The sequence below is a fragment of the Mercenaria mercenaria genome, chromosome 7 (assembly GCF_021730395.1).
Source record: "Mercenaria mercenaria strain notata chromosome 7, MADL_Memer_1, whole genome shotgun sequence".
NCBI classification, from domain to species: Eukaryota; Metazoa; Mollusca; class Bivalvia; order Venerida; family Veneridae; genus Mercenaria; species Mercenaria mercenaria.
In genome coordinates this window covers 9,548,922-9,693,100 of record NC_069367.1, presented here as the reverse complement: position 1 = coordinate 9,693,100, position 144,179 = coordinate 9,548,922, and the positions used below count along the sequence as shown (strand labels likewise).

Sequence of the window (144,179 nt, the reverse complement as noted above, 5' to 3'; positions counted from 1 at the left end):
GAAATATATCCAAAGATCACTATTAAACGCGACTGCTGATAAGCCTTATTTGAAAAATTAATATCATGTACTTCCATCGATAATCGTACATTTCCGAAAATAAGCAAGGAGTGTTAGGGACATTGATCATGTTTCAATAAATCAATATGTATTGTATTTAGCCTAGGTTTATTCAATGCCAATTATTTATTTACGGTGATATTATACAGGTTTAAAAGCTAAAGAAGATATTTAACAGAAGTTATCTGAGCGTACAATCACATATATATTTGTACATTTTATTAATTCAATGTCAAAGCATATTTACATTATGTTTATATTTTTACCATAATACGTTTTCATTACATGTTCGGCTTGCTGTAAAAACGACGTTGAATTTTGGTATTTTGGTGTAAAATAACTAAATATTGATATTTCCTCAAAACACGTAATCTTCTAACTCCTTAAACGTAAAAAATGGAAACAAACATTGAGGAAATAAAACTTATTAAAACCCCAGAAACACGTTTGAAAAGGCATTCATTCTAAAGGCACGAGATGGATCGGTCCAGGATTTATCTAAGAATACATTATCTACTCGCCCTTGGGAGGGAAACGGCTCGTCATAGACGTTCTATGATAGAAACGATGACCACGGGCCAGATGAAGTGCTTACAAATCATAGCTAAACAGATCGTAGATGGACAAATACCTATTTTTGATAGGGACTCCAATTACTTCCGTCGTTATCAACGTTTAATCAAAACATTGAAGAGCAGATTTGTGTCAGTTGCTCGCAAGAAACGTTTACAATTAAGGAGACATACCGTCGTTCCGAGACTTTGCGACTACACCACCTCCGTCACGCTATGCTAAACGAAATAAGATCTTCGGAGGACTAATGTCGAAACGCTTAATGAGTCACCAAAAGTAGATCAGCCCATCCCTAATACGAGAACAATAGAGGATGGGTTAGTCATTTAAGACATGCTCGTACATGAACCAGGGAGCAAGCGAATGAGTCATCGTTACGTCATCACCCACGCCAATTCTCAACCAATCAGTGGGAAGGAACCACGCCCACGATATATTTCGACCAATGGAAACATAACACTCATTTTCATATTATCTCAGGACGGTATTAAAAATCTCACTTCAGTTTAATTCTTCCCAGGAGATACACGTCGCCAAAATATTACGAAAATATAAATATTAGCTATGATTTTCTAAACACTCCATCTGGTCCGTGGTCATCGTTTCTATCATAGAACGTGTATGACGAGCCGTTTCCCTCCCAAGGGCGAGTAGATAATGTATTCTTAGATAAATCCTGGACCGATCCATCTCGTGTCTTTTGAATGAATGCCTTTTCAAAAGTGTTTCTGGGGTTTTAGTAAGTTTTATTTCCTCAATGTTTGTTTCCATTTTTTATGTTTTATTTACTGAAAAGGTTTATTACAGAATAAGTTTGCTCCGGTAGTGGAGCCGAATCCGAAGGAAGGTTTATCTCTATTTTTAATCCCTCTAAATCCGAATGAAGGAGTGTCGGAAGTGAATGCTCCAAATCCGTGGGAGTTGGGTTGAGGTTTTTCTATTCCCATCATTTTTAAGTACTTGCAGTTGGGAGACCATTTGTAATGCTCTGCGGTAGCATTATCATATCGCTCCCACTGATTCACTTTAACGCGACATCGAAAGCAAATAACGGTATCTCCCTCTTTGGTATAGTAAAATCCGGCTCTGGCTAATTGGTATTTATCTGGTAACATTCGTTTAGGATATGTCTCGAAAGTTTTAAGTCTATTGTCATAAAAGTCCATTCCCGTGGGTACAGAGCAAACGTAATCGGTACCCACTATGGCTTCTAAATGCGAACTGTGTGACGTCATATTAGATTAATCTGTCTGAGAATACGACGCTTTGCTGGTTTATCTCCAAAGTTTTTAAAACTAGTAAGGGATTGGTCCTGACTCTTTCTTATATAGGAGTGACATGAATCATGGGAAGGTGACGTCATGGGTTTTTCCGATTGACTCACCTAGTCTCTATTGTTTTGGAATGTTGGGTGCGGCCATGACGTCATGGAAATTACTTACTCTCTTTTGTTATTTGGAATGTTGGGCGCGGCTCCCCATTGTTCTAGGGCATTGTCCTTTCCGCCATATTGTTGCGCGATTATGACGTCATGGGTTTTCCCCCGTAACGTGATAACCTCGCCTCAGAGGCTCCTATTGTTCGTGCGCAGTCATCCTATTGTTCCTGCGCAGTCATAGGATACCCTCCCCATTGTTCGTGCGCGGTCATTGATGACGTCATGGGGTCACGTGATAGCCTCGTAGCCTCGCACCATCGCAGGCAGGCTGCCCAACGCCTCGTACTATACTACTATCAACAGAAATATCCTAATTTGTTTCAAAATTAGACTTATACTATTGACTCAAATGGAAAACAAGGGAGGTAATGTTTCAAGTTGGAGTGGTAAGTGAAATGTTTTAATAGTATATCATGATTCAGAGAAAAAAAAACACTTTTGATTTGACCACAAAATTAATACCTGAAGTCGTTTAAAACATACAAAAATATTTTATGTGTCAAAAAAGCTGATATTTCCGATTATTGGACTAAACTGCAATGTGGATATGGTGGCCATTTTCTGGACGAAAAGTCGTTCACAGATATCTATTTATGCATAACAAATGGGTACAAATGTTCTATTATATTAACATGTACACTTGTTTTCGAAAGTTTTTGGAGTAGAACATGTCCTCTAAACAAAACAAAAACACTCTATTTTCTTTTACTACATCATGGATATGATTTTTCATTGGAATATAAGACTTTAAAATCAGACATGTTAGAAAATGTCAATAAAAAAAGTCGTTGAGTAAGTGGATTTATATGAAATAAAGAACAACCGGATTTATAGGTTCATAGCGTATGTTTGCTAGTAACCACCCGGTGTAAATTTTATGATAGTCGTTTGAGAAAGCAGAGTTCAGTTTACGAAAGATAGGCTAAGGTAAGTTTTATCTTCAGGTTTAGGAGTGAGTGAGTTGGGTTTTACGGCGAATCGACACAAAATGGTCAGGTATAGGAGTATACCATCAAAACACAGAAATATTTGATAAACAAACAACATCTTTACCAATATTTCACCTGACCATTACATGTTTTGCCATACTGTCCCGTTCGACAGATACTTAAAATATTCTGAAAAAGTTGTCCCCCTCTGAAATGAATGTCATTTGTAAAGAAATATAAATACAATTGCTGAATATTGCGTTCCACCTAGTTATGTGAAATTTCAACGTTGTACATCAGAAAGAACATATGTAACAGTTCTTTGAAAATGGTGAGTTTTAAAAGGCGTTTAACTGTCCGGAAGTGTGTCCTTTTTCGGAATTCAATGTTTATATCAATATACTGACACTTGTTTCCTAGAGGAGTATACATGTTTAACATGCTGTTCAATTTTCATCTGAAACAAGTCTTTCTTTCTATGATTTGGTGTTGTTTGTTTTTTTACTCAAAACGTAAGGCTAAGCGTTAAGTTTGCAAGACATATAATAATACAAGATAAGTTTTTAGTGACCTGTCTTACCGTCTATACACTTAAGGGTATCATAGTCCATCCACATTTGTTACATTAGATCAATACTGTTATTACTACTAGGAAAAATAGTAGCTTATAGCTAAATGAATAGTTTTTGATTTTAGACATAAATGTAAGACCGAGATGAATTTTATTGTTGTTGGTAATAAAACAAAGAAATGTAACATCGCCTTCGATCTCGGCAATAATATAATCTCATGCGAGGTTTAGCCATAAAACGTAACAAACAGACATAAATTTAATTTTCATTCTAACACGATCTGCAGCAAATGCTATATAAATATATAGCGAAATCGCCTATACATGAATCTACGATAAAATATGGTTGGCTGTTACATTTCACCCGCTATGATTGTGGCATAAGAGATTCTACTTCAGTTCCATTACATACAAATTATTTCAGGGCCAAACGGTTGAAAACAGCATTTCAAAAACATAAATATGATAAAAAGTCATACTGACTTATGTATAGGACCGTAAAACACGTTTCGATCTCTACGAGCGAATTCAATTAGCTTAATTAAGATTCAGCGGTGACGTCATAAATGTATGACATAAAGTATGACGTCATAATGATGCGACGTCATATAAAGTTAAGCTCGTAACTTGTAACACAGGATCAACTCGCCTAATTTGATGATTCTCTTCATAATTAGTGTGTGAGCTGATTAGATTACTAAATTATAAATACTTCTCAAAATTCTGATAAAAAAGAAACAAATATCTATACGTTCCATTGGCTATGCAACTCTTTATAACCATAGGGGGTAAATTATAACAGCATATGACCCGAATGACGTATTACGCTGAAAATGTAGTACTGTAAAATGCGAATTATTTGCGTTGTTAGAATCGAAATAATAAATATGATCCAATAATTTTATCAATTAATAAAACATGGGCAGTCGTTTGGATGCGAATGATTAAATCACTCGTGCTACGCACTCGTGATTTAATTATTACGCATCCAAACTCCTGCCCATATTTTATTAACTGATAAAATATAGGAACAGATTTATTATTTCTTAATTCAATGTTTAAACCGTAATCCCTACATTGTTCGAAATCTATGTAAATTAGGTATTCTTAACATATATTACTCTTTTATCATGTCAAATTTTTTTTTTGTCCATTTTATTGGAATTTCTGTGGAGACAAAACACTAAAATGATACAAAATCGGACATTGACTTTGATTTATAAAAACTAGGTCAGATTATAGAAACCTTTCAAATAAATATTCAGCTCAGTCTCTGAAAGCCATGTGTCATAGGACAAGTTCTGTGAATGTTTTAAAAATAATTAAAAACAATCTCCAACTTATCTTCAGGCCATTGTAAATATTAATGATATACCTAATTATTCAGATAAACACTGCAGATGTGAATCAAGTTTTGACGTTCTTACATGGTATCTACTCCATTCCATTGATGCCAAGGCCTGGAATGATTCACATGTATTGCATGTTGCTTGTTTTTGTTTTGTGTTGTTTTTGTTTTTTTTGTTTTTTCAGTTCAATATTTTGCTTATGCATATTTCTATATTTTTGAAACCATGTTTTACAGTGATTTGTTCTATTAATACTCAAGCTAGGCGTTAATTACTTTTGCAATATTTAATTCCTTGCTTTTTTGCTTAAACTGTATGTTTGCGCTTAATTATCTGGGCTTTAAAGCAGATTTTTTTTCTAAATGTATCTTAAAAAGTTATCAGATTTTGGTTAAGATTAGCACGAAACCTCAACAGTTTTTACCTTGTATGATCTGATGCTCTGCAACTGCATTATGTTTAGTGTATAAAACATTTATATTGTTATAATACGATTGTTGTATGTTGATATTTACTGCGTCTGACACTAGCTACTCCTATCGAATGTTGAAATGATAATTACCGACTACAAATAATTACAAAATTATAATGGTAATGTAGCTGTATAAATGGGAATCAAGAGCTTCCGGGACGACACACCCACTGACGTATACACGTACATAACTCAAGGCATTTACATTTCAACAGAGAAAGAAGTTCGTCAGTATGGAACTGTTTGTACACTGTAAGATTTTTTATTATAGTAAATCCTCCGGGACACTTGAAATTCGCCTCTCATCAACTTTGAAATTTCTTCAGTTAATACTTTACAATGAAAAAAAGAAATGCTTAGGTGTGATAAAAATTAAAGGTTCCCTTCATAAGAGCCCACATTAATGTGAAAATCTGACTAGATAAAGGCATAATTGAAAGAAATATTAGTCTCTGTTAATTTTCAAAGGTGTCAATTTTGGTCTTGAACAGTTTAACCAAGGACAATAAGTATGATTTCAGCAAAATTCTTGAATGGAATTCCTTTTACAGACAAACACTACAAAACTTGTATTGAGAATATTTACGGATACGCAGAGGCTGCAAATCAAAATATGCTAGATTATGACCTATACGGAGTCTGTACAATTACTTTCTCCTTAAAATGTCCTTTAGTTTCAATCAATATATATTTCATGTTACAGTCTACTTTTCCGTCTCATATCAGTGGTACGGGTGTAATTACTGTAAACGATTTTAGCCATAGGCAAAAGCAAAGACATAAGGTAGCAGGGTACACTTCGAATTTTGGCCCCCGTCAAAATTTGTACTAATTAGAATATGGTGATTTAAATTTTGGATGACTGTAAATTACAGTGAGAAGTAATGATTGTTAATTCTTTAGAAAATTTAAATAGCCGATACATGTAAAATTCTGAATTCAGTTGTAAAACTAACAGCTGCTAGCTTTGTATGGATTAATGTGTCATTTCCGGTGAGGGAAAATCAAAACATTGAAGAGTTTCATGCTTATTGATTGACACTCAGGTATATTTTTGCAGTTTTGTGAAACAACGAGCTGGATGGGCCCCCATTCCATTCATATCCTGTAGTTCAGTAGGGCCTATTGAATTGATAAATGCAAAAGAATTGGACTTAATTCTTGCAGCGTGATCGTGGCAGGCTGTCTGAAAAGTGCTAATTATGTGATTTTGGCGTGTTATTTTCAATGGGTGGGGTACAACATTTGTTTTGATAAGTTTCTTTATTCTTGTATGGGAGTACTGATTTTGTCATTGATTGAAAGCACAAAACATTATAAAAATGGCCACCCTGCTCCAGCTCTTTAGGGAAGTGCAATATTACGACTCGCTACATGTAACCATGTCCGTGCCCAAAATGTTCGAACCGAAGTGTACCTTGCTACCTAACGCATGAACTGACAGATGTAACACTATAGTCACAGCCTTAAACTACATTTTTTTAAATATAGGTCATAAATACTTTTTGCTCCATGTCCTACAAATGTTTTGTTTAGATACATATCTTGTACCTCAGCCTTGTTTCAGTAAGTTATATTACTTATGTATCTTTCTCTTGTTTATGTTGTCTGTTCCTGCATTATTCATATCACTCTGCTAAAATTAACGTGAGATTCCACAGTACACCAATGATAATAAGCGTTGACATCAGTAACATTACCGGAATGTTAAAAGTAAAATGGTCCCTCGTCATGAAAAATACAAAATCTACAAATTTAAAGCTGCTTTTCATACCAAAGGGTAAAACATTTTCTACCGTTGAACAGAATATTATATGAGATGCATATGTGACGTTGAACATTTATTTTGTTGAAATTCATGTGAGAATGTTGATTTGGTTTTTCGTTTCAAAAGATTTTCTAAAACTTTAGATATTTTGATACTAAAAGACAAAAGTTTGAATGTTTTTATTTCTCCATTTTAACGATATATATCTACACCCATCCATCCTAATTTTACAAAACAACAGCATTTTTGCAAGGATGCCACTTAAGAAAATAGTAAGTTAAATATTAAATGGTAAATAACACTGCCCGAGGTATTTCCTTGCAGCACTTAATGTAAATTGTCTAAGTAAAATTTTTATATTACCGTTTTAAGGGGATTTAAAAAAAAAACAATTCAACTGCACTGTAAAACCCGAACGGAAAATAATTTTTGAAACGATAACTGAATAGCTTTGATATTCTGAATCACTTGACTAATTCCGGCTAAGATGAAAATTGTTACAAACGAAAGGTAAAACGATACAGTACCTACTATTTACCGTGTTTGCGTTACAACTAAGTTCAAAGTGAATTCTAACTGACCTCAAAGAATGAAACTTAGCCAAAGTATACGATATAATTCCTTATGTACAGCTCAAAATGATTTATTAGTTCTGATAAAATACCAAATTGCTAAATGCTACCGGGAATGCTGCTGACATCAACAATGATTATGATTGGTGGACTTTGGATACTCACGTTACCCTTGGCAGAGAAATATGAACAACGCAGGAACAGACGAACTATACAGGAGAAATCTGAATATTGAAACAAACCAGTTAACTGGAAAGCAGATTAAAAGAGTGCTGAAGCGTGTTTGGCCAGAGTTGAGATTTATTTCTAGGGCAGGATTATCGGATCTAGTTTGTTCAAACAATTTGAGCGTTAATGATGCACTGTGCAAATTTGTCACATTAGAAAAAAACCCTAAAAAGTGTCGAAGAACAAAATGACTTAGAGTGTAGTTTGATTGAGAATTTTGAATACTCTGAAGAACATGACTTATCAGTAGTTCATAAGGCAGCAATAATGCTTAGAAACAGGCTATTGAAAGCAACTGTTGGTCTAGAAAACGAGTACTTCTCGTCATCAGAAATAAACATTAAATCGCAAAAAAACTTCCTTGACCACCACCTTATGTTATTTGTTAAATGGTTGTCAGGTGGTACAGATGAAACTAACATTGAAAAAAAAAGTATTGTCTATATGTTCAGACATCACATATCTAGTAAAACCAGTGACAACCCCTAAAAATTTGAGACTGTCAGTTTACTTGCACCATTGTTATGGTAGTTAAAAGCTGATTGAGGATCTCCATACACATGGGTACACATTGTCTTACTCTGAGGTTAGGCATTTCTTTACGTCTGCGGATTTACACATGACATCCGTGCAGAATCAGACACCATCAGGTATAATTCATAATAATACTATTACAATTTTTTCTTTCCATGCATAGATTTCAATGTATGTTTACCAAATTTAAAAAAAAATATTCTACTGTCTTGAACTTGGACTAGCACCATTTTGCACCATATATGTACCTATTAAGATATTTGTATGGCAAATGACACTTGATATATAATATATACATAAGCACGTATAACAAATATGTAAAAGCTGATCATACCGGGAATACTGCTTTTGTGAGGGGTAAATAAGAATAAATTTATATAAAATCCTAATAACTGTCCAATGAAATTAAGCATATCGGATATTGATGAAATATTTTATAACATATTAAAGGTGGACTTGTTCCTTCTGAACTGGTGTATCTGAAAATAAACTTGACTGGTGGTGATCTTATAATAGCCGCAGCAGACAACTGGGACCATAATGAGAACACACTCAGTGGCAAAAGATCCACCCATGCTATGACAAGCATCTTGATGCAGACTACAAGATCTGAACAAGATTTGTCTGTCAGAATCCCTGGGGTACCAGAGAGATCTATTGACGTCCCATCTCTTCCAGGTAAATAAGGATCATAATATTATATCACATGTGGTTATTGCATTAAACACTTTTATATGTGCAAAAGTGTTACATAATATTAGATATATTGTCTATTATCAAAACCATGTATGTATTTAAATGTGCATGAGTGGTCTGAGATTTGTGCCAAAGTTCTATTCCTATTATAATTATTAAATCTATATTTATAGTCCTTTCCATTGGTCTAGATGTAGTCACATGATCAATGATAAAAAGACGTATTGACTCGAAGGCGGAGCCAAAAAACACATTGACCGCCAGCTGTGACGTGATCACGGTTTGACGTCAACACAAAGGGACGTTGTACACAATTTACCACGAAAAATGACCAAACGCTGCAGATATTTGTATTTAATGTTTATACTTATGAGTAGGCCGGATTTAATAATAAAACAATTGTTGCCTTTTAGGTTCGGTCAATATGTGGATTTATCGACCTCACTAAAGGCAATAATTGTATAATATCTGTAACCTTCCGTGATGATAAGTATAAGTGACCTGAAAGGGGTAACTATTAGCATTCGTAAAAATCAAATGCAACAGGTTTTAAAAAATAACGTTTTCCTCTTGTTAATGCAGAGATAAGTACAATTACTTGATATAAATGTACTTTGTTTTGTTTGTTATGCATGCATTTTGCATTTAGTCATTTAATTAAACAGTCTATTATTTATCAGAAGTGTCTTTACCAATGAAGCTCTATCTGGCATCTTCCCGACATGGATTATGGCAAGCACATCAGTACACTAAAGCAAAGCTGTTGCCCTTCTTGTTCTCTTCCAACAGAACAGTTTATTCACGATTCATGCCATACATGATCTTGCAAAATTACAGGCTTCCGGCTGAGTTAGTAGAAAAGTTCGGAGAAGGCAAGTTTGTTGCTAAACTTACAAATGGTTGTTTTAATTCTGTGTGGTTTGACTACATACTAGAAGTGACAGAAAACAAGGCATTGAAGTCCTCGGGCGGCATCATAGGTATTACCAATATGATAGTGCACTCACTCGCTGGTTTCTCGCTAGACCAATAACTGCAATGTATGCCATGGCTTATTCATCAAGTAAATCGCCCAGTTCAAACAGACACCACACCGACACACCTTTCCACAAACAATTTTACAATACAGCTGTGGAAAAAATGTCGAGTCTATTTGAAAGTGGCACTTTCATTGATCTATTTTCCCTGTCATTCCCTCCATCTAGGCTTGTTAACATTGCAAGTGGAGTTGAGATGTCACCTGACGTTGAGGCTAGCTTATTAGATTGTCATAAAACAGGCAAACAGTCACTCAACAAATTTGTGTGCGATAGACTTGTAGTAGAAGATGGTAAATCTCCCGCAAAAAAAGTTCTTTGACCCTTTGCCTAAATTTAAAGTCATCACACTTGGGACAACAGAGTCCAAAGGCCAATCAAAGTCGGGCACAGGTCCTATTGATGGTGAAGAGATGTATCTAAGACTTCTTGCAATAAATTCATTTAAGACAGTACCATTAGACAGAGTTCTATCATTTGAGAACGCACCTGTACACTTGAGTTTGTTTACAGATGATGGTTCTCTTATGTCTACAAAGAAGTCTGATTTCCTTGAGAAACTTGAAAGTTTCACTTGTCCAGAAGATTATGCACTGAATGCTTCTAGTGTAATTGATTGCTTCATTTTTGATGCTATGGCTGTTGTTCAGATGCTCCAACCTCAGTCTGGAATCAAGACAACATACCAGATGATGGCTTAATCATTTTGGCTATATATTCTTTCACATAGACAGGGAGCTTCACAGGTACATGTGGTTTTTGACAGGTATATTTTGGGGAGCCTGAAGACCCAAGCACATCAAAATCGTGGTGAAAACGTATCCGATTCAGGACCTATTGCAATTCAACCTAATATGATGATTGCTGATTGGAAGAGAGTGGTGTCCAGTACAAAAAGTAAATGTGAGTTGACAAGGCTGTATACTAGACAAGATGATGAGAACAACGTTGTCTATGTAGCTGGAGGATTAAGGGATAAAGCTATAAAGGTCACATCTGCATCGGTCGAATATGTTAAGGCATTAGAATCGGATCATGAAGAAGCGGACAGTAGAATTATTCTACATGTTGCACATGCTGCTTCACTTGGTACAGAGCAATGTGTTGTCTTCAGTCCTGACACTGATGTATTTGTACTTCTTATACACTACTTCTCTCAGCTGAAATTAAAACCAATCTATTTCAAAACAGGTAGAAAAGTATACACAGAGACCTTACAAGATACATTCCTGTACATACAGTCGCCAGCTCACTGACTCCACAGCAGTTACTTATTATGTTGTCTGTGTATTGCATAACAGGCTGTGACACCTGTTCTTCATTCCATGGTATAGGAAAGAAAAAGGCTTTTCAAGTCATGTGCAAAGCGGCTGATGATCTTGGAGACCTTGCAGAACTTGGTACACAGCCAATCATGTCCCCTAAGGCCAAAGAGTCTGCCATTAAGTTTGTTGGCCTTCTGTATGGACATAGTCACAATGTTTCACTCAACGCTCTTCGGACTTCACATGTTCTTGGCAAGAAACGAGTCAGACTGCCTCCGACAAATGACAGTTTTGTTCTTCATTTACTGCGCTGCATGTATCAGTTGTTTATATGGAGGTCATCACTGAATGCCAAAATTTCTCCACTTGATCCGCTTTGGTGATTCCAAGGACTCAGAAACAGGTTTGTACATTCCACATTTTATGTCACAAGCTGTAGTCCCACAAGAACTTCTGAGTGACCTGATTTGTATTTGTTCTGATCTATGTACGGATGAATGTGTTTGCTCGAGCAATGAATTGCCATGTACTCAAGCTTGTAGCTGCAAAGGAAATCTTCATGGACGCATCTTTGAAAACTTACTAACCATGTTAGCAAATGTGGAGACATATTCTTAACTCGAAGATGAAAGTCTCATGTAAAATGTCAGACTCCTTTAGTCACTTTCATTTGAAACAGTGTTATCAAATGTGAATTATATATTACGCATACAATTAGTCAGAAGAGAAAATTTACCTATGACCTTTTGACCTTCACCTTTGTTTAAATAGCATGTACCTACTTATACTCTAAACTGTTTCCATAACACTAGTATGTATATCAAGGTTAATCTTAGTATATGGATATTATCTTATTTGTAAAATGCGACGATACATGTTGATGTCTCAAAATAGCGGACTAAATTGTCACCATCATTTACTTATTAAATTATTTAGTTGTACATGTATTACAGCATTTACTATCTCTATTTCATGTATTTTAGACATAAATTGTATTAAATGGCTATTTTGAACAATACAAATAATTTTAGTATAAGAAAAATCAGTAATATGAATAAGAATTATAATTTGTTTGGGCAAAATAGTATTTTTCACAATATTTGGTCTTTGATAAGCAATTTTTTGACATCTGACCTTGAATTTGACCTTGACCTTGTATTTAAATAACTCAAAAATATTTATGTATAGAGATTTTTGAGTATTTTATATTTGTTAGAATTAAAAATGTGTAATAAAATAAATATTAAATAAATTTCAGTTGCAATTTTAATTTTGGCGGCCATCTTGGCGGCCATCTTGGATTTCTCGAATTGCCACGATTTATGCCAATTTATGCCAGTGGTTTCATAAACTGTAAAAGTTAACAAACATTTTGGTATATAACATTGCTTGTTGCAATAAGTGTCCCGGTCCATCATTTTCCAGACTATGATTGTCACCCTACCAGTATGGAACCATAGCTCGTAAACAAGAATTGAATTAAGAGTTATTAAACGGAATCATTATGTCTTGAAAACTCCTACGTGAGATATAAGGTGTATACATGTATGTCATTCATTGAAAAAAATGTTAAGAATTCCAGTTTTAAAACATGGAATAAGAATGGAGTATGTCCAATCTACAGTATCGAGTGGTATCTTCAAATGGATTTTGTTTTCTTTTTTGGAATTGTTTGGAGTAAACAAGATCTTAACCTTGTTAAACAGAATTATCGTATCTTGAAGCATTCCTAAGATATAAATATAAAAATCCGAAAAGAAAAACATTAAAGAACGACACTGAGTACAAAAGGTAAGTCATTGTATTCAACGTTACTAACTTAAAGTATCTTGTTGAATCTTCTATTGAAATGCATTGTATCTTTTCTTGGAATTGTATGATGTCACGTCTGTCAATCAAAGTGTTATACATTGCTGTAAATTTCTTTCACACAGTAAAGCTAGCAAAATTTATCTTCTTCCGCTTGTATGACACGGACACTTGCAATTTCCACTTGTTTACATTATATTTCAAATTGGATCAAAACGTTGGGACGTACGCAAATTTTACGTGCTCCGTATACAAAGGTCATAATATCTAGTATTGATTGATTGCGAATATTTTCGTTTCTTTCTTTTCGTTTTACAAATGTCAGTTCTCTAGTATAGAGTCCATAAAATTATACTACATTTTAGACTGTTACAATGTGCATGCCTATTGTTCAAACAAACAGCTTCGTTATAAATACCGTTCCAAATAAGCAAATTACCAGTGGATTATGATCATTTAAATAAAAAAAGACAAAGTATGAAAAGGGGGATAACCTATAGTTATATTAATCAGTATTCCGATCTTCATTTAAATACTCCAATACTATTCAAGTTACATTACGGACAAAGAGACCGAATTGCACAAGACAATATGGAAGTCTAGCTAAAGCTATTACATCAGAGGTTTGTAGTTTTCAGCCTTACATGCGAATTGACCAGTTGTTGATATCTTAAAATAAAGCGAAGGTCATATCTTCCTTCAGAACGATATTTAATGCGGATTTCTTTCTTTGGTGCTGTGAGGTGGACATATTTACAACGTCTAACAAACATTCAGCTGACCCGACGTAATAAGTGTCCTGATGTTGGTCAGACACGAAACTGTGAATGTCGGCTGTTAGATCTACGTATAAATGTCAAAATAACAGAGCTCTACTGCGACTATTACATCTGCTTATAAATGTCAAAATAATGCATATTTCCCCAAAGAATACTGAAAAAATGCAATCTGTTGACAGATAGTTCCGTTATGCAGAATAGGTAGGAGAAAAGGTTGTGTAGAAGACACTGTGCATTTTGGACTTCTGCTTTTCCACTAGCTGAGCAAATATGATAATATTCTGAAACATTTGCCTATATTTTCGCAGCCTAAGCTTTCACTATTAACTTTGTGTGGATACAAGGTCTGGTAAGTAGTAGATATTGTTTATCGATTTTAAGAAAACACATACATTCTATATAGTACAATCTATGCATTTATGTTACTTCTGCTGTATGTAATGAATACAGCAAAATATATTATGTCTTTAGGTCAAACTTTAAGTAAAAGTCAAACTCTTTTGTATGTGTTTTGCACTGATTTATTTCTTATTTTATTTCTAAAGTAGTTTGCAAGTTACTAGTAGCACATTGTATTCAGAATTATGGATTTTACTCTCTGATTTGTTGCAAGAATTTGGAATTAGGTAGCAAAGCAATTTGGTATTTTATCAGACCTAATAAATCATTTTGAGCTGTAAATAAGGTATTATATCGTATACTTTGGCTAAATTTCCGAGGCCCCGGGTTCTAGTCCCGGTCTGGCAGCACATTTTCCTCATCCTGTCTCATCAGCGTGTGGCATTGACGGCATGACACTGGTTAGACTCCGACCTCTGTAATTGCTTGATTAATTAAGTACCCGCTGAAATTCGAGGACGAATTTCAAAATGGTAGGGAAATATGTCACGGAATAGAACTTGAATACTGAAACGGGGAGAAAATGTGTAGGCGGTCGGGCAGCTCACTCCATAGATTATCGGAACGGTATTCCGAGACCCCGGGTTTAAGGCTCGGTCTGGCTTCACATATCTCTCATTCTGTGACAGAATGAATGAGTGTATATCCACCTTATCCACTACCACCACCCCTAATGTGCCGATAGATAGGATTTGGAATGAATTTGCATAATTGTTATGCTCCGTATTTTCATTTATTCCGTAATGATAGGGGACGATTACGGGATATTGCCAATCATAACTGACTAACTGACAAAACTCAAGATAACTAGTTAACGTAAGTGAATATGTGGATGGCAGTAGTATATATATATATAATATCTTTTATTTCCTCCAGTTCTGAAGAGCGTAACATATATACATTGTAAATGTCAAACAAAAGCAACAAAATTCTGAAAAGCATAATATATAATACATCGTGAATGTAAAACAAAAGTACAATATATGCATGTACCTCGAGATCTGCCCATATATAAAAGCACATTGTAGACACTGTTATACATGTTAATTTAAGTCATTTTTACATTAGAAGTTCAAGTTCAGATATAACAATGACTAATTATCTAAGCATCAAATGCACCTGGACTTAACTCGAAATCGAAAACATAAATCCAAGGTATTGAGCTTACGAAAACGACAATACCAATTAATAACCTAATCTCAGTCTAAGTGCGAGACACAGACAGATTATTAAGGTTTCATTATTATACGTATTTTGGCATTCTATATACGAGAGTATTGAATACATAATCAATTATATGCATAAATGCGTTCAGTGCACTATCAACAACCTACTGTACTACAATATCAAACAGGTTACATATTGTCAAGAAAATGTCTAAGTGAATGCATGTGTAACTACAAAAACAAAAACGAAAACAGCCAGACTAATGTTGGCTTGACTAGACGAAAACCCTTATTGCGGTACTTAGACAACAGGTTTTATGAGATGATTCATGTGTTCTCAGAAAAACATTTTATAACAACACAAAGTCTACAATACAAAATATAAATATTTATAAACAAAAACGTCAGAAAATATCAGTCATTAACTGAAACTAAACAGTCATTCAATACGCTAGTGTAAATTGCAACATATACGCCGCAACAGTTTGGCAATGTTATAATGTTTCAAGCAGTATCCGTTCGTTTCTGCAGCCATTATTATGAAGTACCAACATAGCTCCTTTGGAGACAAGGAAAGTATTTGTATCAACTCCATAATACCACGCTCTTTTATCATAGCGTCCCATAACTGAAGCTGAATTAAGTAATTCTCCGTACAAAAGCAAATCAGGTGCATAGTTATGTCGTCTGTCAAATATCTACATTTGTCACATCTCTGATTGAAACTCATAGATATAGCTTGAGCAATACAGTTCATTATAAATGTGCACATTGACAGAAACTTTGGATTTACTTTGGTAATTGACCACAGTACGCATGGGCGTTCAACAGTTATTATATCGCGCAAATTAGGTCTGGTCTCGTGAATTCGAATCACACGCTGAGCAGTCTCTGTATGCATTACCGCCTTTTTCAAAATAGATTTCCAGAAATATTTCGGCGGAAAATGAGCGGACAAAATAAATTCTATTAAGAAAGCTTCCAATTCGTATTTTTGAAATAGTCTATATATATCTGGCAAGAAACCATAACTTTGCTTGTCATAATTTAAAAATCGTGTCAGCCTATGTAAGAAAGTCTGCTTAGCTAAATATGTAGCAGGAAGACGACATAGCTGCCCAAAGAACAAGAGCTTTTTATAATCAATAATTGTCTCCATGGAATTCAGACACATGGCACTTAAGCAAAAGTCTGTATTAGTATTTGCCCTAAAGCGTTGCATGACTTTTACACAAAATCTGTGGGCTCTCTCCAAGGCTAAGATATCCTGCTCTGAGTATACACTCCAAAGTTCACAGCCGTACAAAGCTTTCGGTAATACGACTGAATTATAAATAGTTCTCAAAGTGACAGGATTCAGTGACAATATGTTTATCCTTGTATTACAAATACTTAAAAATGTTCCTCGAAGTTTGACACATGCTTCCCGCATTGGTTTATTTGTTGACATGAATTTAATACATATATGGCCGAGATGTGTATAGTCATCAGCTTCTTTTATCTGTTCGTCCCCCATTTTAAATGTTCGGTTTGACTTTGAGCTTTCATTTTCATTAAAGATAACAACAGCACATTTATTAGCGTTATAACGGAATCGCCAACGCTTTGAGTAGTTATTACATATATCTAACATTTTGTCCATTCCGTATTTAGAAAACGATGCCAAAACCATATCGTCAGCCACTGTCGGGCAGCAAACATCCATATTATATAGACATAGGCCGTATCCACTATTTTCTAATTCCACTATGAGGCCGTTTCTCCTTGACGCGTGCCTTGCAGGACTGGGAAGTCGTCTGATTGTAGTCCTTGGTATTTCACGCAACTTGTAACGTTCGCGTACAGTTGTTTAAATGCAATTAATGTCGTGGCATCAATTTTCGCATTAGTCATTTTATAAAATAAACCAGCGTGCCAGATATTATCAAATGCTTGTTTGCCATCCAGAAAACACACGTAAAGGTAAGAAGAGTTTTCTCTTGAAAAATAAACACTTTCGCGCAAGACAAATGACGTCATAATGCATCCTAGCTTTTCTTGAAACCCACCTTGTTGTATGCTTAAGGTGTTGATCAACCTGGCCTTACACCGCGATAAAAGTATCATTTCAAACACCTTGAGTACAAAAGACGATAATGTTACAGCTCGATAATTGTTTGGATCATCTTTCCTCTTTTTACCTCCTTTATGTAAAGTAATAATAATTCATCTTTTTAATTTATCTGGAATGTAACCCTGACGTAACATATATGTGAAAATGTTGGCTAATATACCGGAGACTACATCTTTGGCATGAATCAAATATTCATAAGTTATATTGTCTTCTCCACTGGCTTTTCCTGTCGGTAATGTTTTAATAACGTCGCTTACAACTTCCGGTAGGACCTTAACATGACGGTCAATGGTAAGGTTACTGAATGTCTCATTTACTGTTCTCGTTACAGTTTGTTTCCAGTTCTCATCGAAGGATTCTGACTCTGACGGAGAATATAAAGACCGAAAATAACCCCACCCCCATTCAATAGCCAATTGTTTACGATCTCTAACTATATCGTCTTTAAACCTGATACCTGAGCTCATCTTAGACTGTGTACTTCTTTTTCTTGATTTAATTATTTTCCAAAACCTAGCAGAATCCACTTCTGCAGTCATATCAACCTCTTGGTCCTGCAAAATCAAATAATTGTACGCACAAGTTCTATGCATTCGCCTAAAGACACGCTTTGCATTTTTATAGTTCATATAGCTAGTGTTCGATTCATCACGTGGTCTCCTCACGCGGCACCATGTACTGCGTAATTTAATCATCTTTGTATGATAATTTGAGAGTTCATCTGACCAGAATGGCTTTAGGTATTGGTTAAATCGTTTACTTGGAATAGTATCTTTTGCACTGTTCAACAATGTTTCAGTGAAGTAAGAGATTGCTTCATCAATTCCATTTTTATCTAAACATCGCCATTCAATACCTGTAAACTGATTATCGCATAATAACGTTGAACGATACTGCTCAAACTCATCATTAGTTGCCTTTTTCCAGTTTACACCGTAACTAATACTAGTATTTTCATTGTAAATTATAGGCCCTATGTATAACTGAAAAGATAAAATGACAGGTCTGTGCCTGGAGACATTTAAACAATGGTCATCTACAATCTCACAAGATAGAACCAAGTCCAACATTTCTACAGGTATACATATAAGGTCTATCAATGTACTATAACAATTATCATATGACACATATGAATATGTAGCACAATTACATGTAGGAAGTGTATTTACAGCTTTTAAATTACAATCTGATAAAAAAAATTTACAAAATACGTATCACGTAGACTTAAACCATAGGTTTCACATTTCCAGTTAAAATCGCCAATAAATACAGTCACACCACAGGCTGAGTACACATAATATAGATCGTATAGCTTGCTGATATAGTTTACAAATAAAGCAGTGGGATGATTTGTACATGGAAAATACACTTGAAAAATAAATATGTACTGATTTGGTGCAATTTGAAGCTACACGATCATCGTCAATGTCTAACGGAAGTACACAACTGTCGTATTTTTTATGCCATATTATGGCAACACCACCTTTTCCCAGTTTTCTTTTACTATAAATGTGCAAGTCTGAATCACAGACTGCATGAAAGTTGTTATCACTTATAATACTCTCAAGAAAATGCAAGTTGTGTGGAAATAACCAATGTTCAGATAGACCACATATATCTATATTTCTTTTTTTCAAGATATGTTCTAGATATGAGCCACTAGACATCAATCCTGTCACAGTCCAGGTCATTATATTTAAATCCATCATGAAAAAAGGGCAAATTAAACTTAATCTGAAAACTGCGGTTACGCAGATAAACAGTATTAGTCAACTTGTTCAATAAGACTATTGAAAGGATTATAACTGTAAAATGCATACGGTTCCCTTTAAAAACGCCTGTCATTGTTGTCGTATTGACCTGTATTTATTGATCGTTGACGTTTCTCACCATGTACTTGATGTTGTGATCTCCAGCGCGCATCACGTGACATCCACGGTACACATTTCACATGACCAGGCCAGAGCCCATCCTTAAAAACGAGGTCAGCATTCTCGTCTGCTGCTACATTCAGACGGACGAGAACTTTATTCGGGGAGTTACGTAGAGGAAACTTCCTTATCGTGAATACCTTAGGTCCCCTTCCAGGTCTAGTATCACGAAAATTAAACCCTCCTTTCGAAATAAACATGCTTAATCTATCAATATCAAGCGTATTTTTTTTAAATCCAAGAACACAAAAATGTTTCGTATGTCTCTGTTTCGGGACTTGAAAGAATTCATTATCACCTGAACTCTTACTATTTCTTAAGGTTATATGCACCGAAATTGGTCGGTGTGACCTCTCACTATTTCTGCTTGTAAGATGCACTGAAATTGGTTCCTGTGAATCTATCACCGCCACTGCAGGAGTTACATTCTTATTTGCCTGATTATTCAAATTACCGCATATTATCGGGCTTGAAATGCCTTCCTCATTCGGATGAAAATTATCATGTACCGTTCCACAAGTTCCAACCTGAACTGCGCTGGCAATTTCGGTAGTATTATACATATCACTCTGATTGTTATTCTGTGGTATTGAAAGATTCTTAGATGAAACAAAATAAATAACTTCCGAAATATTTGTATACATCAAGTTATTTGAGTCAACAGGTGGGATTTGAGAGTTACCGAATGAGTCGTACGGTTCATCGACTACTGATTCTGCATTTTGCACATTTTGTACAGTTACGTGCTCATTATGTATCTCACTTTGAGCATTTTGCATGTCACCGTATTCGCTCAACAATTCACCGTCAACGTTTTGAATATCATAATTCCTATCTTGAGTCGTCGCCTCATGTGATGCAAGAATAACTGTAACTAGATTGTTCGAATCTATAAATGTTTCGAGGCTAGATACGCGATTATCAATGGCTTGGATATGTTTTTGTACTTGGCTTCCACATTCTTTCATATATACATCAGCGTTCAGCATACACTTGTGGATATTTTGATCACACTCAAGTATGTCCACTTTAATACTACCGAGGACAGACTTAACATAATTCATTTGTTCAGTCCTCAAATTATCGCTTGCGTGAAGAGACTGTTTAAGCAGTAAACATCCTGTCTGTAATGAAGAAACGGTGTCCTTTAGAACTGCTAGTTCACCGGCACAGTGGCAAGTCCCGGGTCCGGATATTCGATCAGATGGAACTTGTCTATCTAACCCAACACTTGGTACTACTACGGACGGCCTGTGATTTTTGGAAGTGCTTATCATTTCTCATAGTATTCCCTCACATTGACCTTCTGCAACAGCGATGATGTTATATATGTCAGCAGCTAACTTAACAATAACAGGGTCCCCTTTTCGAGTAAACACCTTTCGTTTCAGTTCTACTTGTAAATCATATGAGAAATTGTCGTTTTCTTGCTTAATCATCTCGAAATACTGGGCACGAACACGTTCTATGTCAGGCTCACTCGAAGCGTAAGTCCGTATGAGCCTCTGAACAAACATTTCTTTTGGATAATCCCGGTACAACTGAATAAGTTGATTGTATTCTATTAAGTCATTGTTACATATATGGTCACTATTGTCGTTTGGCTGCTGAGACAAATCTACAACCATATTGTCAGACGGAACTACCTCTGTTTGGACAGCTTGTTGGGAATAACAGTTAGTATTTACTGGGACTTTTACATCAGTATTCTCATCCAAAGATACAGGTTCTAGCTCACCTATTCTTTCTTCACAAGGTGAAACGTCCATTTTTATTCTCAAAGTTAATATCCACAATAAAACACAATAGACCTTCGGCTATGTGTCTTGAGCGAAAATCACTTACGCCTGATTGAAAATCCTTTGTTTTCCACAAAACTACTTTTTACGGTTTTATCCTTTGTCTTTACTCTATCGTTTTACAAGAATGGTGTACAGCATCTGTTTCTCTAAAACTCCATATAAATTTTAACAATTAGATCCGAAGTTTTAACACAGAAAGCTATAAAATTACAGAGCTCAAAAAATCGTGACCTATTCGATCACACGATCACACTTTCCAAAGTTGTCATTTGCCAGATAATAACTGAATGATATTTTTACGAAAAATTTCGACATATGTAAGTGTATATGTGGTTGGCAGAAAAATGCCACTATAAAAATCATTGTTGTTTCGTGTTCCTGATAATAGTACTTGTAGTAGTGCAAATGGTAGGCAATATAATGCCTCCTTAAGGAGGTAACAGGTCTACGCCTGTAAACAAAGGTTCTTATATATCAAAATGTTCGTAAAGAACTGTAGATTATAGATGCAGCTGCATACCGATATTCAAGATGGCGTCCAAGATGGCCACCAAAATAGATAGGTTTACATTTATTTACTTTTCCGTGTAAAATAATAGCATATATTGTTATTAAGCTGATACTGAATAGATAGTAAGATATAAATTAGATAAATGCAGTAATATAGAGAAAATAAACAAACAATACTGTGAAAATTAACAGACAATACTTAATTAAGTAAACTCAGGTCAAAAACAGAGAGAAATAGTACATTTCATAAGGGTTTCCAAACGGTTTTGCTCTGTATCTAATCAATATTGCACAAATAGATTAACTACAGGTGGTCCCTTAAAATAATAATTCTTTAATATTTTTGATTTATGGTACACAACATACAATTACTTTCCCAGCTTTTTATTTATCCGTGTATTGGAATACTTATTTCCCTTGTTACAAATTTTGCCACGAAAAAAATCTGAGAAAGAAAACAACTATTAAGTATTACGCGCATAAATAATTTCTTGTAAGGACAATCGTCTTTTAAGACGTACTGTGCGTAGATTTTGAACTGAATTAAAGAGCCATACCTTGTTCATACAAAAATGGTGGAGAAGACCACCGTTTCAGACAACTTAAGGTATGGCATCCTTCCTACGAAGTACAAATTTTTTATTATTATTATTATACCACATTTATATAGCACTCTTTTCGTGCACATGTACACGTTCAAAAGTGCTTTACAGAATAAATTGCAAAAATATAAACAAATACGCATACAAAAAATAATGCATTCCACATTAACAAAAATCATGAATGTAAAACGTATAGATTAAACAAGATAAACATACATAATATTTTAAAGTATTTAAGTGGCCCTAAGCTAAAATACTGTACGCTGTTTTATAAAGAAGAAAAAAAAGCATCAATGTATCGCAGCTGAATAAATGCAAGTCATATATAACTCATATAACTCTAGAAACTAGTACATTTATACAGAAACAGTGTTGTCAAAAATTTCAAACAGTCTAGGAGGGCTTGATTCCATTTTTATGTATTTGTCAATGAGTAGTTCCATAGCCTAGGATTTATAGTAGCTTTTCATGATCACTTTTTTCTTTGGAACTGAAAACCCAAAGTGCCTAAAATGTCTAAAGATACGTCTAAGGATAATTTACACAATATCAGAATCGCTCGGGTAATTGCTCAAAATATAAGTCTCACAGCTTCACATGTATCTCTCAGATATCAGGACAAACTTGTTGAGGACATTAACTGGGATTGCTTTTACTTCTACTTTAAGCTGATCTTCTCTGTTTGTCCTAAGAAATCTCTGGTTGAAACATAAATGCTTTGTTCTTTGGAACAGTTGTGTTCATGGATAGTCTTGCAGGTAATTATCAACTGTCTCAGGTACATCTGCAGTATGCAATAATACATTTACATGTGAAGACATTCTTTGAAAATGCATGACAAGCCGGAGTACTTTTCTCATCTATTTTCTGCAGCAGTTGTCAATACCTTTTGTATACAGCAATTGAAACTTCATCCGCATGCCATTTTTTCATCTACCAAAAGTAGGAAAGATGAGCCATGCCATTGATTTAGCTCTTCAGTTGATTGTTAACTGTCTACAGATGTTGCCATATTCATATTTTATTAGTATTTGCGGAATTATTTATTTTCTATTAAGGTGAAGAAGAAAATAATATTAGTAGGAATTTGATTCACAGTTTCAGCTTTAAAAGTTAATGAAAAGAAATTTGATTAGAGCTTGACGGAATAAGTCAGCGAGTACTTTTTTAGTTCAGGTAAATTATATTTTAGCTTTCGTTAATTTTATTTGAGACTGACTGTATAAAGGAATTTTTTATTCTTTGATAAAGGGTACTTAAATATGCTTAAGATCAAAGATTTCTATGGACGTCACATATGGTGTTACGCCAACGTCTGGTAATAACCGTTTTTTATTCTAATTTTCATACCCGCCTTCAGTCTTTGTAGCCTAGTGGTAGAGCATCCGCTTTGAGTGCGGGAGGTCGTGCGTTCGATCCCCGGCCGCGTCATACCAAAGACGTAAAAATGGTACTAGTAGCTTCCTCGCTTGGCGCTCAGCATTAAGAGGATAGTGCTAGGACTGGTCAGCCCGGTGCCAGTACGATGTGACTGGATGGGGTATCATGCCACGTGTCTACGGCGTGATATTCCAGTGAGGCAGCACTATAAAGTTGGGCATTGTGCTCACTGCTACAAGTAGACACCGTCGTTTTGTAGAGGTCCGGGGCTCGAATCCCGGTCCAGGAACTGGAAATTTTTTAGATGCTCTTGAGTGTCTCCCACCTGACTAAGGGGCTTGTACTGGTTTTTCCCAGGAAAGACGGCTTCTCATGTATCGGTGCTATACACCGGATACGTTAAAGAACCAGACTGTCTATTCGCAAAGAGCTAGGCTAAGTTAGCCGGGCAGGCCTGTATCTCTCTCTGTTCTCTCTGTCTGTTCTGGTGGCTTTATCTCACTCTGTCCCTCTGGTCAGATCGCTCTGTGTCTGTACTAGTAGAGGATGAATTTCGCGCCCTGCGTGGCTGCGTTTGCTATATGTAAAGTGCCTTTGAACGTGTTTATCATGAAAAGGGCGCTATATAAATCTAGTATAATAATAATAGAATAATAATTCCTCACACGTGTGAAGAATTCGAGCGAATATAGCACAAAGATCGTACGAATTTGTCACAAATTGCGAATTGTACGTGTGTTATACTTACGCCTCTACTCTCTCTTTCCCCCCCCCCCCCCCCCCCCCACCCCCTCCGCAACCCCAGTAAAACAACAATGAAACTTTCACCTGTTTACAGTTTTAAAGGTACGTATGGGTCAGTGTATATAGCAAGTATATTGGTTTGTCTAAATAGATATGATAAGTATGTCGAATAAAAATTTACAACAAAAAAAATCCCGTAAAAATACCATTTTTATAAATTTGCATAGGACTATGTACGGTCGTATAACTAGTACATAACGTATGTTATATCATCATCAGGTGTGGTTTTCAGGCCAAATCGATTAGAAAATGTTTTATGTTGATATTTTTTCTCTTGTGTGTAATAAACTACAACCGTTTACATGCACGTTTGATGTTCATCTGTGGAAAGAAATCCCTTCAGATTCATTTGTATTAAAGTCTTAATGTATAAATGTCTTTAAAGTGGATGAAGATAATTTAAATAACGTTCCTATTTAAGCACTGAATTTGTTTTTCTCAATCGTTTGAATGATTGACAGTGTAAACATAATTTGTACTTTGTCTTCCTATAAAGTAAACATGCCAATTTAACATGGTACAGCTGATAACCTGCCGTCTTAGTTTTTGAAGGACCAGCGTTATCACAAGGCAACTTGTGCAGCAATATTAAGCCTACCACTCATTAGATAAAACAAAAGCCTTCTTATCTTTTCATGGACGGCTTCCTGTTTTATAAACCGGACAGGGTTACTTCACGCAATTTATTATTCGGACAGGTATACTCGAAGCAGTTTGTTATTTCATAAACTCGGGCAAGTATGCTTCACGTACTAAATTGTCATAAAAATCGGTTTGCTTCTTCGCCCAGTTTATTTTTTATAATTTGAACGGATTTACTTCACGCAGTTTATTATTACAACTCGGATGGGTTTACTTCACGTAGTTTATTATTTACAACTTGAGCGCGTTTACTTTGCGCAGTTTACTGTTTACAACTCGGGTGGGATGAATACTTCACGTAATTCATTGTTTACCCACTGAGCGGGTTTACCTCACGTAATGTATTGTTAACAGTTGTTAACAGTTCGGATGGCTCTACTTCAAGCAGTTTATTGTTAACAACTTGAGAGCGTTTACTTTACGCAGTTTCTTGTTTACAACCTGAACGGGTTTACTTCATGCAGTGTATTGTTAACAACGCGGGAGCAATTACTCCAAGCAGTTTATAGTTTACCCCCTGAGCGGGTATACTTCACACGGTTTATTGTTAACAACTTGAGAGCGTTTACTTAACACATTTTACTGTTTATAATTCGGTATGGTTTACTTCACGCAGTTTCAGTTTATTGTTTATCCCCTGAGCGGGTTTACTTCACGCAGTTTATTGTTTAAAACCTAAACGAGTTTACTTCACGCAGTGTATTGTTTACAACTCGTGCGGGTTTTTTTCATGCAGTTTATCGTTAACAACCTAAACTGGTTTACCACACGCAGTGTATTGTTTACAACTCGGACGAGTTTACTTCACGCAATGTATTGTTAACAACGCGGGCGGGTTTACTTCGCGCAGTTTATTGTTTACAACTGGTGAGAGTTTTATTCACGCTTTTTTTTGTTTACAACATGAGCAGATTTACTTCAAGCAGTGTATAGTTCACAACTCGGGCGGATTTTCTTTACGTAGTTTTTTGTTTACAACTCGAGATGGTTTACTTCAAGCAGTTTATAGTTTACCCATGAGCGGGTTTACTTCACGCATATTATTGTTATGACTTGAGCGCGTTTACTTCACGCAGTTTACTATTTAGAACTCCGTATATGGTTTACTTCCCGCAGTTTATTGTTTATCCCCTGGGCGGGTTTACTTCACGCAGTTTATTGTTTACAACCTGAACGGGTTTACTTCATGCAGTATATTGTTTACAACTCGGGCGGGTTTACTTCACGTAATTTATTGATTAAAACTCGGGCGGGTTTTCTTCACGCAGTACATTGTTTACAACTGGAGCGGGTTTTTTCACGGAGTTTACAACATGAGCAGGTAACTTCACGCAGTGTATAGTTCACAACTAGGGTGGATTTTCTTCACGTAGAGTATTGTATACAAAATTCAGGTCTGTTACTGAATTCCATATGTAATACGAAGGTAATATGTGGGAGGTTGTAAGCCGGATGAGGTGTATGATCCCGATGACGATTTGACAGACGACTAAGAGTTAAGAGTCATTTGCCTTTTGCCTGTTAAGAAACTGTCGGCCTGTTAATTGTGAAGAACAAGAGTCAGTGCTGGGTCTTACTCCCATATTACTGGGTATGTTAACTGACCAACATTACATAATTAAATGACATGGTCCTGAAAAACTACGCTAACGTCAATGAGTGAAAACAAAACAACTGTAACACTTCTCAAAATAGAATTAAACCCATGCACTCCTATATTTCCTTAATACATAAACGTCATACGTAACTTTTAATGCAAAACGACGCCACTAGCTAGCTAGCTTTTTGATTCGACAATAACGTTTTTTTTTTTTTTTTTTTTTTTTTGGTTTTTTCTGTCGTTTTTGTTTTTTTTTATTTTCTCTTTTCAATATTTTGACGCTATGGCATATAATAACTGTGACGTGCAAACAGTGGACTGTTGCATTAAAACACACGATTTTCTTCATTAAATTATACAACTTCAATTAAACGATCATTCGATTGAGCATTGTATTCCGTTTCTCTTAAAATTATAGACTGCAATATTATCTGAAACACAGCACACTGGCTTAAGTTGTTTGCAGTTTTTAGCTCAAAGTGCTCAAGGTGAGCTGTTTGATCAGTCTGTGTCCGGCGTCCGTCTTCGGTCTACGCGCGTCGTTGACAATTTGTACTCTAGGGGTCACAATTTTGGCCAAATCTAAATGAAACTAGATCAGCACGTCATTCTCAACTAAACCTTGATCGAGTTCATTACTTGGTCATCTGGGGTAGAAAAAAAACTAGGTCACTAGGTCATTTGACTGCAAATTGAGCATTGTATTCCGTTTCTCTTAAAATTATAGACTGCAATATTATCTGAAACACAGCACACTGGCTTAAGTTGTTTGCAGTTTTTAGCTCAAAGTGCTCAAGGTGAGCTGTTTGATCAGTCTGTGTCCGGCGTCCGTCTTCGGTCTACGCGCGTCGTTGACAATTTGTACTCTAGGGGTCACAATTTTGGCCAAATCTAAATGAAACTAGATCAGCACGTCATTCTCAACTAAACCTTGATCGAGTTCATTACTTGGTCATCTGGGGTAGAAAAAAAACTAGGTCACTAGGTCATTTGACTGCAAAACATTGTTAATACTCTAGAGGCCACATTTTCTATTCCATCTTCATAAAACAGAACATTTGTCTCTATGAAATCAAGGCAAGTTTTGAAACTAAATTACCCGATGTCTTAAACTAGGTCATTAGGTCAAATCACAGAAAAACCTTATTAACACTCTGAAAACTACATTTTCTACTTGATTATCAAAAATCTCTGTCAGAATGTTTGTCTCTGTCAAATGTTAGGTTAAAAACTAAGTCATTAGGTCAAATCATAAAACACTGTTAAAACTCTGTAGGCAACATTTTTTGACTTGATCTTCATAAAACTTTGTCAGAATGTTAGTCTCTATAAATTCTAGGTTAAATTAAAATCTAGTTTATCTGAGGTAAAAAGCTAGGCCACTAGATCAAATCATAGAAAAACCTTATCAACCCTGTAGAGGCCACATTTTTAATTTGATCTTTATAAAACATTGTCAGAATGTTTGTCTTATTGAAATATATATCAAGTTCAAAACTGGGTTACCGGAGATCTTAACGTAGGACACTAGGTTAGATTATAAAAAAATATTGTTCACACTCTGTAGGCAACATGTTTGACTTGATCTTCGTATAACTTTGTCAGAATGTTAGTCTATATAAATTCTAGGTAAAATTAAAAACTAGGTTACCTGAATTAAAAAACTAGGCCACTAGATCAAATCATAGAAAAACCCTATCAACCCTCTAGAGGCCACATTTTCAATTTGATCTTTATAAAACATTGTCAGAATGTTTGTCTTATTGAAATATATATCAAGTTCAAAACTGGGTTACCGGAGATCTTTGCCTGATCATAGAAAAACATTGTTAACACTCTAGAGGCCATATTTTTTATTTGATCTTTATAAAACTTTGTCAGAATGATGTCTCCATTTTCGAAACTGAATTATCTAGGAAAGAAATGTGTCACTAGGTCAAATTATAGAAAGATGTTGTTAATACTCTACAAACCACATTTTCTACCTGATCTTCGTGAGACTTGGTCGGAATGTTTGTCTGTTTAAAATCTAGGATAAATTAGTAACTGGGTCACTTGGGGGGAACTAGGTCATTAGGTCAAGTCATAGAAAAATTTTGTTACCACTAAAGAGGCCACTTTTACAACTTGATCATTGTTCTTCCAACGTTGGTGGGCTTGTGGTTTGTTTCAACTCCAAATAAATATCCTGCGTGGATTCGGCCGGTAAACCAATCATGTACCTTATATCAGAGTCTATAAATATGAGTGACTTTTCGAATAGTGTTGTAATCTCAAGATCATGCACCCAATTTGTAGACAATTATACTATGTTATTCTACCATGTCCGTCACTCAAGAACTGTACCAACATCAATTCCAGTAAAAATAACTACCAAGAAACATAAACTTTGCATTTTGCTTCTATGTGGGGACAATTCATTAAACCCCGGCCCTGTAAGATACCCATGCGGACACTGCAACAGGGCAGTTGCAAAAAACCACCGTGGCATATACGTATATATATTGATGTTACCTGTGGTGGCATATGAAATGTGCAAACCTGACCCAAGCTGACTATGATTATCTAAGAGCAAATGACCAACCATGGATATGTAATGGGTGCAGCAACTTCCATTTCTCAGACTCTTTATTTCGAACTAGATGAAGAAGGTCATGAGCCAGATATTTTAGACTATAGTTGCAATAGTGATGAACAAACAAGATCTCCTTTTGATGAATTGCGTGAACTTAATGTAAACAGCTTGCGTTACAAATTCTCAGAAATTTGTGAAATCTTGTCTGATAAAGTAGTGGACATGTTATCTTTTTCAGAGACTAAATTAGATGCATCTTTCTTGGACAGTTTGTTTGTTGCTCCTGGGTACAAGCTTGAGCGCAGAGACAGGAACTCTCACGGAGGTGGTATTGCATGTTTCATAAGGTCTGACATCCCTGCTAGAAGAAGGAAGTATTTGAAAGCAGAAGATCTTGAAAGTATGACTTTTGAGGTTATATTTAATAATAAATGTAAATGGGCAATATCGTGTTTCTACAGACCCCCAAGCATGAATCTTGGGCTATTTTCAGAAATTTTTGTAAGCTTAGCTTCGACGTGTTTCACAAAATTTGAAAACTGTATGTTCCTAGGAGATATGAATTATGACTTACTCAGTGGAGCTAAAGAGAGACCACTTTTAGATATTATTGACCTGCTTGACTTTGAAAAATTGATTAGAAATTCTACATGTTTCATGAAAAATATGCAACCATCACCTGTGGATATGACATTAACAAATAAAAAACATTTATGCATGAAAAGCCTAAATTTCTCAACTGGTGTTAGTGACTGTCATAATTCTATTAGTATTGTTATAACAATAAAGTGCCCAAATCTGAAAAGCCCATTTTTAATTATCATGCAAACCTTGAAAGACCATGCTTGGATACAGAGGTATTATATTTTCTGGTCCTTTGGGATTATGAGTGCATTCATTTTTACTGCAACAGAATCCCACATAAGCCGTTGCTAGGGGGCGTCGATGCACATTTCATTTCCTCTCATGACTAAATCAAACCGATCCTGCTATTAAGTTGCTTTATTGCGCTATGTGCTTCCAAGGAATCTTTCACAGATTATATTTTTTTAAGCGCCGTTTAAAGTACTCAATTTTGTTTTCTGTGATTTTAAGTCGCACTGACACAATTGACGACTTTTCCCCTTTCCATGGTGCAGAAGACCCAAGATGCCGCTTGAAGCCATTATTTAAAGCACAAGTGCGCACCGAGATAAAACCATTGACCTTCCACAAAACAGTTGGTTAGCTTCCCCACCTGAAAGAATTCTACACCCTAAGCGAATTGTCGAACTAACAGCGATGATGGACAAGTGATTCGAAGTCACCATAGCAACTTGGCCACGAATGCCTATAGAATATATAAGTCCGCATAAGCATGTGCCAGGAACGTTACCTGTCATGAAAAGACCCGATCAAACCGAATCTGCCAATATTTTACTTGTTGAGTTCTATGCTTCCAAAGGATCTTATAGATTTTATTGTTCTCACAACAGCAGACTTTAAGGTGTGGCGGCCATAGAGTCTCTCTGTATCTGGACTCGGTGTTGTTACCGAAACCTCTGTGTACCATGTGCACCATCGTATGAATACATCTGCCGGTGTCTCTAAATTATATTCTGGTACATGTATTTATAATATGTGTAAATGTTGAGTTCTGTTCAACCCGGGGCTAGAGGGCGTGAACAGTAGAGACTCAGCCAAACCGAGCCTGCAACATTTTCGTTTATGTCGTGTTGGATGTCCTGTGGTTTTCCACTTTTTCAATTTCTTACGTCCTCTCGATATTTTTTTATGTCTGGGATTTACAAACGAGCGAATTTCATTATAAGGCAGGAGAATCATGATAAAACCACAATAACTTAATTTTTTTATGTCAGATATAGGAAACAAATCTAAATTAAGTTGGATATTTGAACATATATCAGTGAAAATTCAATATCTACACCCCTGTATCGTTATAAATTATATTTGCTCGTTGACTGATGATGAAAACAAAACATTCATCTTTATCTGCGACTTTTTAATATGGGTAGATGTCCTAAAATGAACAAAGTGTTATCTTTGCACTACATGTATTTGATTTTGTTGAAATTTTTGTATGTTCTTATCAAGATATTTGTCTAAATGTCTGAGAAATTTCATAAATTTATTGTAGTATTTTGAGAGATATTGCTAATACTATGAAGGGGCGTTAGAAGTCGCAATAAGTGTATTTTCTGGCTCGAGTCCATTTAGCCGGTGCTACAGTGTGTTGCACATTTCATTACCTCATACTTAAACAGACTCCGCCAAACCAAGTCCGCTGTTATTTTGTGTGGTTGCGTTCTATATGCTTCCAAAGGACTTTATTATTGATCTTATCTACATGTCGTTAAAATATACATTTAACGTTACAGGCGCATTTTGCTATGGGTATAGGATGGGAACCACTGATACTGCTGTGAAAAGTCTCATAGTCGGGGACAAGTACGCATCTAATCTAAAGAAATTGGAAGTTAGCAGGCCGAAATATTCTGCTGCATGTTAAATTATGTTGACTTTCGACTTACTTCCTGGAAAATGGCTGTCCCTGTTTTTTATTCCTGAGTTGGTCATCTAGTAGCAAATACTCTCATAAAATAAACTAGCGTGCCCGCCAATATGGTTTACCAACGATGAGGATAATCCTCTTCAAACACAAACACACAATCTCTCATAATAAATGGACCATACTTTTCGCCTTATGAAACTGCATCAACTTTAAATGTCAGTAAACAGGTGTTCCTATGAAAAGAGATAACATTAAGCCTAGGTATCTTCAATTACCCGGTTCAAATATATTTTTGGCTGAGTGCTCACTGACAATAAGATATGTAAGGCGTCTTGTGCAAATGCTTTCCATATCTCATGTGCACATAATACTTTCTCCTGTGCACGACAAACTATTGATTGAACTGTTTTTGCTTTTTATCTTCAATGTTTGACGACTATCCTCAAACTGCGAGATTTCATACTTATTTCTTCAAAATTTCTTTTTACATTTCTCTTTATTGCAGATGTAAATGTCAGTAGAGAACGTAATGACATTTTACAAGGCCAGTGGCAAAACGGATTCAAATAATCATAAACCACTGATAATGTGCTTATTTTTGTCAATTCGGATTTGAATCAGTTTTACTAATGGAATGTAATATGATTTTATGGACTTGATGATACAGTCAAATGCTAGTAAACTGGCATTCGAAATCTTCACGGTTGTGAAGGTGTAGTAGAACAAAAAAAGGAAAATGATATGCAGCATTATATGCTATGACCAAGTAAACAGAGGAGGCAAAATTTGCGCCACCTTCCATGGTCCCAAGGTTTTGATTCAGTGCATTGTAAGCATGCTAAAAGTCCTTGTATCCATGTCATACCAGTTGCATCATATAAATTTTGCAAGCCTAACTGCGAGTGTAAAGAAATTCACAGCAATGAATAATAAAATTTCTGACAGACTCCGAACCCAAGAACAGATACAAAACATTTCAACACTGATATTCAACACGATGCACAGTGATGTTGGATACAATTAACATTTATTCAATGACATTTTAATTCTTAAATATTTTAGCTTTTAATTTCTATAGTTGATTCCAAGGTATGCTTCAAAATACGATTACTAGTATTCTGTTTAAATAATGTTCAGGGTTTTAGAAGCAACCCGTCTACAATATTTTTCCGTTACGGCTTCTCTTTTTTGTGAGCATTCTTTGCGATGCATGGCTCTGTGGCTGTGTTTGGGGTGCTCTGTGCTTCCTAGAAATCTACCCTTACCTTTTATCTTGTTTACTTTATAACATTCCAAAACATAAACAAAACGAAGAACATATACAATACATTTCCAGTCGGAATATCAACTCGATACTCTATGTTGTCGGACATACTTCATTTTTGTTCCATGTTTTACAAATGCAATTCTGAAATATGTTTTCGACAATTGACTATACATCATGTATCCCAGGACAAGATAATGCCGTTTAATAATCCTTTATCCAGTTCTTGTTTACGAGCTATGGTTCTTCCATATCTTTCTCCAGTATATTTTGTCTGTTCCTGCGTTGTTCATATTTCTCTGCCAAGGGTAACGCGAGTATCAACAGTCCACCAACCATAATCATTGTTGATATCAGCAGCATTCCCGGAGAGTACGATTCAAAGTGGTCCCTCATCATACCTGTTATATAAAATGTAACAACAAATGAGACATTAATTTTTTAAGCCGGACTGTTGTATACAGCTATCAACTATAAAATAAAACAATAAAAATAAGTTATGTAAACTTTCAAATAAAGGATTTAAAAGGTGTTCATTCTTTTAAGGATGCCACCTTTTAAATTACTTCGTCATATGCACGATGATACAGTAAATTTCTCTCTTTCTTCTCACACTGGTGACCTTTCTGTGCAGCAGGTTGTAAGCTTAAACTAAGCTAGTGAATGGAAACGTGTCAGGTTGACACCATCTTCAATAGTTAGCAAATTGTGAAAGACTTCGACAATAACAAGGGCTCATAATAAACATATAAATGAGCTTAGGAAAATGACTATATAGCATTATAACAGGATCTCAGCTTTACGTATCAAATTTGAATGATCAAGATGACATAACATGTAGAACAGGGAAGGGTAATGTTTTACCTATAACAGGCTGCAAACCCGCAGATGTGGCTGTCTGTGCAAGACCCATAATACCAAGCGCACTACGCAAATTTTCGAGACCTATAAAGTCGACCAGAATCACCGGGTACAGACTGGAGTATACACGGCCAAATATTCCATAAATCACACTGTATACCACAAATACAGTATACGTTTTGAACAGTGGAGTAAAACAAGTTGCAAATCCCATCGTCACAATTGCAAATGATAGGATTTTGTGCCTTCGTATGTACTGTTTGTCTGCAAATACACCCCAGAAAATCGCTGCACACATATCAGTGACACTTACAATAGTTATAAGAAGTCCACACTTTTTGGAAGAGATTCCTAAGTCTTTGGCATACGCTGGTAGATAAAGCCCAATAGATGAAACCATTATGATGAAACAGCCACAGGGAATAAAGAATAGAAACGGAATCCTTCTCATTGGCCCACAGTCAATAACAGAGCCAAATTTGAAAAAGACACTTTTAAAACATGCACATGTTTGTTTGTTTTCAGAATGTTGTTCGTCATTTTCTTGCGTTTTTGAACTCAGATCTAACATAGAAGAAAAAGAAAGTTCTGTGCTTGCGTACCTCCCAATACTAGATTTGTTCAGAGCTGAAACTGCACTACCCATTGTATGTGCAAGACTTGTTTTATTGAGCTCGGATATTGTACGTTTCCTCGGGTTCCGAGCTGCAGTGGTACGTAACGAGACAGGAGAAAACTTTGCGTCAATTAAAGGTGAAGTAGTTCCTTTGATATTGTGTTCATTTTGCAGTTCTAGGTGACCACCGTTTCTCGTTTCACTTGCTGTACGAACTTTGTTTATTTTGTCTGTGTGTCTTTTACTTTTTAGTGATCCATTTGTTTTCTGTTCATCGATATCACAAAAGTTTTTGTCATCATTTTGCGTTTCATCCGTATTAGGATCCTTATCTTTTGTATAAAATGTTGTTGGTCGCATCAACAGCCCTGAGACGGTCATATGTAACATAACACCGCCTAGCAGCAAGACAGTACCAGAAAATGCATATTCATCGATCCAATGAGGAATAAGAACCGAGAAAATGAGAGAACCAACACTAGCACCTGTGGCAGAAATGCAGTTGGCGAGGCTTCGGTACTTTTCAAAATATTGACTTATGAGTGCCATTGTTGGTGCAGTAATCATTCCATGAGCTATACCTGAAAGAAAAGCTTTGAAATATCATCACTTGTTAGATAATGATAATTGATTGTAATCCAGTTTGTGTAGTTAAATTACCCAGTGTGTTTGTTTAAAGGAATCAGCTAGTGAATGTTTTTTTTTTCTAAAGAGGAGCCTGCAAAAATTAAAAACACGATCGGTCTCCAGTTCTTCTAAAGGCTGAACTACATATTTACTTCTAGTATATATAAGAATATACAAAAATGTACAAATCCCTGTTCCAAAATTCTCTCTGACCTGTGGAAGCTACATGCTATAAGCATGGATGAAAATTATCATTGGTACCAATATTGACAGCCAGTTGTTATTTCTGCTTTTGGAGCCAGTGATGACAACCGCCATTGGTTCTTAATAACAACGCAGATATTTTAAACATATATGCTACAGATATTTTCTAATTTCGTGAATGCAAAAAGAAAACAAAAAACAAAAAAAAAAAAAACAAACAAACAAGGACAAAAGTCCATCACATTCATAGAAAGCAGCTACTAATACAAAAGAAATAATAGTAGTTTATATTTTGTGAAGGTCAGTGTTAAGGAAGATGTATGCTGCAGTAGTAAAACACCCGCACCTGAGGTTGTCGGCATAATTTTAACCGATGCTGGTAACCATACTTACCACTTGTCCATCAATGGCATAAATTGTTACCAAGAGTTACCAGTGATGAAAATACAGATGCAATGTGGCAAAAGTGAGTGAGTGAACTATTTATTTTACTCAGAAATGTCTAAAACTGAAGTGCTTTGTAAACAAAGTTTACAAAGAGCTTACCATTCACACAACCAAGAAGCAGGATCAGTATTTCTACAGTTGGTGCGAATGCGGACAGAATATGTGCTGTGGACATGATCAGACCGCCTAAAACAATGAACTGTCTACTGCTGAAATGTCGTAAGCCAACTGTTGTGACAATTAATGCTGGAAGAAATAATAAAAGATATTAAGTCAATGAGCATAAGCTCTTGCTATATAAAACACTTCAGTAAACAGTGATAGAAGATACTTAGCAGGTTTAGTATAAGATTTGGTTAGTAGATAGTAATTAAGCACCTCCAATTTCAATCATGAGTTGATAAAAACATGTTGTATTCCGGTAACTCATTGGGATGCTCTTCAGTCGGAACACCATTTATGTAGAGGCAGTACCTAAAACTTTGAATTATGCGAAACAATTGAAAAAAACTAATGTTGAATGTTATTGCGGGAAGAACTTATCTGACTGTGAAATAGTTGTCAAATACATGCATTTTGTATGAAATCACAATTATTTTATGTCTAATAAAATAAATTCAGATCCATTATTTAAGCAGAAATTTAGAAATAACGTTATATGTAACATACCACACTTCATGTGTAAAAACAAAACATATTTTCAATATTTAACCTGCAAATTGACATTTAATTGAAATGACTTATCAGCAAGTTTTAACCGTGCAGTTAGTTCATTGTTCATTTTAATTTGTGTCATACAGATGCATGGATAAATACTAGATAGGAGTATTATTTGCGTCACTAATATGCCTTAATCATTATGTAATGTGGAAACTCCACAGGTCGCCTAACAAAACAATGATGAAAAACATTTTATTGACCCTGTCCATGGACTGTAGTGGAAATGTTTGCTACAGTTCACGCCCTCTGGCCCAAAGTTTAGCAGAACTCAATATTTGAACATGTTCAAATGTACCAAAATGCAGTTTACAGACATCATCAGTGTATGTAGACAGGCCATTTTTGGTATATCTTTTATACAGACAGTCAATACGGGCTAAATATTCATGCGACTGTCGGTATCTAGGGTATACAGACATACCACTCTGGGCATCCTGCGTATACAGACTGGCCGTTTTTGCTATACATACAGACATCTAGGGAAAACCAGGGTATACATACAGATAACAATAGGAAGCCTGGATATAGATACAGATAACATGGACATCCTAGTTATACAGGAAAATTATATTGGGCATACATAAATGTACATTCCACTATGGGTATTTATGGGTTTTACAACCATTCACTCTACGTGATGGCGCATACAGAAAGGCCACCCTGGCTATACATACAGGTCACTATGGGTGCATTGTATCATGGATGTATATAAAGGCCTATCTGGGTATCCTGTGCATACAGGCAGGTCATATTGGCTACCCATGTATACATACTGGCAAATATTGGTATACTGAATATACAGACAGGCAAATTTGGGTATTCTGGACATACAAAGGGGCCAACCGAGTTTCCTTGATTTAAAGGACAGATTACTCTGAATAGCCTGGGTATACAGGCTTGCCATCCTTGCTATACATTTGTATATATAGGCTACTAAGGGTATCTTCGATTTACATACGCACCATTATGGGTATCGTGGGTATATAGACATGCCATCATGGCTGTACATTCAGGTCACTTTGGATGACATTTGGTTTACAGACAGGTTACCTATGTATCAGGGCCGCCGCCGGCTTCCAAAAAGAGGTCCGGCTACGAGACACCGAAAGCAGTGGAGGGGGAAAGCACGAGGGCGGAGGGGATCTACCCCTCTCTTAAGGAGGTTTTTGGGTCTCCTAAAAATTTTTAGCTGTACGTCAGAGAGAGAGCACACGTCAGGTCGACAGCGAGTGTCAACTCGCCGGCAAAAGCTGAACAAGTTTCAGCTCGCCGGCGGGGATTGAAAATACGTGTCAGCTTGCTAGTGGAAACAAAACACAGTCATACATGTCACTTCGCTGGCAGACACAGAACACACGTCAACTCGACCACCCTTTCAAAACGAGTGTCAGCTCGCCGACAGGAATAGAACACACGTTAGCACTGTGAAGCTGAAGTTTACTTGCTGAGAACACATGTATACAGAATTCAGGAACACTGGTTAGTGTTAACTGCCCGTCGTAACATAGAAAATAGCGCGAAACCCCAAAACAAAAATAAACAAAGAACAATAAAAATGTTCTTTTTATATTACATGGAATATTTAAGTGTATAGTAGAGCCTTTACGTGCATTTGTATTGACTTCCTTACCTACATAACCTCTCTGCAAAGGCTGGTGTTTCTATCCAGCAAAGTTACTAAATAAATCAACAGCCTCGGACGTAACAGTACCCGAGGTATAGAGCCAGGCCACTCTGTGTAGCCATGATATACAATCATGCCATCGTGGCCATATATCCTGGCCATTATGGATATCTATCCCGGGTTTACATATAAGACTTTCTGAGTCAAAAACCTAGGTATACAGGCAGACCATCGTTGCTATACACTAGGCCAGTATATACGTTGAGTATGCTTGGTATATAGACAGGTTACCAGAGTGTATCCTAGGTAGGCCACCTTGAGTATCCGGTCACCCTGACTATTTACTTAATGTCACCACTATGACACGGGTATGACACGTTGCCTGCGGCACAAAATGCGCCCCGCTGAAATGAAGGCATCGGGCTTCTGACGGCGCAGGCATTGAGCAGGATGTTTAAAAATATTACACTCACGGTTAGTAATTTTGTTTTTGGTTTTTTTTTTTACAGTAAAAACTTTTGAGAAAACGGAAAAACTTTTGAGAAATCGGGAAATGCAGCGGAATGTAGTTGTGTCTTTCCGACACATCTATGCCCAGATTGTGAAGAAATATGATATATTGTTATTTTGCGCGTGTTTTTGATTGGGCAGAGTGGCAAGAAAATTACAGAAGAAGTGAATATTTCGAGTCATTTTATCTCCCGCTAAAAAGAATGATCTATTTCTGTCTTGTATTATATAAAGACATGATATCTTATCGATTGAGATATAATACATGTCCAGGAAAAGGTATTCCCTCGTTCTGCCAACCTTTTAGTTAAGTGCCGCGGGCATCTCGGTGGTGCCACAGGCATCGCGAGGGGCGCAGTAATCTTGAATACATTTGTAGTCAGTCGTACGTGTAATTTCGACTAACTAACATGTGTGTAAGTACAAAATTATCACTTACAATGTACCGTAGGCAACGTTTCATACCAGTGTATTAATATCCTGGGAATAAATACATGCCACCGGTAAACCCTAGGTATAAAGGCAGGTATCCTGGGTATACTGCCAGGTCGTATTGGCTATAACTACAGGCCACTACTGGATCCTGGGTACCGCTATCCGTAAACTTGCTATACATAGAGACCACTCAGGGTATACTAGAAATAAATTAAGGTCATCCTGGATATATATACAGAAAACTATAGGTATCCTAGGAGTACAAACATGCCACTCGTGGTATCCATTGTAGACATACAGGCTATCAAGGGCCTATATGTATGGCAATACGGATATCCCTAGTATACAGAAAGGCACCCAATGTATCATAGATATACAGGTCAATCTGGGTATCATGGATATAGATACAGGTCAGGTAAGCTATACATACAGATACACTAGTGACCATGGCATACAAAGAGGGTGCCTAAGTATAGATGCAGGCCATTTTGGGTATCAGGTTATACAGACTGACCACATGTGTATCCCGTGTATACAGACAAGTCATCCTAGCTGTAAATAAATGCCAGTTAGGACATATACTGATAACGCTTCACAACTTTGCATTGATCTAAGTTTGCATGTATACAAAGGATACCACGGGTGGCATGTATGACTGTATTCCTTTAATACTAAATGTGTTTTAAATGCATATTTGATATATTTGTAATGTTTCAAATGTAATTCTGCTTATTTTTGTCCATTTATAAACACTAATAATGAAGTTTTGATCTTTGTATTATTTGAAAATGTCTTATTTAACGAATTATCGGCTCAAGTTTTCATGAATATTCATAAGTTTGTAAATGAGAAAATTTTATTATGTTTTTTGTAAATAAATGAACAAAACCCTGGTTTCATTTTGATACCATTGTTGTTATTCTACACTGATAAATGACAAAGATACAAGTGACACATATCAAAATATGCATCAAATGACCTTTCACCTCGTTTAGTTCATTATAAGGGGCTTCTAAAGGGCGACTACCGGCCAGACCTTTATTGTGACACCTAGTAGATAACTATGGGTGGACAATGTGTTCAAAGTTGCCTAATATTTCTGATTACTGTGAATAACCTGTTCTGATACTCAAACTGAAGATTTAAATGACAATCTGTTTGCTGGCAGCCACCTTTATTGTACAATGTCCTCAATAAAAACATCTTTGGAATTGACAGGTCAAGTTAGTGTGTCGGATCATATTTCACATAAAGGTACAAGAGTGTTTATCAGGCTCAAAGAATTATTCTCGTGTTTTTTAAATAGAAGTCTGCTTGCAAATGGGGCCGACTTATCATATCCTTGAAGGTGCTTTTTAGCTCGACTATACTATTAAAGTATGGAGAGCTGTTTTACTAGACCTGGTGTCGGCGTCCTATCGCGTCGGCATCTTGGTTAAAGTTGCAATGCACTTTCCCTATCTCTTGATCAATTTGTTTTAAGCTTAAAATAATTACCCCTCATCACTACCCACATCATATGGCTATGTTTTAGCTCGACTATACAAAGTGTATTGAGAGTTATCATACTTACCCCGGCGTCGGCGTTTTTCCCCACCTTGGTTAAAGTTTCTTTACACTTTCACTTTTTTCTCCTTATCTCTGTAATTACTTGATGGATTGCTTTAAACTTAGAACAGGTATTTTTCATCATCACCCACATCATATGGCTCCAAGGACACAACTCTCGCACCCAATATTTCATGAATTGTCATCCCCTTTTTACTTAGAATTTCAGGTTAAAGGTTTAATACATTTCACTCTTTCTCAGTTTTTCCTGAATGGATTTGATTCAAACTGAAAGTAGTTATTCCACATCATCTCCCTCATCATATGACACTATAGGCCCATAACTCTGTTACCAATATTTAATGAATTATCGCCCTTTTTACTTAGAATTTTAGGTTAAAGTTTTGATGCACGTTCACATATCAGTATTACTAAATTGGTTTGATTCAAACTTAAAAAAGTTGTTCAACATCATCACACACATCTTATGACAAAAGGGCCATAACTCTTGCACTAATATTTCATGAATTATCCCCCTTTTACTTAGAATTTCAGGTAGAAATTTGATACACTTTCACTCTATTTCAGTTATTACTAAATGGATTTGATTCAAACTTAAAATAGTTGTTCCAGCCACATCATATGACAAAGGGGCATAATTCTGGTTCCATTTTTATTCATGAATTATGCCCCTATTACCTAGATTTTAAGGTTAATTTTGGTGAATTTTCACTATATCTTAATTACGAAATGCATTTGATCTAAACTTGAAGTAGTTGTTCCACATCATCGCCCACATTATAGGACACATGATGCATAACTCTTGCACCAATGTTTTATGAATTATGTCCTCTTTATGCTTAAAGTTATACTTATATAATGTTTTGATACACTTCATCTTTACTTCTCTTATTACTTAATATTTTTGACACAGACTCAAGCTATTGTGCAATATCTTTATCCACCATTGGAGTCATTAACTACTCCAGTGACAGCTCCAGTTTCCTCAGATGTGTCCAGTTTCCCTATCCAGCATAGAAATAGTCGAGTGCATTGTCTCCTGTGACAGCACTTGTTAGTGAATAGTCTTAATCTGGAACTGGGTGTTTCCAAATCAGTGTAGGTACACATATTGCGGATACCAAAGACAGATACGTTAAAGTCATTATATATAGAATTCATACAATAAGGTTGAATTTGTGTTCGTGTGTGAGTTTAGTATTTTGACATATTTCAAAGCTACATAGTTTCATCTATTTATAGACTGGTTTGTTCGTACCCACAGCGCGTGCATGAATCTCGAAAATACCAGACGTAAACTGATTTCCGGAGTAAATCTATTCTGCCATGTTATAAATATATCTGAATTGCCCCGACCCATCAGTACTCTTAGTGCTTTGATCTTGATATATAAATTTTGAAGGAATGGTTTGTGTCCAACTTTATGTTATATATATATGCTGTAGTCTAGTCTTTATCTTTCTCATCTTGTGTATTTAAAACGCCTGACATTGCTTCAACAATGTTAGTATACTATGACATTGAATTGATAAAATACAAAAGCATGTGGTGCAATTATATATGCTTATAGCTCTTTTAAACCAGTATTATATCAGTGTTTTAAACAAAAATCTCGTTGTGCCACTAATTAAACATGATATTGATTCTATTGAATTCATGTCTCCAGCACTCCTCGCTTAAACACGGAAGATATATAACGATCAAAACTTCAAATTATCAATTTTTCAAATAAGGTTCGTTTAATTACTAGTGATTTGTTCGAAAATAGACAGCTGTGAACTGTGAATTGTTACTACAAAGGTCAAATTCAATAAATATTTGTACGGGCTGCTTCCGATATTTTGGAAAATAAAAGAATCCGACTTCTTTTGATGTTTTAAATGACTACTTTTGATTTAAACAGAATACATTAGAAAAATTGAATTTATAACTGTATTAATTGCACATATAGTGAAATTGATAAGGCAGACGAAAAATGTTTCATGTACTTTGAAAAAAAAAGTACATGAAACATTTTTTCAGAAATGGGTGCTTCAAGTTCAGATTCAAATAGTTCTGGTCAAGTAGTTCAGGGTCAAATAGTTCTGGTTCAAGTAGTTCAGGGTCAAAGAGTTCAGGTTCAAGTAGTTCAGGGTCAAAGAGTTCAGGTTCAAGTAGTTCAGGGTCAAAGAGTTCAGGTTCAAGTAGTTCAGGGTCAAAGAGTTCAGGTTCAAGTAGTGCAGGGTCAAAGAGTTCAGGTTCAAGTAGTGCAGGGTCAAAGAGTTCAGGTTCAAGTAGTGCAGGGTCAAAGAGTTCAGGTTCAAGTAGTGCAGGGTCAAAGAGTTCAGGTTCAAGTAGTTCAGGGTCAAAGAGTTCAGGTTCAAGTAGTGCAGGGTCAAAGAGTTCAGGTTCAAGTAGTTCAGGGTCAAAGAGTTCAGGTTCAAGTAGTTCAGGGTCAAAGAGTTCAGGTTCAAGTAGTGCAGGGTCAAAGAGTTCAGGTTCAAGTAGTGCAGGGTCAAAGAGTTCAGGTTCAAGTAGTGCAGGGTCAAAGAGTTCAGGTTCAAGTAGTGCAGGGTCAAAGAGTTCAGGTTCAAGTAGTGCAGGGTCAAAGAGTTCAGGTTCAAGTAGTGCAGGGTCAAAGAGTTCAGGTTCAAGTAGTTCAGGGTCAAAGAGTTCAGGTTCAAGTAGTTCAGGGTCAAAGAGTTCAGGTTCAGATTCAAGTTCTGGTAAATCTGGTAGCAGTGGTACTAAAAATGGAGAAGCGTGGACCTATAAGATATATTTCGACACTGAGGCAGACGAAGACTCGGGAGCATATTACGATATTGAGGAATCTGAACTGATTAACAAACTAAAGAATCTTGTAGATAGACGGGAACAAATAACTAACGTCCTTATGTACAAGCAAAAGCTGTCATCGTGGCAAGTTACGCAATTTCTGCTCTGTCATCTATTTATAGTGTTTCAAATGTAAAACTGGTGGTGGTCTATTGAAAAGAATTCTGAAGGAATTACTTTACAAAGAAGCAAAAGTCTAGAAGCTGTTAGGGATAAGTACAGACGAAAGGAAAGGAACGCCATTAAGCTTATGGCAGAGAATAAAGGTAAAAAGTGTATGTTTGATTTGATATACTGGCTTTACGAAGAAAATGAACTGAAGAAAAAGTACAATTGGCTCATCAGCAATTGCAAACATTTTGCCAAGGCCGTTTATGATCATGTGACTTTGAAAGACTGTATGGACTAGTCAGCTTGGTAACAAGTTTGTCAAAAAGTGATGAGAGTTTGAAAACAGTGAACTTTAAATCTTGGTGTTTGTTTGATAGCATCCATTATTTACTTATGAGAATAACCATCAGTGTAATTTTACTTAAGTTGCATGTTTTAAATGTAGCTACGCTCATAAGCCTTTCGATCCTGCACTAAGTAGAGAAAACCCATTAATATGAATACGTTGAAGGTCATTGAAGGTTTTGTCGAATAGAAATCTGGATATTGAACAGTGACTTTCTCATCTCCTCTTCTCAGACACAGACAACTCGAAAGGTGACGGTTGCAGTCAGACACGTGTTTATCGCTGTAGTTTAAGAGGAGTTTATAAGTGTCTTTTGGGCATAGAATAACATATAAGTTATATCAGTAAACGTTCGTGTACAGTATTGAAAGTAGCGCTTTTCTGACATGTCATTGTGCATACCATCTATTGTGATTCTAATAAAACGGACATTTGGACTATGTATAGATCACAGTGAGTAAAAGCAAAAGTCCAAAAATGCATAGTGTCTTGTACAGAAACTATTCTCCTACCTATTCTGCATACCAGAACCATCTGTTCATAGATTACATTTTTCAATACTCTTTGGGGAAATAGGACTCTGTTGTTTTGACATTTATTCGTAGAGCTAAAGGTCGACATTGCAGTTTCGTGTCTAACCGACATCAGGACACTAATTCCGTTGGGTTCAGCTGAATGTTTGTCAGTCATGGTATATATGTCCACCTCACAGCATCAAAGCACAAAATCAGCGTTGCATATCGTTCTGAAGGAAGATATGGCCTTCGTTTTATTTTAAGATAACAACCGAGGAAAATCCGCAAGTAAGGCTGAAAGCTACCAACTGCTGATTTAATAGCTTTGGCAAGACTTCCAAATTGTTTTGTGCAATCCGTTCTCTTCTTCATATTTAACCCCTTAACATGTTCCTCGTCCGTAATGTAATTTGAATGGTATTGAAGATATTGAAATGAAAGTTGAAATATTGACAAATATAACTAAAGGTTATCCCCCTTTTCGTATACTGTCTTTGTGATTCAGATAATCATAAGCCACTGGTAATTTGCTACTGTGTTACTTCGAATTTGGAACGGTATTTTACGAAGCTGTTTGTTTGAACAACGGGAATGCGCTTTGTAAATATGTATTATGATTTTATGGACTCTATTCTAGAGAACTGACATTTTTGAAACGAAAAGAAAGAAAAGAAAATGATTCGAAGTCAAGCGGTACTAGATATTATGACCTTTGTATACGGAACACGTAAAATTTGCGTACCTTCATCGTCCCAAGGTTTTGATCCAATTTCAGATATATTGTAAACATGTGGAAATTGCTAATATCCAGTGGAAGAAGATAAATTTTACTAGCTTTACTGTGCGAAGGGAATTTACAGCAATGTATAACCCATTGATTGACAGACATGACATCATGCAATTCCAAGGAAAGATAAAGTTCAACAGAAGATTCAACAAGTTACTAAGTAACGTTAAAACAATGACTTTTACCTTTTGTACTCGGTGTCATTCTTAAATGTTTTCTTTCCGGTTTTTTATATTTATATCTTAGGAATGATAATTATGTTTAACAAAGTTCAGATCTTGTTCGCCCCATAACAATCCAAAAAGAAAACAAAATCTATTTGAAGATACCATTCGATACTGTAGGTTGGACATACTCCATTCTTATTCCATGTTTTAAAATGGGAATTCTTAACATTTTTTCAATGAATGACATACATGTATACACCTTATATCTCACGTAGGAGTTTTCAAAACACAATGACTCCGTTTAATAGTTCTTTGTTCAATTCTAGTATAAGAGCTATGGTTCCATATCTTTCTCCTGTATATTTTGTCTGTTCCTGCGTTGTTCATATTTTTCTGCAAAGGGTAACGTGAGTATCCACAGTCCACCAATCATAATCATTGTTGATATCAGCAGCATTCCAGGTGAATACGATTCAAAGTGGTCCCTCATCACACCTGTGCAACATATGCAGGATAAATTATTTTAGTCGGTTCGGTTTGTTCTATTCAATATTAAAAGGAAGAAAAAATACAGAATAAGTTTTGTAAAATTTTAAATAAAGGTTTAAAAAGATATTCATTTTCTTAAATTTTCCCTTGGTAGTCCTTGTGTATCGTGCAGATCGAACAATACTATCGTAATTAATTGGAAATATTAATACAAACGGGCCGACAACTAAAATAGTCCAACAGTCATATACAAGCATTAAAAGAAAAATAGTATAGTGAACATCTTAGTTTTCTGACTCTAGTGATATTTCCATGCGATAGTTTGAAAACTTAAACTAAGCTAGTGAATGGAAACGTGTTAAGTTGAAATTCTGGTCAATTCTAAAGCTTTCAACCATAACAAATAGCTCATCATTAACGTATCTGTAAGCTTAGGTACAATAGTAATGTAACATTATAACAGTATTTCAACTTTACGTATCAAACTCGAATGACCAAGCTTAAGTTGATAGCCTATCACATGTAGAACAGAGAAGAGTAATGTCGTACCTATGACAGGCTGCAAACCCGCTGATGTGGCTGTCTGTGCAAGACCGAAAATACCAAGTGCACTTCGCAAATTTTCGAGACCTATAAAGTCGACCAGAATTACTGGGTACAGACTGAAGTATACACGACCAAATATTCCATAAATCACACTGTATACCACACATGCAGTATACGTTTTGAACAGTGGAGTAAAACAAGTTGCAAATCCCATCGTCACAACTGCAAAGGATAGGATTTTGTGCCTTCGTATGTACTGTTTGTCTGCAAATACACCCCAGAAAATTGCCGCACACATATCAGTGACACTTATTATGGTTATTAGAAGTCCACACTTTTTGGAAGATATCCCTAAGTCTTTGGCATACGCTGGTAGATAAAGCCCAATAGCTGACACCATTATGATAAAACATCCACAGGGAATAAAGAATAGAAACGGAATCCTTTTCATTGGCCCACAGTCAATAACTGAGCCAAATTTGGAACAGACTCTTTTAAAACATGCACATGTCTGTTTGTTTTCGGAATGTTTTTCTTTATGTTCTTGTTGTGTCTTTGAACTCAGATCTAACATAGAAGAAAAGGAAAGTTCTGTGCTTGCGTACCTTCCAATACTAGATTTGTTCAGAGCTGAAACTGCACTACCCATTGTATGTGCAAGACTCGTTTTACTGAGTTCGGATATTGTACGTTTCCTCCGGTTCCGGGCTGCAGCGATACGTAACGAAACAGGAGAATACTTGGCGTCAATTAAAGGTGAACTTGCTCCTTTGATGTTGTGTCCATTTTGCAGCTCTAAATGACTACCGTTTCTTGTTTCACTTTTAAGAACTTTGCTTAATTTGTCTGCGTGTTTTGTATATTTTAGAGCTCCATTCGTTTTCTGTTCGTCGATTTCACAAATAATTTTGTTATCGTTTTGCGCTTCATCCGTATCACGTTCTTTGTCAGTGTTAGTAGTATCTTTAGTGTAAAAGGTTGTTGGACGCATCAGCAAACCGGAGATGGTCATCTGTAACATCACACCGCCTAGCAGCAAGACAGTACCAGAAAATGCATACACATCAATCCAATGAGGAATAAGAACCGAGAAAATAAGAGAACCAACACTAGCACCTGTGGTAGCAATGCAGTTGGCGAGGCTTCGGTACTTTTCAAAATACTGGCTAATGAGTGTCATTGTTGGTGCAGTTATCATTCCATGTGCTATACCTGAAACAAAACCGTTTATCATCATTTGTAATGTAATTATATAAAATTCGAACTACTCATTTGGCGAATAATTCTTTTAAAAGAGTAGCCTGTACAAATTAAAAACATGATTGGTCTCTAGCTGTTTTAAATACAAAAATGTACATACATATTTCTAGTATATATAATAAGCTGCAAGTCCATTTCCAGAAACTCTCTGTCGAGTGAAAGCCATTCTGCGTTTAAACACTGGCACGGACGAAATTTTTCTATTGTTACCGATATGGGTTGATAGTGGTTCGTTCTGCTTTTGGTATGTATTGGTGACATCCGTAATACCCACGCAGATATTTTGTGCACGTATACTACAGATATTACGACTTTTTACATGCAAAATAAAGTCGATTGAAGACAAAAGTCCAAGTCAAACAGCACAGCACCTTATACAAATATGTCGAAGTAATTTAAATTTACGGAAGTCATTTTTAATGAATATATGACGCATTGGTAGATTAATAGAATACCCTCACCAGATGTTGACGCTGGTAACCATTGTTCCCTTTAATACGCCAATGACATAGAATTTTGGCACAACTTACCAATGTCGAAGCACCCAATGCGGCAAAAGCGAATTAATTGTTTATTTTACTCAGAAATATCTTAAACAAAAATTAGCTTACCACTTACACAGCCAAGAAGAAGGATCAGTATTTCTACTGTTGGTGCGAATGCGGACAGAATATACGCTGCGGATATGATCAGGCCTCCTAATACAATGAACTGTCTACTGCTAAAATATCGTAAGCCAACTGTTGTGACAATTAATGCTGAAAGAAAATTAATGAATAAAATATATTTTAGCAGGCAAATGAGTATTAGTTCGAATAATTCATAATTACATTTGTGAACAGTGACAGGAGATATATCAAAAGTATGGTAGGTCCTGCGAACGTTAGAAACGGCGACTAGAATGCAGGTGCTAAACAGCAGGTAGTAATTGAGCATCGACAATTTTATTTATGAGTTAATAAAAAAATCGTTGTACTTCCGGAATTTAATTGGAATTATGTTCTTCGGTGAGATTTCTTACATAAATATTAGGAATGATCAGGTTTTTCTATTTTAATCGGGATGATTGTATCTTATTTGGAGAGCGAAAGTAAAATTACAATTATTTTCAATGCTTATCATGCTGGACACAATTGATATTGCCTTTGCGACTATTGTAGATCATGATCAGCCTGCACCGTTCGCCATTCAGTCAGTATCGTTTTGGTAAGGATCCCTTTTAACAGTTTATGGTATTGCCCAAATCGAAAGATGGGTAAGTTCATTTTAGAAATTTAGCAGGGTATGGATTAAGCGCACCTACCTATATATGCTGTCGTGTAAAAAGAAACAGAGATGTTTGTAACATTTTTATTGATTATATCATAATTTCTCTTACCAGTAAAACTGTATGTGCCATTTAAACAACTAGCAATCAAAGACGTCATGGACGAACTTGAGCCATATTTAGCCTGGATTTCTATGAATAACACACCGAATGCTTTGTAACTTCCGATAGACAGAAGACAATTGCACCAAGAAGCTGGAAAATATCATTTAATAATTGCAACAGTACCTGTACTATGTAGCTAGCATGGTCTTCGTAAAATGGGAAGAACGGTTATATGCAACTAATTTGTATATAAGTGCTGTTAAGCATCCCCGCAATCATGCCAACCTATATTTTTATGCCCCCAAAGGGAGGCATATCAGTTTTCAACTGTCCGTCCGTTCGTTCGTTCGTCACAACGTTAACTTTTTGCATGAAGGCACTTTACTCGCGAACCACTGTACCCAGGACCTTCAAACTTCACATGCTGATAGAACTTATTAACTATACCACCCTACTGACATTGGGGTCACCAGGTCAAAGGTCAAGGTCACAGGGGCCAACGTTAACCTTTTGCTTGAAGGCCTTTTACTTGTGAACCACTGCATCCAGGACCGTCAAACTTCACGTGCTGATAGTACTTATTGAGTACAACATCCCTACTGAAATTGGGGTCACCAGGTCAAAGGTCAAGGTCACAGGGGCCAACGTTAACTTTTTGCATGAAGGCACTTTACTCGCGAATCACTGCACCCAGGACCTTCAAACTTCACATGTTGATAGTACTTATTGAGTACACCACCCCTACTGATTTTGGAGTTACAAGGTCAAAGGTCAAGGTCTCAAGGACCAACGTTAACTTTTTGCATGAAGGCACTTTACTCGCGAACCACTTCACCCAGGACATTCAAACTTCACGTGCTGATAGTATTTATTGAGTACACCACCCCTACTGATTTTGGAGTTACCAGGTCAAAGGTCAAGGTCTCAGGGGCCAACGTTAACTTTTTGCATGAAGGCACTTTACATGCGAACCACTTCACCCAGGACCTTCAAACTTCATATGCTGATAGTATTTATTGAGTACACCACCCCTACTGACTTTGGGGTCACCAGGTCAAAGGTCAAGGTGCTGCGGGGGGCATTTGTCACCATTAGTGACAGCTCTTGTTTTCTGATGAAAAAATGATTCTAGAATTTATTATCATGTTGGATGATATATGATATATATATATACTATTTCCATTGTAATTAGAAGATTATTTTAGCTACATTGTACATACTAAGAAGAAAGCCATATATATATACACCATAAAATTTATAATTTCTCGAATGTTAGAAGGTGCAGCTTACCAAAAAGTATAACCCATGCCCAACCTCTGTCCACGGGAAGCCCGTTTTGTTTTGGAGATTCTTCTTTAGTTTCTTTCTCCACATCTATCTGCTTATCAGCCGCTTTATCCTTGCTATGATTCTCATATGGTTCTTTATTTTCACTGTTGAGGTGTAATGTCCTTCCGTTATTCATTTTGTGTAAATATATTTGATTTCGTTTAATTATTTTGATTCTTTGTTTCACTTTTATATATAATATGATTGTAATTTATTCTTTTCTGTCGAAGTTAAATTGCAAAAATGCAAATTTTAGTTTTAAAGCAAAAATCATTAAATATCTTAAAAGCATAAAAATTTTAATGCACAAATGCTTTTAATCACCTGTCCTTCAACATACACATATCTTCATCACTTGGCCTGCTTACATCGTGACCGCTCCGTATCAGATCGTTGGTGAATGTAGTTCACTATGTATACCGTGATTCAATATACAATGTTTAATTCGACATATACATTTATATTTATATAAACCTTAATTGAGAAACAATTACTGGTCATTTTTTAACTCTGAACAAACTAAAAAAGTTCACAACTGATTTTAATTAAAAACCTTAAAGCTTTGAATATTTTCGATCATTCGTTTTATCCACTGTGATAAAGAGCCATCGTAACATAAAACTGACAGCGGCAAACATGACGTACTAGCCGAAAATCGGAGGAACTGTATTGTGTGAAGTGCGAATGGGTATCGATTTTGACCATTTGCGATCATTAGCACGCAAATATAGTATGAGCACTTGTTAACTGCTTCCGATTGGTAGAGAAATTAATGATTTCCAGGATTGCACACATATAGATGCATAACTTCGAGTCTTTACATTTTTAGCACTTTCATATTTACATGGATTACACTTTTGAGAACACTTCGGGACACTTGGAAAACAAGAACAAAAGTCAAGCAGGTAAAGCCAAACTCAAAAAGTGCAGCCGCCAATACAGAACTCCACATAGAAACATGGGAATGTGTAGCCGCCCATACAGCACTCCACATGGAAACATGGGAACGTGCAACTGTGTACACGCACACAGTGACTGAGCACATGTACACAGTACATGTACTACAAACGAACGCAGTAATAAAAACAAGCAGACACAAAGCATACGTTAAATTCACCTCTTAAAATTTTCGACATATCTTAAGTTAATATTTTAAACAGGAAAAGGTAATGCTCAGGTAAAATAAATGGAATGTGCTTCTTTTTATTGGAACATCAGGTACTGTGAAATTTGATTAGGTAAAGGCACTATTTAACCCTTAGCCTGCTAAATTTCTAAAATGGACTGGACCATCATTCAATTTGGGTAATACCATTTATTATTTGAAGGGGTGTTCACTGAAAATTTACTGACTGAATAGCGAACAGTGCAGACCATGATCAGCCTGCACGGATTTGCAGGCTGATCTGCAGGCTGATCTTGGTCTGCACAGGTCGCAAAGGCAGAATCACTTGCCCCCAGCAGGCTTAAGGTTAAAGAATTGTAAACCCCTGTTTACTTCCTAATTAAGATGTTAATTCTGATTCGAAACAATATAAGAAATGGCACACATTATGATTTTAGCAAAACTTTATGAGTGGAATTCTTTTTACAGACAAACGCTTGCGGACTTGTATTGGAAATATGTACGGATTTACAATGTGTTAATAAAAGGGAAAAAAGAAACGAAACTGCAAATATAGATATGGCAGATAATTATTATGACATACGGAGCCAGTAAAATGTATTTACCTTCGAACATGTTCAAAGGTCATTTAGTTTTTATCAAAATACATAACATGTAATAGTCCACTTTTCCGTCTCATATCAGAGACATGGGTATAATTACTGAGACAGATTTAACAAGAAATTGAAAGCAACGATTAAGATACAACTCAAGTACTGACAGATGAAACGCTGTACTCGAAGACTCAATGTTTGAGCGACCTGTGAGGTTTCCACTTTTCTCTATTTTAAATGTTGTCGGATATAACTGAACTTTACTCCATCATCCATGTCCTATTTTTGTTTTAATAGTTCACATTATACAATGTTTAAATGCACGAAAATTCCGTGATAATGTTTCTGGTTTACAAGCTATGGTATTTCTATATCTTTCTTTGGTTGTCTGTTCCTGCGTTGTTCATATCTCTCTGCAAAGGGTAACGTGAGAATCCACAGTCCACCAATAATAATAAGTGTTGACATCAGTAACATTCCCGGAATGTAGGAATCAAAATGGTCCCTCATCACACCTGTAAAATACAAGGTATCAAGAATACAAAAGATATATATTTTAGTTTTCTTCATTTGAGCAGAGTTTTATATGAAATGCCTATGTGTATGTGACAATAATAATGTTGAAATTAATGAACACCAGTGATTTGATTTTAGCAGCAACTTAACGACGAAACTAAAGAAGAAGTTTTGCTGAATTTCATCTAGACGGTTTATTCTATTTTTTACAAGTTCATCTGCTTGAAGAATTTCCTTCCAACGGCGAGTAGTGAAAGCTTGATGGAAGTATGAAAAATGAAAACTATCATTAAATGTTTAAAGCTTGTTTAAAAACTATTCAACACCGCACCAGAAGCTTGGAAAGGACATATACTTTCAAAAGATAACTGAACAACTTTGTAATTCAGAATTATTCAGCTTCGAGCATCAAATTTGAAAGATTCAAGCAACGATGAAATTTGGTATAAACAACAAGTGTAACGATACAGTACCTACAATGGGCTGTAAAACCGCAGAAGTTCCTGTTTGTGCAAGGCCTAAAATGCCAATAGCACTACGCAAATATTCCAGTCCTAAAAAGTCGACCAGAATCACTGGGTATAGACTGAAATACACACGGCCAAATATTCCATAAATGACACTGTAGACCACAAACACTGTATATGTTTCGAACAATGGAGTAAAACATGTAACAAATCCCACTGTCACAACTGCAAATGATAGGATTTTGTGCCTTCGTACATATTGTTTGTCTGCAAATACACCCCAGAAAATTGCCGCACACATATCAGTGACACTTATAATGGTTATAAGAAGGCCACATTTTTTGGAAGATATCCCTAAGTCTTTGGCATATGCAGGTAGATACAACGCAATGGATGAAACCATTATAATAAAACAACCACAAGGAATGAAAAACAGAAATGGAATCCTTTTCATTGGCCCACAGTCAATAATAGAGCCAAATTTTGAGCAGCCTCTTTTAAAACATGCACATGTTTGTTTGTTTTCAGAACGTTTTTCTTCATGTTTTTGTTGTGTCTTTGAACTCAGATCTAACATAGACGAAAATGAAAGTTCTGTGCTTGCATACCGCCCAATACTAGTCTTATTCAGAGCTGATATTGCACTACCCATTGTAAGTGCAAGGCCCGTACTACTGAGCTCTGAGATTGTACGTTTCCTCCGGTTCCAAGCTGCAGCGATATGCAAAGAGGGTGTAGAATGTTTGACATCGATTAGCGGAGATGTTGCTCCTGTGGCAATGTGCCCATTCTGTAGCTCCAAATGACTGCTATTTTTCGTTTCACTAGCTGTGCGAACTTTGTTTAACTTGTCTATGCTTTTTGTATATTTCAGAGACCCATTTGTTTTCTGTTCATAGATTTCACAAAGCGTTTTCTCTTTCTCTGCAGTGTTCATCTCATCCGCGTTAGTAGTATCTTTAGTATAAAATGTTGTTGGGCGCATCAGCAAGCCAGAGACGGTCATCTGTAACATCAGCCCGCCTAGCAGTAACACAGTACCAGAAAACGCATACACATCGATCCAATGAGGAATAAGAACCGAGAAAATAAGAGAGCCCATGCTAGCACCCGTGGCAGCAATGCAGTTGGCAAGACTTCGGTACTTTTCGAAATATTGACTTATGAGTGCCATTGTTGGTGCATTAATCATGCCATGAGCTATTCCTGAAAAGGGTTTTAGATTATAAGCATATTGAACAAAACGAACAGATTAAAAACAAAGGAAAAGCCACTAAGTTTTTCCTTGTTCAAAACGTTCAGTCATAAATAGATAAAGATATATATTACAGAGAAAGACTATGCATTTGAACTGAACACAATTTAACCTAATTAACATTATGAAGCTATCGGAAAACCCTAGTGAAATTTATCATGTATATTATTTAAAGTACGCGCTTCAAATGTTTTCGAATAAATAGGCACGATTTACGTATTACAGGTTCATTTAATAGACAATATTGAAATATATATTAATTTCGTGATAGCTACAACGCTTGTTCCTGTAAAAAAGTATGCTCATTCAAAACTTTACTCTATCCATTTACAGCTATAAGTACAACAAAAGTTAAAAATTGAGATACCAAAAGGTTAGTAATGTTCAGAAATGTCTTTAACCAAAGTGCCTAATGAGCAAAGTTCCTAAGAGCTTACCACTAACACAGCCAAGAAGAAGGATCAGTATTTCTACATTTGGTGCGAATGCGGACAAAATATATGCAGCGGACATTATCAGTCCGCCTAACACAATGAACTGTCTATTGCTATAATATCGTAAGCCAACTGTGGTGACAATCAATGCTGAAAAGATAATAAAGAAAACATATCATTTCCACCTTTAGTGATTTTGTATTAAGTTCGTTCTATGTCGTTACATGTTTTCTTCTTCTTTTCACAGAAAGTATTTGATATATTGAATTTTTACAGCATCGATGATCTGTTGTTGAAACTCTGGCCCCTTGCCAATTTTCAAAAAAAAAACTTATTAGAGAGGTCGAAGCTCAAAATTATAGGCAAGATTCTCTATTGGTTGCGAACCTGGTGCATTTTTACTTGGAAAAAAATATGTGAATATTTTCAATCTATCAATTCACGGACCTGACAAGTGAAATATCTCATCAAATCTTAGATCCAAAAATACATCAGAAGTAACCATTGCGAACCTATTCAAAACTTTTGTAGACTATGATAGGAATGTCTTCCTCTGGATATTTTTTAAACACAGTGTGTAAACAAAAGACGAATCTATTTGCAGCAATATTTTAACATAATATACCACTTACCGGTGACACTGTAAGTGCCGTTCAAACAACTAGCAATCAAAGATGTTATGGATGAGCTTGATTCATACTTGGCCTGGATTTCTATAAACAACACACCGAATGCTCTGTAGCTTCCGACCGATATAAGACAATTGCACCAAGAACCTGGAAAAATGATACCATTATTTAACATCCCTCAAGCCACATAGCACCGGCTAGAGCGTAATTCTATAAAAGTAAAAAGGGTTAATGCATCCTATTATCCTAAAAGGCCAGAAAATAACAACACTTAGTCCAAGTACGGGGAAACACACTTGTGGAAAAAAACTTATCTAAATGGAAACAAAAGTTCTTGTCACAAATGATTATTATAGTTGCTTATTAATTTGACCGAGGAGTTTATTGACTGTATACCAACTATTTCTTTGCCTTTGAAGTACAAAAGTCTCGTGAAGTTGACTGTGGTTCATCGTTAATACATACGGGCTGCTGACAAGATTTTACACAAATCAAGCTGATTTTGCATTACACTGTATTTTAATGAACTTGTTAACGGATATGCTACTTTCAATGTATTGAATAAGACAATCACTACATGAATATTGTGTTTCTAACTGAGATTTTGATTTCAGTTTTTCTCTATCATTTGCTTTGGTAGATTTTCAAAGAAGTGGCATGTCAATTAATATATATATTCAAGATTATCAACCAAACGCTGTGTGTAATTCTTTAATCTTAGTTCTATTTCAGGTAACCGCAATTATGTGTTAAAGACTTTTTGACTGATGTAAGTGGAAACCTTTGACAATACTTTGCACATTTTTGACTGAATCAAATCTAAGAAAAAATCTACAATCGATTAACATTAATAGGATACCATTATTCAAAACTTAAGATATTAATGTTAAATTATCTCGCTTTTCTCATGTCTAATAACTACTGAATTACAGAAGATAAATTGAAAATATCTAATGATGTAGTTTGATCATTATGAAGTTAAGATTATCAAAATACGATATAAAGCATTTGATTTCTCGACCGAAACAAAATGTATCTTACCTAAAAGTATAAGCCATGCCCAGCCTCTGTCCACGGGAAGTCCGTGCTGTTTTGGAGGCTTTTCTTTAGTTTCTTCCTCCAAATCTATTTGCTTGTCAATAGCTTCATCTCTATGCTGCTTCTCAAATGATTTCTCATGTTCTCCTTTGGGATGCATAGTGCTTCCTTTAGTCATTTTGTATTAATTAACTTCGTTTTATTTCACAACATACTTTTCTTCTTTTTATCTTTTTATCTTTTATTGCAGGCTGATTTCTGCTTGTAAAGAATAAGTAGATTTCAGTTGATAACATTTAACTGTGCAAAATATACACGATATCGTATAAGTACAAAAAAATGTATAGTTGTTTAATCTAATCATCACACCATACACAAATACAATCAAGACTTGGCCTGAAACAAGGTCGAGTATAAGACTGTGACCGCTACGTGATGGTGACTGTTGTTCACTTTGTATATCATGATTCACTGTATATAATGTTTCATACTTACATAATTGAACTTTGATTATTTAAGACATTATTTGTACAACCTATATTTTTCTAAAGATGTTCTCAGTTGGAAAAAAAAAATTTAAAAGATCGTTTGGAAGCATAGAAAACAATCAATCAGCAACATAATATGAGCCGTGCCATGGGAAAACCAACATAGTGGGTTTGCGACTAGCATGGATCCAGACCAGCCTGCGCATCCGCGCAGTCTGGTCAGGATCCATGCTGTTCGCTAACAGTTTCTCCAGTTCCAATAGGCTTTAAAAGCGAACAGCATGGAGCCTGACCAGACTGCGCGGATGCGCAGGCTGGTCTGGATCCATGCTGGTCGCAAAGCCACTATGTTGGTTTTCTCATAGCGCGGCTCAATTATGACTCTGTTAATGAGAGGTAATGAAATATGCATTAAACCTCTAGAAAGACTTTCGCTCCGGGTGAATTCTCGAGGTCATGTGCGAAACACTAAGATGTCACCAAATTCTCCATACTAATTGTTGTAGTTGTTGTTGTTGCTGTTATCTAAGTCAATATTGACAAATTGCAGTGACAATTAATAGTGTATTTGACACAATATTTAATGATAAATTTCATTTTAATGTAATATAACGATGATAACAATAGGAAGTAAATTAACAGAGCCGTGACTGTTACAATAAGATAACCCTCACGTTAAGATTTAGCAGCCAAGCCAAAGAAATATTTGGTATTTCGTTATTTCCTGTTATTTCGGAATTCTTCTGGAACCTTATTAAATGTAGCATGGTTCCCGAGGTAATAGTGTTGCATTTAAGGGGCAGGACCGTTATAATTGGAGAACGTATAAATCACTTACGAAGAAAACATAATCAAACGAAAATTCCTTATTGACGTTACGGGTCCACTTCATTTAACCTTTACCCTGCAAAATTTCTAAAATGGACTGGTCCATCATTCACACCACTTATTATTCAATGGGGTGTTCACTGAAAACTAACTGACAGAATAGCGAACAGTGCAGACCAAGACCAGCCTGCACGGCTGTGCAGGCTGGTCTTGGTCTGCACTGGTCGCAAAGGCAGAATCATTTGCCGCCAGCAGTCTAAAGGTTAAAAGGCATCCCTGAATAGCAAACAAATATATTTCATTCTTCCAAAAACTTTCTTTTTTTTCAAATCAGCCTCTCAAGAGCAATGACCTCGACGTTAGTTCATTGTACATTGTTACAATCTTAAAGCCACATTGAAGAAACCAAACAAGGACAATAAAACAACAGGGAACGTCACTTTTCAATCACTTGTTGATGTTAAAAATAGACTAATATCTCAGGAAAACACATTAAACCTTGGATGTTGTCGAATGATGTAACTTTTTTTTTTTTGCTATAACATCACGCGAGCGAGTATTTACATTCAAGAACTTTAAAAGCGCTTCATCCACATATATGACAATTATTTTGTTCTTTTAACTTGTATTGAAATATTTCGATATTCAACAATTATCATGTATTTAAGAAATAATTTATAGCAAAAGAGTGTTTTAACACTATTTATGCACGATGGGCGGTTATACGTCGAGAGTAAGAATTGCACGAGGGTGCAGCCCGAGTGAAATTATTTGTACGACGTATTACCTCCCCAATGTATAAATAGTGTTAAAAACACTCTTTTTCTATAAATTATTTCGATTCTAATATGTCATTAATCTAAAACAGTAGATAAAATATAGAAGCGCTCTTTCTTGGCCGCAACAAAAACTTTGACGTCACCGTACGTTAATGTGACACTTGAAGCGTGATCGTTATCACATGTGCACGCGTAGATTCTGCTGTAATTCGCGTCATACAATATTCCCAGTGCGCATTTACAAAAAAAAAAAAGAATTAAAAGTTCCATAAGGGTTTAATTTTATGTTAAAACAGATAAAGCAGTTATTTAAACTGATACACGGTTAGATAGTCACTAAAAACCGACAACTGGTCAACTGTTTTATCTAATAACGGTGTAACGACTTAAACGGGCATTCGATATTCTTTTCCGACGACGACAACCGAATCTCTATTATCCGAATGAGACTAATCCGACTATGAACTTTATGAGCGGTAGTTACGCTTAGTTTAATTAATATAGAAAAATATAATATCTTAGTAACCTTATTTATCATGCATATTTCATAACAGAATACACTACGAAAATCATTTTAGATCAAATAATGAGGCGTTTTTAAAGTCTATGAGTTTATATGAATCATTTAATTTGACAACAACCACTTAACTCATTTTTTTTCTTATCAAGTAGTTCAATTATGTACATGGGGTTTTTGTCCGAGATTTTGAATAGTAATGCTATTTACACAGTTAAGGTTGAATTCAGGAAAATTTAAGTGTTTGCTACACTCTTCGCCCACCTTCTAGTCCTCTGATTTATGTAAATAGCCGCATGGAGAACTGTTCTATTGGATTTGCGAATAATTATCTCTAGCGTTTCGTTTCAGATCTTTAAATCAGCACTTATATTAAAAAGTTTACGTATACCTGGTTGCAAATTTTGTTAAATTGGCGCTACATTTGTCTCACATTTGTCGTCATTTATACCACTGAAATGCTTATGAGCCAAGTTTAAAACTGACAAAGCCTTGATAGTGTATATGACAGTCGCCGTCAAAAAGCAACTACATTTGAGCATTTTGAATCTACTACTTGTGTCTCAAAAACTGAAAAACTGAAACAAATCGCAAAGTCAAGGCACTGGGCCTGATATGACTTGTACTTAAATTTCAAAACCGGTACATTTGCTCAAAATCACGGACAAACAAGTCAAGTCTGTCTCTTTGTCCAGCTATGCTGAAATGCTCTAACGAACAGAAAACACCTTGTGATGCCAAACATAGAAATAGACCCAAAAGGTGCTCAGGAATTACTCCAAAATATCTGAGTGGATAAAGCCGCTGGCAAAGATAAGATAAAGCCTATCTTCTTAAAGCAGTTCTGTTTCCTCTTCATATTTAATATAAATAGCCTCCAACACTCGGTCACGTCCCAGGTGCGTCTATTTGCAGATTTGCAGATGACACGTCCATATATACCTTACTGTAACTTCCCATTCACACTGCACATGGTCACAAAATGATCTCATCAAGTCAGAAAAATAGCAAAAGGTGTGAGACATGGAACTTAATCAAAGTAAATGCTAGGTCCTTCGCATCATCCGTGATAGGAAGCCCATCGACTTCCCATTCAAACTTCATGCACAAGCATTAACCCAGTTAAAGATGCAAACTACCTTGGTGTCGACACCAGTCATGACCTTAGATGGAATTATATCAAGGAATACCACAAATGCAAACAAAACATTAGATTTCTTCAAACGCAGCATCAAAACATCGCATGAAAATGTCAAGTAACTGTCTAGCAAAACATTATTCAGACCTCAACTAGGATATGTCTCATCTATATATGTCACCATACACACATACAAGTTCATATACAGAAACTGGAAATGATCCGGCAACGTACAATCAGATGGGTCCAAAATAGCTAATCCCATTACACTGGCATACCATTGAGTATAGACGTTTAGATTACAAACTTGTCATGTTCTACACTATTCTAGCATAAAATTGCTGTTCTTTTCACTTTTCGGGGGTGTTTTAACAGGATAGAAAACGTGTGTTAACAGAGAGATTCTCGCGCTCGCGTGCTGTCATAACACCTTTTTATATATGCGCTTTCCGCGGCAAAGCGTAAACGTCATTCAGCCCCAAAACGGATAATTCAAAACGAAATGACGTCAACGTAAAAAACAACTCAGACATTCGCGCGCATTTCGTGGAAAATTAATGACGTTGAGAGACATTCTAGCATAAAACTGCTGTTTTTGTCACTTTTCGGGGGTGTTTTAACAGGACAGACATATCGGGTACCAACCAATCCCTCGGGATTCTGCAGATGTTTCTGCAGGTGCACCTAAATATTTTGTTGCCTGTTGTGCTGACTATACCTATGTGTTTGTTCCAAGATGAATCTTTACAATTGTCCATCCAAATCTTTATTCTAAAGTTATATATGTATGATTTCTGGAATATATAAAATTTGATACTTACCGGTCCCACGTACAGTTCTTCACAGTTTTTCTAAAGTGTCCACTCTGACATTGACCAAAGAACTTTAAAAAAAATATTTTATACTTCTTTGCATTGACAAAGTTCCGAATCTGATTTATCTCTGAAAGGTTGAGGCAAAGAAGTATGATATAGCTCTTTGGTTGAGGCAATGTGTTCCTAAGCTTAGCAGCACATTGTGGAAAAAGTTTGTACAAAATATTGTTGTCTTTGCTCTGTGGCACTTCTGCAGTTGTACACATTAAAATTTAGGCAGTGTAACTAAAAATACAAATTTCATGTAGGAACTAGGATATATATGTCAATGCGTTAACTGCATCAGAGTACATAGACTGAAAAAGATATTAAAATATCATTTTCTGAAAAAGAGTTATTTGAGCTAAAAAAAAAATGATCCCGGGTAAAATATTTGGAAAAAAATGGAGACAACTCCGCTAAGACTTTAAAACGGTAGGCTTAGGTGGCTATTGACCTAGAACCTCATGCAAACTATGCACTTTTTACTTCTAGGCAGGGGAAAAGCATGCATAATTGCCACATGGATTATCAATCTGAATAGAAAATTATGTAAAGATCAAATCAGTTAATGCCCTGGGGAAAGTGTGACATTTTCTGTGGTGAAATATGTCAGCAAACAGACGATTTTATTTTAAAGTCAAAACCCACAGAATTTCACAGGGTGAAATATGTTGAAAAGGCTGCTGCTGGAAAGAGAACAATCTCTACAACCCATATATAAGCGTCAAAGTATGGGAAAAATATCTAGAAATATATGAAAATCAAAGAAATCAATTTCAGGACTGTTCGATGCATGACTGTGTGCATAGCATTAAACATAGATAGGTTACTTTTCCTTTGCACTGACATAACATGGACAAAATTAGGATTAGCAAACGGTGATCACTCAACAATTTCACTCTATAAACAGATTGTTTACCCCTTGTGTAAAGAAGGCTTAGGGTAAGTCTCTATAACATTATATTAGCGCGTGTCCTATGACGACAGCGTCCGCCTATCTTTTTCGCTAATGTATTAACCTACCTCTAAATATTTTCATGCGGAGGTAATCGGCATTTTTCATAGATATGCAGCTGTAACGAAGGGCGCCAAGCCCACTTAAAACTAGCCGTTTTTGCTACAAAATGAACATTGATGCACGCTTTAACATTGATTTATATCATTTTCATTGTATTAGAAGTTGAAAACATCACATATACCGAGAGTCAGTTGCCAAGATAAGCTGGAAAGGCTACGTTTTCAGGTCCGTTCTTGTTTGGTTTTTATGGTGGGTGGGGTGATATATATATTTGAAAAGATCGGATCCGAGATCCCAACACCACGTATTAAAACAGAATGATCATGTCATTGTCCCCCTACATGGAATGAAATTGAATATATGCACCAGGTCCTCGATCACCACAGCTAATGGTGTCTGCTAGAAGTCACGGGTTTGGCTCATGCCTAGGTCCAGGCCCTACCCTATAGGAAGTGGCTATTCTGACGGTCCCGTAGGAATAACCTCGTAGGCTATTCTTAAGGCTCTCCCGTAAGAATAGTGAAAAGTCCACAGGTGTCTATTCCTATGGCTGCCCCGTACGATTACTGAAAAGCCAGCAGGTGGTTATTCCTACGGCAGTTTTGTGTTTTTCGTATTAAAATATCTTTTTAAAATGAATAACTGTTTTAAGTGACATTCAATTTTAATCTACATCTACATGATACTTCCAACAATCATTAACGATTATGACTGGAAGGCGCTTGTCTGGGCAGTGTTAAAAATGAGAAAACTCATTAGGTGCAAAGAATAAAAATTACTACAGGTGCTAAGTTAAAAAACATAGTGAAGGAAGTTACTGCAGATGTACAGTGGCCAGCCGCTCAGCAAATATGTTGAGGCTGGGGCTGGACTGTACATATTGGGGAAGGCCATTCCATAGTCTGATTGTACGGGGGAAGAAGGAATTCATGTGGTATTGAGTACGGGACTGTGGAATTAGGTAGTTCAGGTTTCTGGTCGGAGTAAGATGGTTATGGTCGACGCATACATGATTTGTTCGGATTTTGTAAAAATAGATGAGAGAAGATTGTATGCGCCGTTGTTCTAAAGTTTGCCAGTTTAGGGTGTTTATCATCTGGGTTACACTGCTTGTATAGTTATAGTCGTTAAAGATAAACCGTGCAGCTGATCTTTGCACTTTTTCGACTTTGTATGAGAGGGACTTTTGCCAGGGGTGCCAGATGGATGAGCAATACTCGAGTTGTGGACGGACATAGGTGTTATAGGCTTTCTCTTTGACCTTTTTGTTTGTTGTCTGAACATTTCTTTTGATGAATTTAAGAGAGTTGTTTGCTTTAGAGGAAATAGTATTAATATGTTCAGACCAGTTTAAGTCTTTAGTTAGTGTAACACCTAAGTATTTAGCGGTATCGGTAGATTTCAGTTCCTTGTCATGCAGGGTGTAAGGAAACATGACAGGGTTTCGTTTGCGAGTAATTCTCAGCACCTCACACTTGTCTGGATTGAATTCCATTGACCAGTCCTGTTCCCACTTTTCAAGGGCGTACAAATCTGTATGATTTAGATGGGATCTGAACATATTAAATAAAATAACGGCATAGTGATGTTCATAACTTTTTAGAAAAACAGTGTAAGTTAAGCGTTCATAATTAATCCATCTTATTTCGAAATAATAATTAAAAACAATAAATTGCTTGTTTTAATACCTCTCCATTGATCAAAAAATATTGATATAATTTGTGTTTTAAGAAAGTTAAGGGCATTACAAAAACACCACTGTTTACTAAAAACATGTACGTTAAATAGTCATACATGTCAAGTTCCCAGGACAATTTTCCAGGAGATACCAGTTGAAAATCCAGGAGTTTTATCGACCGGCATTTTTTAGGAAATTTTAGGTCGAATATAAAACTGTAAAACAGATTAGATCTAAACCATATCCTTTCTGACTTGATTAATTGATTTGGGCAATGGTTTCTGGGGTTGTAATTTGCATTTTATCCTTATCATGCTGGACACTATTAATTCTGCCTTTGCGACCAGTGCAGATCATGATCAGCCTGCACATACCTGAAGTCTGATCATGATCTGTACTGTATGCCATTCAGTCAGTGATCACCTCTTTTAACAGTTAATGGTACTGTCCAAATTGAAAGATGGGCAAGTTCATTATAGAAATTTAGCAGGGTAAGGGTTAAAACATTTTTTTCAAAAAAGTATTGATTTAAATTATTCAATTATTATCTTTTAATAAGCAGAGGAATTGATGAAATTTACTAGCACATCTCTTTCAATTTCATGAAGTACAGTATCAAGTGAATAATCTGCAGGTCTTTTTGACATTCCTAGAATTTTAGCCCATGAGCAGTAGCTTAAATAAATTGGAAATGAATCTATTTCACCATTTTGACTTTATATAGTATTAGAAAATTAGTGTTAGTGTTTTTTACTCAATAAAAATACAAAATCATAGCTGTTAAAAAATGTTTTAACCTATTTCAAGTTGTTGACACTTCTGCCATCAGTGGTAATGATTGCCATCACTCCAATTTATCTAGTATTCTACTCAATTTCAAATGTATCCCTAAATATCTTTTCCCATCTAAATCATACATATCATTATGTAAACTCGCCAATTAACACAATCTAAAAATAGCCCATACATACACCTGTTTACTGATGTCATCAGAGCGTGACCTTGTTAAACTTTTATGGATAGAGTGATAAATTATGTCAGCCACAGTGTGTAATTAGTGATTTAATTTGATGCTTGGAATTTTGGATTTAAACTTGAGCCACTGGAATGTAAAAACTGTCTGGCTAAGGCTGGCATCTGTCCAAAATTACACTAAAGGTATGTTTATTATGGAAAAATGATTTTCCGGGAGATATTTAAGTTTTCCGTACGTCCGGGAAATTGGGTCTGAATCCGGGAAACTCCTGGACTATCCGGGAAACTTGACATGTATGAATAGTTTCTGCCCATCCGATCAGTGGAATAGCCTACGGGACCGTAACAATAGCCTCCGAGGCTATTCATACGGGACCGTAAGAAAGTGTTGGCGACAGCTAAAAAATATCCAGAGCCATCCCTGAACACAACATTCTCACTTATGAAGTATGCAGGACGTTTCCACACATTGCGGACAAATCTTCCATCCTGTACACTTGAAAAACAGTTGAAAGTTTGTCCAGAGAACAGGGTTCGACACTAACGGTGTCCCGGGGGCCCGAGGATCCCAAATTTTGAGGAGGAACACCAACTTCTAAAAGCTGGGATTCCGGCTGGATACCTATTTTTTGTCAATGATATCCAAAAAGTAAAAGATAAATACCTGTTAGAAAAATATTTTAACCCTTTCCCACATCGATACGTTTATCACCGTATCTATCGATTACCAAACAGAAACGTATTGACCCGTGTCTATAGGTTACCCGATAGAAACGTATAATACCGATTAACAGTCATTTGAACAGAATCGTTTTATCCCGTGTCTCATAATCAATCGTTTTATTTTCTTTCTTTTTCTAAAGAAACAAATTCCGGATGTTTACTAACTCAAAATATGGGATTTCGTCATCATTATTTATGTACAAGATCATGTGGTTACTATTTAAATATATTGAGTACTTTGCAAAGAAAGACACCGGGGTTTTTTCCTACATGTGCACGACGCTACGTCATGGAAAATTACTGAGAAAACTGCTTGCAACTGGTCGGTTCGCGGGACTTTCCTCGTTCTAAAAATAATAACCATTTAACATCCTAAGTATTTTTTAAATGTGTTAGGTCATGAAGGTCACGCGTGATAGATGCAGATTTCCCCTGAACAACAATTTGTGTTTACGATGGCTTGGAATTTATGGCCTTACATAACGGGAAGTGTTAATCAAAACAGAAGGACCGCGGCTTCCAAATATTTTATGACACCCCAAGAGTTAATTGCAGCGGAAGTCACCCGTGATGTACCTACGTTTGATCATCAAAATATTACATAATATTATCTAAAAATATTTTAAATTTTAGCACTGTAGTCGGTTACGAGTCTTGATCTCAGCGATCTTTTTGCACTTTCAGAAATTTTACGATCCGTTATTTTTGTAGTGTAGTGTTATTCAGTTTGATGGTTGTTTTTTTTTTAAATAAATACTAACCGATTCCGGTTCTGAAGATAAGTCTATTAACTATAAATCAAGCTTTCAAACATCAAAATGAAATTGTATATGAATTTCAATGTGAAAGTAATCCAAAACAGAATTTTATGCCTAGAAATATAATTCCCTTACTTTAACACTTTATATCTTCAAACCTCAAAGAGAAACTACAATAAATTTTGTATCATCGGAAATATAAATGCCAGGTAATATTAAGATTTTATATTTTAAAATATATGAAGAGAAGTCAAGAATTTCAAGAATTTTTTTTTTGATATTATAATTTTTAGTGGTTGTCACAATAGACTTGACAATGATTATATCTATAAGATACAAGTGTCTCCAAAGTCGAGACCTTGTCTTGACATTGGCAAACATGTAAATTGATATCAGTTTGGGTACATTCTTCTGTAGTAGTTAAGGTGTCAGCCACTCAATACAGAGGTTGCAGGTTCGAATCCCACTGGGGTACGAACGTAACTTCTCATAAGACACCTCTTGTGATTGTTTTAGCTCATCTGATTTTTTGGGAAAAAAATGATGAGTTATTGTCATCACTTGAGCGGTTGTCGGCGTCGGCGTTGCCTGGTTAAGTTTTATGTTTAGGTCAGCTTTTCTCCTAAACTATCAAAGCTATTGCTTTGAAACTTGGAATACTTGTTCACCATCATAAGCTGACCCTGTATAGCAAGAAACATAACTCCATTTTGCTTTTTGCAAGATTTATGGCCCCTTTTGTACTTAGAAAATATCAGATTTCTTGGTTAAGTTTTATGTTTAGGTCAACTTTTCTCCTAAACTATCAAAGCTATTGCTTTGAAACTTGGAATACTTGTTCACCATCATAAGCAGACCCTGTACATCAAGAAACATAACTCCATCTTGCTTTTTGCAAGATTTATGGCCCCTTTTGGACTTAGAAAATCAGTTTTCTTGGTTAAGTTTTATGTTTAGGTCAGCTTTTATCCTAAACTATCAAAGCTATTGCTTTAAAACTTGCAATACTTGTTCACCATCATTAGTTGACCCTGTAGAGTAAGAAACATAACTCCATCCTGCTTTTTGCAAGATTTATGGCCCCTTTTGGACTTAGAAAATATCAGATTTCTTGGTTAAGTTTTATGTTTAGGTCAACTTTTTCTCTTAAACTATCAAAGCTATTGCTTTGAAACTTGCAACACTTGTTCACCATCATAAGCTGACCCTGTACAGCAAGCAACATAACTCCATCCTGCTTTTTGCAATAATTATTGCCCCTTTTGAATCATTTTCTTGGTTGAGTATTATGTTTAAGTCAATATTTCTCATAAACTATCAAAGCTATTGCTTTAAAACTTGTAACAGTTTTTCACCATCGTAAGTGGACACTGTACATCAAGAAACATAACTCTATCCTGCTTTTTGCAATAATGATGGCCCTTTTTGGACTTAGAAAATCATGGGTAGGACAATATTTCTATTACACAAAAAAAAATCAGATGAGTGTCAGCACATGAAAGGCTGTGCTCTTGTTATATATCATATTATGAGGGATCCCAAAGCCTGAGGAGGATCCCCAGATTTAAAAAGTAGAGATTCCTTTGGGAACCTTGTTCAGATAAGTTAGTGTCTAACCCTGGAGAAGATGCATTAAATGCACATCAGCTGTCTTCAAAGCGCATTTCATGCATGTCCAAATATGAGTACATAAGACTAGATAAATTAACAAAACACCTTGAAGTTGTTTTATTTATTTTTTCTGTGGACAAGTAGATTTAGTCTTTGGAGAAGTAGATTTTTCAGCACAACCTGTACGTGGACAAGTGGAAAAATTTAGAACTTCCACACCCCTGCAACTTGGTAACATGTAAGGCTGCAGACCACTGAAATAACATATGATGGATTAACTGATAATTACTAGAGTCGAACTTAGTTCCACACAGAAGTGCAGTATTGACGATTCTCAGTTTTCTCCCCTTTAAAATACTCTCTAATTTCCTCGATGTCAACTAAATATGCCTTTCTTTCCCAAATCTGAAAGGATATTTTTTGGGTACATTTTACTTGATTAAATTGCATACCATTTAGTTCAATGCTAAACGAAGGATGTGTCAAAGGTGTTTCTATTTTTGGCATATGGCATATCACAATTTAAAGACTTTATTAGCATCATATTCAGTCTTTAAGGTATTGAAACAACATCGCAAAGAGTGTGATATTGCTAAGACCCATACTGGATTTTCATATAAACCAGGGCTCCAGATAAGATGTGTATTAGCGTAAATTACGCTTTGAAATAATGCGTATACGCATGTGCAATCATTTTTAAGGGTATAAAAACGTATAAGAATTACAAAAACTCCTGCAATGACTTTTTACTAGCGTATTTAAACAAAATCTGAATCATCTAAAAGCTTTACGTAACAAAGCACGGTCAGCATTAATTCTCCCGCACAGAACATACACATGCATTGAATGGTACTTTATAAGTTAAACTATATTATATACCCAATGCATTTGTAAATCAAATAGTTGGGAAACAATATTGATGGTACGGTAGTGTATTTTAAAGCAGTGTCGATTTAAAATATCAACCTCTGGTGTGGTGTAAACAACAAAACGTCTCTTTCTAAGATTGTAAAAGTGAACAAACACTCTATGCATCTTTAGACCAACAAGAACAATCATTGAAACATAATTATTTAAAGCTAAATTGAGTACCAGTATTCTGTTGGATTCATTAGCGGTGTTTTAAGCCAAATTATAAATTAATAAATATTATATGTTATAAAACCGTTTTCTTTTTTTTTTCACATTTACAAATTTTCAGGAGAAAAATCAGTACTCCAAGTAAATTTCAGATTTTACTATTTTACTCATTCATAAAAATTATGATGAGTTAATACTCATCGGCCAAAAAAAGTTATCTGGAGCCCTGTAAACTAATATTTATTGATTAACCTTTACCCTGCTGAATTTCTACAATGAATCGGTCCATCATTCAATTTTGGCAACACTATTTATTATTGGAAGGGGTGTTCACTGAAAATTTACAGACAGAATAGAAAACAGTGCAGACCATAATCAGCCTGCACTGGTCGCTGATCTTGGTCTGCACTGGTCGCTGATCTTGGTCTGCACTGGTCGCAAAGGCAGAATCACTTGCCGCAAGCAGGCTTAAGGTTCATTACCAAACAAGTGGAATCCATAGAAAACTACATGTATAACTTAACGAATTGCTTAATTATTATTACCTTAATGCTGTGTTTCTTACTTTTCATATTATGTTTATATTATTGTAATTCAATAAATCACAAATAAGTTGCTAAGCAAAATAACTGTAAAGGCACACCCTTACAGGGGGTTGTTAACTTGTTAGAGGAAGGCATGATACAGATTTTCAGTCGGTACTTGCAGATTAAAGAAGCAGGAAAAACGTGAAGAAAATCTGCGTATTAATGTGGCTTCTTTCCTGCCATGTTTCTCCTTCGGAACTGTCTGCATCAACATGCCATAAATCAGTGAGTCTAGGCAGTTCCTACAAATATCAAAACATCCAAGATGCCAAACTTAAATGTAGTTATCAGGTTTTTAATTGGTGTACAAATAGAATACATTTAGATGTATATAGTCATCCCTTACAGAATTTTAAAATTAAAATTTTGATGCAATTTCACTTTATCTCGATTACTTGATGGATTTGCTTCAGACTTTAGATACTCCTCATCACCAGTATCATATGACACAAGGGCTGTAACTGTTGTACAAATATTCTTCATTCAGAGATATAAATTAGCAGGGGCCCAGTAGCCCATGGCCCTAAATATTTGGAGAAAATGCCCATATACCTAATGTTAAACATCTGTTTTTGACAGTCTGGGCCCCTAAATAAAAATAGCAATAGTTTATATCCCTGTTCATTTGATTCAACAGTGCATACTTTTATTTTGGTGTAAATGAGAACTGAAACCAAACTTTTTAGTCCAGTTTGCCACCATGTAACCTGTACTGTGTTGGTGCATTGTAAAACCAAAATCAACTTTCGAAAATTACTTTGATACACTTATACTCTATCATTGTAATTACTAAATGAATTTGATAACCACTAGTCCACTGCTCCCCTTAAGGGTTCTAGTGGATAAGATGTTGGCCGCTCAATCCAGGGGTCGTAGGTTTGAGCCCCACTAGGGTCACAACCATGACCTCATATGACACCAGTACTGGTTTTTCCTGGAAGCGGACTCAAGAGTGGTTCCAATAAGCTTCAAGCTTTCATCATGAGCTGAAACAAATTAGTATTTATAAACAAACTCTGGTACCAATATTTCATTAATATGCCTCCTTTATACTTAGAATTATTTCTCCTACCACACAGTGGTGTGGGTGACATATTGATTTACTCCTGTCTGTGTGTGTGTCTGTCACAAACCTTGTCCGCACTCTGAGTCGAACCTTTCTGATGCGATCTTCACTAAACTTGAATAAAATGTGTTTGACCATAAGACCTCGGCCAAGTTCGATAACTAGCCAAATCTGCCTAGGCATTTTGAATTATGGCCCTTGAATTACTGATTGAATCCGGTCGTCTAGGCCATGATTGGATCCACTCGTCTAGCCCATCCAGAGAAACAAGGGAGACATGCGCTTTTTTCAAAAGCATCTTATATCTCCCACCACACAGTGGTATGGGAGACATATTGATTTATTCCAGTCTGTGTGTGTCTGTCACAAAACTTGTCTTCACTCTAAGTCGAACATTTCTCAGCCGATCTTCACTTAACTTGAAAAAAATGTGTTTGACCATAAGACCTCGGCCAAGTTCGATAACTAGCCAAATCCGCCTAGGCACTTTTGAATTATGGCCCTTGAATTACTGATTGGATCCAGTCGTCTAGGCCATGATTGGATCCACTCGTCTAGCCCATCCAGAGAAACAAGGCAGCTGTGGGAGACATGCGCTTTTCTCAAAAGCATCTCTAGTTTCAGTTTGATTTTTTTGTTTGTTAATTTTTTTGTTAATAGTTGTTCCACAACATCATCCACATCATATGACTCAAGGTGCATTATTCTGGCAGAAATAACCCTTTACCCTAGTGTTTCCTGCAGACTCTTAAAGGGGCATGGTGCTTCCCTTGAAAAGGGGCACTTTTAATGCGCGGTTTGGCATTGAAAGGGCATTCGTCCAAGAACGCTTGTCGGCATCATTTTACATACTATTTTCTCATTGAATTTGAGAATCTTTCATATCTCAGATATGGGATAGATATTTTGTAGTATTCTTTATAATGCCTACCGTGGCATGTTGTGAAAGTGCTTTCCTTTCTTTTGTTTAAAGATGACACTGATGATTCATTCTTTCAAACATTTTTATTCTGTTACCCTCATGAAGTGTTAGCTTGCATTTTCAGAGACAGATTTCAGGTGATAATTAATAAGCAACAAGTTTTATTGAACAACTATCGGTGCGCAACTTTATTTTGTCAATCATATCATTTCACCACTGATTTACGTTAAGAGAATAGGCAGTTCGTCAAATCTACATGTAATCAATGACTTTGTACCTATATTGCTGATTAAACCCATTGTTCTTCCTTGCCAGTAAGATTTAGAGGACAGGTCGAGTCGGAAAGTTATATTTTGCTAGTGTTTTGGGCATGCGAAAACGAAAGTTGAATGCGACGTAAAAAGTATATGCTGTGAAATTTGCTAGATTAGATCGTCTGCCACTATTTTTATCACTCCCCCGTTGCTCGGCTGTTTTTGCGATACATACAGTGACTGACTATGAATCTGTTTTTTTTTCCGTCTAATCACACATTATTCAGTAATATAAACATAAATGTGCTTACCAATGGTTCATTGCGAGTAATAACTCAAAATTTCGGCTTGCTTGACGCATGCGGCTGTGCACTTACATCTTAAATTTCGGCCTTATAAAATCATATTGACAAATTATTTACAAAAACAAAACTAGAGCCTTGCATTTTTAGTTTATTCATTTAAATCTCGATCAGTTTTTATAACTTAATCGCTAAGTTATGGGTTATTTTCATACCGATGTACGTTTTCAAATTTTTAAGATGGCGACGACTTCTGCATCGGCGCGTCATGAATGTGCTTCGTAATATTACAAATCAAGGCATCGGTCGATTTTAATGAAACTGGTATCATTCTAAAGCTTAAACGTTTATCTTATTATTTTTATAAATGATATACGTAAAGGAATAAAATAAATCTTGTAGATAAAATCGATATAAAATATTTTGAGTCTGGTCAATTTTCATGGGTTGGTCGGCGATCGGCAAACCTTCAATATTTTATTTTTAAAGGCCTAATTAGCGCATCGAAAATGTGCGATAATCAATCTACATTTTAAATGATTACAACCTTTAAAAATAATTATCGTTTAAACCGTTTCAATCATATCTTCCCTAAAATGGCTACATGTTGCTTCACCGTCGACGTGCTAAAAACAAACAAATTTTCATCTACTGTTCCCATTTAAACTATCATAAAACAGTAATTGATTGCATAATCCTGTCAGTTCTTAATCAGGTTCATTCACGGTTGATGCTCCCACGTGTCGACCTGTTGATCACAGCCGCTAATTGACAGTACAATACACGGAACATGGCCCGCGGACATTGGCTTTCCAGACTGGTTTTGAAAGGGCACTTGTCAAGATAAATATACAAGCTTCATAGAATAAAAGGGCACGTGGCGCAAACGGGCGGTTTAAAGGGCAGCTTGGCGGCACTTCAAACGGGGCATGGCGCTGCGCCATGTTAAAAAGGCCTGCAGGAAACACTATACCCTTACCATGCTGGACACGATTGATTCTGCCATTGCGACCAGTGTAGATCATGATCAGCCTGCACATCCGTGCAGTCTGATTATGATCTGCACTGTTCTCCATTCATTCAGTATCTTTTTGGTAAGCACCCCTTTTAGCAGTTAATGGTATTGTCCAGATTGAAAGATGGACAAGTTCATTATAGAAATTTAGCAGGGTAAGGGTTAAATTATGCCCATTTTATTCATAGAAATTCTGGTTAATGTTTTGATGCACTTTCACGCTACCTCTGTTATTTAATGGATGACTCTGACAAACTTAAACTGTTGTCTCACATCATCATCCACATTGGGGGATGATAGCTCTAGTTTCCGCAGAGATCAAACAATTGACAAATATTTGTGAAAACAGTAAGTTACAGTTACTGGAATAGGATTTAACAAGGCATTGATATATATGTTATGCTCATATAAACCAAAAAGATTGCAGCTACATTATAATAATAAACAAAAGGCATTATGAGCTTTTGAAAATCATGTGTTTTGCGTTTTTTTATGTCAAAGATTAAGGTCACATTATGGCTTTAGAAGACTGAAAAAGTAGATAGAGGTCTTCAGTAGTGGTATAATATGTTTCACAGACTGTTAACATCTTGTTTATTTTTTAGATGAAAGTATGTGACTGATAGAAGATCTCATACAGCTGTAGGATGGCACTGAAACCTGTTTTAAAGTTAAAGGTAGATGAGCTGTTTCTGCGATGGATCAGCGAGTCCGATACACAGACCATGCTGAGAGAAAACCTGCGGCAGTTACTGCATGGCGAACCTTTAACTGCCACCTACCCGGGTGCTTCGGCACCCAAGGGAGGTAATAAAGCTCAGTCACCAAGAGTTAGACCCGGATCGCCTCCCATGTCTTCAAGTAAATTACCTAGTCCTAGAAGTCCAAGACGACCTCTCACAACCAAAAACAACCATAGAGGTGGAAATGGCAATTCAAAGGTTAGTTTCTTTCTGTCCGTCTGAAATGTGATAGGTAAATTTTACTTCAGACACAAGGCATTTCATTCAGACTGAGTGGTGCTGTAGTAAAACCAGGGCAGTTGTAAATTTCAGGCAGTCTGTAGTACTCTGGGACACAAATCCACTTGTCCATGTGTAAACTAGGGTAGAAATTGACTCCCAAGTGAAACAAATGCCATTAAAGTTCCATAATCTGGATTCTTAACAGAAAATATGGCAGCCACATTATAAACCAACACATTATGCCCCCTAACTGATAATACATAAATTATACGATATTTGGCATACCATGTAGTGTTGTGGCTAATTTTTCAAAAGATTTAAACATTTTTTAGCCTTTGAAAGTAAAATTTAGAGATATTTGAAGCAAAAACTGATAAAGTAAATCAGTTCAGATAGTTTGGTTTCTTTCATTTTTTGTTGGTTTGTGTAATTCACATGTTTGGTTCCCGCTCCTTTCAAATGCCCATCCATTCATTCATTCATTCATTCATACCTTCTTTATTCATTTGTGTAAAATAGGGTCATTTAATCTTTCATTCATTTTTTCGTTCGTTCACTGCTGTAAATATAATGAAACCATAATAACCATTGTCACGTGACTGAGACAAGTGATTAAAATGTAACATTGTGTAGGTGGACATCAGGAAACATTTACTTTCACTTTCATTTTACCTAGCAGCTTCTGCACAAACTTGGAAACATGTAACATAGCTTAAAATCATCTGCAGACATTCCGCTTTACAATGGAGCATCAATAAAGCTTATATCTGGCATGAAAATGGCCTTACTTAGCTGGTAAATGGCACTGTGGACTACATTCCAGTGGACCATAGAGGAATATCTGGCAAATTACTACCTTCATACCGATAGAGCTATGGCAAATTACTACCTTCATACCCATATAGCTTTTAGCTGCTAGCAAGGAAGATAACAATTGTTTAAACTATCAAGTTGCCAGTTTGAGTTACTTCCCTTCCAACAATTTAGATGGAAGGGTCACCAGGTACAGAAAAAAATATAGAAACAACACCCCTCTTATAGTTCCTCATGTGAGCTGATGTTCCATACTAATTAAGAGAGTTCAGAAGATCAAAGGAAGATAAACTCCAGCAAAAAAGAAATGATTATCAGGAAGTTGTTTTGCACCTATTTAATATTTATTGGATTTATGTGTTTAGTACAGAAAAATTAACTTTCTTAGCATTGCTTATTAGCTCTACATGTAATTTTATGTCCCTTTTCCCCATGTTACTAGGTGCGTCTGGTTGTTTGTAGAGCATAAATTTTGGCCTCTGATCAATAATTAAAGGACATTTTGGCCTACAGTGGTCAAACATTATAGGTTGTTTACATGTCATCAGTGACAGTACTAGGTGACTGCTATTGTTTTAGGGGTCAGAAGATTATCTAGGTGAAGGTCACAGTGATATTTCTGCTCAGTAACTGGAGATGTCAAAGTTCCCCCAAGGATTTCATGTAAACAATCATTGCTTTTAGAGACATTAGAAAAGTTCAAGGTCAGATCACAGTTTAGATTGAAAATTACGCAAGAAATTACCTCTTGATGGCCAATCAGGTTAGAGAGGATGTGGGAATATGTGTGTGATTTACAAACAGCTATTTTTGAGTCGGCTAAACGATGAAATCGTTTTGACGAGTCCTTGCTATCCAGCGATTCTCTAAGTCTAAATGGACCAAATAACACAGTGAAGGGATGTAGTTCCATTAGATTTCTCAAACTTTAAACAGTTCACTGCATGAATGAAGTTAAGTTGTGTGAATTCCCTTTGCTATGACCAATATACGATATAATCTGTCATATTTATGACTTGTAATTGTGCAATACTCGAATGTAACTCATTAAGCATAAATGTGCATTTTATGAATTGCGCAGGCTTACAAAGCTTGCGTAACATCCAGCGAAAGACAAAAAATAGTTCCTGGACAGGGCTCCAGATAAGATGCGTATTAGCGTAAATTACGTATAGAAATAATGCAAATACGCATGTCTAATAATTTCTAAGCGTATAAAAACGTATATAAAATTACAGAAATGCACACAATGCTTTTTTAAAAACAAAATCTGAATCGTCTGGCTGCGTTAGGTAACATAGCCGATCCCGATCAGCCTTAATTCTCCCACATTGAACGTATACACGCATCGTATGATTTCTATAAACTTTGCGTGGGTTTCTACACACACACACATGAATTTTGCAGTCAGTAAACGGATAAATTATCGGAAGAAGAAGCTCTTACTGGTTTGTTTAGTTACTACAGATATTAAAATGATTTTAATTCTTATTTTTCGAGAAATAAACAAATCGGCGAAACATTAAATTGTATTTTCTTGTAGTTTTTGAAATCGAAAGTAGATCGTCTATGTTAGAGTGCTTTGACGAAACGAAACAATTTTTTTTATGAAATGATTTAAATAATTTCACCGTAAACTTCAAGGTCAGATACTGCCAATTGCTGCTAAACTGTCTTCATATCATCACAATTTGTAAAACATATTGTTGAAACTGGAGCTTTTGGCGGTATAAAAGAAAGTGTAATCATATCCGGATATAATATTTTGGGTAAATATCGAGCTGTGTTATGAAATTTAAACATTAAAGTAACAGACATGATAGATATTATTGTAACAGAAATGATTCTAGAATTTACTTATGAAGTGACAGTCATTCATACTTTGAATATTGTAATACTAAATAGAATCTAGAGGTAATATTTAGAAATTGAAACATAAAATTTTCTGTTAGAAATCGCAACAAAGGCTGTATCAAGGGTCTACATTTTCAAAATTTCCTTGTGGTGATACCCCAAACCCTAATTGCAGGAGGGGGTATCCTCCCACACCCTCCCCCCATATTGCCACTTTACAGTTTGATACATTTGCCCTTTTACCACCTGCCACAATGCCCATTTCAAAATCTGACTGCAGTTCAAAGCGGGAAGGAACACCCCTCCCCAAACCCACCCTGCTACCGACCACGTGAAAATGGCTCAAACATTTTTTCAGCCCAGTCTGGGCCTGTCTGTCTACATGAATCAAAACGGATAATTGAAAGTACATAGACTTGGGGACTACTGACATGGTTTTGAAGGGGTTAACAGGTCTGAAATAGAATAAATGATGGATTTAACTAAAAAAGAACTGCATTTATTAATATTGGTTATCTTTTCCGAAATTGGTAGCTAGTCCGAGTAACTTCTCTTAGTTTCGAATGCGAAATTTTCCTGTCAGTGTAAACATTCATGACACTATATATTGACACTCAGCAACATTTACATATCTTTAAATGCAAAAGTAAGTATACTTTAAATTCACATCCCTTTTAATATGATTGAACAATACCTAGCGTGTGACACGGTTATTGCCAGGCCCCTTATCTGTAAAATATCTGAACAGTTCTTTCGTCCATCCGTTACAAATTGTATGTGGCAATCCGCGCTATAAAATTTCAATATATAAATTTTCATATTCAAATTTTATCATGTGCGAATATATACCAGCCGATAATTGCCTGTTTTGGTAATGCCGGAGGCAAATGTTTACTGGAAAAATATTTATAGTCATGGGCAGTATCTTAGTGTCACCTGTCAAATTGTAGTTTGTACTTTCAACATTTTTATTTTTGCGAACCACTCTTCAATTTTAGAGAAATATATTGGGTTTAAATACTTGTATAATGCCAATCAAAGTTTTACTAGGCATCGACTGAATGTCCATTTCATCTATTGTAACAAAATCTCTGTTCAGTTGGGGAAAAAACTAAAACCAAACTGAAACTGGTAGACTATAATCATTAGCCGACTCTCAGGCCCTTCAGGCCTTTGATTTTACCTATTATAAGCTACCTAAACACCCAAAATCTCTGGCTTTAAATGGGGTCCATTGTGGATTGAATGCTGCAGTGTTCAGTGGAGAGTTTGGTATTACAGCAGAAGTAGGGCCAAAAGAAGAATCAACATTTTCATGTCTTCATTACTACAGCAGCAAGGAACTATATTTTTTTTTGAAATTAAATACAATCAGTACAAAATTATTGGCAATATATCAGACCTACATTTTGTTGGGTAAAACTTTCTTTTTAAAAAAGCCAGAGTATAAACAGAACTTGTGTGTTCGGGGAAGGTTGTTTCAATTATGGGGTTGATGTAGTGCCAATGCAATTATTCTACACGAGGAATCAGGTGCTATTCTGCCAAGTTTTTGCTTGTTCCGTAGATTGTTTGGCTTGTATATCTGAATGAAGACAGTTTACATATTGATGCAGTTTGATAAATGTATAGGAAGTGACACTGATAGTTATCATAATTCGCCTACATGTCTATTTGGCCTGAAGAAAAAAGAAATATAGTCCAAGGTCAAAAGAAATGATCCAATGATAGTTTACGTATGGGCAAATTTTGAGTTTCTTGATATTTTGAAATAAAGATTTCTTTAAGAGTTGATAGCAGTCCCAGTTTGTCTGTACGTTTGTTAATCAGAATTAAAAAACATGGATCCATTAAAAAAAATTGTGAAAGATCCTTTCAGTAAAATCTGTTGTACTTTGCCATACAGTGGACATTGTGACTGTTTTTAGGGACCACCAAAAATGGTCTCTTAATAATGGTTTCAGTGAATTTGTTAATTTAGAAAAACAGTGATATGTTTTAAACTGCACATCAAAGTGACAAACTTGATGGTTTGTTTTATTAAAGGAGTAAAACACTTCTGGCAGCCCACCTACTCAGACCACCATGGCAACTGTTTTTTCTGCTTGACTGTTAATTGCAATTATTTGCAATAAGACGGTTGTTTCACCTTAAACCTGCAAAATTTCTAAAATAGATTGGTCTGTTGTTTAATTTGAGCAATACCATTTATTATTCAAAGGAGTGTTCCCTGAAAATTCACTGACTGAATAGCGAACTGTGCAGACCATGATCGGCCTGCACAGATGTTCAGGCCGATCTCGGTCTGCACTGGTAGCAAAAGCAGAATCACTTGCCGCCAAGGTTCAAGATTTATAGATACTTGAGCTGACAATTTTACCTGCTTAGGTCAATTTTACATTGTAACTGGTCACATAATGAAAGTCATTTTGTAGGATGAATTTATATAGCAAAAACATTGGGGTAAGATCTAAAGATGCCACTGTATGAAAAAGTTGCTTAATACAGGTGGTCAAAATTAATGTATGATGTTGACTGTGTATGTAGCTTATTCATTAGATGGTGAAGTTGACTTTTTGGTCATTGTTGGTAGAAGAAAAGATAATTTGTCAAGGCTCGTCCTACTGGCTTTGTAGAAATATATGGCCTATCAGCCAGTTTCAGTTATCAGTAATTGTTTTGAAAGTTTGAACTTGACCTATTCTATCTACTTGAGATCAAATAAAATAATCATATATAAAATATAAGAAATTGTGTCTAGTATGATTTATTAGTCTTTATTATTATTATTATTAAGATCAAGTTGTTTAAGAGTATGCTTGAACATTCATGAAGTATGTGGATTATGGCCCTTTTTATACAATAAAATATTTATATTATGTACTTGAGTTTTTGAAACTTACGAGATGTATAAATTTATAACCCCTTGAAAAAAGTGGAAAGTTTTTAAACTGTTTTTTTTTTTCTTCTTCAGTTTGGTGTATTTTGACATACTGTTTGGAAGTTTAAAATGTGGTGTTAGATAACTGCAGGTTAATTCAGTTTTTTTTTCCAGTTTAAAGGTTGACAATTTATGTGATGTGTGACACCTGTAGTTTATTGGGCTGTCATAGTTTCAATACGTCTAGGGTCCTGAGTTGACATTTTCATCTATTCATTATTTAATTTATGCATTGACTTCCAATTAACCTTGTCAGTATTAATTAGCCAATGATACAAACAATGTTGTTTATTGGGAACTGTTGTTTAGTGCATGTTTACTTTGCGTTTTTTTTTCCTGCTTTTACAGCTTTTGGAGTAAATTTATCTTGGGATAGTTGGTGATAATTTTGTGATAGGAAAAGTGAGTGTTTAAGCAAAATGATAATAACTAATGTTATTCTATGATAATCAGATTTGTGATAAATAACTGATAAGTATATACATGGATATTCTGTTTTATGTCATTAGATACAGATCAAGCTTAAATTGTTTATCAGATCATGATTTTATCAAGGATATATAGATATAATTGAGCCGCACCATGAGAAAACCAACATAGTGCATTTGCATCCGCACAGTCTGGTCAGGATCCACGCTGTTCGCTTTCAAAGCCTATTGCAATTAGAGAAACCATTAGCGAACAGCATGGATCCTGACCAGACTGCACGGATGCGCTATGTTGGTTTTCTCATGGTGCATCTCATATGGCAATGGATAGTCGAGTAGCTTTCCCTTTGTTGCATTCTATGAAATTTGGTTTGCAATTTGCTCACGAACAATGTCTGATTGTAGTTGGTCACATATTCTAAAATTTGGTTCAGCTGTGATGGAGATCTGGTCAGAATATTTGTTGTTTGTGTTCCCAACCCCTCCTCCCTCCCCAGGGGCGTACCCAGGGTGATATGAATTATACGCACTGAAAAGGGGGTGGGTGTTGGAGAGGGTGTCTCCCTCCAGCCGGTGGGTCTCCCCCGGAAATTTTTGGAAATATTGACTTCATTAAATTTTGGTGCAGTCTGGCTGCTTTTTAGGGTTGTACTTTGACAAAAAATTATACGCACATGTGTATAGTGCGTAACGGTAGTTATGCCATTGCTCTCACTGCAGTCCCCTCCCCCTCTCCCTCCCCAGTAAATTTCTAATTCAGTATACAACGTATCATAAAGTGGAAGTTTTGAACTACATTTTTGTTCTTTAGAAGTTCTGACATTTGCTGCGGTTTTATTTTTCAATCTTATTAAATTTTGTATAAAAAAAGAGTGTTTTAACAAGTTCTTCAAGTGTTCCGCAATTAAGAATGATGCCATGTGCTCTTCAGTTTTACAGGAGTGTGGTAAATACAGATGCTCCAAGTGAAATTTTCCACGAAATTTTTCGAAGTTTATTATGATTAGATTAACAGAGGTGCTCAAACATTATCAGAGTTAACCAGGCAGAAAAAAGCTCTCTGCTGAAGGCAATCTAATTAGCAGTTCTGTGTTAACTTACCTGGAAAATCTGATGTGTATGTTCCAGTCATGAAATGAAAACCAGGCTTTGGCTTTGACCGTTATAGCAAAATTTTAGAAAAAGGCTGACAATCAGGCTTTGGCTTTTGACCGTTGTAGCAAAATTTTAGAAATAGGCTGCTTTTATTCTGTATTCATGTTATCTAGTCCCAGATACTCTATTCAGACCGAATCTCAGCATTGGCAGGTGACAGTTAACCTTTACCCTGCTAAATTTCTAAAATGGACTGGTGTGTCATTCAGTTTGGGCAGTACCATTTATGCAGGCTGGTCATGGTCTGCACTGATCGCAAAGGCAGAATCACTTGCCGCCAGCAGACTAAGGGTTAAAGCGACTACATCTGGAAATTAGTTCAGTATTCCAAAAATTTATGAACAATATTATTGTTGACTGTCTCGACACCTACTGTCTCCAGGCCTCCAATTAGACTTACTTGATTAAATAGAGTCAGTGTAAGGACAAAGCCAGGACAATTTTGAAATACAATACAAATTTGATCTACATAATATTTGTTTCATATTTCTCTCTCAGAGGATAGGCAATGGGTCTACAGTTTATGCAATATTTGATAATTAAGTTAGCAGCCATTTTCCCTAGAACTGTAGCTCAGGAGAAATTTCCTGAGATTTCTGTGCAATACTTCTGCCAGAGTATATTCTACCTGTACACACACATCTGCCGAATTAGTTGTAAAGGTAACTAAAAGGTACCTCCGGATGTTTTCAGCTTTATAGATTACAACAGTGTGTACCTCTCTGACTTAGAGGTAGAAATATTTCGGAAGTTGGAGGAATCTTGTGTAAATATTCTCATAATCTCTTTCAATGGATTAATAATGTCAAGTTGTTTTGGAATTTTAAAGATTCGAAGAATGTCTCGAGTTTGCATTGTTGTGAGTTGTGAAATTGAATAAAAATGCGATTCTGGGATAATCAACAGGAAATATTGCATTTGAAGTCTTGAATAAAAGCTTTGTAGTATTGATGTACTTACGTTTGAGTAACAGCTTTTTCAAGGTTGATAACGGTTGTTGTTGTTCTTCCGAGTCTATTAAGAATGGATTCATTTTGATATGCGGAGTTTGTTGTGAACTTCCATGCAGTTTGTTGTTTTTAGTGAGTTGCTACTGTAGAGGTGAAAAGCTTTAATTAACCTTTACCCTGCTAATTTTCTAAAATGGACTGGTCCATCATTCAGTTTGGATAATACCACTTATTATTCAGAGGAGTGTTCACTGAAATTTTTTTGACTGAATAGCAAACAGGGCATACCATGATCAGTCTGCATGGACATGCAGGCTGATCTTGGACTGCACTGGTCGCAAAGGCAAAACCACTTGCGGCCAGCAGGCTAAAGGTTAATAAAATCAAATTACTCTTCTATGTTTAGATTCGTATGTGGAGTGGTATGAGTTATGTTCAGATTTAAGTAATATCTGTGTGTGTTACGCTTCTGAGGTTTGGGGTAGATTGTATATAGGAATCACCCCTTGCTGCATGTTTTCCTGGCTTGACTAGGGGGATACATTGAAAAATACTGAATTCTCATAGTACAGCCATATCAAAGTAGAAAATCAAGGGAGACAACTCACCTTGAAGTCCTTGTTCGGATTCTTGACAAAATGTTAAAGGTATCTCTTACATTTGCTGTTTAAGGAGTTTAAGTTAATGTAATTATGTCTCCCCCAGGAGTGATATTGTTTTTGCCCTGTCTGTCCATCTGTCCGTCCTTCCGTACGTCACACTTCATTTCTGAGCAATAACTGGAGAACCATTTGACCTAGAACCTTCAAACTTCATAGGGTTGTAGGGCTGCTGGAGTAGAAGACCCCTATTGTTTTTGGGGTCACTCTGTCAAAGGTCAAGGTCACAGGGGCCTGAACATTGAAAACCATTTCCGATCAATAACTAGAGAACCACTTGACCCAGAATGTTGAAACTTCATAGGATGATTGGTCATGAAGAGTAGATGACCCCTATTGATTTTGGGGTCACTCTGTCAAAGGTCAAGGTCACAGGGGCCTGAACATTGAAAACCATTTCCGATCAATAACTAGAGAACCACTTGACCCAGAATGTTGAAACTTCATAGGATGATTGGTCATGAAGAGTAGATGACCCCTATTGATTTTGGGGTCACTCCGTCAAAGGTCAAGGTCACAGGGGCCTGAACATTGAAAACCATTTCCGATCAATAACTAGAGAACCACTTGACCCAGAATGTTGAAACTTCATAGGATGATTGATCATGATGAGTAGATGACCCCTATTGTTTTTGGGGTCACTCCGTCAAAGGTCAAGGTCACAGGGGCCTGAACATTGAAAACCATTTCTGATCAATAACTAGAGAACCACTTGACCCAGAATGTTGAAACTTCATAGGATGATTGTACATGCAAATTAGATGACCCCTATCGATTTTGGGGTCACTCCATTAAAGGTCAAGGTCACAGGGGCCCGAACATTGAAAACCATTTCCGGTCAGTAACTTGAGAACCACTTGACCCAGAATGATGAAACTTCGTAGGATGATTGGTCATGCAGAGTAGATGAACCGTAACGATTTTAGGGTCACTCTGTTAAAGGTCAAGGCCACAGGGGCCTGAACATGGAAAACCATTTCCAGTCAATAACTTGAGAACCTCTCGACCCAGAATGTTGAAACTTCATAGGATGATTGTTCATGCAGAGTAAATGACCCTTATTGATTTTGGGGTCACTCCGTTAAAGGGCAAGGTCACGGGCCTGAACATTGATAACCAGTTCCGATCAATAACTTGAGAACCACTTGACCCAGAATGTTGAAACTTCATAGGATGATTGAACATGCAGTGTAGATGACCCCTATTGATTTTGGGGTCAGTCCAATAAAGGTCAAGGTCACAGTGGCCTGTTCATGTAAAATCATTTTTTGGAAATAACTTGAGAACCACTTGACCTACAATGTTGAAACTTCATAGGATTATTGGACATGCAGAGTAGATGACCCCTATTTATTTTGAGGTCACTTGATCAAAGGTCAAGGTCACAGGAGCCTGAACAGTGACTTGAGAACCACTAGGCCACAAGTGTTGAAATTTTGCGGGATGACTGGACATGCCAAGTAGATGATCCCTATTGCAGCCAACCATCAGTGTCTATTGACTTCGTGCCTATAGGACTTTGCATTGGGGGAGACATGCGCTTTTTTACAAAAGCATTTTCTAGTTTATTATTGTCTATAGCACATTTTAATTATTGTTAGTGCTTTTTTGCACATGGAATTGAAAGGTGATGGCAGGTGGCAGAACAGGGGAGGTAATTAAAAAAAATAATTTGCAATAACTTTGTCATTTCATGGTCAAAATTGATGAAGTAAGCTGCAAAAAGCTTCTGATAGTTCGCAGATTATCATTTTAATCAGAAGCATTGAAATTTTGTCTATGTATGTTGGTATCACTAGGCAAATCAGTTTTTCAAACGGATCTAAACATAGTTTTCAGTTTCAGTTTTTTGCGTAGTTTATTTCGTTTATTACTGCATAGGGTCTGCTTACTGACAGTTGACTTTATAGCCAGATAGAATTGAAGGATAGTGATCAAATTTGAGGGTTCTTGAGGAGGTTTGTCATTGGATGGATGGATAGATCATACTGGGAATTTTCTGTAATAACATATTCACTTCTGTTAATGCATGTTCCAAAAATAAAGCTATTGTTAACAAAGGTTTCATTTCTGTAACATCAAGGTCAGCATAATTGAAGTTTACCTACCCCCAGTGCCATGGTGCCATATCAGTGGAAGGTGAAATATACTTTGGTTCCACAGACTGGCTGTAATGTTTAGGGCAATGGGTGGGGAATTTTGGAACAAAGTGCTGATTTAATTATATCTGAGGGATTTTCACAGGAGAGATCCCTGTATGGTCACAAAAATAGGAATAGGTTTAATAATATGCAGAACTCCCATTGTTAGGATCTTAAAATATATACCAAGTTTTATCAAAAGATGAAGAAGAGTAGCAGTTACTGTAAAAAAAAATAATATAGTGAAGTTAGGGAGACATTTTATAAATATGGTATACCGTTCCATAGATATATTTCATACCTTGCAGTCATCTCAACATGTCATGTCTCCAACATTTTAAGTGCCTTCTTACTACTCAAAGTTCAGTAATACTTTCGAATATAGACATTCCTTGGGGATCACCAAGTGTTGTAATTCGTTATTTAAGTATATTTTCACACATTAGGAATTGAAAAAGATTAAAGTTAATCCGGCTTTAGCGTAGAGCAAAGATAAGCAAAACGTCTCCTGGTGTTATGTGTCACTTGGATTTTTACGATTGATTTCTCTGATTGATCCATCGATTACTTGATTGATCCGTCAGATAAATGTTTACAGCTGATTTTACTCCCGATATGTTTTAAGAATTAAATTAATGCGAGACAAATTTAAATTAAAGCACTCAATACTAAATAAAAAATTTCATTTCATTGAAAATAAATATGATCCTGACCATGATTAAAGAGTTTTCTTATCTGTCGATGATATTATAAAATTTGTTGAATTCAACTGGTTTAGGGTGAATTCAAGACATTTGTTTGGCCTTTTTGATGCTATTGTTAAAGAGAAAGCAGAACTCGGCAGAAAGACAGATTGTAGGCATAAATATTTTCCACTTGTAGTAATGTGTTTATTGGCATTACTTCTTGCAAAATTATGAATATAATGTAAGAGTATTTGTTATGTTATGTGTTATGTGTAGCGAATAAAATTTTACATATACTTGTACTTGAGAGGTGCTTTAAAAAAATGGTCCTATTTTTTTCGACATTGGTTGCTACTTGTAATAACACAGGAAATAATGTATGAAATGAATTGCACTTTCCGATTAATCCGTTTGTGCCATTTTCATGATAAGCCGGTCTTCCGTTCTTTTTTGCTACTGTTTAATAGAGCATTATACGTAGCTGGTGATATATTATAATTATTCATAAAACAAGAATATAATTAGTGTATTGTTATCAAATGTGGCGGTTGTTTATTACAGGAACTTCAGGAAATGAATAATTTGTTTAACTCTGGGATTAGAAATGAAAAAGGAAGAAAAAAAGCAATGTTAATGTTAGGAAATCTAAAGTTTTAAAAGTTTATAGAAAATGTTTAGTGTACTGGAATAGTATATAAGGGAAAAAAATCATGTTAGTATAAGTGTTGGATAGTATGCCAGGTCTAGCTGTTTTTGTAATTGTAATTAATGAAGATAGTGGTCATTGTTAATCAGTGCATAATTATGTTAAAGGTATACCAAACCCAAATTACTGCATTTAGTTTATATAAACATAAAGTTTACAAATGTATTAGCAGTACTTTGCATTAAGTCTGAAATACTACACAATATATATAGCTATAAATGTGTACTACCAGTAAAAAAACTGGAAGTCCTTTTAGCAAACGACTGTTACACCATGACATTTAATAATGAATTTAGCTCTACATACATCATTAATTTATTATATTCCGTTAAGTGATATTTAGTGTGGATTTACTACATTTAAATTGAAGTAAATATCTAAACATGCTAAAGATAAAATATTTCGGTGAAAGACTGACATTGGATATCTTTAAAACATGAACAATGAAACTGCCTTGATAGCCTAGTGGTAGAGCGTCCGCTTCGAGTGCAGAAGGTCGTGGGTTCGATCCCTGGCCACGTCAGACCAATGACGTGAAAAATGGTACCATATGCAGTAGCTCACTTGCTTGGTGCTCAGCATTAAAAAAGAGCCTCTTCTCTCATACCCTCGTAGCGATGGATTCCATCAGGAATGAGGTGTCGATAGTGATTAATATAAGTTGTAGAACTTGCTTCACAATAGACCTAAAATGAATTAGTATAAACTAGTTAAATGAAACAGTCTTTTTGTTATGTCAATGATAGGCAATAATAAAATCTGATCACGCAGAGCCACAATGACCGACCTATCACAGGAAGATAAAAATGTTATATGCGACAATTGTCGACGATTATTTGATTGTAAAAACTGTAATTTCAACCAATTTTACCAAAATTTTATCACGCTGACTTTGAACACTTGTCTTTAAATAAATAAATATGATAAGATTGTTTCATAACTACCATTATTAAGAAGGTTAAATTGTTGTACCAGTATTACACTAAGTGTACTTAATTATGCACTTGACTTGGTTTGTTTCTGCATTATTTGGTAAGGATTTACTTCTTTACGGTTCATAACATATACAGCAATTGAAACTATTTTTTAAAAAAAAGTTGATATGTGCTTTTTTTATACCCCCGAATGTGGTCATATTAAAATCCCACTGTCCGTCCATCTGTGTAAATTCATGTCCGCGCTGTAACAAATCAACATTCATAGGGGGATTTGAAAATAATTTGACACAAATGCAAAACCATATTGAGAAGGTGGGTTGCGCTTATGACCCAGGTCTCTCAGGTCAAGGTCAAGGTCACTCACCCTAACCCTAACACAAATGTTCATCAAATCCCAAGGGTTGCTTTGGGGGCATTTGTCACTAATGGTGACAGCTCTTGTTTATGTTAAAGGCACTGGCCTCCAGACCTACAACAACAAAAAAATGAAAAATTAGGTATCAGAAAATTATTGCTTTAAGAAAGCTTTGAAACTTAATTACTGACAGACTTAGTCACTATATATGTTATGGAAACACATGGGAGTTAGTTGTTTTTGCTGACTTTTACAATGATAATTAAAAAAACCTTTGTAATGCTTTAATTAAGGTAAACAGTTTAATTATAAATACCTATTAACACTTTAATACTTAATCCTCCATAGCGGTTTAGTAAAGACTGTGGAAAAGGTTTTATTGCTGCGGCAGCCCAGGTTTTATTAATCCCCCGCCGTGGCGGAGGGATTATAGGAATGGTCTGCGCGTCCGTCCTTCCGTCTTTCCGTCCTTCCGTCTTTCCGTCCTTCTGTCCGTAACAAAATCGTGTCCGGTCCATATCTCCTAAACCCCTTGAAGGATTTTCATGAAACTTGGGTCAAATGATCACCTCATCCAGACAATGTGCAGAACCCATGAGTCAGCCTTGTCGGTTCAAGGTCAAGGTCACAACTCAAGGTCAAAGGTTTGAGCCTGCCATTTTGTGTCCGCTCTATATCTCCTAAACCCCTTGAAGGAATTTTATAAAACTTGGGTCAAATGATCACCTCATCAAGACGATGTGCAGAACCCATGAGTCAGCCATGCCGGCTTAAGGTCAAGGTCACAACTTAGGGTCAAAGGTTTGAACCTTCCATTTTGTGTCCGCTCTATATCTCCTAAACCCCTTGAAGGATTTTCATCAAACTTGGGTTAAATGATCACCTCATCAAGGCGATGTGCAGAACTTATGAGTCAGCCATGTCGGCTCAAGGTCAAGGTCACAACTCAAGGTCAAAGGTTTGAGCCTTCCATTTCGTGTCCGCTCTATATCTCCTAAACCCCTTGAAGGAATTTTATAAAACTTGGGTCAAATGATTACCTCATCAGAACGATGTGCAGAAATTATGAGTCAACCATGCCAGCTCAAGGTCAAGGTCACAACTAAGGGTCGAAGGTTTGAGCCTTCCATTTGGTGTCCACTCTGTATCTCCTTAACCCCTTGAAGGATTTTCATCAAACTTGGGTCAAATGATCACCTCATCAAGAACTCATGAGTCAGCCATGTTAACTCAAGGTCAAGGTCACAACTAAAGGTCAAAGGTTTCAGCTCTGTATCTCCTAAACCCCTTGAAGGATTTTCATGAAACTTTGGTCAAGTGATCACCTCATCAAGACGTTGTGCAGAATTCATGAGTCAGCCATGTCAGTTCAAGGTCAAGGTCACAGCTAAAATCAAAGGTTTTACCCTTTCACTATCCATAGCAGTGGCGGGGGATTTAGCTGTCTTTCAGACTGCCTTGTTCTAGATGCTGGCATCTTTGTTTTCTTGATTTGGCATTTTTAAGATAGCTTATAAGAAACAAAATCTCATATTCTAATGTTCATAATATGACCAATTTAAGTGAAAGATCATTTTTAGCCGAAATCTGGAGGTCAGTGCCTTTAAATGTATTCACTTCCTGCACTGAGGTGACAAAATATTATTATTATTCTGTCATATTGGTTATTTAACAAAATGCTGCAAAATAGGGTAATTTAAATAAGTTCTGAACAAGATATAATCAAATCCAATGCTGACATTTCATTAACGTAAATATGCATAATTTTTTTCACACTTTTTTTAGCTGCCGGAAATTATATTCTTGTTGGCAAGATGTTTTAGAGGATTGGCAAGGGATACTGATTTAGTGCTTGTAACTGGAATATTCTGCAATTTAGGAAGAATTGTACAGACCAGAATTTTGCCGGGCATGAGGAAGTTGGCATTTTCTTTTAGAGGGCTTTTTTTAGATATAATACGGCAGGCTTTTGAGACTTTTAATTTTGCGTTTTGTTAAATTTGATTTATATTCTTAATTAACAAAAACATATGTGCTCTAAAAGCAGTTTAAGCACTCATACAATTTTTAAGAGCAAAAGGTCAGGAGGTCTCTAGTCTGACAAATTACATAACAAGGTGAATTAACGTGAAACCATACATTACAGCTAACATCTGTTTTCTTTGCAGGAAAAAAAGGCAGTAGAATACTTTTGCTATCTGATTAGATACACCTGTGAGGGTACTTTTTAGATAAAAACACTGTATGTTCAGGTACAAATCTCTGTTGTAACCTGGGGAATTTTTGTGCCTAGGCTCGTTTTTGTAATGGCTACCCAATTTTTTTTTTTTTTTTTAAATAGATATTTTGTATCATGTCTAGGTTATAATTAATTTCACATTTTCACTTGATAATGATATCATTGACTGACCAGAAAATGTTCTGTAACTTTAAGTTCATCTTGGTAATCCTACATACCTAAACTAGTAAGTGGTAGGGGTGGGTTGGGAATGGAGCACTTGACTCCGTATCATTGAGATTGTGGAATACTTGACATCCGGAACTCAGTATGACCAATATTTCCACACAGTTGCCTGCACCTTTGCTTAAAATGTATCCAACCCTTTAATATGAAGTAGGTTTTATGTTTAATTAAGTACTGCTTATGTCTTGAAATGAACATACAGCTAAGCTAAATCAAAAATTTCAATTATACATGATTACAGATCAAATTCCAGACTTATCTTATGGGAATATGGAGGCAAGGCGGAGGGGGCGGATGGGGATATCACTTCAAGTTAATGTTAATTAAAAGTTAGAACATACATGTATCTGGTGTGTGTATTTGGCTTTTTGTTGGGTTCTAGAGGTCATAACTATGGCATTTTTCCACAGCTCCAAATGACCCCAGGTCTCAATCTGGCTTTTAGGCATAGTAGGGCACCTGTGTAGTACTACAGAACTGGATGGCTTGCTCACATAAGGTATTTTACACCCCAGTTTAATTGAAGCAAGGTTTGGAATCCACTTTGGTTAGCTACCTTAACCACTTGGCCAGCAGTATGTAGAGTTCAGGTTCAGTTTAGAACTCTCTGTTTCACCCTTAACCCTTATAATGCTGGACACGACCGATTCTGCCATTGCGACCAGTGTAGATCATGATCAGTCTGCACATCCGTGCAGTCTGATCATGATCTGCACTGTTCGCCATTCAGTCAGTATCTTATTGGTAAGCACCCCTTTTAACAGTAAATGGTACTGTCCAAATTGGAAGATGGACAAGTTTATTGCAGAAATTTAGCAGGGTAAGGGCTAGGACATAAAGTATAAAGCATATGTATTTTGCAAGCTAAAAGTGTAAAAACTGAATAAATCCTCAGCCTTTGGAGAGAAATCAAACTCTAAAATAAACAATTTTATAGTAATATTCATTTTCTGGGATATTAACCTGCAAACATTACCATAGCAACTATCTTTCTGAGACACAGATTTATTTTTTCATGGTTTTCATGATCGGAAAGATGCACCTTCAATTTTTCATGATAGCATTTTATTAGCAACATTCATGAATCTTTCATCCCCTATAAAATCATGTAAAATGCCATGCTAATCTTTGCCAAGGTGTGGGTGGATGGAGTCGATTTCCATGTTTTCTCCAGTTTGAGTTTAATGCATGATAACGTTGAAAAGTTTGTACATGAAATATAACATTCTTTGAATATTTTTAATATAAATGAATGTACTATATGCTTTCATACTTTTCATCTTTCGGCATTAGTCATGTAGTATTTATAACCGAGTGCATTTGGAATTTATAGAGTAATTAATCATGTACCATTTTGTGATTTATCTGTCCTTATAAAAAAAGTGGTTTCTTTATTTGTGATACACAAAAGGTGATTTTAAAGATTTTTTTCAAAACGTATGGTGTATCAGTGTTTGGATTGTGCAGTTTTAATTTCAAATTCAAATGCTTCTGATTTTGTTTGTTTGTTCATCTTACTTGATAAATTTTAAGTTTAATTTTCTTTCCGCTTTATTTTGGATATTTTCTTTATTAATATTTTGGTTGTTTTTGTATTCTTTTACGCTCAAACTACTAGGTTAAACTTTTTTTTTAGATTTACGGAACATTTTGAGTGATTGGGATTTAATCAATCATGGTTGTTTTTTTAACCCTTAGCCAGCTGGCGTCAAGTGATTCTGCCTTTGCGACCAGTGCAGACCAAGATCAGCCTGCACATCCGTGCAGTCTGATCATGGTCTGCACTGTTGGCAATTAGTCGGTTTCTTTTTGGTAAGCACCCCTTTTAACAGTTAATGGTACTATCCAAATTGAAAGATGGACAAGTTCATTATAGAAATTTAGCAGGGTAAGGGTTAATGTGAGGTATACCTATATTTGGATAATAATTTTGTTCATGCTGTTTTCAAATTGTTTGTTTATCTTGTTTGATAAGACTTGAGACATAATTTGTTTTTATCTACTATTTGATAAAATACGTCTGTTTACGGTATTTTTTAACTCACTTAAAGCAGCCGCTACTTGGATTTAAATGTTTTTTCTTCTACTTGTGGTTTTAAGGAGTTGTCGGAGTAATTTGGATTTAGACGGATCAGATTCTTTTGGATTAGGCTGTCAGTTTAAAGATTTGCGTGCTGGAGTAAATTCGTACAATAAATGGTACAATAGTTTACGTGCTAGAGTAAATCGGGAATGTAGACGCAGAGATGATTATTTGATTAAGTGGGTGATTCTATTGTAAGGTGATTTGGATTAAATATTTGTCATAAGTATACGCTGATAATTGACTAGGTAATGATTAATAGATATGTCCGTATGTAAATTGTCGGATATGCTCATGAATAAATAGTTAAATTAACTTTTGGATGTCATAGTTGGATTTTTATTAAAATTTGGGAGATTATCATGAAATTATCTCCGATTTAATTTGTGGCTATGTTATTTTGGAATTTTTAGATTTATTTGTGATTTTTATCTCTATATGGGTCAGTTAGATATTTAGTTTGGCATTTCTAATTTCAAGTTAATTAACAGGTTTGCTTGAGTATAGAAAATCTAGAATTGGTTCTATATAGATTGTGACCTGTTCAGGTGTGATTTGATTTTTTTTTTGTGGAGAATTTTAAAATTTAATCAATGTATTGATGAGGATATATTTAAATAGATAAAATGGACTCTTTATTTACAGTTTCTTAAAGTAGATCATGGCATTGGACTCTTCAGATTAAATGGATGAATTGATTAGATATTTACCACAAGATATTTAAACATTGATCCCACGGATTTGACCAGTACAGTGACAGATATGTAACGAACGTTACAGCTGTGAGCTACACAAGGTCGGTTTAAATTGAACTTTTAAAATTTTTTAATTGAACATTAATTGCTTCAAAATGTTAATGAAGGAGGAAGTGATTTTCGAGTCGCCGCCGGTTAAATTACCAGTAGGCTTTATCAAAAATGGAGTAAAACTGAAAAACAACATCAGGAATAATATCAATCATAACAATAACATCGTAAAAATGAGCGAAGTTAAAACAAATAGTGGAGCCTGTATAAAGTACGTCCACTCGAAAGTAACGCTGTATTACAGTAGTAGAATTGAATTAAAATGGCGACGAGCATTGCATCATTGCCAAACTTGTGATTTCGGGGATGTTTCTGTGAATGGAGTTATGTCCCCTTGTGGTGCTATTCATCGTGGAGTGTGTACACCAGTGACAGTAGAACAGCTTATGTTGCCGCAGAGACACAGCCGGCCCGCGGCACATTCTAGCAGACACCATCACACAAAAACAGGATCTAGTCATATTGGATTGCCGACGGGCAAACACCACTCTACCTCACATGTACCTTCTAGTCATTCTTCAAGCCTCTATGTTCAGGTAAACGTAGAAACTTAGTATCGAAAGTAACATTTGCATGGATTTTTGACAGCTTTAGAATGTATTTCGGCAGTGTCCTCTTCATCATTATTAATATATTTGTCGTTGTATCACATTCATTGTTCCCCATCAGCATCATCATTGCATAATCTTCATAAAAAAGTCTTGCATCTTCATTGTCTCAGGACTGTCATTGCCATCATCATCATCATAATCATCATAATCATCATCCAGGTATCCTATCTAAGAAACATATAAGCTCAACTGTTCGAAAAATAGGTGGACTTGATGTACTCAACTGTATGTCCCAATCCACATGGTTGAGATTTTTATGTGGATCCAATTTGCACTGCATTTTGCTTTTTCTCAAGAGTTGTGTCCCTTTTTACGACTTTTGGTTTTGATTCTTTTAACTTGTTTAGTGACAAGGCCTGTTGAATAGTCGAGCGTTGCTGTCCTTCAACAGTTCTTGTTGATATTAAAAGTGTACAATGAAATATAATTTACAGAGCATAATTATTACATGAAGTGTCACTCAGCCTTTGAATTGAACCATTAAAAGTGTCAAAAGTGGTCAGACGTATCAATTTTGCCACATGAAAAGCCATATTCTTCAAAATTTCTGCATGCACGAAAGGCATTTAGGTGTGGATGAAAATAAAATGTATCCAATGACTTCTTTAACAAGCATTATAATCGTCTTTATTTACTTTGATAGAATGATTAAGTTGTGTCAGTACACCATATTGTATCGCTAATGATAGGAAAAACGCACACAATGACACACAATGACACGTCAGTTCGGAGTTTCACATAAGTACAATAAATTGCATTGACATTCAGTCTGAAATTAAACGCAAGCTGAAATTACTGCATTTAGTGTGGAAGATTTTCTATGCGATAAATTTAATTAGGTAATGATATAGAATAGGTATAAAGCAGTTATAGGATCTGGTCCCAGTGAACAAGGGTAGAATTCTTTTGACTCATCATTTTGTCCTTCCTCGACTTCCTGCATTGTCATTTTCGTATAGGACCTTTATCAGAAGCAAAAACGGAACAAATTGATGGTACCATCCCAATGGGGCAATTCCACTAAAGCTGTCCACTCTCTAACTTGAGCAGTTCTTATCCATTGTTCACCAAACTTGGTCACATTGATGTTTATGGGCATAATATCTGGGACAAGATCCATAGCCAGCCGGATACTTACAGGCACTCTTGAGTTATAGCCCATGAACTACTTAATGTTGCGAAAATGACATTGTCAGCTGTCTAACTGTAGTTCCTATCCTGTATTCACCAAACTTGGTGACAGTGTTTATAAGTGTGATATCTAAGACAGAATCAATACAGCCTAGGTATTATCATAGACAGTACTTGAAATTGCAAAAATTGACATTGCCTACTTTATTACTTAACCGCAGTTCTAATCCAATGTACAATAGACTTATTGAGAATGTTTATTTGCATACTGTCTTTTCCAAGTTTGATAGCCAGATAGTCTTTGCTGCTCTTGAGTTATTGCCCTTGAATTAGTTGAAATGGAGAAAAATGTCCAATGATTAGCGTACAGTCAAACCTGTCTATATGTGGTCTTTATTGGGAGGTGGTCTTTATTCACAGGTTAAAATACACTGTAAATGTTACAGTGGGAAACGAAACATGTGGTCTTTAGAGACAGGTGGTCTCTGTTCAGAGGTGGTCTTTAACACCGGTTTGACTATATTTTAAAAGTGGAAAGTAATTTGCAGTGACAGGCATATAATTTGACAGTTTGCCACTCCGGTTCTGTTATATGCAAACATATATATTATTGTCAGTTAGTGTCACAGCATTGTCATTTAACTTAGCCTGCAGTGCGGCAAGTGATTCTGCCTTTGCGACCTGCTGCGGCAAAATCATCTGCCATGCCAGTGCAGTCTGATCAGTCTGCACTGTTCCCTCAGTCGTATCTGTCTTGGTAAGCACCTCTATTAACAGTTAATGGTAGTTCCCCAAATTGAAAATGACAATGGTCATATAGAAATTTATGCAGGTCAAGTTATAATATCTTGTCAGAATGGCCGCCTGATTGTTAAAGCAAGTGAGGCAGGCTCAGTAAATGATGTGGAGCGGATAAAGCAATGTATAATTGTCCATTGTAACAATTCTATTCTATTCTGTTCTGTTCTGTTCTGGTTATGTCAACCACAGTATGACTTAGAAAATAAGCCAACAGGTTGGTGATGGTGAAACAGGAAATATAAAAAGTATGTTTCATACCATTTCCTTTTGATGTTTAGTCTACTTTAACAGCATATATCAAGTAGACCTCGGTTTGCACCTTCGCATGAGGCTAATTATAGTACAACCAAATAGTTTGTGGTGAGAATCATTTCTCTATACTTGATCACATCTGTGATCTTTGACAGCCGATTTTGAAAAAAAGAAGGCTATCAATTTATGTCTTTTACTTGCTAATGATTGCATACTTGAAAAACAGAGTCAAATTACTTCTCAACTGAAAGGAGTAGCTGTTTATTGTAGCCCGAAAAAATGTGTTGATGAAAGATTTTGAAGACATTTAAAGTTAAGACTTTGAGATGCCCTTGTCAGATGTAGCAGTACCGAAATTCTTGTCTATTTATATCTGAAAAAGAATGTTTGAAAAAAAGTTGTTGTTTTTAAGTGTGAATTTTTATGAGATTATAAAGTCTTCACATTTTTAAGGTTTCTCAGATCCAGGTCTTGTGGGTAACTGAAGAGTTCATACAATCCTCTGTCTAGCAATTCTGAATAATCAACATTATAAATTAATGATTAATTAATATAGTAATAATGAGTACGATAATGATTTATTAAGTTATTAACATAAGTATAACAATTATAATTAATGATTAATTAACATAATAATAATGATTATGATATTAAGATTAATTAACATGAGTATAATGATTAAGATGAAAATTAATATTATACTTTAGTTTTATGTAGTTTATACTTGTAAACCAAAGAATTACTACATTACAATGTTCACTAGTCACATAACAAAAACGAAGTGTTGAAAAAATAGGATAAAACTGAAACAATTGACAAGACATAAACAAGAGGAAAATATATCAGATAGCAGATTGGTTACTGTTGCTGACTTCAAAAACACATGGCTAATTTCACCACTGTAGGCTGTAGATTAGAATATTTGCTTAGGATGTAGAAAACAGTTGGCTTATAGGTGGGTAGTTCTACACAGGAACTTGTCCATGCCCGCAACAAAACCTGAAGAGACACATTGGATCTTCACCCTCAGCTAAAACCTGGAAAAGTCGCCATTTGACTTAAATTTTGCCGATGTAACTCAAAACCATAGTAACAAAAAAAAAAAAAAAGTGTAAAATTGCTTCATCATTTATCAAGTTGTTTACTATAGGACACTTATGATCAATATCTCCATTTTCTGTTCCACTAAAACAACTGGGCTATCAAACATGACTGTTTTTGTTGTTGTTTTTTAAATATAAAAAAATATCTTTTTAAGCCATAAATTTGTATCAGTTTTGTTGACATTATTTTATGAGCAGTGATTTTTTTTCCCCTTTTGGGAAAAGGTCCGGTACCGGATAAATTGGGAAAAATAGCAGGGTTTTTACTCAGATTGGGAATTTTTATAGTTAATTAATAACATCATTCAGAATGCTTCTTCCTTTAATTCCATGTAGATAGCATCAAACAAAGTGTTTGAATGGTTAAATCATAGTGAATGTCAATGTAACAAAGTTTTCCTTCTGCAATCATCAAAATGCAAACTTAAATTGGTCATTTGGGGAATTTTTGGATGATAATTGGGGAAAAAGATTGCATTTTTCAATTGGGAAAAGGTCCTTTTAGGGGTACTTTATAAAGAAGGGAAAAAATCGCTGATGAGTTGTCACTTATTTAACCACCTCCTCGTGTTTAGATAAACTTCAGCCCAGAAATGCCAAGACTATTTAAAAGAACCTCATTAACTTAGACTCTTGAAGATTTTAAAATAAAATTGACTTTAATAGCACTTACAATATCTTTTTTTGAGTCGGCTAAACGATGTAATCGTTTTGACGAGTCCTTGCTATCCAGCGATTCTCTAAGTCTAAATGGACCAAATAACACAGTGAAGCGGTGTAGTTCCATTAGATTTCTCAAACTTCAAACAGTTCACTGCAAGAATGAAATTAAGTTGCGTGAATTCCCTTTGCTATGACCAATATACGATGTAATCTGTCATATTTATGACTTGTAATTGTGCAATACTCGAATGTAACTCATTAAGCATAAATGTGCATTTTATGAATTGCGCAGGCTTACAAAGCTTGCGTAACATCCAGCGAAAGACAAAAAATAGTTCCACATGGCTCCAGATAAGATGCGTATTAGCGTAAATTACGTATAGAAATAATGCAAATACGCATGTCTAATAATTTCTAAACGTATATAAAATTACAGAAATGCACACAATGCTTTTTTAAAAACAAAATCTGAATCATCTGGATGCGTTAGGTAACATAGCCGATCCCGATCAGCCTTAATTCTCCCACATTGAACGTATACACGCATCGTATGATTTCTATAAACTTTGCGTGGGTTTCTACACACACACATGAATTTTGCAGTCAGTAAACGGATAAATTATCGGAAGAAGAAGCTCTTACTGGTTTGTTTAGTTACTACAGATATTAAAAATGATTTTAATTCTTATTTTTCGAGAAATAAACAAATCGGCGAAACATTAAATTGTATTTTCTTGTAGTTTTTGAAATCGAAAGTAGATCGTCTATGTTTGGCGAAATGAAACAACTTTTTTATGAAAAGATTTAAATAAGAGGTAATTTAACCGTAAACTTCAATGTCAGATACTGCCAATTGCTGCTAAATGTCTTCGTATCATCACAATTTGTAAAATATATTGTTCAAACTAGAGAAAAGTGTAATCGTATCCGGATATAATATTTTGGGTAAATATCGAGCTGTGTTATGAAATTTTAAGAAAAAAAAACTAAAAACAAACTGAAACTGGTAGACTATACTGTCAGTACATCAATCATTAGCCGACTCAGGCCATTCAGGCCTTTGATTTTTTATCTCCAGCTCAGTTGAGTTGAACCTTGAGAGAAAAGTGGTTTTGACCAAAAAAAAAAATGTATCTGTATCACAGAAAGAAAAGAAAAAAGCAATGTTGTTAAAGATTTATTGATCTTAATAATAGACTTTTGTAAGCCTGCACATTAACTAGCATGACTTTCTTGTCTAGATTTATTCAGATTTAACCCTTATCATGCTGCACACGATTGATTCTGCCTTTGTGACCAGTGCAGATCATGATCAGCCTGTACATTCCTTGCAGTCTGATCATGACCTGCACTGTTCACCATTCAGTCGGTATCTATTTGGTATGCACCCCTTTTGAACAGTTAATGGTTACAGTCTAAATTGAAAGATGGGCAAGTTCATTATAGAAATTTAGCAGAGTAAGGATTAAAGCCATGTACTCCCAAGACTTTAGGGAAAGTGAGCATTGGGGTGGATGGAGTGGTCGAGGAGCTTTTAAAACTGCTACTTGTGAGACTGAATGAGAAAAAAAAAATGTCACATTTGAGTATGATCATAAATAGAGATTTTATTCTCACTCTTGTAATCTCAGCTGTAAATGTCAACGTTCGTATTTACGCTGGTCATCCCGTTGCGGTCATCCAATTTTGGCCATTTTATCATGTGGTTAAGAGATAATTTTTGCTGTCAGAGCCTGTCATTACTGTAAAAAAACTGTGATATATATGGTACAAAACATGAAAAAAGACCGCCAACTTCTTTTCATTGTTACAGTGACATCAGTTAAGTTAATAAGTATAGTAGTAAAGTATAGTAGTCAGTGTGACTATAAATGATAGGCTTTGATAAAACCCTAAAGCAAAACCTAAAAAAATCCAGGTCAAACTGATTTACGAGGGCGAAATTACCATTCACAAAAATGTTGAAATAATTTGGCTAAATTTTAGTGTTGTTGGTACAAATGTTAAATTTGGACTTCTCTAAAACAGCCAACAAAAATTACTGTAATCCACGTTTTACATTTTGTTTTAACTTTTAGAGAAAATTTCATCATTTCATTTTAACATGCATGCATAGAGAATACATTGGCATTCTCATGTAGGCTGATATTCTCATTTAGAAAGTGCTTTTTCTGTAAACGTAAGACTTCAGTATCTTTTCTATACTTGGCACACAGTTTTCGTGAATTCAAATTCAATATTGACAGATTTTAATGATAGATCGTCCTTGAAATTACTTTATGTCATTGCTTGCATATTACTGTGGATCTTGATAACGAACAAAAGTATCTTCAAATCATAATCAAAAGAAAACATAAATGTAAAAAAAAAAGCAACAAAAGAAGCACGTTTTCCTGACTAAATTTTCTACTTAATTCAAGTGCACTCTTCATGCATTCTATCAAACTTCATGATTGTGTCAGTGCATATTATCATGCTTATTGCACAGGAAAAGGTTAAACCTGTATGCCTTCATTATACAGTGGAACCTGTATGACGCAGCCAGTCAGGGGACCAGCATAATGAAGCTGCTTAATACAACCGGTGGCTGTTTAACCGTTACCCTGCTAAATTTCTACAATGGACTGGTCCATCATTCAATTTGGGCAGAACCATTTATCATTTGAAGGGGTGTTTACTGAAAATTTACTGACTGAATAGCGAACGGTGCAGACCAAAATCAGACTGCACGGATGTGCAGGCTGATCTTGGTCTACACTGGTTGCAAAGGCAGAATCTGTTGTGTCCAGGTTAATACAGGTGGCTGTTTAAGACAAGTCAACCTAAAAACAAATAGTCAATTAGGGAAGTTAACTGACTGGCTGCTCAAGGCAAGTTGCTGCTGAATACAGGTGGCAGCTAAAGCAGGTTCAGCTGTAGTGTCAAATTTTCAAATATTCAGAAGATTGTTTTATTTTTAATGTAAATGGAATATGCATGTAAGACAAGTGTACTATTTTAATGATATCTTAGAAAACAAACTCATGCTCTTGAAATTTAGTGTAGAAGGAATTGGGGTATACTTTATAAGTTATTATCATACACAAGCCCTATTATGTAAATTGCTGGTCCATAATTTGTGCTATTGACCAGTCTTGGCAGTCTATACTTGACAAAAAAAAAAAAACCCATTGAAAATGATTTCTGATGTCATGCAGTAAGACTCATATTGAATGGCTTGCCAGTCAATAGTCAAAACTGTTACCCCTTGAACCTTGGGCAGATAGTTTTGACTATTGACTGGCAAGCTGTTCAGTAAGTGTATACTACTTGTGAAAAAGTTAATCACTGCAAAAGGTGTGGGGGAAGCAAGAACTGACATAAATTACTTTAGAGAGCAGACAGTTGCAGAATTTTTTGTAGAAATCTTGTTTAGATTGTTGCATAGGGTTGAGTGTAGATTCAAGGGTGGGCTTACATCTTGATGTAAAAAGTATTGAATCTGGTATCAGTTCAGTAAAGATGTGGAGCCATAAATGTAAGAATTATGACCAGCTTTAAACAAACAGTCTGACAGACAGAACAGCTTTTATCTTAATTGTTAATGTTAAGCTGAAGAAAAACTGTAGCTTTATCTGAAGGTGGTACTTACATATGTAAACATACAGGTACCAAAAAGTCGCACCTGAGACAGAAAAATGTCAGGTGTTTTTAGGAAAATTTTCTATTTTGGGCTAAGGAATTTGATTGTTTTCTTTGTTATATCCAGGATATAAGAATTAATGTTTCATTTGAGGAAGTGATCTTGCCTGGTAGTTCTACTCAGGTGCCCAGGTCATGTTCGTTTTGCACAGCACCATAAACCTCTTATGGCCTCCTCTTTCACCATTGAATGTTTAACCAACATTTTTCATGTCATGTATTATTCCAAGACTCACTGACTTCATTATTTAGCAATATCATGAATGTCATCATTTTCACTATGACCATCAGCATCATTAACATTGTTGTCATCATCATTGTCATCATTGATACTACTGTAATTTTCATCCTGATTGTTACAATCATCATCTGTATCATCATTATCACTGTAATCATTAAACATTATCCTTATCATCATCATTATAATCGCAATCATCACCACCACCACTATCATCATCATCATCATCATCATTTGCACCATTGTCTTCATTATCATCACCATCATCATGATCATCATCACTGCCACTACCACCACCACCATCATCATCATCATCATACCATCATCTAAAATTACCTGTAAGTCAGTTACTGTTACAACAATTCATAATGCAGCCGTATAATAATGGGTGTTCCAATATTGAGATAATATTATATGATAATTGAAGTTACATCAGAAAGTTCTAGTCAGTAAAACCTTTCTTACTGCTGTTACCGCAACAACATACGATAGATATTGCAGTATCACAGTAGGATGTTTTTCATACATCATAATGAGTTTTCATGATTGTATACCTGTAGTTATGGTTTTTTCCATGATGTGTATTTGGGAACATATTCAATAAACAGACATTATAACAGAACTAGAACATGTGTAAATACTTTAGTCTGTACCTGCAGCAGACAATGGAGCCACAATGAAGCCCAGGGAACTAATCCCGCTTTGTTGTTTTGCCCCTCAAGGAAGATCTGAAATATTAATTCTGTGAAATTGCTGCCAGAAAATACTAGATAGAACTGGTATTAATTGGGACAGATAAATCATTTTGTTGTCGCTGAAATGCACACATTTCATCACCTTGGCACAAAAAATTGATAACTGTTTCTGTAAAGTGAGTCCCCATATCCACTTTCTGCAAGGATGGAATGCATTTTGTATTGCAGAAAAATATCATTATATAACACAGTGCTGTTAGTTCTTTTCGAATTTTATTGCTACTGCTATCCACATTTCTAGAAAAAGAGTCATTCTGAAGACAGTCGATCTAGCAGTGGCTTGCTTTTTAGACTTCTGATAAGAATGGTAAGGTCCTGGGCCCATTTTCAGTCAAAACAGATTTAAGAATGGCAAATATTCAAGTTGCCAAAACTTTGTTTATAGCGTATCTACACTCATAAAATTTTGCAGAGCTATCTGAAACTACAGAATGAGTATTTGTGCAAAATTCCATTCATTACAAATCTAAAATGACAGAATTGATAGAAAAAAGAAAATTTTGTGTTTTGAAGTCTGTAAGTTTCAGTCTTTAGGTAGCTAAATACAGGCCCTGTGTTTTTGATGGGAATCATTTAGAAATCATGATAATCAGAGTCAGACTATAAAAAAAAAATGTGTTTTGTCCATGATTCTGCTTCCACTGGCCAAAATGTCTCTGTCTTGTCCATAATTCTACTTCTCTGCTTAAAATATCTGTCTTGTCCATAATTCTGCTTTCGTCATGTTCGTAGGCTAAAAATATCTCTTGTCCATTAAATTCTGCTTCCATAGGCTAAAAATATCTCTTGTCCAAAATTCTGCTTCCATCAGCTAAAACATTAAAAGAAACCCTCAGTTGTTGATTAAAAACCAAATTTTTGTACAGATTTCAGTATTCAGTCTTGTATGTAACTACCAGTATATGTCACATCATTTTCATGTGTATGATATTTTATGTGACAGCTTAAAGATGTTTATATTCTTGTTTTTGTTCTTTCAGACAATCTCAAATGGAACAGTTTCAAAAGATAAAGACAGTATTCTTAGGGATATACGAGAAAAAGGCCAGGAAAAAGAAAATACAGACATTAACATTCAAAATAACAGTGCCACACACACTTTAGACACTCTCTCTTCCCCCTCAAGGGAGAGTCGGACTAAAAAGAAAGATAACTCTAGTAGACAAAGTAAATCTGTGATACCTAATGCAAATATACCCAAATTTCATTTTCCAATGGGTCGTCCTAGCGACAAGAACAATATAGAGGAAGTATTATTACGGGTTTCTCAAGAATTCTCGAAAGCGGAAGGCGGGAAAATTACAAAGCAACAAATGGGAATAATTGCCAAGGTAACGGATAATGTCAAGAAATATATTAAATTTTATGACAAGTATTTGATATTTGCGACCTGATCAGCTGTTCGTGGTCTATGTTCGCTATTCAGTCAGTAAATTTTCAGTCAACACCCCTTTGAATAATAAATGGTATTGCCAAAATTGAATGATGGACCAGTCCATTTTAGAAATTTAGCAGGCTAAAGGTTAAACAGTATATTAGTAATTATCTCATTGTTACAAGCTTAGAAAAATGGCTTCCTCACAAACCTAAGATGGAGGACAAATGACAGAAGGGATAATGACTTTGCTAAATCATAATACAAAACAACTTGCCTAAGGATCAATCTTGTACAGTAGTAGTTTAGAACACCCCTTGGCACACATAGATCTGCTTTACCTGGCAAATACCCCTAAAACTGTTAGCAGCTGACAAAAGATATTTATATGGAAACATTTTAGGTAACTTGTTCTAGATAGAATATTTTAGTGAAAAATGAGTATCGGATATCTAAGTGTTAGATTAACATTGTGTGTATTTCAGACTTGTGGCCTACCTCTCTACTGGAAATGTCCATTGTTCAATGCCAGCGGTGGCAACAAGCAAGGCTTTATTACATATCAGATGTTTTCCTCCATGTGGAAAAGGTGGGTGTATAAAATATTGAAATGATATTATGATAGGCTAGTATAACTCAATGGAGATACTATACCCTGTGTAAATGTGTCTTCATTTTGAGTGATATACAACTGTACACAATCCCAAGCATTTTAGGAGCTGTATCATGCATTTTTGAGAAGACCTTGCAACCAATATATAGAAATGTGACCAAATTCCCTTACTGTAAAGTTCCATAGGAGGTTTATGTAATTCTTTGGTAAATGTGTTACCATCACAGTGTATGTAGGATCACGTGTGACCATACTAACGAAACCACTTGGAGTTTGGTGTAATTCTTTAGGAAATTTATGATCAAGGTATTCTTTTATGATCAGGAAATTCTGCTTTGATTGCTTTATATGACAGGGAACAAGTACCCAAATAAATTTTATCTATTTAAATCTATCTATCTAAGTGGTTTATATGACAGGGAGCAAGTTCATAAGCTTTTGGAAGTGACTTGGAAGCCCATTAAATTTTTCGTACAAATCCATCTGTTACTGAGAAATCTTGTGCAGGGATCAGTGGTTTTATTATTTTGCTGTTTTTTTTTTCAGCTGAATATAGGCTGTTTCCCCTTAACAAAAATATTTGAATTTTCTCCTAAGTAAGGTCACAAAGTCATATTCCCCTTGGAAATTAACGAAAATGTTCCATAGCATACCAAGTAAATATTTTTACAAAATTGGAGTTTATATATTTTTTCAATCCCTATCTTCAAATTTACGACTCATAACTGATAATTATGTAACACTGCTATAAACTGTGTTTACTTCTCTTCAGGTGCCAAAGTTCAAAAGTAAACAGGCATCAGTTCTTACAAATTGGGACTGTTCCTGTAATTATGACATTCTAATGTCTAGGTTTCGAATTTAGATTTTTACCTCTGGCATTCATAATACAATATTATCCCCCTACAGAAAGTTACAGGTTATTTTGAAAAATTAAAAAAAGTCACTGGGGATTTAAAGGAAATATATCACCTGTATGATGTACAAGCTGTATAGTTAAACCTGCCTTAGAGGTCTCCTGCCTGAAGCAGCCACTTGCCTTAAACAACCAGTCAGCTAACTTCCCAAATGACTTTTTGTCCTAATTTCAACTTGTCCTAAGCAGCCAGATTGTGTCCCTCTCTTTGAAGGCTTGCTTTATGATTTTGAAGTGAATGTATTATTTATCTCTTATTTCCAGATATTACATCATTTTATGAAATCTGGGCTTATTTCTCACAGAATGTTTATGTTTTCACAATATGGTATAGATCCTATTGGAATGGTTCCATGTTGTTTAAATGCTGCGTAGTTAATAGAACCATGAGAAACCAATCAGTAATTGGCTACAGACCTGTGGCTCAATAAATGGAAACTTGATAAGAAATTTGATAAGAAAATTATTCTGGTATTTTTTTGTTTAGTCAATAACTATATCATGGCATAAGGAAAAACAGTTTTGGTAGACATGTTTAGTGAATTTGAAAGAGGTCTAAGTGCATATTAGTAATGAAGCATTAAAACTTTTTTCGCATTTACCCCTTGATTTATACATTTTTAGCTCACCTGTCACATAGTGACAAGGTGAGATTTTGTGATCATCCGTCGTCTGTGCGTCCGTCAGTCCGTCAGCAATTTCTTGTCTGCCCGATAGTGGTTTCATTTATGATTTTATTATCCCCCGCCGATGAAATCGGGAGGGGGGTATTGAAATGGCGTTGTCCGTCCGTCAGTCAGTCCGTCAGTCCGTCCGTCCGTCCGTCCGCAGCCATTTCTCAGTAACTACTTGGTAGAATTTCATGAAACTTGAAATAAACATGAACCAACATACTGCGATGATGCCCGTCAAGTTTTTTTTTTGATTGGTCAATTTCCCTCAGAGTTATTGCCCTTGATTTAATAAAAAATGTCCGTCTGCAGCTATTTCTCAGTAACTAACAGGTAGAATTTCATCAAATTTGAAGTAGACATGAACCAAGATACTGTGCTGATGCCCGTCAAGTTTTTTTTTTGATAGGTCAATTTCCGTCAGAGTTATTGCCCTTGATTTAATGAAAAATGTCCGTCTGCAGCCATTTCTCAGTAACTAGCAGGTAGAATTTCATCAAACTTGAAACAGACATGAACCAAGATACTGCGACGATGCCCTTCAAGGTTTTTTTCGATTGGTCAATTTTCCATATAGTTATTGCCCTTTAATTGTTTAAAAATCCACAGATCTGTACATAACAAACCAACCAATTGGAAGAATTTCATTAAACTTCTTTCATTCTTTTCCATGAACATTTATTATAAACATGTGATGTTGTGTACCTACACCTGGTCACCACCTTACCTTGGTCCCCCCCCCCCCCACCATTTTTTTTTTTTTTTTTTCATTTTTCATTTTCTATCAATATTTATAATCAACATGTAAACTGTTGTGTCCTCACCCCCCCCCCCCCCCCCCCCCCCCCCCCACCCAAACAAACCATTCATTTTCTTTTAATTTGATTTTGACTAATGAAATTATTTGCTTCTTGGTAACATTCTTAACTTTTTGCTGGATATATTTTTTTGCCGTTCCTCAACTCTGACCCTTTCGGCGGGGGATTCCAATTCATCGAATTTGCTTGTTTTAACCAAACTTGCACACAACTTGTATCACCATAAGATCTAGGTTCCTTTCTTGAACTGGCCAGATCCCATAGTGGGTTCCAGAGTTATGGCCCCTGAATGGGCCAAAATGAGCTTTTTTTGACCTTGTTTGCACAATAGCAGCTTTATTTATGATTTGATTTTTACCAAACTTGCACACAACTTGTATCACCATAGGATCTTGGTTCCTTTCTTGAACTGGCCAGATTCTTTTATGGATTCCAGAGTTATGGCCCCTGAAAGGGCCAGAATTAGCTATTTTGACCTTGTTTGCACAATAGCAGCTTCATTTATGATTTGAATTTAATTAAACTTGCACAAAACTTGTGTCACCATAAGATCTCGGTTCCTTTCTTCAACTGGTCAGATCCCATAATGGGTTCCAGAGTTATGGCCCCTGAAAGGGCCAAAAATAGCTATTTTGACATTGTCTGCACAATAGCAGCTTCATTTATGATTTGATTTTAACCAAACTTGCACACAACTTGTATCACAACAAGATCTTTGTTCCTCTCTTGAACTTGCCAGATTCCTTCATGGGTTCCAGAGTTATGGCCCCTTAATGGTCCAAAATTGGCTATTTTGGCTTTTGCAGCCATATAGAGACTTCATATATTGTTTGATTTGATACAAACTTCCAAAATATCTTCAACAACAATAAATCTTGGATTCCATGACGAACCTGTCAGATCCAATCGTAGGTTCCAGAGTTATCTTATATCTGATTACCTCCCCTGATTGTAATCAAAATGGATTTATATATACTTATAGGACTTATTTGAAATTTCATTATTGTGATTAGTTGGACTGAGACAATCAGGGTAGATAACTATGGACTGATTTTATGTCAAATTACCTCCCTTTATTTCAAATTAAAATGGTTGTATCTCCGTAACTAATGAAGATACTGATCTGAAATTTCATTAAATTATGTCAACAGATGGACTTGGACAATCAGTGAAGATACATATTGACTGAATTTATGACAAATTACCTCCTTTATTTTTAGCTCACCTGTCACAAAGTGACAAGGTGAGCTTTTGTGATCGCGTGGCGTCCGTCGTCTGTGCGTGCGTGCGTGCGTGCGTGCGTAAACTTTTGCTTGTGACCACTCTAGAGGTCACATTTTTCATGGGATCTTTATGAAAATTGGTCAGAATGTTCATCTTGATGATATCTAGGTCAAGTTCTTAACTGGGTCATGTGCGGTCAAAAACTAGGTCAGTAGGTCTAAAAATAGAAAAACCTTGTGACCTCTCTAGAGGCCATATTTTTCATGAGATCTTCATGAAAGTTGGTCAGAATGTTCATCTTGATGATATCTAGATCAAGTTCGAAACTGGGTCACGTGCAGTCAAAAACTAGGTCAGTAGGTCTAAAAATAGAAAAACCTTGTGACCTCTCTAGAGGCCATATTTTTCATGAGATCTTCATGAAAAAGAGTCAATATGTTCAACTTGATGATATCTAGGTCAAGTTCGAAACTGGGTCATGTGGGGTCAAAAACTAGGTCAGTAGGTCTAAAAATAGAAAAACCTTGTGACCTCTCTAGAGGCCATATTTTTCATGAGATCTTCATGAAAAAGAGTCAGAATGTTCACCTTGATGATATCTAGGTCAGGTTCGAAACTGGGTCACGTGGGGTCAAAAACTAGGTCAGTAGATTTAAAAATAGAAAAACCTTGTGACCTCTCTAGAGGCCATATTTTTCATGAGATCTTCATGAAAATTGGTCAGAATGTTCACCTTGATGATATCTAGGTCGAGTTCGAAACTGGGTCACGTGGGGTCAAAAACTAGGTCAGTAGGTCTAAAAATAGAAAAACCTTGTGACCTCTCTAGAGGCCATATTTCTCAATGAATCTTCATGAAAATTAGTCAGAATGTTCATCTTGATGATATCTAGGTCAGGTTCGAAACTTGGTCATGTGCAGTTAATAACTAGGTCAGTAGATCTAAAAATAGAAAAACCTTGTGACCTCTCTAGAGGCCATATTTTTTCAAGAGATCTTCATGAAAATTGGTCAGAATGTTCATCATGATGATATCTAGATCAAGTTCGAAACTGGGTCACGTGCAGTCAAAAACTAGGTCAGTAGGTCTAAAAATAGAAAAACCTTGTGATGTCTCTAGAGGCCATATTTCTCAATGGATCTTCATGAAAATTGGTGAGAATGTTCAGCTTGATGATATCTAGTCAAATTCATAACTGGGTCATGTGCGGTCAAAAACTAGGTCAGTAGATCGAAAAATAGAAAAACCTTGTGACCTCTCTAGAGGCCATATTTTTCACGAGATCTTCATGAAAATTGGTCAGAATGTTCACCTTGATGATATCTAGGTCAGATTTAAAAATGGGTCACGTGCCTTCAAAAACTAGGTCATTAGGTCAAATAATAGAAAAACCTTGTGACCTCTCTAGAGGTCATATTTTTCAATGGATCTTCATGAAAATTGGTTAGAATTTTTTATCTTGATGATATCTAGGTCACATGTGATCAAAAACTAGGTCACTTTGTCAAATAATAGAAATAACGACGTCATACACAGTTCAACACTGGGTCATGTGGGGATAGGTGAGCGATTCAGGACCATCATGGTCCTCTTGTTTATCTAAATGAATACACCTTAGCAGCTTCTAATGAGATTGGTTTGAAACGATCATATCATTTTGAGCAACGGTACTCAGGTGAGCAACACAGGGCCATCATGGCCCTCTTGTTTTTTCTCTTTTTTTTTTTTTTTTTTTTGAGGGGAATTTTTTTCAGAAATAGGGGAAAAAAACTTTATTGACAGGGGAATGGGGCCGAATTTCGGCCCCCAAAACGCCCTAAAAAACACTGTAATGATAGGTTTTACATTTATGAATTAAGGTGATAGATCTATAATGATAGGTGTTACATTTATACATTTAGGTGGTACACTCATAATGAAACAAGAGCACCGCCTTGCGGGTGCTGACGCTCATCTGATTTTTTTTGTGTAATAGAAATATTGTCCTACCCATGATTTTCTAAGTCTAAAAAGGGCCATCATTCTTGCAAAAAGCAGGATAGAGTTATGTTTCTTGATGTACAGTGTCCACTTATGATGGTGAAAAACTGTTGCAAGTTTTAAAGCAATAGCTTTAATAGTTTATGAGAAAAGTTGACTTAAACATAATACTCAACCAAGAAAATGATTTTCTAAGTCCAAAAGGGGCAATAATTATTACAAAAAGCAGGATGGAGTTATGTTGCTTGCTGTACAGGGTCAGCTTATGATGGTGAACAAGTGTTGCAAGTTTCAAAGCAATAGCTTTGATAGTTTAAGAGAAAAAGTTGACCTAAACATAAAACTTAACCAAGAAATCTGATATTTTCTAAGTCAAAAAGGGGCCATAAATCTTGCAAAAAGCAGGACGGAGTTATGTTTCTTGCTATACAGGGTCAACTTATGATGGTAAACAAGTGTTGCAAGTTTTAAAGCAATAGCTTTGATAGTTTAGGATAAAAGCTGACCTAAACATAAAACTTAACCAAGAAAACTGATTTTCTAAGTCCAAAAGGGGCAATAAATCTTGCAAAAAGCAAGATGGAGTTATGATTCTTGACGTACAGGGTCTGCTTATGATGGTGAACAAGTATTCCAAGTTTCAAAGCAATAGCTTTGATAGTTTAGGAGAAAAGTTGACCTAAACATAAAACTTAACCAAGAAATCTGATATTTTCTAAGTACAAAAGGGGCCATAAATCTTGCAAAAAGCAAGATGGAGTTATGTTTCTTGCTATACAGGGTCAGCTTATGATGGTGAACAAGTATTCCAAGTTTCAAAGCAATAGCTTTGATAGTTTAGGAGAAAAGCTGACCTAAACATAAAACTTAACCAGGCAACGCCGACGCAGACGCCGACGCCGACAACCGCTCAAGTGATGACAATAACTCATCATTTTTTTTCAAAAAATCAGATGAGCTAAAAATTGAAATACAGGTTCCCTCACCACATTGACCCACATTTGTAAATTGGTTACTTTCGAATGTTTGGTTGTTCCAGATGTAGACTTACCATTTGGTTATTCCTGACTGGGAACAACAATTTCCTTGCTTCTGTTGTTTCTAGAAAAGTCTCTTCTAGACACAGTCTGGTTCCTTCTGTTGGTTCTAGACACTGGCATGTGTCTTTAGTGCATATGTTTATTGATTTTGTTTGGTTTTAAGTCACCAGGGTTTGACACTAACGGTGTCCCGGGGGCCCGAGGATCCCAAATTTTGAGGAGGAACACCAACTTCTAAAAGCTGGGATTCCGGCTGGATACCTATTTTTTTGTCAATGATATCTAAAAAGTAAAAGATAAATACCTGTTTGAAAAATATTTTAACCCTTTCCCACATCGATACGTTTATCACCGTATCTATCAACCCGATAGAAACGTATAATACCGATTAACGGCCATTTGAACAGAATCGTTTTATCCCGTGTCTCATAATCAATCGCTTTATCGTTCTTTTCCTACAGAAACAAATTCCGGATGTTTACTAACTCAAAATATGGGATTTCGTAATCATTATTTACGTACAAAATCATGTGGTTACTATTTAAATATATCGAGTACTTTGCAAAGAAAGACACCGTCACCGGGGTTTTTTCCTACAAGTGCACAACGCTACCAGTACGTCATGGAAAATTACTGAGCTGGCCGGTTCGCGCCGCAGGACTTTCCTCGTTCTAAAAATAACAACCTAAGTATTTTTAAAAGTGTTAGGTCATGAAGGTCACGCGTGATACATGCAGATTTTCCCTGAACAACAATTTGTGTTCACGATGGCTTGGAATTTATGGCCTTACATAACGGGAAGTGTTAATCAAAACAGAAGGATCGCGGCTTCCAAATATTTTATGACACCCTAAGAGTTAATTGCAGCGGAAGTCACCCATGATGTACCGACGTATGATCATCTATATATTACGTAATATTATCTAAAAATATTTTAATTTTTAGCACAAGAATACTGTTTACGAGTCTCGACCTCGGCGATCTTTTTGCACTTTCAGAAATTTTACGATCCGTTATTTTTGTAGTGTAGTGTTATTCAGTTTGATGGTTGTTTTTTTTTATATAAATACTTACCGATTCCGATTCGGAAGAGAAGTCTATTAACTATAAATCAAGCTTTCAAACATCAAAATGAAATTGTATATGAATTTCAATGTGAAAGTAATCCAAAACAGAATTTTATGCCTAGAAATATAATTCCCTTACTTTAACACTTTATATCTTCAAACCTCAAAGAGAAACTACAATAAATTTTGCATCATCGGAAATATAAATGCCAGGTAATATTAAGATTTTATATTTTAAAATATATGAAGAGAAGTCAAGAATTTCAAGAATTTTTTTTTTTGATATTATAATTTTTAGTGGTTGTCACAATAGACTTGACAATGATTATATCTATAAGACACAAGTGTCTCCAAAGTCGAGACCTTGTCTTGACATTGGCAAACATGTAAATCATCAGTTTGGATACATTCTTCTGTAGTAGTTAAGGTGTCAGCCACTCAATACAGAGGTTGCGGGTTCGAATCCCACTAGGGTACGACCGTAACTTCATATAAGACACCTGTTGTGATTGTTTTTATATATCATATTATGAGGGATCCCAAAGCCTGAGGAGGACCCCCAGATTTAAAAAGTAGAGATTCCTTTGGGAACCTTGTTCAAATAAGTTAGTGTCTAACCCTGGTCACAGTGACAATATGGCATAATGGTGGTCTCTACTTTTGGTGGTGTAAGGAAAACCACAGGTGCCCAGTCCAGCATTATTTCCAACGCAGGTGGACTTCTTGGTAGAACACTTGACCTTCTCCAAGTCATCTGGATAGCTTCTTTAATATGAGGAAGTTGTCCAGCTGGCTTGTGTACTGTGGGAGGATCTGTGTGGGTTTCAAACTCAAAAGAATATAAAGGTCACAGAGGACTAAATTATCAATTTAAATAGATTAAAACATTGCATTAATGTGACACCTGTAATTTATTTCAGATTAAATCAAACATGCCATGATCAAGCAGCACTATTTGTTATGTTACTTGCGAAGCCAGGGACCAACTACATTGAAGATGATGATTTGGTTCCCCTCTTGCAAGTAAGTTTAATCCTGTATATTGTAAAGTTGTTTTTTTCAGCATAAGTACTAAACAACTACAGGAAATTTATTATTGTAAAATTGCAGATAAAACATGGTCAGATTGCTTGGTGCTGTGATACTGAAGTTATTTATAAATTATGTCCTTGTTCTACTGTTTGATAACAAGACAAATGCATTGATATTATAAATCATTCTAAACAACAGTGAAGTTAGTAGTAGGAACTTTTTTCATTTTCAAATATTCTGATTAAGTTTTAATTTATCATCAAAAAGCATTAAAACTACCTCGGGAATACTATATTAAAAAGTAATACTACATTATTTTACAAGTGTGAACCCAAACGTGAGTTATAACTGGTTTTACAATCCCAAATCCCCAGATCTTACCTTTTGGCGGAAGAATACCATGTGTTTCTCTTTTGTATCAAACAATTGATGCTATGGCTGGCAAAAGTAATTGGAGTGTTGATGAAACAAAAACATTAAATTGCGATATTGAGTCATGCTGATGCTCAAAATGGACTATAGATGGAATGAACAGAAATTCTAAAACTTCTTAGATGAACACAGAAGTTTAAACATTGATGTCTCCTTGTTTCTGTCAACCTCCTTCTTTGTAGCCTTTTTTGCTTATTGCAAAAGATTTGTTTACTTCCAACATTGCATGAATATATTTAAACCACATTTCTTTGCCTAGTATGGATGCAAACTAGATTATATTTTGATGGGTTTTAAATGTCAAATACCAATTACCCGGTATAGCCAATTAGTGCCTGATAAAAAGAAAACCGATCTGCTAGTGTGAACATGGTATAATTAGTAACATTTCTGAATTGGCTTGATTTTTGAGATATGAAAAAATACATTTTTGGCAATTTAATTAACATCCTTATAGATATTTTAAAAATTCTAACAGACCCTACAGTCATTCTCGAACACATTGTAGAATGATATATATAGTTCATCTGCTGTTCACAAATACTTTCTCATATAAAACTGATTCCAAGTGTCACCGCATCATGCATTGTGCATATTGTCTAAATATTAGGATGGCAGTGGCAATGTTATTAAACGGATGGCAACTATAAAGTATCAGGTCATAGAATTAAGCCATCCCAATAAAGTTCAAACTAAATACTCTGAATTTTTTAGATTTTCTATGAAGATGTTACATAACTGCAGCAATGAATGTGGAATGTATGGTTATAGATACATTTGAGCCATGCCATGAGAAAACCAACATAGTGGGTTTGCGACCAGCATGGATCCAGACCAGCCTGCGCATCCGCGCAGTCTGGTCAGGATCCATGCTGTTCGCTAACAATTTCTATAATTGTAATAGGTTTTGAAAGCGAACAGCATGGATCCTGACCAGACTGTGCGGATGCGCAGGCTGGTCTGGATCCATGCTGGTTGCAAACCCACTGTGTTGGTTTTCTCATGGCGCGGCTCATTTGTATTTTCACTTTTGTTTTACAGGATGTTGTAGATACTCATCCAGGTCTCACATTTTTACTTGAAGCTCCAGAGTTCCATTCTAGATATGTAAATACTGTAAGTATATATTGTGCTATGAATTAATTTCATTTATGTGACATTATCTGGTTTTGACAAAATAAACAATTTGTGGGGATATGAATTTGTGGCTTTTGGACTTGGTAGATAAAATGGATGAGAATTTGTTTTCGTAAGTACACTCTAAGCTCTGGAGTTCCATATCATGTTTGTTTTAAGTATGCATGTCCTTGAACTTTCAGATTTCCGTTTAGATGTTACTATTAGGCCTAAAAAAAATCTTTGTTTCCGGTAACATGCTATGTCGGAAAATTTTTTTTTTTTGGTGTGGGGGGGGGGGGGGATATTTTTTTATTGAGACTTTCAGGAAATTTATTTTTGTGTCAAAAAATGAATACAAAAAAAGGGGGTTTTATGCCTTTAGAGCATCAGTAAGTTGATTTCTAACATCACTGACTATGTTTAAACCATAAAAAGTTTTGCAACTTTTATTAAAAACTATTTTGGTCAAGCCAAAACTTTAGGGTTTGTCGGGATACCGGAAACAAACAAATTTTTTTTACGCCTTATACATGGAGAGGTCGGAATGCAAGTGGTCTAAGTGCATATAGATTAGTATGCTCTTAAAATAGTTTTCTGTCACTCTGATATGTAAAACAGTATAATGTTCCATTCTAGATATCATAATACTGCAAGTATATACTCCTAGCTCTGGAGTGAAATTTTATATTTTGAAGAATGAACTAGGGAAATCTCAATTTTTAGCTCACCTGAGCAATGTGAGTTTTTGTGATTGCTCGATGTCCGGCGTCTGTCTGTCGTCTGTCTGTCAACATTTAGCTTGTGTATGCGATAGAGGCTGTATTTTTCAACTGATCTTCATGAAATTTTGTCAGAATGATTACCTTGATGAAATCTAGGCCAAGTTCAAAAATGGGTCATCTGGGTTCAAAAACTAGGTCACTAGGTCAAATCAAAGAAAAACCTTGTGTATGCAATAGAGGCTGTATTTTTCAGTTGAACTTCCATGAATTTTGGTCAGAATGATTGCATTGATGAAATCTAGGCCAAGTTTGAAAATGGGTTATCTGAGGTCAAAAACTAGGTCACTAGGTCAAATCAAAGAAAAACCTTGTGTATTCGATAGAGGCTGTATTTTTCAGTTGAACTTCATGAAATCTTGTAAGAATAATTACCTTGATAAAATCTAGGCCAAGTTCGAAAAAGGGTCATCTGGGGTCAAAAACTAGGTCAAATCAAAGAAAAACCTTGTGTATGCGATAGAAGCTGTATTTTTTAATTGATCTTCATGAATTTTGATCCGAATTTTTGTCTGGATGAAATCTAGGTCGGATTTGAATGTGGGTCATCTGGGGTCAAAAACTAGGTCACCCGGTCAAATTAAGGAAAAACCTTGGGTACGCAATAGGGGCTGCATTTTTTTATTGGATATTCATAAAATTTAGTCAGAATGATTGAATCGATGAAATCCAGGAGGAATTTGAATATGGGTTATCTGGGATCAAAAACTCAGTCACTAGGTCAAATCAAAGGAATACATTTTGTATGCTATAGAAGCCGTATTTTTCAACTGATCTTCATGAAATTTTGTCAGAATGATTACTTTGATGAAATCTAGACCAGTTTTGAAAATGGGTCATCTAGGGTCAAAAACTAGGTCACTGGGTCAAATCAAAGAAAAACATGTATGCGATAGAGGCTGTATTTTTCAATTGATCTTCATGAATTTTGGTCAGAATGATTGCCTTGATGAATTCTAGGTCAAGCAGGAATATTGGTCATCTTAGGTCAAAAACTAGGTCACTAGGTCAAGTCAAAGAAAAACTTTGTGTATGCAATAGAGGCTGCATTCTACACTGGATCTTCATGAAATATGATCAGAATGTTTGTTTGGATAAAATCAAGGTCAAGCTTGAATATTGGTCATCTAGGGTCAAAAACTAGGTCACTCGGTCAAATTAAAGAAAGACCTTGTGTAAGCAATAGGGGCTGCATTTTACATTGGATATTCATAAAATTTAGTCAGAATGATTGCCTTGATGAAATCTAGGCCAAGTTCAAATATGGGTCATCTGGGAAACATGTTTACTCTGTAATGATGTGTTTCTCAGGTGAGCGACCTAGGGCCATCTTGGCCCTCTTGTTAATTAATTTTCACGTAACAAATATTAACTTTTTTGCTAGTAAAATTAGGGAAAAGTGGTTTTCAAAAGTACATTTTCTTTATGTCTTTCTGATTTAATATATTGCACATTTGTGCATAAACAAAATTAATGCTGTGCATAAATTAAATGCTGCTCTTAATTAATATGTAAGAAGGTACTGAATAAAGGTTACAAAAGGTTACAAAGCAGAAATTAACAAAGAAAGAAGAATGGTCTTTCAAGCTGCGTGTACTTAATAGATTGATAATCCTTCATAGTTCACCTGGCAAACTGGCAAACAAAAAGAGTAATAAAACTGTTGCCATGATCAATAAAATACAGGTGCACTAATTGAAATATTCAGTACTTACATTTAATTAGAATTCTGTTGTCTGTTTCAATATTCTTTACTTTATATTGTTTGTTTCAAAATTCTTTACTTTATATTGTCAGTTTTGGGCCTCCTTGGCCGAGTGGTTAAGGTGACTTAGAATCACTTGCCCCTCATAGGTGTGGGTTCAAGCCTCACTCTGGGCATTGAATTATTATGTGAGAAAGCCATCCAGCTGTCTCCCGGAAGGTCTGTGGTTTTACCCGCCCGTGATGAAATAATGCATGGAGGGGCACCTTGGGTCTTCCTCAACCATTATAGCTATATGACCTATAATTGTGTTGGTGCGACATTTAATCCAACCCCCAAAAAATTATATTGTCAGTTTCGTTATTCTTTACTTTCTCTTGATTGTTTTAATGTTTTGTACTTTCATTATCTGTCTATTCCAAAATTTCAGTTTGTTTCAATATTTTGCACTTTCTGTTGTCTGTTTCAGGTTATAGCTAGAATAATGTATTGTGTAAATAGATCATGGACAGGGAAGGTTACTATACCAGAACTTAGGAAATCCAATTTTTTAACAGTGAGTATGCAAGGTTTACATAGTATTTTATGCGGCCTCCGTTGCATAGTGGTAAAATCACTGACATTGAATTGCTTTCCCCTCACCTCTAAAAGTCCTTTCTGGTCTTTATGTGAAAAAGTGATCAAGCTAGGCTGTGGAAGGTCTATGGTTCTGCCCAGGTGTCTGCTGTACTTAAAATAATATCTGAAGGGAAAACCAGAGCCTTCATCCGCCATTAAAGTTGAAAAGTCACCCTTAGACCTAGATTGTTGATGAGGAGTAAAACCCAGCAAATTAAACAAATCTATAAATACAGGCATTCAAAATAAAGTGGGAAGAAAATATTGCCATGTAAATTTCGTCTGTTTATCACATTTTATGTATTCGTAAACAATGCATGTAGAGATACCTTAACCCTTACCATGCTGGACACGATTGTTTCTGCCTTTGTGACCAGTGTAGATCATGATCAGCTTGCACATCCGTGCAGTCTGATCAAGATCTGCACTGTTCGCTGTTCAGCCAGTATTATTTTTGTAAGCACCCCTTTAATCAGTTAATGGTACTGTCCAAATTGGAAGATGGACATGTTCATTATAGAAATTTAGCAGGGTAAGAGTTAAACCCTCTTCACTCTAGGGAAACAGTGTATTTTTGAAAGACAATTGTTGACTGAACGCAATATCTCAAAGTTAGTCCTATACATGTAACTTCAGTGCAAGGCAAGTGTTCTATCTAAGTTACCTGCAGTACAGGATAATACAGTCGTGCATCTAACAGTCCCCGAATTGTTTTCTTAGAATATCGCATATTTATGCCCCCCCCCTTTTGAAGAAGGAGGGGTATTTTGTTTTGCTGATGTCGGTCTGTGGGTCGGTTGGTCCATAGACCAATTGGTTTCCGGATGATAACTCGAAGAACGTTTGGGCCTAGGATCATGAAAGTTGATAGGAAGGTTGGTCATGACCAGCAGATGACCCTTATTGATTTTGAGATCAGTAGGTCAAAGGTCAAGGCCACTGACCTGGAACAGTTAAACGGTTTCCGGGCGATAACTTGAGAACCCTTGGGCCTAGGATCACCAAACTTAATAAGGAGGTTGGTCATGACCAGCAGATGACCCCTATTGATTTTGAGATCAGTAGGTCAAAGGTCAAGGTCATATTGACCTGGAACAGTTAATCCGTTTCCGGCTGATAACTTGAAAAATAAAGGTCAGTACGTCAAACATCCAGGGCACAGTGACCAAATAATTTCTGTTCCTTGTGCAGTTACTGAATGCATCAAGGGGGGCATTTTGTGTTCTACGAGCTCTTGTTCTAGATAGTTTTGTCTCATACTTAGACATATATATTGAGGTAGCAGAGATTATTCTCTTTTCATCATTTTTTGATTATGAATTGTTAATTTCAGACTTTAAGCGTGATAGAAGAAGAGGATGATATTAACCAGATAACAGACTTTTTCTCCTATGAACATTTCTATGTGATATATTGTAAATTCTGGGAGTTGGATAAGGACCATGATCTATTTATAGACAAAACTGATCTCGCTCGACACAATGAACATGGTAAGTTAGTTAAAACTGGCCAAAATATATTGATCTTTATAAATTTAATTTCAGATCTTGTTTTTTTTAAAGCTCATTTGTGGCGAGATTGACGTAGTTGTGAAGTTAGTCATTATGGCTATTTGGCATGTTAGTGTGTTTGTACATCTGTCCGATTTTGTCTGGACTATTAATTTGATATGCATTGGGCAGTCTTTTGTATAAAGTAATATGATTACTGTGTTAAAATGTAGGATAACATTAAGTTATGAAACTAATGAGAGCAAAAATACAACACCTATCAATATTTTCTCATCCTAATTTCTATACATTCTTACAATTTTGAACAGTATACTGTAGAATCGTGTATTGTTGTGAGTATAAAATTTTGTGGGTGTAGCCAAAGCGGTAATTTCATAGGGATAGGATTGTGTGGATTTCAACTTTTGTAGATAAAATTTTGGAATTTGGTTAAATTTGGGAAAAATTTCGTGGATTGAGACTTCCATGAAATTCACAAAAATTTGATCCCCCATGAATATTAATAATTTCACAGTATTACAAAGTTGTGTTTTCTTGTTTTGCAGCCATTTCCACAAGAATGATAGAGAGGATATTCTCTGGTGCCGTAACAAGGTTAGTACAACATACATACAGTGTTAGAGCAGCGATAGACATCTGTCAACATAGTATCATATCATTGTATAACAGGAGTTTTCTTTTCCAGAATGTTACTTCCTCTGTTCCTGTTTTTACAAAGTTTGTAGAAATTCAGTTACCTTGTACCTACTTTAACCCTTACCATGCTGGACACAGTTGATTCTGTCTTTGCGACCAGTGTAGGTCATGATCAGCCTGCACATCCATGCAGTCTGATCATGATCTGCACTGTTCGCTATCCAGTCAGTATCTTTTTGTTCAGCATCCCTTTTAATTGTCAGTGGTACTGTCCAAATTGAATGATGGACAAGTTCATTACAGAAATTTAGCAGGGTAAGGGTTAAAGCATATACATAACTGACATTTGTTATCATTGTATCATATTCCATTTTTTTTTAACTTAACTCCCCTTGCTCAACTTTTCACGAAGTTTGCGGAAAATTTAATAACAATTACTTACTTTGAATACTCATGGATTGAGGAGAAAAGGTTATTTTCCAGATTGTTTACGGATTATTCTGAATAATTATGTCTGTGCATTTAGCATTAATTAATGTTATATGTTACGATAAGATCTAAATAACAGTTATTTAAATTACTTATAAAATGATTGAAAAAGGGTAAAGCTAATCATTTACATAATCTTATTAACCGATACATTTATATCTTAAGTCAGTCAGATTGAGTGAAATGTACACTCCAGTAGTGGCTGAGTGACTAAGGTCACTGACTTAGAATCACTTGCGGTTCACCATTGAGGGCTCAAAATCTTGCTTTAGGTGTAGAATTCTTTCATGGGAGGAAGTCATCATGCTGGCCTTTTGGAAAGTTAGTGGTTCTACCTAGATGACCGAACATGCCTGAAATAATGCATGGAGGGGTACCTGGGGTCCTGCTCTACCATTAGAAGCTGGAAAGTTGCCGTCTGATCTATATTTGTGTCGATGTTATGTTAAACTCAACAAAAAACAAAAAAACAAAAGCACATCAGTATTGATTGGTTTTTCCATATGTTTAATGACTTTGCCATTTCGTTGGAACAGAAATTAGTTTATACATGTAACTTGATATTTCAGGGGTAAAACGTTCGAGGAAGGAAAGATGAGTTATCCAGAGTTTGTCTGGTTCCTACTCTCAGAGGAAGATAAAAAACATCCAACAAGGTAGGTCAAACTGGTTCCTAGCTCTCATTATATACCTTAATATGCATTTTCACTACTTGTGAAGATAAAAAAACATCCTACAAGGTAGGTCAAACTGGTTCCTAGCTCTCATTATATACCTTAATATGCATCTTCTCTACTTGTGAAGATAAAAAAACATCCTACAAGGTAGGTCAAACTGGTTCCTAGCTCTCATATATACTATAATATGCATCTTCGCTACTTGTGAAGATAAAAAAGCATCCTACAAGGTAGGTCAAACTGGTTCCTAGCTCTTATTATATACCTTAATATGCATTTTCACTACTTGTGAAGATAAAAAAACATCCTACAAGGTAGGTCAAACTGGTTCCTAGCTCTTATTATATACCTTAATATGCATTTTCACTACTTTGGCGATCTTGTGGAAGGTTAGGGGACATGTCTAGTTGCAAGTATATACCTAATTTAAGGTCCTTAGGGGACCATATATCTTTTACATGTTGTTGATGGAAAATTGCAATGTTAATACAAGTATCGTCCTAGTCATCCTAAAATGAAGGTAGAGTTCAGTCCTAAGTGCTACTGTACTGTAGACAGAATAAAATTTGGAATGATTTTATTTTTGCTGATATTTGCTGACAGAATGACATGCAAATCTTAAACACTAACGAATAATTAACTACATTATAGCCAAAAGTGTTTCAAGCTAAGCATTGTTAATTCTTGTCATGAATGTAATTGCTATCAAATAAACCTTGTGCAAACCTTAATGAGTCAACAGTATTTGAATACAGTTTTTGAAGGGGTTTAGATTGATAGAGAAATTTATAAGAGAAGAACTCTTCATGGTGAGGAAGCCATCCAGCTGGCTAAAGGAAAAGCGGTGGTTCTACCCAGGTACCCACTTGTGATAAAATAATGCATGGAGAGGGCACCTGGGGTCTTCCTCCTCCAACAAAGATGAGAAGTTGCTATATGACCTATAACTAAGTTGGTGTAATGTTAAACCAAAAAGAAAACAAAAAACGAAGTAAAAGGAGTTGATAGTCAAAAATTTGAATACATAAAATGGTAACTTCATCATGGGTACAAGAAATTCATACTCTGCCAGAAAGTGTTAGTTTAGTGCAAAGTAATAACATTTAACTATAATATGAAAGATGCTATAGATTATTAAAAAATGAATTGCAGCTACCTGAAGAAAAAAATTTACGAGAATCCATACCTTGATTTTACATTAGATATTATTCTCAAGTGGTTAGAATTTATTCTGATAAATGCAAGAAAACATATGTAGATGTGACTTGTTCAATTTTTTTAGCCCACCATCATCAGATGGTGGGCTATTAAAATCATTCTGCGTCCGTGGTCCGTCCGTCCATCCGTCATTCCGTCCGTCCGTTAACAATTTCTCGTTATCGCATCTCCTCAGAAACTACTGGGGGGGATTTTGACCAAACTTTGTCAGAATGATGTATTGGTACCCTAGTTGTGTCCCCCTGAAAATCAGAATGGTTCAACAATTTATGAGTGAGTTATGGCCCTTTGTTTATTTCTATAATTTACATAGATTTATATAGGGAAAAACTTCGAAAATCTTCTTGTCCAAAACCACAGAACCTAGGGCTTTGATATTTAGTATGAAGCATCATCTAGTAGTCCTCTACCAAGATGATTCAAATTATTTCCCTGGGGTCAAATATGGCCCCGCCCCGGGGGTCACATGGTTTATATAGACTTATATAGGGAAAAACTTTGAAAAACTTCTTGTCCAAAACCACAGGGCCTAGGGCTTTGATATTTTGTATGTGACATCATCTAGTGGTCTTCAACTAAGATTGTTCAAATTATCCCCCTAGGGTCAAATATGGCCCCGCCCTGGGGGTCATATGGTTTACATAGACTATAGGGAAAAACTTTGAAAATCTTCTTGTCCAAACCACAAAGCCTAGGGCTTTGATATTTGTAATGTAGCATCATCTATTGGTTCTGTACCAAGTTTGTTCAAATTATCCCCCTAGGGTCAAATATGGCCCCAACCCGGGGGTCACATGGTTCATATAGACTTATACAGGGAAAAGCTTTTAAAATCTTCTTGTCAATAACTACAACATTCAAATTTGGACCACAAGTATATTTTTGAGTGGGAAGATGAACCTTGACATGAGTTGACCTTGATTTTGACCTAGTGACCTACTTTCACATTTCTGTAGCTACAGCCTTCAAATTTGGACCACATGCATAGTTTTGTGCACTGAAAAAAACTTTGACCTTGGCATTGACCTAGTGACCTACTTTCACATTTTTGAAGGTTCAGGCTTCAAATTTGGACCAAATGCATAGTTTTGTGTTCCGAAATGAAATTTGACCTTGATTTTGACCAAGTGACCTACTTTCACATTTCTCAAGCTACAGCCTTCAAATTTGGACCACATGCATAGTTTTGTGTACCGAAACAAACTTTGACCTTAACATTGACCTACTTTCACATTTTTGAAGATACAGGCTTCAAATTTGGACCATATGCATAGTTCTGTATTCCGAAATAAAATTTGACCTTGATTTTGACCTAATGACCTACTTTCACATTTCTCAAGCTACAGCCTTCAAATTTGGACCACTTGCATAGTTTTATGTACCGAAATGAACTTTGACCTTAAGATTGACCTAGTGACCTACTTTCACATTTCTGTAGCTGCAGGCTTCAAATTTAGACCATATGCATAGGATTGTGTACCGCAACAAACTTTGACCTTGACATTGACCTAGTGACCTACTTTCAGATTTCTCAAACTACAGCCTTCAAACTTGATGCACATGCATAGTTTTGTGTACAAAGAACTTTGTCCTTGAAATTGATCTAGTGACCTACTTTCACATTTCTCAAGCTACAGCTTTCGAATTTGGACCACATGAACAGTGTTGTGTACGGAAATGAAAATTTGGCCTTGAGCTAGTCAATAAGTCTTGAAATTTGGAACACTCAAAAATGGCACATTGGTGGGCGCCAAGATCACTCTGTGATCTCTTGTTTTTTTTTTAGCTCACCTGTCACAAAGTGACAAGGTGAGCTTTTGTGATCGCGCGGTGTCCGTCGTCCGTCCGTGCGTCCGTAAACTTTTGCTTGTGACCACTCTAGAGGTCACATTTTTCATGGGATCTTTATGAAAGTTGGTCAGAATGTTCTTCTTGATGATATCTAGGTCAAGTTCGAAACTGGGTCACGTGCCATCAAAAACTAGGTCAGTAGGTCTAAAGATAGAAAAACCTTGTGACCTCTCTAGAGGCCATATATTTCACAAGATCTTCATGAAAATTGGTCAGAATGTTCACCTTGATGATATCTAGGTCAGGTTCGAAACTGGGTCACGTGGGGTCAAAAACTAGGTCAGTAGGTCTAAAAATAGAAAATCCTTGTGACCTCTCTAGAGGCCATATTTTTCATGAGATCTTCATGAATATTGGTCAGAATGTTTATCTTGATAATATCTAGGTCAAGTTCGAAACTGGGTCACGTAGGGTCAAAAACTAGGTCATTAGGTCTAAAAATAGAAAAACCTTGTGACCCCTCTAGAGGCCATATTTCTCAATGCATCTTCATGAAAATTGGTGAGAATGTTCATCTTGATGATATCTAGGTCAAGTTCGAAACTGAGTCACGTGGGGTTAAAAACTAGGTCAGTAGATCTAAAAATAGAAAAACCTTGTGATCTCTCTAGAGGCCATATTTTTCATGAGATCTTCATGAATATTGGTCAGAATGTTCACCTTGATGATATCTAGGTCAAGTTCGAAACTGGGTCGTGTGGGGTCAAAAACTAGGTCAGTAGATCTAAAAATAGAAAAACCTTGTGACCTCTCTAGTGGCCATATTTCTCAATGGATCTTCATGAAAATTGGTCAGAATGTTCACCTTGATGATATCTAGGTCAAGTTCGAAACTGGGTCATGTGCGGTCAAAAACTAGGTCAGTAGGTCTAAAAATAGAAAAACCTTGTGACCTCTCTAGAGGCGATATTTTTCAATGGATCTTCATGAAAATTGGTCAGAATGTTTACCTTGAAGATATCTAGGTCAAGTTCAAAACTGGGTCACGTGGGGTTAAAATCTAGGTCAGTAGATCTAAAAATTGAAAAACCTTGTAACCTCTCTAGAGGCCATATTTTTCATGAGATCTTCATGAATATTGGTCAGAATGTTCATCTTGATGATATCTAAGTCAGATTTGAAACTTGGTCACGTGGGGTCAAAAACTAGGTCAGTAGGTCTTAAAATAGAAAAAACCTTGTGACCTCTCTAGAGGCCATATTTCTCAATGGATCTTCATGAAAATTGGTGAGAATGTTCAGCTTGATGATATCTAGGTCAGGTTCGTAACTGGGTCATGTGCGGTCAAAAACTGGGTCAGTAGGTCGAAAAATAGAAAAACCTTGTGACCTCTCTAGAGGCCATATTTTTCACGAGATCTTCATGAAAATTAGTGAGAATGTTCACCTTGATGATATCTAGGTCAAGTTTAAAAGTGGGTCACGTGCCTTCAAAAACTAGGTCATTAGGTCAAATAATAGAAAAACCTTGTGACCTCTCTAGAGGCCATATTTTTCAATGGATCTTCATGAAAATTGGTCAGAATTTTTTATCTTGATGATATCTAGGTCACATGTGCTCAAAAACTAGGTTACTATGTCAAATAATAGAAATAACGATGTCATACTCAGTTGAACACTGGGTCATGTGGAGATAGGTGAGCAATTCAGGACCATCATGGTCCTCTTGTTGTTTTTTTTTTTAAACAAAAAAGTAAAAAAATAAACACTAGAAAATACATGGAAGTAAGATACCATCTTTTTTAATGTTTACACAGGAGTGCTTCAAATACTGTAAAACCATTACATTTCATTGACATGAAGTTTTGAGGTATTGGCAACCAGAATTAATGGAAAAGTTGATAAATTATTGGGATTTAATTTCATGGATAAGTCCTGCACAAAAATAAATGATTTTATGGTAAAAGTTCAAATTAGTGGGGATATCTTTCATGATCAAGGTAGACAAAATACTGTACATTTTAAATTGCAAAGATGCGCAGAAAAGGTGGAGGAATTGGTATTTTTTTCACACATCTATGAAGTACGAATGTTTATCTAGCAGATGATGAATGTCAAATTATCACCAGTAAACAGGTGTTCTATACAAAAAATTGTGCAGATTCTTTTACGTCTGCACCTTCTGATGTTGATTAATCTGCCGATTTTAGATAAATCGAGTGAATGTTATCAACATATAACATCGTGGTCTCGCAGAGATATTGTAAACTTTTTTCATCGTATGCATGTCTGCCAAGTAATTTGTGGCAAATGCCATTATCCTGAAAACTTCAAAGCTGTTGAGGAATTATGAGAGATGGGTAATGAGAATATATGTGTAAACTTAGGTTATTAAGGTGAACAGAAAGTTAAAGAATTACAGATGTATCAAGGAATGATTAAAAGATACTGTTTGCCACTTTCTTATAATTCCCTTCTCATTAATCCAAGCTTTTTGAAAATTTCCACTTGCTGCGAGGTCCTGTTTTCAGATTTTATGCATAATAATTATTGCATATTGTGGCTAACCATATCACAGTTGAAAAGGAGTAAAAAGTAAAATTTGTATCATTACATTGAAATAAAAATATGCACAACAGTCAGCTGAAGATTTTAGCACGTAATTTTCTTATTTAAAATCACTGGGGTTATATCTTAATTCTTTATAGGAAATAATAAGCGCTTACAGTAAAACATTTTGATGTGTCAGCATAATTAGATGCTTTTTCTTAATTTTGAAAAATATTATTTTGTTTTCTGTCTTACTTATCTAAAATTATAATCAGTTTTGGCTTATATAACATTATATGTTTATATTTTTAATGAAAGAGTCTTTATAACGATACCTTGATCTGCAGTTAAGCAGATGGCTATTTTGGATTATGCCAGGACGCAATGTGTCCTATGAGATTAGAGCCTAGCAAAATCTACTGAAGCGGACTACAACTTTGCAGATCTAGGTACTTTTATAATACCCCTATTATGGTGGTATGGGTGGACATAGATGGGTACTGGGTTATATCAAAGTACAAGTTGATAATTGATAGTCTGATATTCTTTGATAGAGTTGGACATAATTATTTTCTGTATTACAGTATAGAGTATTGGTTTCGATGTATGGATTTTGACGGGGACGGGCTTATATCTATGTACGAGATGGAATATTTCTACGAGGAACAGATGCAGAAGATGGAAGCTCTCGGTATTGAGAGATTACCCTTTGAGGATTGTTTATGTCAGGTAAGCCATACATGTTATTTTGGATTCACTGAAATGTTGAAATTTTCAGAATGACGTCTCAATTATGTGTGTCATCTGAGTTGATCCATGTCCTGTTCTGGTTGAAGGTTACTGCTTTTACGGACAAGAAAGTCAAAATTAGATTTCTAGAACTTGAGGAGCAGCTCCTGGGGACCGTCTGAAATGTGCAAAGTTGCTAAATTACGTAAATTGTGTAGCTTAAAACCAAACATTGCATACGCACAAACAGAGAGCCCACAAGTGTTAAGGCAACACAGAAACATCTGTTTATTATATTCACCGAGAATATGTTTATTTGGACACCACTAACAAATTACCAGTTTTCTGTTTAGTGAGTGATAATTATTAAACCATTAATATTTGTGGCAGACTAATTTTCGTGAATTTTATTATAGCATGAGCATGAGTTTTTGTTTCTAAACTGTCTTTAAAATGCCAAATCCAGAAAAAAAATGCCCTAGTCGGGAATCGAATCTGGGTCAACGGAAGCAAAAAAGAATTTCCCTGTGTTCTTGATCAGTAAATATACCATGGAGGAAAACAATGATTTTAAATATAAACCTTTATAATTAACGCAGTTTACTTCTGGTATCCTTTCCAATTCTGAATGGAAAAATGAGTAAAAACAACTAATTCTTATGTGTTCACATAACACATAATCTGTCAATAACTGAGTTTTAAAGCCTTCTTAACAAATATAACAATAATTTCTAAAACTTTTCCGTTTCTTTGTTGTCCTACGATTTGGAGGTCAGTGCCTTTAATGCTCACGAAATTAAATTTCACAGTATTTGATTTTATGGAATTTTCAGAAATTTAAAAATAAAAATGTACATCTTACATACATGTATATAAACCAAAAAATGGTTCTGTTACAGATGTTAGATCTTGTGCAGCCCGAGTCACGACTACAGATTACGTTAAAAGATCTGAAACGCTGCAAGATGACGAATATTTTCTTCGACACATTCATGAATCTCGACAAGTTCCTGGAACACGAACAGAGAGATCCATTTGCTAATCTCAGGGTTAGTTCTTACATCTGTCAGAAAATTTTGCTGATTTTATGCTGGACCTGGTGTTAATTATCATTGACCTGCATACGAAGTTTATAGGGGCTAAACTGGAGTCAAGTGTGTCTGTAATTTCTTTTTGGGGGCTTGTCTCCAAGCTCATTCATCCTGTTTTAGAATTCTAGAAGCATTAAGCACGTCATTAATAAATGTACTGGTCAACAAAAAATGTCACTGTATTTGATACTTTACAGGATTTAGAGAGTGATGTCCCTGAACCAACAGACTGGGAGAAATATGCAGCTGAAGAATACGAGATCCTGGTGGCCGAGGAGGGAGCAAATGAACAAGAAGAAATGTACGTATTTCCGTGTCATGTGACACTGTGTATCGAGGGAGTAGATTTAACATGGCACCAATATCACAGAATGTTTAACAGCTTTGGGATGATTTTCACGGTCATTATGGAGATAAGATAATATTTGTGATTAAAATTGGAACTGATTTAGAATTGAAAGCTGTCCCAAAAATTGGCCATAAAATTGGATTCTCTTTAGCCGTGAAAACTAAGAGTTTGTCAAGGTTTTAAGTCTGAAAGTTAGACTTAAAATCTGTAAAATTTATATTTTCCATAACTTCTTTAGAACTGGGGCTTTCTTGCTGAAACTTTGTGTGACTTTTTGTTTTAGATTATGCAATATCTGTACTAAATTTCATTAATATTTGTGTTAAGTTAATAGATATAGGCTTGAAAGAAGTTATAGCAATTTAGTTTTAAGATTCAGACTTAAAAACATTGATGAATACGTCACCTGAACGTTATTCGGATTGTGAAATATAAAATTGAGAAACAAAATTGTCACAAATAATATCTTGTCCACAGAATCCAAAAATAGAGTGTTTACAGCTAGGGTGTGGAAAAGAGTGTTTCTTGTCTACAAAAGATAATATATATTGATTCCTGGTATTTATAAATAACTAACTGTTGCAGTGAAGAAGAAAAACAACATAAATAAGAGATTGTATATCTTCAATTTTTGCTTCTTCTAAACAGGTATTACGTAATTTTGGCGTTGACATCGTTTTAAGTACAGGAGACTTTGATTGAATTAACTCTGTCTATAACAGGTAAATAAAGAAGAAATTTTGATGTTTCAGCAAAAAAAATCTGTTTTGTCATAAAAGAATATCACGCTTTTGTTTTTCCACGTTGAATTTATTAAACTTTTTGAATAAAAATAATAAAATGCTCGGCAGAGCCTTGTTTTTCATTATTCTATTCAACTTGTCTAATAAATTCAACATAAGACACTCCTGTAATACCTTCTACAGTCGCACCTTGTTGGCTAAAACCTGATGAAATGAGCGAACTTTGTTCGAGTTACCAATAGTTAGAGCCTACGAAAACTATACATAAAACAGATATTTTACAAGGACCAGACGATAAGTTCTAGCAAAGGATGGTGCACAGATTATCATGGTTTGAGGGAACAAAGTTTGACTGTATTTTACTTCAGGTGTGATTCTGAAATCAATACTATATGATAAATAAATTTTTAATGCTGATTGTCTCTCATAAGAAGTGAAACTATTGGCAGGATTTTAGAGAATGTATATCGGCTGCATGCAGTATATATATTATGCCTGTTATGTCACTTACAAAGAATTTTTGATCTTTCATTTTTACAGAGCATTGTAAGTGTTGTCAAATATTTTATTTGTAGATCTAGGCCACTGTCAATTAATTCCATAATTTTCATCCATATGAATATATGAGCACCGCTATGTGTGCGAGAACAAGTGTTAAGGCATTTCGATCAGTATGGATCCAGATCAGCCTGCACATTCATGCAGTCTGATCTGGATACATTGTGTTTGCCATCAGTTGCATACAAGTACTTGAATTGATCAAGTTTATCAAAGACTGTGATTTCAACAAAATACAAAGGTGAGGAAAGGGGACTAAACGATCAACACTGGGATAGGTTAAGACTATTTTAATTTTCAGCACTATGATTGGGGGAATAAGTGTACAGTATGGATGTGCATTGATCTAGATCCTTGCTGGTCGCAAATCTTTAATGGTTGTTTTCACACAGTGATGCTCCTATATGTATTTAACTTACTTAAGTTCTGGAAAAAAAAGCATTGATTCAGGACAGGAATTACAACCTCCAGTCTGAAAGACATCAGCTCTTTAATGATACAACTGAAAAATTAGCAACCACTATTAAGTTCACTTTTAGTTGACTATGTAGCAGTGTCTACGAATATTTGAAGTTGGGAATTAGGTAAATTACATTTTTCCTATGGGTTGAAATCACTTCTGGAAAATAACAGCCAGAAATTGTTTAGAGAGGGGGTTGGAATAAAAGATGCATGAACAATTACACTTAAAGAAGAACGAAATGGATGAAAATGTAGTTTCTTATTTATAGTTACATTTTGCCTTATTTTTATTTTATTTCTTCTGCACGCAGCAAGGATTTTTATTGGCTCAAATGGTAAAGAGAAATGCCTTTTAGTTTTGGAACTGTTGTGTGGTTTCTCCTATTCAGTTCTGTTGCTGTTGTTGTGGGCCCCCTAGACTCCTGATTACATGTGATCTCTCTCTTATCCCTTCCTAACATTCTACAAACCTTTTCCTAACATTTTTTCTTCTCCCCGTTTTACCTCTCATAATATAGTGATTCCTACAGAACTGATCTGTCTTGCAGAGAGGATCAGTCTGCATGTTAACTTTGTTATGAAACCCTCCCATTTAAATCAATAGGGGGAGTGCGGATCAACACCCTCGGCATTGTGAGGTCATTCCCTGGGTGTGTCATATGTTTTCAGTGACAATTCGATAGAAGATGTTTTGTCTGAAATCATTCATTCTTCTCCTCTGATTCATGTGGAGAAGTTGGCAGTTACTTGTGAGGTAACAGTTAAGCACTGGTACAGAATCAAGGAACACATGTTAGATGCACTGCCCTCAGTTACATAACTGAAATACTGTAGAAAAACTGTACTAAACCCAAAACAAAAAAGAACAAAAAAAAACTTGGTTATGGAAAATCAGTCTAATCTACTTTCATACATCCTTAATTTAGTTGCATGTAACATTTCCTAGAACTTCTCAAAAAGGAAATTACTTCTTGTTTACAGAAAAGAAGACAGCAGAATCAATTGACATACGTGTAAAGTTAATTAATTTCGTTGGATTTGCTTCGATCTGTTTGATTCATGTATATATTTTGCACAGCATCACTTCATTGCACAAAAAAAATCAGTGCTTCTCTTTCTCAGGGTGACTAGGATAAAAATAATAAATCTGTAATAGACATAGGTATATCATGAAATATCTTTGAACTGTTTCTGTTAAACTTCGATGTAATATATTGAAAGACTTGATTTCTATGAAGTTAAGAAGAAATGTGTTAGTGTCAAGCAAAAACAAATACTTTCGAAATATGCCAAGTTTACATTTATGATATCGCATGTCTATTACAGGTTTAACTCTTAGATACAGTGGCTGAATGGTTCAGGCTGCTAACTCTGAATCATTTGGCCCTGACGGCCTTTGGTTGGAAACCTCTCTGAGTGTAGAATTCTTTTATGTGACGAAGATGTCCAGCTGACTTACAGAAAGTCGGTGGTTCTACTCAGGTGCTTGCTCTTGCCTGAACAGCGTCCAGAGCCGGACCCTGGAGACTTCTTCAGCCATCAAAAGCTAGACAGAGTGACATCAGATGCCACAAAAAGTTTTTTCATGTTTAGTTTAATATGAAGAAGGTTCATACTAGAGTAGTGACCTTGACTATATTAGTATGTGTGACAGTGTTAAGATTGAACCTGCATGTTAGTTGTAGTTATATTTCCAAGGAGATTTGTTCAGTCTTGCCCTGCAATCCTTTCAGTTCAGTATTGGAACAGTTTTTAACAAGTCTAAATCCGTCTCAGAATTCAATAACATTTAGTTATGTAGCACGAGTTCCAAGATATTTGATACAGGCTGTAAGCAAACAGAGTTATTTCCTTTTTTCTCCCAGCACCATTTGGGGTAAAAGTTTGAAATATTTGTGAGATATTTGTGGATATTGTGTTCAAAAAACAGAATACAATTGTCATTTTTAGCTCGTCTGATGTTTAAAAAAAAAATTCTAGGAGATATTGTTGTCACTTGATTGCCGGGGTCGGCGTCGGTTAAAATTTAGGTCTACCTTTTCTCAAAAACTATAAGAGCTACAGCTTTGGAACTTTGCACACTTGTTTATATCATTATTAGATGAGTAAGTAGACCAAGAACCATAACTCTAACCTGCAATTTGTCAGAACTATGACCCTTTTTGTACTTAAAAATCTGAACTATAACTCTTTTCTTACATATTGTCCAGCACTTGCAGACGAGCGATGGCACCTGCAGGCGGTGCTCTTGTTAGATATACTAACAACTGTTTGATATCTGAGATGGATGGGGAATTGGTTAAAAAACAATGCCATCTTTGAAATGCGCAGGCTTTGACATTTGTCTTTACTTGTGCTTTCTCTATGATGTATATATGTTTTGCTTTCTGATCACTCTTCTTGTTGTTGTTATCTAAATCTGAATGCTTTCAGTTATAAAGATATGATGCTTCGAGTGTTGTCATTATTTGACAATCTTTCAGTTCACATGTCCGTTATTAGCTCATCTGATTTTTTGAAAAAAAATGATGAGTTATTGTCATCACTTGAGCGGTTGTCGGCGTCGGCGTCGGCGTCGGTGTCGGCGTCGGCGTCTGCGTCGGCGTTGCCTGGTTAAGTTTTATGTTTAGGTCAGCTTTTCTCCTAAACTATCAAAGCTATTGCTTTGAAACTTGGAATACTAGTTCACCATCATAAGCTGACCCTGTATAGCAAGAAACATAACTCCATCTTGCTTTTTGCAAGATTTATGGCCCCTTTTGTACTTAGAAAATATCAGATTTCTTGGTTAAGTTTTATGTTTAGGTCAACTTTTCTCCTAAACTATCAAAGCTATTGCTTTGAAACTTGGAATACTTGTTCACCATCATAAGCAGACCCTGTACATCAAGAAACATAACTCCATCTTGCTTTTTGCAAGAATTATTGCCCCTTTTGGACTTAGAAAATCAGTTTTCTTGGTTAAGTTTTATGTTTAGGTCAGCTTTTATCCTAAACTATCAAAGCTATTGCTTTAAAACTTGCAACACTTGTTCACCATCATAAGCTGACCCTGTACAGCAAGAAACATAACTCCATCCTGCTTTTTGCAAGATTTATGGCCCCTTTTGGACTTAGAAAATATCAGATTTCTTGGTTAAGTTTTATGTTTAGGTCAACTTTTTCTCTTAAACTATCAAAGCTATTGCTTTGAAACTTGCAACACTTGTTCACCATCATAAGCTGACCCTGTATAGCAAGCAACATAACTCCATCCTGCTTTTTGCAATAATTATTGCCCCTTTTGGACTTAGAAAATCATTTTCTTGGTTGAGTATTATGTTTAAGTTGACTTTTCTCATAAACTATCAAAGCTATTGCTTTAAAACTTGCAACAGTTTTTCACCATCATAAGTGGACACTGTACATCAAGAAACATAACTCTATCCTGCTTTTTGCAAGAATGATGGCCCATTTTGTACTTAGAAAATCGTGGGTAGGACAATATTTCTATTACACAAAAAAAATCAGATGAGCGTCAGCACCCGCAAGGCGGTGCTCTTGTTAGTATAAGGGTTAGAGCGGTAATGCAATTAGCAGATTTATTATTGTAAGGAGATGTTTTTGAATAGAGGTAATGAGATGGGCTGAAAGAATTTTATACATTCCTGTTGTTTGTTATGAAAATAAATTGGGCATAAAAAAATTAGCATATGCTTATGGTGATAGTATAGTTCTTTAAATTTATATGTAACTACATAATTATCATTGCAGGGTCAAGGTCTCATTCAATAGAAATTGTAAAAAATTGTTGTGTATGCTTAAGGTGGCACAGCAGATGTTTAAATGATATTCTAACTACATATTGCATGACCAAGGGCCCATTCAGTTGAAATCGTAATAATTTTTTTTTTCTACAGATGTCTTCAAAAATTCTAGGGTTGTGGGGTTACTCGCTAAGTAGGATCTGATTGCCCAAACCACAAAATTTGTTATATTCCTTAAAAAAATGTTATATTTCATGTTCAAACTGCCTCTGTGTTGGAGGAAACCTAACCACTGTCATACCCATACTAAATACTTTGTCATTATTTCAGACACTATGAAGATGATTTCGAGCCCGATGATGAAGAAACTTTTCAGGACAGTCTGACCTTGAACTCTGGGGATAAGAGACCCAGTGACCCCATACAAGGTCGCGGGCTAGGCGGCAACCCATCGGTACACACCATAGAAGACGATATATATGATTTCAGCAATTCATCTACATACTGAAAGAATGACAATCTACCTGTTAGAATGGAAATGGAAGTATCGGTTTTCACAGAAACTGTAAATGTTATGTATTTGCTGCGGTAGTTCTTAAAACTGATAAAATAATGCAACGCTATTTATAATAACAACCGAAAACAACCTAAATAAGCATAAACTGAGCAAATGATGAGACATATACATCTATTCTTAAAGTTGCATTATTACAGCGATACATTTAATACCTAAAAGTACCTGTTCACAAATAAGGCTTAAACTTAACTAGCAGATATTTGATTGTTTTGTTGTGTGATAACGAATAAGTTTTCCGAAAGTGAGAAAGTAGTGGGCCATATCTCTTGTCAAGAGTATGGTCAGATATGTCAGTATATGTCAAGCTTAGAAATTTTAAAGATGTACTATGCTCCACTGTCAATAAAATATTTAATCATGAGATATTAATTTAAATCTAGAAAACACTTTTCAGATATATTTTACTTGGCTAGATATATAAATTAAATGTATATGAAGAGTTGCAGCCGTAATTTGATTTTATCTGGTAACAGCCATTTGTTGAAAAAACTTCCAGTTTTTTAGAGGCATTACATATTCATACTGTGTTTACTTATATGTGTGCACATTATTGTGTATACACACAAAATGTTTTTTTTTCTAATGGTTTACATAGATACTTTGTAATACATTGTAATTATATGAAATTTGGGCATAATATATCTTTAAAGATGTTAGTTTGTGGCAATGTTGCTGTTGCACACAACCTTTAAACCTAACAAACAACACATTAAATAAACAGAAGTACTCTGTATTCACTGTTCTACATAATTGTTAGTGTTGACATATCAAATTTGCAGGTCCATGTATTTGAATAATTCTTTTAAGTGAATATTAGAAATGATTTGATATTTAAGTTTTTAAAGTAGCATTTTGGTGTATGTGTTTTGTCTGAGAAACTGTTCACAGATTTGCTTAAAGTAGCTTCACAAACTATTTTAAATATTCTGTTGATATGAATTATGCATCATGTCCGAAAGCACACCTACTGGGGTTTCATAAACTTAAATTCGCTAAATACAAAATTACCGTATCTTACGGTAGTAATGTGTGCAGAGACAGCTGTAGTTTAAGGAATATGGTGTGATGATTGAAATATAAAGTTTTATATATATCGCCAGAACTGTAACATTTATGCAGACTTCATTTGCACATACTGTACTGCCACAGGTTTTAAGGTTTACTGATTGAAAGTACAGATTACTTGTGCCATCAGTGAACAAAGTCTACAAGTCATTTTAGCATGTACATTTTTTCACGAGTGAGGAAATTAGAAAATAGAGGACTTACTCATTGGTCATTTTATTGCTCACATGCTGCCAGTTGATTTTTGTCTGCGCAACATTTGATGCTGTGACGTAATAATTGTGACATACAAAGAGTGATTTCATGTCACATTTGCAAATTTCTTTTTGAATAAGCAATCACAATTGAAACTAATTTGTAAATCAGCTCTGTTTTGACTTTGCCAGTCATTGTTCATGTATGATGTACATTTTAAACTGTAACCATGGTAACCACTTACGTATTGTAATTTATGTAAATAATCATGTATTATTTATTTATTGTACATATAAATAAGAAACATCTGTGATCTGTTTGTGTCCGTTCCCTTCATGGAATAATTTGTAATCACTAAAAACAGTTTTCTGCTAGGACATAAAAAGGCTTGAATCAAATCTTATGAAATTTGTTTACATAGCTTCGATTTAAATTGGCATTACTTTATACTCTCTTTTGAAAAACAAAACAGGAAGTGTTACTGGTTTTTTGTATAGATACCTTCATTTTTGTAGATACACATTGTATCATTGTCAATATTTTCTACAAAAGATATGTGTTCTTAGATAGATTTAAGTATAAAGTCGTTTCATTTGGATTCAACACATGTGTTCTGCATTTACACACAGATATTGTAAGAAATTTTAACATTAAATTTTCTTTATATATAGCGCTACCTTTGCAGTTTTGCTCAAGAAAAAAAAGATGACCTGTATAATTTTTTTATCTATTTTCCTTTCTGTTTCAGTTTAAATGTATTTTAATTTTATTGCCAAAATTTACATATAAGTGATTTTCATATTTAAATTGTGCAACTTTTAAAGAATTCAATGTTAAATTAAATTGGTGTAACAAAAATTAACAAAATTATTTTTCTGTTGATGTTATATATAAGGATGTTTTCTGAATTCACATTCTTCTGCAGTAACCTCAGTTTTTGTTGAGCCTGCTGGCAGTGAGCTCGACACAGTTGTCACAATGGTGATTCAGTGTATATGTGTCTGTGCATGCGTCTGTCTGAGTTTGTTTGGGCTGTAACTTATCCGCTTAAATAACTATGCATATGTTTGCCTCAATGACACAGTGTGTCCCATGCAAGAACCAGATTGGTAGCTGTAACTTAGCCATGGATTGAGAGATTCTTAAATACTTTGGCACACGTTTGCCTCGATAAGACTATGTGTCATGTGCAACAACCAGATGCTTAAAGGTCAAGGTCATACTTAGAGGTAAATTGTCAAAACTTGGTGCAGTTTTCCTAGTTCGGGCTGTAACTCAGCCATGAATTCAGGGTTTCTTAAATAACTTAGCACAATTGTTTGCCTCAATGAGACATTCTGTCAGGTGTAAGTAGCTGAAAGGTCAAGGTCACACTTAGGGGTCAAAAGTTGATGCAGTTTCTCTTTACTGGGCTGTAACTTAGCCATGGATTGAGATGTTCTTCAATAACTTGGCAGAAATGTTTGCCGCAATCGGTTCTGTCGTCGCCAAATAGTATCATAAATGTTAGTCCTTTTGACAGCTGGCGGGCTCGACATGCTGCCTATGGGCACCTAGTTTTAGCTACATGCCTCCAATTCAACATCAGAATTGCAAGAATTTTAGAATATTAAGCAGTTGATATTAGACATTAAAAATTATGTTATACAGTATTGTTTAAATAGATATTTTAATGTATATAATACAAAACAGTTAAATTCCATATATTTTAGATGAAATTTAATAACGAGTTTTCTATACATTTTTTTGTTAAAAAAAAAACAAAAAAACAAAGTATTATTGTAGAAAAAAAGTTCTTAAAATGCACAAAATCATTTCAAAATTTCTTTCCTCTGCCATTACTAACTAAAGAAAAACCTTTTCTAAACGGTGAACATTTTACATAAATCTAGAGGCATGAAACTAAAACATAATTGTAGCCTAATTTCACTTGTGTTTTTGGCCTGCCTACTTTACTGATTTTCACTGCTTTTCTTTAATAGTTACAATTGTTTGTATTAATTTTCTCTTTATTTTGTCTGTCTATTTGATATCTCTTTCTATTTTTGGTTTAAATGATTACAATTAATTGACATTGTCATTCTGACCAGTTTCACTCAGAATGTTTTATCATAAAAAAAATTGCTCTGGAAAATATTTGCTTTAACGTCATTATTGGTTCCAGAAATATATTTTTTAGCTGGTCTGATTTTTGAACAATGTCAATTGATCATCTGTGTTGTTTATTTTTTTGTTGCTAATTTTTATTCTCCTCTCAAAAACTATAAGAGCTACAGCTTTGAAACTTTGCACACTTGTTTATCATCATTAGAAATCATAATTATATACTTTAATTTTCACCGAGTAATTAGATTTCATGTTAACCTTTAGCCTGCTGGCGGCAAGTGATTTTGCCTTTGCGACCAGTGCAGACCAAGATCAGCCTGCACATCCACGCAGGCTGATAATGGTCTGCACTGTTTGCTGTTCAGTCAGTAAAATTTCAGTGAACATCCCTTCGAATAATAAATGGTATTTCCCGAACTGAATGATGGACCAGTCCATTTTAGATATTTAGCAGGCTAAAGGTTAATGACACAATGTTGTGAAAAAAATGTTATAAAACGACATTTTAGTCTATGAATGAACATTATGTAGCATATATATTTCATACAAGTTTGAGCAAGGAAACAAAACAACAACAACTTTTTCACACTGAAGATAAAAGTAAACAAGTAAAAAAAAAAAAAAAAGCGTTTCTTACTTTGAGCATTTAACTATCTGTAAATACAGATAGGCCTTTCTGTAAAGAGACGATCCTCAGGAAATGAAATAAAGTCCTTTGTTAATGTGTTGTCTCTGAGTATAGTTAGATATACACTGTAACAAAAAGGATAAACAGTGGCCTGTATAAGAAGAGTTTTTATGCCCCCAAAGGGAGGCATATAGTTTTTGAACCGTCTGTCGGTCTGTCCGCAATTTTCGTGTCCGGTCCATATCTTTGTCATCCATGGATGGATTTTCAAATCACTTGGCATGAATGTGTACCACAGTAAGACGACGTGCAGTGCGCAAGACTCAGGTCCGTAGCTCATAGGTCAAGGTCACACTTAGACGTTAAAGGATAGTGCATTGATGGGCGTGTCCGGTCCATATCTTTGTCATCGATGGATGGATTTTCAAATAACTTGGCATGAATGTGTACCACAGTAAGACAACGTGCAGTGCGCAAGACCCAGGTCCGTAGCTCAAAGGTCAAGGTCACACTTAGACGTTAAAGGATAGTGCATTGATGGGCGTGTCCGGTCCATATCTTTGACATCGATGGATGGATTTTCAAATAACTTGGCATGAATGTGTACCACAGTAAGACGATGTGCAGTGCGCAAGACCCAGATCCGTAGCTCAAAGGTCAAGGTCACACTTAGACGTTAAAGGATAGTGCATTGATTGGCGTGTCCGGTCCATATCTTTGTCATCGATGGATGGATTTTCAAATAACTTGGCATGAATGTGTACCACAGTAAGACGACGTGTCACACGCAAGACCCAGGTCCGTAGCTCAAAGGTCAAGGTCACACTTAGACGTTAAAGATCATTTTTCATGATAGTGCATTGATGGGCATGTCCGGTCCATATCTTTGTCATTCATGCATGGATTTTAAAATAACTATGCATGAATGTGTGACACAGTAAGACATTGTGTCGCGCGCAAGACCCAGCTCCGTAGGTCAAAGGTCCTAAACTCGAACATCGGCCATAACTATTCATTCAAAGTGCCATCGGGGGCATGTGTCATCCTACGGAGACAACTCTTGTTAGTATTAGTTTTGATTCGAAGGTGGTGTTTAGTAGAAGCTTGACTGTATCTAAAAATTAAAGGCAGTCGATTGACGCTAATTGTATAAGAGAAAAAAAAAGTTTTTTTGTATTGTGAACAGGACAGGAAACATTTTTAAGTTCGTCTCATCTTCAAAACGTGTAAGATTTCTTACTTTTGTATGTTGTTTTTTCTTTGTCTTCTGTTTTCTTTTTAGGTATTTTGTTAGTGGATTCCAATTATGACAATATGTGAGTTTATATGAAAATGAAAAGCTGTCAATAAAAAAATTAAATTCAGTGATATCGTCTTTTTTATGTCCTTCCTAAGAAAAACAAGAGTGCCAGACTGTCACCAAATACATCCTTAGGATGAAAACTGTTGGACTTGGAGAACGGACAAGGCTAAATTCGCAATTTTTCGAGTAATTCAAGGGCCATAATTCAAGAATGCCTGGGACGATTTGGGTCGTTATCAAACTTGGCCAAGATATTATGCCCACAAACATTGTCAGCAAGTTTGGAGACTGTTCGAAAGCGGACATGTTTTGGAAGCTGACCACCCGCCGCCATGGGTGTTCATATAATTCGCCCCGCTCTTTCACAGACGGGCCTATAAAAATCATGTTTGTTGCAGAGTAACAAGACAGTAACAATCCTTTGGTTCCAGATTATAAACCTGAGCTTCAAGACGAATCTCCTAAATCCAGACATCTGTACCTGAACAAAATTTTGAAAATTGACTAACCGTAGGCTGCATTCTGACAGTTATACTAGTAAGCACACACCAGTGTAGCTCGTCCAGCATAAATCTAATTGGCAGAATCACTTATTATACAAAAGGGTGTTCACTAAAAATTTAGTGATTGAATAGCAAACTGTGCAGACCATGACCAGATGCCCCCAGCAGGCTAAAGGTTATACAGGCCAACTTTGATATTTACAGCCCTGTCACCTTTGTTTAAATTTCTGTGAAAACACTTCTGGCAGTTATTCCAACTATACTCACCTGTGAATATAGTCACAGCACTACAAAATTATAGACTGATAAGAGCACAGACATGGATAAAGTTCACATGAACTATTGGGCTTTAGGTCACTGATCTTGACGTTTGACCCGAAAAATAATAGAAATCGTCTACAAAGCACAGTCAATTACCCTGTGAACTTTAACAACTGTAAAAAGCGTTATTTAGTAATCGAGCAGGAACTGTTTCCTGTTTTGAGGTCTCTGTGACCTTAACATTTGACCTACTGGACCCAAAAACAATAGAGGTCATCTACGACAACAGGTAAACATCCTATGAAGTCTGATGATGGCAGGTCAAAGTTCTCCAGATACTGCTTGGAAACAAACTGGTCTACCAATCAACGATAAGCAAAATAATGTCAACTAGGAAATCAATGCTGTCCAAATATGTAGAACTATTCCACCAACCCTTCTTTAGCCTCCCAGTTGGTTTAGATTTTGTATGTAAGCTTGCTTGTATGCTGGCAATCACTAGTGGCAATGGACTGAATTTCACACCGTGAAAACAAGTATGTACCACTTACACATATTTAATAACTATTTTGCTTTTAAACCCAGTTATGCCCCCTTTTCAACTTTTTATTTCTGGTAAAGTAATTGTATGTAAACAAGTAGCTCGGTTACCACTAAGGTATTGCATGTAAGCTGGTATGTCAGTAACCATAACAAAATAAATCGTCTGCTTTGAAGTGTAAGGTCCTAAGTCTATAGAAACTAGAGCTATCACTAAAGGTGATGAATGTACCCCCCGCATGCACTGACACGGTACATTGCAATTTGACGCACACAAGATTGCATTATTATGTGGACTGTATGTATACAGTATAGTAACAAAAAACAAAGTCCCATAACTATGCAGAATATTTCTCTAAAAGAATGTAACATGCACCATGCACAACTAGGGTTGGTACTGTTCACTTGTGTGAAGCTTTATTAAATTGTGTGCAAGGGTTTGGTAGATTAGGCACGCACAAGATTGCATATGCAGACTGTATGTACATAGTATGTTAACAAGAAACAAAGTCCCTTAACTCTGCAATTTCTGTCGCTGAAAGAACCTAACATGCCCCATGCACAACTACTGTTGTTACTGATCACTTGTGTGAAGTTTCATTAAATTGTGTCAAGAGGATGAGGAGAGATGGTGCGCACAAGATTGTGTCTATGTATACAGTATAGTAACAAAAAAACAAAGTCCCATAACTCTGCAAATTTTTTTTCTGAAAGAACCTAACATGCCCCATGCACAACTACTGTTGTTACTGATCACTTGTGTGAAGTTTCATTAAATTGTGTCAAGGGGATGAGGAGAGATGGTGCGCACAAGATTGTGTCTATGTATATAGTATAGTAACAAAAAAACAAAGTCCCATAACCCTGCAAAATTTTTTTTTAAAAGAACCTAACATGCCCCATGCACAACTACTGTTGGTACTGATCACTTGTGTGAAGTTTCATTAAATTCTGTTGAGGGGATAAGGAGAGATGGTGCGCACAAGATTGCGTCTACGGACAGACAGACAGACAGACAACCTGAAACCAGTATACACCCCCTTACAACTTTGTTGTCGGGGGGTACAATTATATAAAACTTACAACATTATATATCTAAGGCATTGAAATATTCCTTTAAATTCAGTGTTGTTATATTTTCTGGTCCTTTGGGATCATTGAATCTATTGAATAGATGTGTAATAGAGTTCCACTTAAGCTGGTTCTAGGGGGTGTGAGAGGTATTGCACATTTCATTACCTCTCATGAACAAACTCGATCAAGCCGAGTCTGCTATTATTCTTCTTGGTTGCATTCTATGCTTCCAAAGGATCTTTTTACAGATTTTATTACTTACTTTTAAGCATTAGGCAAAATGTTTGCCAAATACTTGTTTGTATTCATTCATTGAACATTTCTGTAATGACTTTCCAGTTGTTGATCTTTCTTATCTTCCAGCTTCAACAATCATGTTTTGTAAAGCTTTCAACAGGAAATCCAAAACATGTCTACATGTTCTAGACTTGTAATTCAATTTTAGTCCTTATCATACTGGACACGATTGACTCCGCAATTGCGACCAGTGCAGATCATGATCAGCCTGCACATCTGTGCAGCTGATCATGACCTGCATTCAGTCGGTATATTTTTGGTAAGCACCCCTTTTAACAGTTAATGGTACTGGTAATGGACAAGTACATTACAGAAACTAGAGATGCTTTTGAGAAAAGCGCATGTCTCCCACAACTGCCTAATCATCTAAATATAATTTAAGTCAGTCTTTATACACTGTTTACTTAGAGCACATGCGTATGCGCTTTTTTGACACCAAAAGGGCCCCTATACTACTTTTAAAAGTAGTATAGGAGTCCTTTTGAGGTCAAAAATGCGCAAGAAATCTGAGCGTAATTTGGTAATTCAAGGGCCGTAATTCCGAAGTGCCTGGGCCGATTTGGCTAGTTATCGAACCTGGCCGAGCACTTATTGGCAAACACATTTTGTTTAAGTTTGGTGAAGATCAGATGACTCGTATCGAGAAATGCTCGACTTAAAGAGTGCGGACAAGCTTTGTGACAGACACACAGACAGACAGACTGACAGGAGTAAATCAATATGTCTCCCACACCACTATGTGGTGGGAGACATAATTAAGCAGGGTAAGGGTTAAAGGAGAATAACAGTGTGTCCTGGGCCCATATTCAACATCGTTAGAAAGTCTGGAACAAAGATTTCAAAACGCTAAATTTTCATTGTGCTCTGGCATTGTCAGGGTGGCACAAACTGAAAGGATATATTGCGGGAATCTTCATTCTGCCGTGAATAATCGATTGCTCAGCAAAATTTAAGTAGAATGAAAATAGAGCAGACAAAGATGGCAAACGGAATATTTGCCATTCTCAAGTCTAAATTTTAGACTTTAGCAGTTGATGAATAAGTGACCCTGGTATTTTTCACAGAAATATACATGGCAAACAGTACCGCAGAACCGGATTAGAAACTCTTGAAGACAATTCAAAGT

At 35.7% G+C, this 144,179-nt stretch overlaps 5 protein-coding genes across 13 annotated transcripts; 2 read left to right on the top strand and 3 right to left on the bottom strand.

The window, feature by feature from the left end:
- Positions 1–33,030: 33,030 nt before the first annotated feature.
- LOC123555652 (monocarboxylate transporter 12-like) lies at positions 33,031–36,551 on the bottom strand. The gene is made up of 3 exons (XM_053548980.1): positions 36,235–36,551; positions 34,245–35,438; positions 33,031–33,781 (listed from the first exon to the last, which is right to left on the bottom strand). Exons 1-3 carry the CDS (start codon positions 36,308–36,310, stop codon positions 33,618–33,620), a joined length of 1,434 nt encoding a protein of 477 aa, XP_053404955.1. The 5' UTR covers positions 36,311–36,551; the 3' UTR covers positions 33,031–33,617.
- Positions 36,552–39,818: 3,267 nt separating this feature from the next.
- Positions 39,819–43,946, top strand: LOC128558756 (protein rtoA-like). The gene is made up of 2 exons (XM_053548953.1): positions 39,819–39,839; positions 43,047–43,946. The coding sequence occupies exons 1-2, from the start codon at positions 39,819–39,821 to the stop codon at positions 43,944–43,946; spliced, it is 921 nt and encodes a 306-aa protein (XP_053404928.1).
- A 1,159-nt stretch (positions 43,947–45,105) lies between these two features.
- Positions 45,106–52,284, bottom strand: LOC123555041 (monocarboxylate transporter 14-like). The gene is made up of 5 exons (XM_045345567.2): positions 50,694–52,284; positions 49,410–49,553; positions 48,643–48,789; positions 46,775–47,983; positions 45,106–46,231 (listed from the first exon to the last, which is right to left on the bottom strand). The coding sequence occupies exons 1-5, from the start codon at positions 50,866–50,868 to the stop codon at positions 46,071–46,073; spliced, it is 1,836 nt and encodes a 611-aa protein (XP_045201502.2). The 5' UTR covers positions 50,869–52,284; the 3' UTR covers positions 45,106–46,070.
- Positions 52,285–52,411: 127 nt separating this feature from the next.
- On the bottom strand, positions 52,412–57,019 carry LOC123555042 (monocarboxylate transporter 12-B-like). 2 transcript variants are annotated; one of them, XM_045345568.2, is made up of 5 exons: positions 56,794–57,019; positions 55,756–55,899; positions 55,127–55,273; positions 53,441–54,640; positions 52,412–52,966 (listed from the first exon to the last, which is right to left on the bottom strand). In XM_045345568.2, exons 1-5 carry the CDS (start codon positions 56,966–56,968, stop codon positions 52,809–52,811), a joined length of 1,824 nt encoding a protein of 607 aa, XP_045201503.2. In that variant the 5' UTR covers positions 56,969–57,019; the 3' UTR covers positions 52,412–52,808. The 2 variants fall into 2 exon arrangements, with proteins under 2 accessions (XP_045201503.2, XP_045201505.2); XM_045345570.2 differs by lacking the exon at positions 55,127–55,273.
- A 5,429-nt stretch (positions 57,020–62,448) lies between these two features.
- Positions 62,449–140,440, top strand: LOC123555040 (serine/threonine-protein phosphatase 2A regulatory subunit B'' subunit beta-like). Of its 8 annotated transcripts, none has more exons than XM_053547525.1 (15): positions 82,163–82,308; positions 93,170–93,866; positions 103,546–103,896; positions 104,426–104,529; positions 113,191–113,293; positions 114,776–114,850; positions 117,807–117,893; positions 119,289–119,445; positions 120,012–120,060; positions 121,161–121,247; positions 127,411–127,555; positions 128,455–128,604; positions 128,844–128,947; positions 131,070–131,093; positions 134,835–134,968. In XM_053547525.1, coding segments are annotated over exons 2-15 (1,929 nt in total). In that variant the 5' UTR covers positions 82,163–82,308; positions 93,170–93,374; the 3' UTR covers positions 134,836–134,968. The 8 variants fall into 8 exon arrangements, with proteins under 8 accessions (XP_045201501.2, XP_053403500.1, XP_053403501.1 ...); XM_053547526.1 differs by lacking the exon at positions 131,070–131,093 and adding an exon at positions 131,740–131,771 and having other exon boundaries at positions 134,835–134,966; XM_045345566.2 differs by lacking the exons at positions 82,163–82,308; positions 93,170–93,866; positions 131,070–131,093 and adding exons at positions 62,449–62,640; positions 73,992–74,327 and having other exon boundaries at positions 134,835–140,440.
- The last annotated feature ends 3,739 nt before the right edge of the window (positions 140,441–144,179 follow it).

Bases quoted from the DNA above. Each gene is read 5' to 3' on its own strand.
- LOC123555041 (XM_045345567.2), bottom strand. From the start codon at position 50,868: ATGAATAACGGAAGGACATTACACCTCAACAGTGAAAATAAAGAACCA. The intron at 47,984-48,642 runs GTAAGCTAATTT...GTTTTGTTTCAG, and splicing joins TCTTCTTGGCTGTGTAAGTG to GTATAGCACATGGAATGATA. The intron at 46,232-46,774 runs GTACGACATTAC...TATGTTGCACAG, and splicing joins GGGTTTGCAGCCTGTCATAG to GTGTGATGAGGGACCACTTT.
- LOC123555042 (XM_045345568.2), bottom strand. From the start codon at position 56,968: ATGACTAAAGGAAGCACTATGCATCCCAAAGGAGAACATGAGAAATCA. The intron at 55,900-56,793 runs GTAAGATACATT...TCATTTTTCCAG, and splicing joins GGCATGGCTTATACTTTTAG to GTTCTTGGTGCAATTGTCTT. The intron at 55,274-55,755 runs GTAAGTGGTATA...TTATCTTTTCAG, and splicing joins CGGCACTTACAGTGTCACCG to CATTGATTGTCACCACAGTT.
- LOC123555040 (XM_053547519.1), top strand. From the start codon at position 93,375: ATGTTAATGAAGGAGGAAGTGATTTTCGAGTCGCCGCCGGTTAAATTA. The intron at 113,294-114,775 runs GTAAGTTTAATC...TTTGTTTTACAG, and splicing joins ATTTGGTTCCCCTCTTGCAA to GATGTTGTAGATACTCATCC. The intron at 127,556-128,454 runs GTAAGCCATACA...GTTCTGTTACAG, and splicing joins TTGAGGATTGTTTATGTCAG to ATGTTAGATCTTGTGCAGCC.
- LOC123555652 (XM_053548980.1), bottom strand. From the start codon at position 36,310: ATGTCCACAGCACATATTCTGTCCGCATTCGCACCAACTGTAGAAATA. The intron at 35,439-36,234 runs GTAAGCTCTTTG...CTTTTCTTTCAG, and splicing joins GCTTCTTGGTTGTGTGAATG to GTATAGCTCATGGAATGATT. The intron at 33,782-34,244 runs GTAAAACATTAC...TTTATATAACAG, and splicing joins GGGTTTGCAGCCTGTTATAG to GTATGATGAGGGACCACTTT.
- LOC128558756 (XM_053548953.1), top strand. From the start codon at position 39,819: ATGGATATAGATACAGGTCAG. The intron at 39,840-43,046 runs GTAAGCTATACA...AGATTCAAATAG, and splicing joins TGGATATAGATACAGGTCAG to TTCTGGTCAAGTAGTTCAGG.